Here is a 103,893-nt window from a genome sequence, read left to right on the forward strand (position 1 = left end):
TCCACTTATACTCAATAATTTCTCTCCTATTTAATATTTAAAATTTAAAACATTTAAGTTTTATTTTTTGATGGCAAAATTTTTTGATTTCACTTTTTGAAATGTTTAAATAAAAATATTTCATAAATAGCGTTTGAATAAAATGTTTGCAAAATGTATTTGCCTTTATTTGAGTGCAACAATTTCTTATTTGCTCACATTTACTTATTTGTACAGGTAAAATATATTATTTAGTACTATGAGTTATTGTTAATTTAATCAAATAAAAATCAATCAATTATTATCAAATAAACTTTATTTGAAAAAGTACTTCCTTTTTCAACGTATAATTTTCAAACTTTTTAATTTCAATCAAATAAAAGAAATAATTTAGTATGATAAATTGAAATTTAAAACTAGTTTATTTAATCACCAAATATTCACATATAATAATTTATCTAAATATGTTTATCTAATAACAAATTATCACTTTAATTTTTCTAATTATTTTTATCTGATAATAAAGTATCACTTAAATATTTATCCGTGAAACAAAAAAAAAGTAAAAAAAAAGTGATTCAGTTAATAAATTTTAGTTCACGTCTAACGAGAATACACGTGAACGTAACAATAATAAGTAAACAATTGAAAAGAAGCAAATCATTGTTTAATAAATAGATTGCAATCATCAAAAATTCATACATTATACCCATCTCTCTTTCATATCTCTCTAAAAATCAAAAATTAAACTGTTGAAATGGATGAAAGAATGGAATTTAATATTTAAAAATATTTTAAGAAAGCTCTACCAATAAAGAAAGTAATGATTAATTAATTAAATATTTGATTAATTAAATGTTCAAAAATAATTGTGGTAAATAATAGTTAATGAAAATACAAGCATACTAATTTCTCTAAATTGTACAAAAGAGATTTTTTTTTTTTTTTGAACATTTTAAATTAATTAAATAATAAAAAAATTTCAAAGAAAAAGGTAACCACAAAAGGAAAATTAATTTATCATATAATTAATTTTAAATATATAAATAAATTAATTTGCTGACATTATGATTGTTTACTTATTAATAATAATAAGTTAATTGTATAGTCAAACTTTACTTTAATCTTACAAATATGTATAAAGTAATAATGACTTAAAGAAATTTAATACTTAATTATTGCCAATTATCATCTAATCTATCTTTTAAAATAGATTGAAACTTTAACAATTGATTACTTTTTAAAAAGAATATTGTAACGAAACACTTTGCTAAGATTATGGTACATTTCAGTTTTTTCAAATTAAAAAATTTCAAATTAGACAATTCGTAATTGATAAAATAACCAAAGGATAGAGTAATTGCAGTACCGGAAAAAAATATAATATTGAATAGTCTTTGTAAGATAAAAAATTGAACTTTAAAAAAAAAGAAAAATGATTTGAAATTTGTGGGTATATCGTCAATTCTTTTTTTTTTTGATTTCATCACTAAGTGGTAGAAATTCATAATTATACCTCAAAAAAGAAATAATCGTAGATAAGAGGTGGAACCATTGAATCACTCAAAAATTGTCACCTGTTATTGCAGAGCTTTAAAGAGAGAGAGAGAGAGAGAGAGAGGGAGAGAGAGAGAGGAAAGAAAAATTTATTATCATCCACAAGCAATTATTATTTATATTTTTACAAAGAAAGAAAAGAAGAACGATTCTATGAAGAAATAATTATAAATTCCAAGAAGTAATAATATTTCATTTTTGAATATTTAAAAAAATAATTTCCTTTGAAGTTGTCGACGAAGTTAAATTAATAATAGAAGTTAGATAAATTCAAATAATATCAGAATGTCTTAGAATGACTAAACAGATTAAGATAATCTATAGAGTACAAAATTTACCAATTATAGGTAAATTATAGGTATCATGCTATGTAATAGTTTATAAATACCAAAATGCTCTATGCTAATAAAGTACAAAAGGTACCAATTGCAAGTACCATTTATTAGTTTATAAATATCAAAATGCTCTATGCTAATAAAGTACAAAAGGTACCAATTGCAAGTACCATTTATTAGTTTATAAATATCAAAATGCTCTATGCTAATAAAGTACAAAAGGTACCAATTGCAAGTACCATTTATTAGTTTATAAATATCAAAATGCTCTATGCTAATAAAGTACAAAAGGTACCAATTGCAAGTACCATTTATTAGTTTATAAATATCAAAATGCTCTATGCTAGTAAAATATAAAAGGTACCAATTGCAAGTACCATTTATTAGTTTATAAATATCAAAATGCTCTATGCTAATAAAGTACGAGATATACCATTTATAGGTACCATAAATAAATTTATTAATGCTAAAATATTCTATTGTAATAGTTAAGAAATTGTTGCAATAAATAATAAATAAATAAATAAATAACCATAAAGTTTACAAATACAATAAATTAAAGTTCAGTGGAAAAACTGTCAATTATTTGAGAAAAGTATGAAGTATTCATTGAATAATGTATTGAATGCGCTAAAATATTTGCGCAAATGTCTGTCTTATAAATTATTTATTCATTTTTTCATTGAAAAGAATGCAAGCAAACATTGTAAATTCGCCGTAAAAAAAAAAAAAAAAAAAAAAAAACTAATAATATAAAGTGAAAAATGTTGAACTATTTGAAATGATTTGAAAAGTGATGTTGTTGTGATCACATAAACTTTGACCTGATATGCAACGGAGATGAATTTACATGATGACCTAATTTGTTTCAAAATTTTCTTTTTTTTTTTTTTTAGCATTCAAAAATTTGATTCACATTTGATTGTTTAAAAAATCGTTTTGTTTTTGTTTTTGTTTTTTTTCAAAATATAAAAATTGAACGAATTATTAAAAGAAAAAGAAAAGACAAAAAAAAAAAAACTATGAAAATTTTAAATAAAATTTTTAAAAAATAGATAAGCAATGATATTATAATTTTAAATTATGCAATAAAATTAATTTCTTACTGGAAAAAATGAATTATTATCACATTGTTCTATTTTATCAGTTTTTTTTTTTGTTAAGATGCAAATGAATTTGATTTATTTTATAGTACAATTTAGTATTTTTTAGTTTTTTTTTTTTTTTTTTTTTTTCAACTATTAGAAATAATTAAAATTTTTTTAAGTATTTAAAAACAAAGTATAAATTTCAATTAGTATTTGCAACAATGATAACTGTTAATCATAACTGATAATTGTACTTTTTTTTTTTAACATTTCCACTATTATTTCAAATATTTATGGTATCTTTTTTTAAAAAAATAAAAATTTTAAAAATTCAATTTTTTTTTTTTGTAGAAAAAAAGAACTCAGTGAAGTATTATTATTTATAATAAATTATCTTTTGAAGATTATTTCAAAATGAAAAAAATTAAAGAAAAAGAAAAAAGTGACAAGAAATGAAATAATTAAAAATGAACAGAACGTTGTTCAAATATCCCGCATAAATCTATTTTTTTTTTTTTTTTTTGATATTTTCCGTATTCTTTCGGTGATTTCATAAATTGATTTTAAAATTTGTAAAATGCTTTCAACTATGATTTAAAAAAAAAAAAATGAATAGTTTTTCTCAAATTGGAAAACTAAAATTTATGAGGTTCGCAATAATAATTATTATTGCATTTAAAAATGCATAAGAAATGAACGAAGAAGATATTTTTGTATGAATTGAATTTTCCTCTATTAAATTTCTTGTTTTTAAATTTTAAAAAGGAAATGAAAAAAAAAAAAAAAAAAAAAAAAGGGAAAAACAGTGATACGAAAGAAATTTCTGGAAAAGAGAATAAATTTTTCTTCTACAAACAATATATGAATTTAATTTATGCTCAATTTTAAAAACTTTTGACATATTTGATAAATTTAAAAATCAAAATCAAACTTAAAACATTAACAATTGAAGATAATTATCATTTAAAACAGAAAAAAGAAATGATTAGATTTTAAAAAAGAAATTTTGATAACATCAAGTATTAGAGTAATAAAATAATCAATCATATATTTTTCATAAGAAATAAAAAGTAAATATTATTTTTTTTTTTTTTTTTTGTTTTTTAAATTTATTGTAGAAAAGAAATAGTATAATAATCAATAATTCAACATTTTTTTTTTTTAATATTTTCAGAAAATTTTACATCTCTTAAAATACTAATCAATGCGTACACTTAAATAATTTTTTAATTTTAATCCTCAAAAAAGAAAAATAAATAAATAAATAATAAAAAAAAAGAAAATTGTAAATGAAAAAGTGAAAAAAAAAAAGTTAAAAATGGACAGTAATTTTAGTAATAGTAAATTGTTAAAAACGAATTTAAATTTATTGAATGAAATAAAATGAATTAGTAACAAATTTTTATTATTCTTTTCTGTGTGCATTTAAATTTAATGTTTAAAATGTTGAAAATATTGTGACAAATTAATGACAAAGTAATATTCTCTCAAATGAAATGAAAAAAAAAAAGAGTGCAAATTTGTTATTTGACAAATATTTGGCGAAGAAATCATTTTTAGAAAAGTGAAAATGAATGAATGTTATCACAATTTCAACATCAATAAAGGAATGAATGCATAAATGTTTGCATGCATGCATGCATGCATGCATACATATATATCTTATCTCATGTGCATAGCATGCATATTATGTTTGCAATGATTTTAAAATATTTACTAATTAATATTCGAGATGAAATTATAATTAAAATTAATAAATTATGATTAAATTAGATTAAAACTAAAATTATGATTAAAATTTAAAAAAAAAAAAATCATGAAATACACTTACCGATTCACAATCGGATTTTACAATCGGAAAATCGATCATCGTAAGAGTTATTAGAAAGACTTAAAAATTTACAAATCAATTTAATTTTCCGATTAGTTCTAAATAAATATTAGAAAAATGCATAATCGATTATTAAAAAAAAAGAAAAAAACATAAATTTTTTAAGTCTCTGATAAGTCTTATCATTTGAATGATTAAATTAGAATATTTTTACATGATAATGCGTACAATTAGTTAATAATTGCAGTTAAATTTTATAATTTCTATCAAAAAGTATTTCAATTGAAATTAATTATTTTCTTTAAATTGCAACTTTATCTATCTTTCTGTTAAATTATAATTTATTTAAAAAATTTTTCTTTCAAATTTAATCATGCATTTTCACTTTTGCAACTTACTTGCAAAAAAAAAAATTATCATATTAACTAATGTTTTAAAATTTTGTTTTATAGCCAATCAAAAATTTAAATTATGAAATGAAGAAGTGGTAGATGCAACTAATTGGAATACTGGAATACGATTAATGAATATTGGAATTAAATTGAAATTCAGTTTATTTTGAACTTAGAAAAAAGCAAATCTGAAGTATAAATATACTTTATAAAATGAGTGCAAAAGAATCGAAATTTTTTTTCTCTTTCAAAGAAAAACTTAAGAGAAAAAAAGGAAACAAATAAAAAACAATAATAATAGTAATACTAATAAAAGCAATAATTATAGTAATAATAATAATAATAATAATAATAAAGTAAGACATCTATTGTTGTTTTTTATTCGAAAAAAAAAAGTGTAAAAAAAATTAAAATTTTTTTTTTTATCCTAAAATAGTCATATAATATATGCAAAAATGAGGTGAATAATGCGCCACCACAGTGTTCATCGTAAGATTTGTCCTACAAATAACAATAAATGAGCGCAGAATTTGAAGATAGTTTGTAGGTACTGCGAAGATTTTCAAATCAGATAAAAGGAAAATTGCTTTTACATACATTTACATAATATGTTATTGGCCTTCTCCTGGTATTTGGTAATTGCTCATGAGTTCTCGAGAATGAGAATTCTTGTTGAAAGAAAAAGTTGACAATTTTACATTAATCATAAGACATTTGTTTTTGTTTTTTAAATATATGCATATTTTATTTATTATTTTATGCTAAATTATATTTGACAAATATTAAATTAAATTAAATTTAATAAAACGAAATAATAATAATAATAAGTTAAATAAAAGAGAAAAAAATTTTATGTCTAAATTAAATTGCATTTAATAATTAAACAAAGAAAGAAAAAAAATGAAAGTTGAATAAATTTCAATTTCAATTTCATTTCTTATTAAAAAAGATTGGTAATAATAATTACGATTGTATGCTAAAATGCAATTTAGCAAGTATTCTATGCATTGAAATAGATTAATTAAATGACCCGAGAAGCATTGTTGACTAAATGTCACCTTTCTATTTGCAAGTTACCTTTTCAGCCAGGTATGAATGATGGTCAACTCTCCATGACAACAGCATCAATATTTAAATATTTCTGATATGTTTAAAACTATCAAATCTATTTAAGTATCAAACCTATCTAAAAATTTTTTTTTTTTTAAAAATAAAATCATAGAATAAAATTATATTTTGCTAATAAAGAAAAATACAAGCATTGGTAGATAAATTAAAGATCGAAAGTAAAATTTTTAATAAAATCAATGTCAATCGTTTAGTGAAAAAAAAAAAAAAAAAAAATGACAGAAATGAATAGAAAACATTGAAAATGAAATTTCTTTAAAAAAAAAAAAAAAAGAAAGAAATTGAAATGAAAATTTAATGGAATAGCTATTCAAAGATTAGTGATCAGTACAATTTGTAACATTTTATCAATCATTTAAAAAAAAAAATGAGTAACAAAAAAATTTTTTTAAATTAAAATTTAATTCTTCAAATATTATTTAATCAATTTATTTTGATATTTTGAATTGATGTATAAAAATATTTAACGAAATGATATAATAGAATTTTAAAAGGATTAATAAGCATCTAAATAAGCAATATGGCTTATTGCAATTATATAAGATTATTAATTAATTGATCGATTGATTTTAGAAGAGATTAAATTACTTGAAAATGAAATATAAGAAAAAGTACGAAAAGATATGGCACTATGTTTAAAAGATTTAAAGTTTTATTAAAATTAATTTTCTATAATTAAATTAGATTTCACATTTAAAAATTAACAAATGCAATAATTTAATGCCATTTGATATTCATTTTTTGTGTAAAACTTTAACAGTGAATGATTTTATAATTAGTTGAAATAGTTAATAATTATTATTTATCTATTAATTATTTATAATTTGAAATTTGTTAAATTATTTAAACAATGCCGGAAAGTAGTTTTATTCAAAAAAAAAAAGTATAAAATCTATTTAAACTAAATGTACTGTATTATTTTATAGTAGCATTGAATAATATTTAAATAATATTTTCCCATTTAAATATCACTAAATAGCATTTATTATATTATTTCAAATTTTTGAAGACAAAATTTAGAATAGAATTTAAATTTAATTCATCAAATTTCACAAAAAAAATACTTTCAACAATTATTGTATTTTATCATTTGCAAAAATTTCAACCTATATTCCAACCGTATCTAATTTTATTTTTGATAACAAAAGTTTAACAAATGCATAATAAAATTGTAATCACTGATAACGCTAGTGATAATCAAACAAATTTTGTAACAATAATCGAAAGAAATAAAATAAATAGAATAGAATGATCGAAAATATTCAATAATTGGCGGTAATTGTTCTAAAAATAATCAAAAATTGGCGGTAATTGTTATTCATTTCATTTATCCTTTCACTATTGATAATTCCACTGGAAAATTTCTAAAATTATCATCAAATATAAGTGAATCAATTTAAAAAAATTTTCCTACTTCGCAAAAAGGTGTTAAAATTGTCAGTTTATTATCACGAAGATATCTTATCACAGTGATAACGATGAATTGTTTACTTTAGAAGACATTTTTGAAAGATGCTTTACTATGCTAATCACTGTTGTATAACAGAAATAAAAAAATAATGTTATAATAATTAGTGATAAGCTTTAATTAGCATTGATAAGAACATGTAGTATTAATTTGGTAATTTTATTAATCTCTTTTTTTCGTCTTTTTATGGATTTTTCAAGTTTGAGCAAATAAATATTAAATTGTCATTTCGATTAACAAGCAAACAAAATTGAAAAATTATCAAAAATTAAAAATAGAAATAAATTTTAATCAGTTCAATGAACTTAATTTTCAAAATTTTTTTTCAACTTACTCGATTTTTTTTAAAAATTTTTATAACCTGAAATTAATTAAGGAAATAAACAAAAATTCTTACATTGCTATTAAAATTTATATTATCTTCTTTGAAGAATTGTCACAGTTTTATTTTAAACTAAAATTGCTAATTATAATAAAGCGAGTAATTAAGCTCTAATAATTGGTTATAATTAAAAGAAATCAAATAATTGAAATTAAATTTTCATTTATTACAATTTTGGCATAAGAAATTTATGTATTAATTGCACAATATTTCATGGCCAATAGTTTTACTTATGTTTATTAAATCTTTTCTTTCATCAAAATTGTCCATAACTTTGTTCAAAATTAAATTTCAGTTAAATTACAAATTATTTGAATATGTATATTACAATAATAATAAAATATATCCACCATGACCTATCATTTTTCTTTTTTTTTTTTTTTTGAAATTAAACTCTCGTTTCTTGCTTAAATTAAAGATAGAATTATTCTTTTAAGGTCACAAAAGGTCAATCTGATCTATAATCAATACATATTGCTGTAATTTTTAACTTATTGTATTCATATCTTTGATCAAATTGATTTTCAGTAACTATAAGTAACTTTTATAATTGAAATTAATATTGTATTTGTGTTAATCGCTTTGGAAAGAATTAAAAATTTTTTTTTCTTCATAATATTTCGTTTGAACGAATAAATTTTATTTTATAACTTTTCATTTCTTAATAATTAATTTCTTTAGATATCGCTTATTTTGCAAATTTTTTAAAAAATTAATTTATAAATATTATCAAATTTACATGTATAGTTTAACAATATTGTGATTATCAATTTGTTTTTATAGTTAAAAAAAAAAAAATGTAAATTCTTAATCCAAATCATTTAATTACTATTAAAATAAAGTTAATTGTATACCTAAAGCTAACCTTAAGTTTGTTCTAAAATTTGCTAATTTTACTAAAATATTTTGTTCAATTGTTCCATTGTATTTTAAGTTATTGTATTTTAGGTTTATTAAAAAATTATGCTAATTTAGTTTTGATATTATTTCACATTATTTTATTTCATGAAATTAACTAAACGTTTAATAATGTGTAATACATCGAAATAATTACAAATCAAATAATTTTGAAATATTTCTTTATTTTATTTTGTACAAATTTTCTTATTTTATTTTTTAAAATTCTATTTCATTTTTATCTTACTTTATTTCATACCGGATCAAGTTTTCCGAGATTTTCATGCAAATAATATCTGGCAAGTGAAACAATAATGATATAATTGATCTTACCTGAAGCAATTCCAGGTCACATTGAAAAATATCGGAAATCATTGATTTAAAGTTTGGCTCTTTTTTTTTTAAAATGCATCTTTTGCGCCAAATATATGTGCGCAACCAAATGTGAAATATCGTTGTATTTGCGAATGATATTGTTTTATTCTTTGGACAATTGCGCTTTTATTGCAGAAATTGAATGAAACCAACGAAAAGGTAAGTAGTAGAATTTAAAATTAGTTGTGATAAGGTAAGTAATAGAATCTAAAATTAGTTGTGATAAGGTAAGTAATAGAATTTAAAATTAGTTGTGATAAGGAAAGTAATAGAATCTAAAATTAGTTGTGATAAGGTAAGTAATAGAATTTAAAATTAGTTGTGATAAGGAAAGTAATAGAATTTAAAATTAGTTGTGATAAGATAAGCAATAGAATTTAAAATTAGTTGTGATAAGGAAAGTAATAGAATTTAAAATTAGTTGTGATAAGGAAAGTAATAGAATTTAAAATTAGTTGTGATAAGATAAGTAATAGAATTTAAAATTAGTTGTGATAAGGAAAGTAATAGAATTTAAAATTAGTTGTGATAAGATAAGTAATAGAATTTAAAATTAGTTGTGATAAGATAAGTAATAGAATTTAAAATTAGTTGTGATAAGGAAAGTAATAGAATTTAAAATTAGTTGTGATAAGATAAGTAATAGAATTTAAAATTAGTTGTGATAAGATAAGCAATAGAATTTAAAATTAGTTGTGATAAGGAAAGTAATAGAATTTAAAATTAGTTGTGATAAGGAAAGTAATAGAATTTAAAATTAATATTTGTGTTTAATTGTGTGTGTACAATGGACAAATTTTAAAGCTGATTGAAATAAATGCTTTATTTGAAATCAGAATGCAAAAACTGAAATTATTCATTTATAATTAATATTTCTTCAAACATTAATGAGAGAGAAGGAATATTTCATTTTATTTAAGTGATAAATTTGATAGCAATATTATCAATTGAAATTACTGGATAAAATGATAAAAGAAGAGTTAAATAAAGCGTAGTGAAGCGCAAATGTTAAAATGTTCATCAAGTTAACAAATTGCGCTTTATCACTCCTAATTTCAAGTAATATTTTATTTTTCAAATAATTTTTCTTTTTTTTTTTTTTTTTTTTTTTATAAGCATAACATTTATTGTGTTTGCAGTAATGAATTTTAATATAATAGTTGAACAATTTTTGGCAAAAATTTATTTGAATTTTTCACTTTTTTCAAAATATGAATAAATAATTGAAATGTTATTGTCTGAGTTAAAATTCAATACAATATCATTTTCATAAATAAATTTGATATACATGTATCCTCTGATGTGATAAACTGATAAGTTTCATGAGTAGCAAACATTTCATTATGATAATAATTAATAGAAATATAAATCAATTATGAGCAAAACTTTTATTAGAAAATTTAATTGAAAGATGGACGAGTATTTAAAACAAATTTTATTGAACAACAAAAAAAAGATACATCTTAGCTAAAAACTTTTAATAACTTCCATCATTTTTATTAGATTTATTCTTTATTTCTCATTTTATAAATATATTATTTATTTAGAAAAGAAATTAATTAAATTAGCTTGCTTGTAGAAAAAAAAAAAAAAAACATATTCGATATTTCATTTCAATTTGTTAAAGATTGTAAATTTCGAAAAATTGAAATTTTTCTCTAAAAAAAAGAAAACAAATATTGAGCATTTTAGTTAGAATAAATACAAATATAACATAACTTTTCATAGAAAGTTATATTACATATTTTTATCATATGTATAGTTTTAATTTAAACTATTAATTCGTAGATTAATTCTAAATTTTTTCATCCTCAATACATTATCACTGATAATCTCTTCTGCTTCAATAACTTTAAGTACTACTAATTTACTAACACCTGAAAATGTTTATCAAAAATCATTAATGAATAAATTTCTAAGTCATTCGATATTTTCTCAATTCCTTCTAAAAAAAAAAAAAAACCAATTCAAAACAAACAAATAGAAATAAATGATAAAATTGACAAAATTTTTCCATTACAAATTGCAAATTTAGAAAAAATTTAAAATTATTTCTTGTTTGTTTCATTTATTGTTCAACATGAAAACATATAACCAAATTTTGAAATTTTTACACTAATTCCCTTGAATATAAATATATGCTTGAAAGTTAACTTTTAAATTTAGTACCAATTTCAAATAAAATAGTAATTCATTCAACATTGTGTGAATTAGCACAACAAAATAGCTTGCAGTATTAATGTTACAAATTTTCATCGAAGAAAGGATGAAAAATACATGGAATTTATATTAAAATGATAAATTCAAAAAAAAAAAAAAAATAAAAAAATAAAATAAAATAAATAAATAAATTTTAGTCAAATATCAATTATTGACTAATAGTATAAAATTATGATTTTTTCATATTTATGAAAATTTTGGTCAGTAAATCAAGAGCGAAACGCATCAGAATGAAACTATACACAAATTAATGACTGATTTGTACGATATTAAATTACAATAATAAAAAAAATAAACAAACAAACTTTGGATAGCTATTATTAAAGCAGTCCTTTAAAAAATATATTAATAAAATCCTGAAGAAATATACATCAATAAAAAAATTAAAATAAACAATAGAAAAAAAAAACAAAAAAAAAAAAAAACAAATAAATATATCAACACTTCAAATTTGTGATGAAAAAAAATTTCAAAAAAAAAGAAAGGAAAAAAATTTAACTAAGAGGTGATTTCGGAAAATTATACTTATCAATAAATATTTTCTCCTTCATCATAATTCATAGATAAGTTTACAAATGAATTTGAACCACTTTTTCATCATATGTGTAATTTCAAAAATTCTTGAAATTAAATTCTCCGGAAATTACAACGATAATTTCATTTTCAATAAAATTGGAAGTTTATTTTTTACTGAAATTCGCTTATTCTCCTCAAATTCACTACCCCAACATTTCAGGATTATTTTTTTTTTTTTTCAAAGATGATTTTTCTAACTATTCCATTAAGAAGTAAAATTTAGAATTCGTTCTTAATGCTAAACTTGAGAATGCTCGATATGTTGAAATAAACTTATGAAACAAATTATCATAAAATAAAAAATGCAAATTTCTTATCGCTATCATAACTCACAAAAATATCAAATATCAATAGATAAATCTAAATAAAGCCAGAAATAACGATAGAGGATCAACTAATAAAATTTCGGAAAATCATCTGAAATATGAGAAAAAGAAAATGGAGCTAATGTTATAATTATTAACTTGTTATTATACAAATGTGAAATTGAAAACTGGAAAACATATATTAATAGTAAATCATGGCATATTTCATACAGAAATTTAAACTAAAACAAAAACATATGACAAAAGTTTGTAGAAAGTTTTTTAAAAACCACAATTCATTGAATACAGCGTGTCACAATGAAGAAATCATAAATTAATATTACTATCAATGGGTATTTCATGATAAGACGAGAATGATAATATGATAAGTTCATCGAGAAAGTAAACTCTCGACTGGAACTCGTCCTCCATTGGAACCCTTTGTCGTCCGAAAATTTAAGATATGAAATAATTCTCCAAACAAACATATGTATATGTCGTCAGATTCACAGCAATTCGATTTCTTTTCTTTTAAGAGAAATATAGATAAACATGCAAGGTTAAAGGTCACACCATTTTATATTCCACACTTGTGGTTTTCAATTTTACACTGGAATATTCTACAATAAAATACTTTAGTGTTTACAAGGGGAAAAAAATTTCTACTAATGAAACTTTTTAAAATAAATAAATTTAATTTACAAAAATGCAAAATAGTTGAATTTGTTAAGCCAATTGCAAAAAATGATTAAAGTATACCAGTGTGTCGTGAATGATTCATCGATTATACGTACGTATGTTTCCCGTGTACGTGTGGTACAATACTAAAGATATGGATTGAAATATGAGAGAATTTGAATTTGAGATTCAATTTAATATAACAGACTATTGTTCCAATTTACATGCATCAAATCTGAAACAATAACAATTTGTTACACAATTATGGATTAATAATCAAATTTTAGTCAGAAAATTAATTAAATAACATTTTTGGATGTTTTTTTTTTCTTTTTTTCTTTTCTAAATATTACAAGTATTGACAATTTATTAACAAATCGATTAGAAAGAGTAGTTTAACAGTTGATGATTCATGAACATAATGAACTAAATATAATGAAAATTTTAAAATTGTGACATAACTTTATGACTGCTCTTAGAATCTATTAAATTAAGAAGTAATTAAACAATTTTTTATAATCAATGACATTTAGAGCAAATTTCGCATTTTATTCGTATTTTCTCACATTATTTCGAATAAATTATATTACTACACATCATCATTTTGCTTTTTATGCTTAGGAAATTTACTGATATTTCCTATCGAACATGTGTTTGCCAGAGATTCAGCTTATTTTTTCGAAAATAATCAAATTACAAAATACATATCAATCTTTACTGGTTTTCATAGCTATATATCATTCGGAATACTTCAAAAAGCATAAATTTAGATTCATATAATAAATATTTTTTCTTTGAACATAGCAAAATGGGGAAGAAATGTCTATCTTTCCAAGAGTTATTACACTTCTTCGAATACTTTTAATTTATATATATAAACTAAAATATATAAATTCTAATATATATTTCATTCCAACTTGTACAAATAAGTGGAAACTGATAAATAAACTTTTTTTTCCAATGTTTAAAGAATAAAAAAGTAAAGTAACATACATAAAATGCTGATAAAAAAAATATATTACCAGAAAAATAAGAAAAAAAATTCAGAAGGTAGAAGCAAGAGTAAAATTCACTGGTGGTTCGCCCTTCCGACCGACTAACAAATAAGTATCCATGCCACCATCTACTCCTTTTACTTCAATATGATCACGATATTCAAAGTCATAGCGATCACACAATAAATCTCGAGTTTTCTGAGATACCTGTAAATATTAAATTTATAAGTCACAGAAATTATCAAAGCAAAAGCTCTATGACCTAGCAAATTCCATCGCACAAATTAAATTCTTAAATTACAATTTAAATTAAAGAACAAAAAAGAAAAATACAACCTGTATTCGATTTTGCACACCGGTACTGTACATTCTAGATGCAATGTTCACTGTATCACCCCAAATATCGTAGTATAGCTTCGTGGTACCAATAACACCAGCTGTCACCGGGCCAATATTGTAGCCAATTTTACAAACAAAATCAAAATTCAACAAATCTTGATTAAAATAATTCAGCTGTTGTTGCAGACCTATTGCAAATTCCATCAACTAAAAAACAAACAAAATTAATTTCTAAATTCAGAAACAACATAGTATTAATAAAATCGAAATACATTAAAAAAAAAAAAAAAAAAAAAAAGAAACTCGCACTGAAGATGTTCATTAACTTTTCATCACTCTTACAATTAGTCAGAAAAATGAAAACTTTTAACATCTAAAAAAAGAATCTGCGTAATTTTTGCCTCTTACTGGTTGGTTCGTTTTTCAAAAAATGAATTTGAATTTGTCTAAAATTTAATAGCTGCAGCAAATTTGCTAGTTTTTGCAAAATCAAAAACCTGATAAAGATGTTCATAAGGATGCTGAGCTGAACGCCTTTTATCTGGATTTAATCCAGCTGCTGCCATATATGTAGGTCCAATAGTCTTGATTTTTTCAACCTGTGAGAAGTCAGGTCTATCAAGCAATTCATCAAAATCTCCAATAATTTCATTTAATACTCGTAAAAATTCACGTCCTCCTAAAATATTCAACAAATTCTTCCTGTTTTAGTTTTATATGCATAAGTTCTTCTTAATGAAAGATTATTGAGATCTGAAATATTTTCATTAGTTCGCACAAAAAAAAAAAAAATTTCTAACAAAACAACAAACAATTTACTCAACGTTTTTTTATGAAACATTGTCTAAAATTTAAAAAAAAAAAAATTATCTTTGACTCTCTTATTGCATATGTTAGATATTTAAACTAAAAAATAATGCATATGTTAAGATATTTAAACTAAGAACAAATCTTTGCCAAAAAAAGTTAAATCATTCAAAAATTTAAATTCAACAACAAACCCTCAAAAGTTTCTTCATACATTTCATTCCAATTGGTTATTGTAGCGAAAAGAACCGCTGTTAGAGCATGATTTTTAGAATATCTGATACTTGATTTCAAGGAATCTATGGCATGTTGTGGGATGATATTTGTTAGAAGCCAATCAGCTTGATCACGTACCGCTTGCATTTGCCGCATGTCACGTTGTGCTTGCACATCACCAAAGAAAGACATTCGAAATGCAGCTTCAAACTAAATTAATTAACATATTAAATATATTAAGTTAAGATTTTGAAATTTTAATATCCAAATTTTTGTCTGAGAAGCTAGCATATTAATGTAAGCAAATTTTTTTTTGAAAAATCACTAGGAGGTTTAAATAATTATATATGCTAAATATTAATTGTTAAATTGATTTTCATAATCATTTTACAAAAATCTAAATACATAAATATTTGCTATATAGATTTCTCATTTCTAAGTGCATAGATAAAATAAAATAAAAAAAATCTTGCCTGATAATTGAGAAAAGCAACTAAAACGACAACCAAGAAGACATCGATACAAATTTCAGGTAAATTAATAGGAGAGCCAAATCGTCCTGATGCCCAAAGTGGCACAGTACCATTGCAGGAACGTTGTTCAATATTTGAATTACTGGATGCTACAATCTGACTGAGATTTTTTTTCCGAAATTTAATTAAATTATTGAAAATAAAGTCTAATATAAATGTATTTCATCAGATAGGCTTATCTATCAACAAATAATAATTTACAAGGAATGGAAATTTAAAATAAGAGCAATTTTTTATTTCTTAGATGAAAAACTTACATTTGTCGACTAATGTACCAATTCGATACTGGCAAACATAAGTAAGCCATAGAAATACAATACCAACTAATAATGCTTCAGCTGTTTTTGGCCAAGCTGAGAGTTGCGAAAAATTGCAATGTGCAAATAATGCAACCAGAAATATATAAGCTAAAATAAATAATCCTACTTAGCTTGTAGCTAAAGAATCGGAATTGGTTGAAAAAAAAAAAAAAAAAATATATGCTTGAAGTTATTATAAAGATGGTAAAGATTGTGCAAAACTATATTGCATGTTGAATAATATAAAAATTAATTTTACAAAAGAAACATTTTTACTATTAGCCTTTAAGCACTGGATTTTCAATGCAATCTTTTAAAGCATATTTAAATTTTAATTTCAGGATGAAAAAATGGAAATCTGCAATAAGTATAAATAAATCAGAAGTTTTTTTTTTTCTTTTAAAAAAAAAAAATGAACATACAAAATAAAATTCGCTGTGTGAGCAAATTTGGCGAAATACATGCATATTCCTGGGCAATAATATCATCACATAAAGGTGCTACTGTTAATGCAACACCCGCTGGTAGCAATATAAGTACCATTCCTGAATAAACTGTCTAAATTTTTGTTAATACAAATATTTTTACAATAGAAAATGCACAACCAAATTAGAATTATAATACGAGTAGACAAAGACTGAGAGAAGTTAAAAAAATAAGATTTCTTGATTTGTATTTGTTACAGATGACCTTTTAATGTAATAATTAAAAATTTAAATTATTTTGCAATTGAATTATAAAAAACACCTTCATATGATAGAATAGAGAGTGAAAGTATTATAGGAATTGCCTAATTACTTAGACAAATGCGTACTAATATTACATGCAGAAGAATAATTATCTAAAAATGACTCATAATCTAAACGGTTAAAATATTTTCTATAAGTGATTTTATAAATGATCGTTTTATCGTTTTACCATTTTCTTCTCTCTTTACTTATCACAAAAATAAAGAATAAACATGATGATCTAAAAAATGATCTAAAAAAAATGAGCTAATCACCTGTAATATGACGTGGTGTCCAAAGATTAACAAATGGGAAAATCGTCTGACGCCTTATCAATGGTATACCAATGACAATGATAATCAATACTGTAGCAATAAGTGAGATCGTAAAATATATAATAAAAATTGTATTTAACATTCCCGAAACAAGAATTGCAACTGCGCAAATGACAAGTAACATCCCAGCTACCAGTACATCAATAAATACACCCGAATAATGATAATGTAAATCTGAGTTATCAATTTGTGATGCCTAAAAAAATTTGCATTCCTTATTGATCATGAAAAATTTGAAATTCAACTAAAATATTCATAATGGTCAGTTTAGATTTTTTATGACATAAAATGGATTATAAATATATACAAGTAACTTTTAACTCTTAACAAACATTATTTAAACGATAAAATGAATTTTGAAAGAAACATTCATAGTTAGTTTAGATAGATTCTTGAATGATAAATACTTCGATAATTACTATTAATCTTTACTTATTGCAAAATATTACATTTATGATTCATATTTATGAATCAAAAAAGTGACAAACATTTTTGCATCGTCCTACATCACAACTAGGCCATTGATGGTCAGCAGATTCTGCAAAATGTGCCCTATATCGCTCTTCAATGTTTACTTCATTAAATCGTAGAGTCCATCTGTTCAACCAATCATTACGCATCCAGAAACCACGATTAAAATTAATATCTGAATTCTGAAAAAAAAAAAAAAATATAGCACGAAATGAAATTCATTTCCAAAAACAAATCCGTAAATATGTTAGAGTGATAAAATTCAAATTATTTCTAATTAAATTTCATGAAAATTTTATTACAATGAAATTTTTATTTCTCGCTATAAAATTTATTAGAAATACAAAAATAATGAAAGCAATCTTTTTGATAGCAGCATGATATACCAAAAAAAAAAAAAAAAAAAAAGAATAACATCATACCTGAATCACTATAGCAAGGCGTTCGTCGAAAGCACGATCATCTGTATCAAATCGTGTTAAGGATGGAGCATTTTGATGATAGGAGATTGCAGTCTCGATTGGACCTGCACAAGAAAAAGTATCCGAAATTGAATCCTGAAAAATATGGAAAGCGAATTTGAATGAAATGTATGATAGAAAAATTAATATTAAAACTGAAAGATTACTATTACATTTGAGATTTCAAATTAGGATAATAAAATTAAAATTTCAAACAAAGTAAAGATTTTGAAAGTCAAATACTCAAAAAAACAACTAATGGAAGATTTAATTGTTGACTTTTTATTTATTCGTCTTTTAATTTACATTACAAGAAAGGTTTATTAATAATTAAAAAAAAGAAAAATAAACCTGCATTCCTGAACTCTTTGAATTACGTCTGCTACTTCCGTTTAGTAGTTCACGTGACATTTTACTATCTAACTGATCAATTATACTGAACGATTTTGTATCATCCGGATGTAAAGCATGTAATGAAGCAGATTTACGCCTTTTTTCAATAACCGGTGATTTACTATTCGCATTCTGAAATCAACAAAAATATTGTTTTTTTTTTTCTTTTGAAATAAACACAAATATTCAGCAACAATATCCAGTCAGCAGTATTCTACATGCCATTTAATGTTGTTTATTTCTACCAAAATATTTCAAAATTACAACACTAAATAAGAATCCATACTATGCGTAATACTATTCGATCTTAATTTCATGCTTTTTGCTTAATTTTTATTCTCAGATTTCTAAATTATGTAAAAAATAAAAACCTTATCCAAACATTCACTGTGATGAAGAATTTGTGCAGAATTACTTTCACACTTCCTTTCCAATCTTTTCATCTTCAAATTACCACTATACCGTTCAACAGGTATTGATGTTGTCTGCATCATTTTAATTTTATTTGTTAATCTCTGCAAATAATTGTAAATTTAAAATTTCGTCCTTTTTTTTTAAACTCTAACTAATTTACTTGCATACATTACTCTATGCTTTTAAATATTACATTAAATGTATACTTTCTAGTGATGAAACTACAATATGATAATGAGAAAATAAATAAAAAAGCCAAAAGAACAAAATTTGAAAAATTCGCTTCTTATTGCTGTTTCTTCCTTAAACAATCCAATTTTCTTACATTTTTTTTAACCCTAACAAAAAAAAAAAGGAACACAAAAAACAATAAATCTTTCATTATTTCCCAGTATTATGCTGATACTAAAAATTTGCAATATTAAAATGTAATACAGAAGCAACAAAATTAACACAAATATTGAAAAATAAATTTTTGAGAGCTAAAAAAAAAAATTTGTAGAGGATAACAACTGCAAAATAAACCTTCCGGAAGCTTATTTGGGAATGATTTATTTGGGATCCAGTTGAAAAGATATCACGTACTGAATTAGAACAGGAATTCGTTTTATTCATTGAACTGTACATATCACGCACACGGCCAGCAATAAAATAAGTTTTCATACCTGAAAAAAAGTATGGAAAAAAAATTTCAAATTTTACTTCATCTCAAAAATGGCAATTCCAAGCTTCAGGCATTTCAAATTTACTTTTCATTTCATTTCATCACCAAAACATTCAAATGCTTAAAATCGCTGCAAATTTAATTTTCATTTTATTTCATCTCAAAAAAAAAAAAATTCTTAAATTTTTGGACTGTACCAAATTTAATTTTCATTTTATTTTATTCTGAAACCCCTTTTAATTTTTTGAATGCCCTTCGATTTTTTATTTTTCTTCTCTCTGTTTTGTTTCATCTTTATTTTTCAGGATTTTTTTTTACATCGCATACCAATCGAACTGGAAAAGTCATTTTGAAAGTTCAACGATTTGTCAACTTTGGCAAATTTACGCAGAAACAAAATACAAATTTAATTTTCATCCTTCATTGAATTTAACAAAGATACATCGCTTTTTCACCTTTCTAGTGATTCCCTCCTTCCCAATTCTTATCAATCAATTCGTTTTTTTTTCTTTTAAAAGAAGCCAAAATTCATACAAAGAAATTCCTAAATGGTCTTTTTCTTTTGCTTAAAAAAGTTAGAAAGAAGCTGATTGATTAAAGTTGATTAAATATAAACTGATCAAAGTGAATGGTTTAACACTTAGGAAACACGTTGCTATTTTTATTTTTCTCTGAATTTTTAAAAAAATGGCAAAAAAAGAGTAGAATTCTGACAGTTTCATACGAGATTTACAGTTGATTTTTTTAATGTTATTTTAATAAAAATTCTATCTTAAAAAAAAAATCAAATTGATAATTTAGAAAAAAAAAAAGTAAACAGACATAAAAAAAAAAGCTTGATATATATGTATAAGGAAAATAAAAGATACCAGCATAATCAGGTCCATCTTCTAGGATATATTCATTATTTAAAAATTTTGCAGTAACTTCCGAAATATGTATACGTCCAGCTATTCCTGTTGATTCCATTTCATTTGCAAGTGTTACATCATTTGAAAAAACATCAAATTTGAATCGTTTCATACCAACCATACCACATAAAACCTTAAAATAAGCTCTTTTGAAAAGTAGAAAGTAGCAAAAAATACGAAACATTACAATTTCAAAAATTCATAAACATTATTTCCATATGGGAAATCTCAAAATTATAAAATTAATGAAAGGATTAAACAATATTTTTAAGATTTCTGTAAATTCTTTAGCAAGTAATTGAAATAAATGAAATTTATAACCATAAAGTTTCACTATAAAAAGTAAAAAAAAAAAGTGCTGCAAAAAAAAAGGAAAAAAAAAAGACAGATTCTTGATTTCGATAAAAAGTCATCAAAAGAAAATGGTGTTAAAAATGATAAGAAATGAAAAATCAATCAAGAAAGGTAATTAAAGGAAAAAAAAAAAAAACAACAAATGTAAAGTAAACACAATAAATGCATGCAAAGTAATTTGTTTTTTTTTATGTTAAAATCTGAAAAATGAAAAAATTTACTTATTTTATGAAAAATGACAAACATATACCTACCTTACCGGTATGTATTCCAACACGCATATTAACATCTTGACCACGATCTTCGTCAAATTGTTGGATAGCAAGAATCATTGCAAGGCCCATTTCAACACAGCAACGAGCATGATCAGCTCGTGGTTCGGGGCAACCTGCTACACAATAATAACAATCACCTGAAATTTATTAAAATTTATTTTCATCCGAGTTTTTATCTATTAATTATAAAATTATGCAAACAGTGATTGGTAATAAATCATATAGCTTCATGAAATTAATAGCATTTAAAGATTGTGAATTCACAAGTAATTAATAGTTAATTTAAATACAAAAGTACAAAATAACCTAATGTACTGATTTTTTCGAGATTGCATAGACCACATAAATAGTCAAACCGTCCAAATAAATCATTAAGCAAATTCACCAGCTCACTGGCTGATTTGTTTGATGACATTTTTGTAAAGCCTAAGAGATGATATATACATATGAAAAATACTTTTCAAATTTCAAAAAACTGAAATAAAAATTAGATATTTGCTAACAAACATATAATTTTAAAACTAATGAATTTCAACAAATTTCTAAAAAAATAAAGAAGAAATAAGATGTGCTTTCATTTTACGATATATCTTACATCAAATCATTTTTTTTCTTCTTTTTTTTCATGTTAATTTCTTTCTTTCAGAATAGATTGAGAGTATAATTCCGATAATAAATGATGAATAAATATATAAGAAACAAAATTACTTACCAGCAATATCGGCAAAAATAATAGAAACATTAGTCATCAAATTCATCGTAAATGGTCGAAACTTTCGAACATTTGGTGCTAACAATGTTCCTGCTGATGCATTTGCTTCTCGAGTATTTTGGAAGTGATCTTTTGCACTCTCTGCACTTGTCGTACGTAAATATGCATCTTGACTAGCCGATGACCTTCTTACATTGGTTTCTTTTAGCAATTCATCAGCAACCTAAAATGGAAAAAGTTAAAATTAAACAGGAAAAGAATCAAACAGACGTAATCAAAGGTCAAAATATTAAAATGCTCAAAATGAAAATGAAAATAGAAATGTTAATAGTAGAAAGACATGGTACTTCAGATTGTGCATTTAACAAAATAGAAATATTTTGATATGAAATTTCTGCCATATGTCTGCCATAAAAAAAAAATAAACCTTTTTTGGCATAACTGATTGTATCATATGATCTTTCAATTGTGTTTCCATTTCTAGATCTTTACGCGCAAGTAACGATTGTCCTACTCTTAGAAACGTTTTCCGCTGACGAACTGAAAAAAAAAAGCATAAAAATTTCTAGTTTATAATTGAAAACAAATTTTTAGCTTTAAAAATTCCATGCAATATAATTGATTAAAGTTTATACTTCAATTCAAATTAACTTATCTGAATCAATATCAATTATTAAAAATAATGAAATGAGAAAATACTTGAGTAAATATATATATATCGATTACCTTGTGTTAAAATGAATAAATGAACACCAAGTAGATTGATACCAAAATGGAGGATAAGTTTAACACCTAACGTATCACCGTAACTCATACTTCCAGCAGTGATCATTTCGAATAATATCGAATAAATTAAACCAATGCAAATACATAGATATAGTGGTAATGGAACTACTGTATAGATTAATAATACTACCTGTAAAATAAAATAATGAATTAATAAGAATGACTTAGCTATATGCCGTAAAAATTTTGAATTTTTCGTATTACATAATCATTCAATTTTAAAGATAACAAAATACATAAAAATTTGAAATAAGTTAAAATAGAAAATGAAAAAAAAAAAAAAAAAAAGTTGCCTGAAAACTTGTGGCTAAATCACCAATAGGACTCATGAAAGAACCGGATTTATCAGAGAAAATAAGTAGAGTTACAGTACAAAGTATAAAAACACAAAGAAATGATGCTGGCATATAAAAACGTTGATAATGTACGGAAAATAATGTAAAGAGAAACATTCCAAATGATATTACAAATAAAGTGATCGATATTAGCTGAAATGAATATCTCGAAATAAGTGTACGATTGATATTAACAAAAGTGAAATGAAGTAAAACTTGACTGAATTTAAAAAACAATTAATTATTGTAAATTATGGATTTAGTTTAACTTCATCTCAAATACAAATTAATTTAACAATCGCTTTATTAGTATCTGCTCCGATTTTCAATGCAACATAAACCATAAAGGTAGCACTATTATCCTATAAGGTTATATATGTCGTGATTAAGTCTAAGTCTACCAATAAGTCTAGAAGATTAACCACAAAAGATTGATTATAATAAATTAAATTAAAGTAAAGACAAAAAAACAAAAAAAAATTAAGACTAAGTTGAAGTAATTTGTAAAAAATTTACCAAAAAAAAAAAGAAAAAAAGTAAGATAAAACTAGAAATAATTTAGATATAACTTACCCAGTGTATTAAGCTAGCATGATTAAAAATTTCCAAATATATAATCCATAAAATACATGATAAACAAATGTATACAAGTCCAGATCTAAAATTCTTCTACTATAATCATTAGTTAATGATTGCAATAATTTCAATAAAAGTGATAAAAAATTTTAAATTTTTGCTAAACAATATTTCATTAATGCATTAGAGAAAGAAAAAGAAAATGACAAATAAATAAGTTATAAAAAATTAAAACAAAAAAAAAATACAAAAATAAAATAACAAACCTAAATCTATCTCTGAGTTGTGGAAAACTGCATTTCCAATATTGCGTTTCTAGAGCTGTTGATGAAAAATGTGGATTCCACCATCTTGTAGAAACTCTCTCGAAGAATGATGCATGTGGTGGACTTATAGAATGGCCATGTGTCTAAAAAAAAAAAAAAAAAAAAAATGATTAATAATAATTTAATTTTTTAAAATTCATAAATTTATTTTTTACATTTATAATTCTCATTCGTTCTCTTCTTTTCTTTTTTTTCTTTGCTAACTGATTAACTGTAGATAATAATAATAATAATACAATATCATAAATTAAATATAATAATGAAATTTTGATTCTTAATCATTTTGAAATATTCGTTTTTTTTTTTCTCTCTCTCTCTCTCTTTCTTTTTTTTAAAGAAAAAACAAAACAAAACAAACAAACGAAAGAAAGAAAAAGAAATTATTGATTAATCAATTTAAATTTAATTGATAGATTGAAAAAATAAACAAAAAAAAAAAAACCATTACTTCAGTGATCGGATGTTGTTCACCACTTGAACCATTCGGTATTGGTGTCTGTGAACCATTGCTACCAGAAGCACTGCTACCAGTAACACCTCGAATACCAACCGATGCTGCTTCTGCTGCTAACATGCTAACTGCTTCATCAACCATATTCTCATCTTCTTCATCGTTCCGCATCCTCTTCCTTTTTCTTTTCTTTTCTTGTTAAAAATACTTTTCGTTCCCTCTTGAGGATTAATTTTTCCTCTCTCTCTACCTCTCTCTCCCTCTCTTTCCTTCGTTCTCTTTGTTTTGTTTTTAAAATTCTTTTTGTAGTTTAAATTTTTTTACTTGATTAATTTTCAAATTTCAATTAATATGCTATTTTCAAATTATCAACCTATACTCATCCTTTCTTTGTTTTATTATTTTTTTTTTTGTTCTTTTTTCTTCAAAAAAAAAAAAAAAAAAAATGAATGAATGAATGAATGATAAAATGATTTATGATTAATTGTAATTATCACTGAATGTTACTTTCATTCATTGTTAATAATTTTTCTTTTTTCTTCTCCATAATTTCAATATAAGCAGCTATAATATAAGTTTGCAAAATATTAGTGAATAATAATCTGAAATAGAAAAATGGAAATGAATTTTTATTTATAAGAAATAAAAAAAGAAAAAAAAAAATGAAATATTTCAATAAATTCGTAATTACATTCGAATAATAATTGCATAAATAATTTATACTATCATGAAACTCTCTTAAAATGTTCATTTAATTACAAAATATACAAAAAATATTTGATACTTTTTAAAAATTTCTAGCATTCCTAAAGTAAAACAATATTATATATTTTTTTTTCTACAATATTTTAAAATACTTTCTGTCTTTTTTTTTTTTTTTCAATATTAGCAATTTGTTTATTATTTATTTCATAATTAAAATAATGCTTAATAAAGCAAATCGAAAATATGCTTAATTTAAGCAATCATAAAAATAAATATTAAATTTAAGCAATCATAAAAATAGATATTTGGCTAAGAATTTATTCCTAACATCAAATGAAATGCTTGAATGGAAAATTTTTTATAATAAATATGAAAAAAAAAAGATAGTTTTGAAGATGAAAAGCATAAAGTAGGCAATTAGCAGAAATTAACTAATACAATAAGATTAATTGTAGAATAAATTATTATCAAAACTGATAACTCTAAAAATAATAAAAAATTGCTAAAAGATTTAATATTAACTAATGTGAAATGATCAATGTTTGAAATATAACAAAATTTCTTGCAGAATTTCCCATAAATTTTATTAAAAATTAAAAAAAGAAAAGAAAAGAAAGAAATTATTTTTAAGCATTACTTTTTTTCTTAAAATAATAACATATCAATGGTATTTATCAATTTTTCTTTTTTCTTTTTTTTTTTTAAATTTCATCAAGCAGAAAGAATGTTTATATACTTTTATAATTTTTTCTATAAAAAACTATAAATATATTGAAATTATATAAAAATTAATTTTGATACATCAAAAATTATAAACAAATGCTGATAGTTGATAATATTGATTGTTTTTTTTTTTTTGTTGTTGTTGTTGTTTATGCAATAAATTTTACACTTAAAGCACAAAAAAAAAAAAAAAAAGAGAAAAAAAAAATAAAGAAAGAAAGTTAAGTATAATAACTTTAGAAAAGAGCTTTCTTTCAAAAATTCAAAAAATATATTGATCATTTCTATTTTATTCAATCAATTATAAAACTTTCTTCAAAAATTATTTCAAACTTCGAATAATTCTTCATTTAGTTAATTGAAAGATTTATTTTTGTTTTATTTCAATTTTTTATCAAATTATTTTAAATGAATTTTTTTTTTTTACTGAATTGAACTTTATTGAATTTTTATCAAAAATTTATCATCTTAACTTATTCAGATTATTGAAAAAAAAAAAAAAAAAGCAATTTTCACTTTCTTTTCCGTATTTTCCTCTTAGCTAATCATTCTATAATTGTATGATTTCTAAACTTTCTAATCTTATTATCATGCTGATAACAGCATTATCACACTACTCACTTCTATCATATATTTCTTTCAGATATATTTTTATCATTTAGCAATATTTATTGATATATTTATTTAGTAATCTAGCAAAAGCTAGTATTTTCCAAAGAAAAATTAAACATTTATTCTAATCATATTTATTTCTATAGTCTATTTCATCTCTTAGATTATCATCAAATTCCACTACTTTTTCATAAAAATGAAAATAACATAATTTAATCGATTCCTTGCAAACATCATATATGAGTGATACAAAAAGTTATATTTATTTCAACTAATCATATAAACATTCTAAAGGCTTATAACTTGAAATAAATATCAAGCTACAAATTACTATAGATGATAAAAAAGTTGAAAAAATAAATAAGTAAAAAAAAAAAAAAAGAATAAAATTTCAATGAACCAAAAAAGAAAAAAAAAAAAAAAAGTTCTCATCCTTTTTCTCTTATCATAAATAATCATTTATTACACTGATAACATTATCATTTAATCGATTTTTTTACTTACTATAAAATCAGATAATTGTAAAATAGATAGATTTGATAAATATTTCAAAGCAATATTTATACAAAAATATTCAAAACTGGAATACATGAAAAATTTGAATTTCATAGTTATGATAACATTATTTTTTTTCTAAAAAAAAAAAAAAAAAAAAAAATAATAAATAAATAAAAATGAAAAAATAAAACTGCAAATAGAGCAATGAAGGATAAAGGTAAATGATACTAAACGATTAAAGAAATTTTCATTCATATATCACTTGCATATTGATAATTTTTATTAGCAAATGTAAAGATATAAACTAAAAGTTTAACATAACAAAGGATAGAATGAATAAACAGAACAAATAAACAAATAAACAAACAAAACAAAAACAAAAAAAAAAAAAAAGATGAAAATTTGTATCCATTATTTCTAGCGTAAAAATGCTTTCATTCCCTGAGGAACTATAAATTTTCGAAGTTCATCGTTAAAAGATGAGAGGAAAAATGATGGAAGATGAAATAAAATGAAATGAATCATAAGAAAAGAAAAGAAAAGAAAAGCAATCGTTTTTCTTTTTTTCTTTTTTCCTTTAGCAAAGAAAAACATTTAGCACATAAATGGATTGAAAGTTAATATAAAAAAATAAAAGAGGGAAATTTTAATGGGTTAATATTGTTTGATTGCTTAATGCAAAAACTTTATGCAAAAAAAAAAAAAAAAAATTATACCATTTTAGTTTTTAAAATGGAAATTTTTGCATGAAATAAAATGAATGTGATAGAATTAGATTAAGCAAATAAAATTTTAAAATTTTACATATAAATAAATAAGCATTAAGAGAATAAAGAAAAAAAAAAAATGAATTGAAGTACTTATTCGTAAGGATAATAATAATAATAATAATAATAATAATAAGATATTAAAATATGTTATAAATGAATGAAGAAAATATAAAAATTCACTTCAAATAATATAATTATTCTAAAGGGTTTATTTAAATTTAAGTATGAATGTATTATAATTATTATATTAATTAAGTATTATAATTATTGTATGTATTATAATTCATCTATCATTAATTTGCTTATACAATAATATATTTGCTATTTTAATAATATGCTTAATTAGTTATTATCATAAATATTTACAAGTTATATTTGAAGCAAGTATATAAGTTGTATTATTTTTTGAGCACAGATGGATTGATGTAAAAGAATAAATGTGAAAATGATTACACTTAACTTCACGTCATAGTTCAAATCTAGAAATCAAACATCATTTTCATTTTTTTCATTTTCTAAATCTTACAATATTTGATTCAACAATTTAATTTTCATCTTATCGAAAATATTCATTTAGTTATTTCTATCCTTTTTTTTTTTTTTCAAATTGACAATTTAAAAAAACAAAAAAGAAAATTATTTTGCGATTCTTTTTTTTTTTTTTTTTCTTATCAAATTCTTATCAAATGACAACTATATTTAATCTTCCGCCAAAATTGGTAAAATTGAACAAGCCTTTTCTACAATCAATTTATATTACTTGCAAAACAAATAAACAATGAGACACAATAAACTTTAATGAATTATTAAATGAGTAAGTAATTAATTGAGAATAAAGGACAAATTAGCAGTGTGAAAATCAAACAAAAACAAAAAACAAAGTTACGAAGTGAAATAAATATTTTTAGATATAAATAAATATATAAAGTTATGGCCAATGGCCAAGTATAGAATCGTAAATTCGAAAGCTTTCAAAAAAGCGAATCAATCAGCTAAAATATGTATGTGTGCAAGTTGTTAGCCTATGTATGTGCCTTATATACATATATGTACGATGGCTACTAGGCCAATTCATTTCACTTTAAAAAGAAAAAAAAAAAAAAAAAAAAAAACTGAATCAAAATATACTCATATCAGAAATGAAATGAAATGGAAATGAAGTGAAACGAAATGGAAGTGAAATGGAAATGCAATGAAATGAAACGAAATGGAATGGAAATGAAATGAAACGAAATGGAATGGAAATGGAATGAAATGAAACGAAATGGAATGGAAATGAAATGAAACGAAATGGAATGGAAATGGAATGAAATGAAACGAAATGGAATGGAAATGGAATGAAATGAAGCGAAATGGAATGGAAATGGAATGAAATGAAACGAAATGGAATGGAAATGGAAATGAAATGAAACGAAATGGAATGGAAATGGAATGAAATGAAACGAAATGGAATGGAAATGGAATGAAATGAAACGAAATGGAATGGAAATGGAATGAAATGAAGCGAAATGGAATGGAAATGGAATGAAATGAAACGAAATGGAATGGAAATGGAATGAAATGAAGCGAAATGGAATGGAAATGGAATGAAATGAAACGAAATGGAATGGAAATGGAATGAAATGAAACGAAATGGAATGGAAATGAAACGAAATGGAATGGAAATGGAATGAAATGAAACGAAATGGAATGGAAATGAAACGAAATGGAATGGAAATGGAATGAAATGAAACGAAATGGAATGGAAATGGAATGGAAATGGAATGAAATGAAACGAAATGGAATGGAAATGGAATGAAATGAAACGAAATGGAATGGAAATGGAATGAAATGAAACGAAATGGAATGGAAATGGAATGAAATGAAACGAAATGGAATGGAAATGGAATGAAATGAAACGAAATGGAATGGAAATGAAACGAAATGAAATGGAAATGAAATGAAATGGAAATGAAATGAAAATGAGGGTGAAAAATGAGATACGAAAAGAGGATGGATGATTTAGAGGATGGAAAAGTAGAATGATGAGAATGAAAAATTTGTAATTCAATGCTACTAACATCAAAACCTTATAATTTATGTCTTGTTTTTCTCAAACTCTTTCTCTCTCTCTCTCTCTCCCCCTCTCATCTCCCTTTCTTACCTACCTTTCTCTCTCTCTCTCTCTCTCTCTCTTTATTCCTTCATCGTACTACATTAAAATTATCCACTAATGTTATCATCATCATCATCACCATCATCATCATCATCATCATCATCATTTTCCACATCAATAAGTCATTTTTCAGTTTTATTTAATTGGGAGAGGAAAAAAAATAAAAAAATAAAAAAAAATAAAAATTTTTACTTTCTAATGGCATTCAATAAGTAATAATTATACTTATTACGATTGCTATTAGGAATTGAAATAATAGTTATTATAATAATAATAATTATTATTATTATACTACATATTGAATAAATGTATTCCTAAATTTATCAATCGTTAGTTAATTAATTAACAATAATTTAGATTATTTTTTTTTTTTTTTTTTACAAATCATTATAATTTCATATTTACTAGATGTTATTTAATTACTGCACTTGAAAAAAGGAAGAAATAGCTTTCTAAGCCAATTTATCAAATTTTATTTTAAAATTACCATCCCAAAAATTTATTTTTCATAACAAATCTTTTATAAAACAAAAGCATTTTTCTTCTTTCACATTTAATCCATTCAAAAAATTATGATCAAAAAATATATGGTAATATAAACTTTGAAAATAATATGCATGCATGCTTACTTCTAGCAAATTTAAAAAGATTGTAAATTAGAAATTCAAAAAAAAAAAAGTTAAAACGAATTAAAATTTAAACAATTGGATTAATATAATTGGATAAATTTTTAGTCTAATATAATAATTAAGCACATTTAACTCTTTCTTACTTTTATCATTAATTTATCATTTATTAACAAACATGAAATTATTGTTAATGGAGCAGATGATAAGTTAATGATTATATTTTATGTAAATGATAAGTTAAAATATTATAAATTATATTCTACAAAATTATCATCACTTATTTCAAATATTACTGAAAAAAGAAGAGAAAAATATTAATCTTATATACGAGGAATGTTTGATCTAATGAATATAAATATTTAATCTTCTTAATTATCATCATCTTTTTATCATCATACATATGTTTCGTGATAATTTAGAACAAAAAAAAAAGGAATTTTTTTTTCTTCTTGTAATTTTTTATTTTTGTTGTTGAATTGCAGCTAAAATTGCATATAAAAAATTGCTGAAAAAAAAATTTTTAATTAAAGAGAGAGAGAGAGAAAAAAAAAGGAACACAAATGAGTAAAGTTAAACAAAGAAATTGTTATTTTAACTTTTACCTAACTAATTTTTAATGTCAAATTAGCAGTATAAATTAGGTAATCTAAATGATTCGAGAATTTTATCATTCTATTTTAGTAAAGTTAAAGAAAAAAATTGTCACTTTAATTTCCAATTAAATAATCCAGCTAATTTTTAATATCAATTTAGCGATATAAATTAGATTTTTAAATGATTTCGAAGTTTTTATCATTCTATTTCAGTTTTCCATTTCACTTTTAACTTCTTGTCCTAATCCTATTATTATATTTCTTCCTTCCTCTTTTTTTTTTTTTTCAAATAATACTGAACATAATTTAAATGTACTTCAAGTTAAATTACATACAAAAAAAAGAAGAAGGAATGCATCGAGAAGTAAAAACTACATAACGAACATTTTTTTGCAATCATTTCTCTTTTTCTTTTTTTTCTTTTACAGAATTTATTTTTCAAGAATTGGATTAAAAAGAAAAAAAGAAATTGATAAATTTCACATTGAAGAAAAAAATTACTTTTTTTTTTTTTTTTTGACAAATTTTCATATGAAAATCAATTTGTAAATTTTTCACACGAAAGAAAAAAAAAAGGGAAAAATTGAAAATTCAATAGATAATAGAATAATTTTAGATGAATGAAAAAATACAAATGAATGTAATTTATAACGAATAAATTATAATTGTTATGAAAAAAAAAAAAAAAGAAAAGTGTTATTTGATTATTTCATATTTTAAATTTATATATTTAAGAAAGGCAATAAAATAAGAATGAACATTTAGTAATATTAAGAAAATGATTTTTTTTTTTCTCTATCGAACTGGTTTTTATTTACAATGAAAATTTCATTTTCAGTTGTAGCAATTTTTGCATTCCATTTTCAGTCGATGCTTGAATTTTTTGACAAAATTATAAATAAAAGGAAGAGAAAAGTACACATCAATCAATCTAGCACACACACACACAAAAAAAGAAAAAGAAAGAAAGAAAAAAATTCCCAAAGCTATCTTCTGGTCATTTTTTTTATGGAAGAGGCAGGTTAAATTAATTAAAAATAAACTTGGGATGAAATTAATTGGTGAATTTCATTATTATCTTTTGTAGAATGTAACTAATTATACCTTGAATATAATTCTACCTGAAATGTTGATAATTACTTATTACTTAGCAATTTTTCATATTCTTTTTCCTTCTATCATTCAATTTACTCTTTTCTTTTTTTTTTTTTTTTTCTTCTGTGAATTCATTTAAAATTTAATTTCATTTAAAAATTTAATTTAAAATTTAATTTAAACATTTAAAATTTAATTTAGTATTTTCAGTCAATGAATAAAAAAGAAAAAAAAAAAAAAAAAAAAAAAAGGAATGAAAGGAAATATCAAATTACATAAGTAAATCGAATTTATATAGCTTGGAAAATAATTCTTAATTGATTTCCACTCATTCAATGAATATATTTAGCAATTAATCAATGAATAATAGAGATTATGAACTGTTTCAAAAAATATTTTTTGAAAATTTCATTCTTTCACTAATTCAAAAAAACATCACTGATCAAAGAGTTTTGGGGAAGAAAAAATAACTAAGTCAAAGTTAAAAGTTATAAATTATAAAGAATATATTTTGCATTCGAATTGTTGATTGAATTGAAAATTAAAATAATTATATATAGCATTGAAATGAACGATTATCGATTAAAGAAGTGCAAGAATTAGATATACTACAAAATATCCTTTAATCATACCGCTTTATTTTGAATTAAATTCAATAAATTTATCAAAAAAAAAAAAAGAAGAAAACGTCAAAAGTTTTCAATTTATTTGTTGAAACCCCCCTCTCCCCCCCCCCCCCCCCCCCCCTCCCCAAAAAAAAAAAGAAAAAATCATTCAAATTATAAGCACAAATTGCGTCTTTTAACAACCATAATTAAATTGAAAGAAAAGGAAAAAATTTTTTCCACCATTACTTACTTAAATTATTCATTAAAAAAGTCAGCCATCATTCAATTTGATGAAATTCCTTCGAGTTAAAAATAAAAATAAAAAAACTACACAATTCTGTGTTACTCGTTTGCTTTTTGACATCAATGAAGAAGGAATGACATTTTTTCAAAAAAAAAAAAAAATGTAATACATTTTGTGACGTTAATACTTATATTTTTTTTTTTTTAAAAATGCTTTCTCGCATATGAAATGACAATGTTACTATTTTTTGTTATGCATAAATAAAATTAATACATTCGAAAATTAAATTGTCAAACAATTAAACAGGAAAAGAAAAAATACTTTATCATAATTTTTTATAGTTTGTAAATTTGAATGTAATTAGAATAAAATAAAAATAACATATATCTAGCTAAGCTATAATTCATTTAGATATAATAAGCATTTTGATTAAACTTAAATAAATTATCTAACAATTGATATTATACTTGAAACTCATACATACATCGATTTAATTCTTTCTGTACGATAGAATTAAATCGATGAATGAATATTTACGACAATTTCAAGTACTTTTATATCTTGTGAAAGAAAAAAAAAAGAAAAGAATACGTAACATAATTTCAGATTTACAAAAGAAAAAAAATTAAATTTCAATTACGAACAAAACTATTCCCTATAAATAATTCACTAATTTAGCATTAATAATTTGAAACTATAAATGATTCATCTTAATCTATCATCTCAGTAATTACAACAACTGTTACGAGAAATGAATTTAAAACATTCTCCTAATAGATAAATCATTTAAGTAACTAAAACAAAACAAAAACAAAAGCAAAAAAAAAAAAAAACTTTCTTAAAATTTTACAAAACTAAATAATCTCTATTGCATAAAATTTAATTCAACAATTTAGATTTAAAAAAAAAATTTTTTTATATCTAAAGAAATATATGTGTTACCAATAAATAAATAAATAAAAAAAGGGTAAAAATGATCTTAGACATATGTAAACTATTAACAAAAACAAAAAAAAAAAAAAAAACACTTTTGTTAAATTTTACAAAACTAAATGATTGCTATTGCATAAAATTTAATTCAACAATTTAGATTTAAAAAGAATGAAAACTTTTCTCTTTTTTTTCTCACAAAAAAATTATTACATTTAAATTTAAAAAAAAAAAAAAAAAAAAAGAGAAAAGAGGAATAGAAATAATCTCTCAAACATATGTAAACTATTAACAAATATTGAAGAGAATGAAGAACAGAAGAACGTTGAAATGAAGTGCGCTTGCTTATCTCACAATCAGTAAAAAGGAAGAATGAAAAGAAAAGAATTGCCATAGTATAGTGACACATTCCGCCTCCTTTTTCTCATTTTCTCTCTCCCTCTCTCTCTCTCCCTCTTTCTCTCCCTTTCCATTTTCTACTCTCTTTATTGCATCAAAATGTAGAAAGACAACATGAGATGTTGAGTAAAATTTTCTTTCTTTCAAAATTAAATTTTCTCAATTGCATTTTAAAAATGAAAATGCTTACTTTTATACTTTGTACTTACACTTTACAATTATTGTTGCCTTTGAACAATTTTTATCCATTTCATTCCATATATTCATGATAGTATTTTTTGCTTTAACATAAAAAATTGTAATTCGAAAGAGTGTAAAATAAAAAAATAATAATAATAATGAAAATGAAATTTATAAATAAATAAAATTTGTAAAGAAGAAATGAATAAAACGGATAATTTGAGTAAAGTATATTGATTGATGCGATGAATGACATGAAATGTCCATTATTTAATTTACGCAATAATATGTGACACATATATTCCTTTTGTCATCCGGCACACTTCGGTTACCTCATTCCGGTCAACTCAATCAAACCATAATACGCTTTTAATGCAAGCTCTTCCGCATCCATTATACAACGGGCCTTATTTTCAGCCTACGCTATGAAATTTACTATCCCTTTCCGATGTGATTATTGAAGAATTTTTTAAATTAGGGATAAGATTTATTTCCGTTACGCTTACAATACATTACATATCTTTGTATTTTAATTAATTAATTAATCATTTAATTAACTAATTAATTATAATATACAATATGATAATTTAATAAATTTAATACATCATTTTCAAGAAATAATTATATGATAAAAAAGTAAATAATTTATTCTACACCTTATAAAGTTTGATAATTTTCTGTTCCGGAATTCGTAATTGAAGTTGTTCACTAAGTGTTGATTTAGCACGTTGAAAACGTTCCTTGCTACTGATAATTGCTGTAGCACTAAGACGATCATACATATCAATTCGTTTACGAATTGAAAATCGATTAGTTGTTAATGATTGTTGATCATTGTGCGGATCCGGTGGTGGTGCACTACATGGTGACATACCGGATGAAGTGCTATATTTTGAAATGGTACTACTTCCGGATGGCCAATTACTGAAATAACATATATATATATGTATACATTATATATATATATATATGTATACATTATACTTTTAAAAATAACATTTATTTATTTCAATTTTATAAATTATTTAATCATTTATCATTACTTCTCTTTCTTTTTTTTTTTTTTTTTTTTGTTTTTAAAATAAAATTAATTTTCAATTTTTCAAATTTTTTTATCTAATCTTTTATCGTTGCTTTTTTGTCTTTTTCCTCAAAATAAAATTATTTTATCTATTGTTGATATGAATTAATTATTCTCTCTCTCTCTCTCTCTTTCTCCTCTCTCTCACTCGTTTTGAAAGAAAATATTTGAACTGATGTATTGATGTAAACATTATTACAACTGTCAAAAATCAAAAAAAAACAAAAATTCATTGTTTATAAATTTATCATTTGTCACCTGTCACTGTTATTATTTGCTAATAATTCCAATGTACTAAAGCTTCCTTTTTTATTCCATAATTGACGACCAATAGATTGAGAATAATTATTATTTGATTCATCATCAATTTTATTTATTGCATCACTAATTTGATCTAATCGTTCTTCAATATTACGCAACAAATTAATACCATTTTCTAAATTTAAATTTTAAAAATTAAATTTCACATATAAAAGGAAATAGTTAATTTTCGATTTTAAAAAAAAAAATAGAAAAAAAAAAACGAATAAATAAATCTATATATATTTACTTTGCTAAATGAATCTGCAATTATTTTAGTTAATAGTTAAAGGGAAATAAAAAAAAAAACTTTACTCTATAACTTTATACCTGATTAAATTATTCATATATCTCTCTAATAATGCTTCAATTTTTTTTTTCTTTTTTTAAAAAAGATAATTTAGCATTTAAATTTATGAATGTATAAGTCATAAAAGTTTCAAATTTTAAATCATTTATAGATTATCAAATATGATATTGTATATGCACTAGTATATTAATACTTATAAATTTATTTATTGTATATAAGTTAAAGATTATTAATAAGTAAAGTAAATAAAATTACTTGGATAAGTAGATGTAATCATTGTAGATGATCCATCAGGATTTTGACATCGTTTGAAACGAATAACAATAATACTTACATTGCCAACATATTCAAATGCTTGTACAATATCCTAGAATAAATTTTTTTTTTTTTTGCAATCAATTTAAAAATGAATAAAAATTTAACATATTTTTATAATTTCAAAAATAGAAAAAAGAAAAAAAAAAAGGAAAGTATTTAAACATTTTAGAAAAAAAAAAAAAAAAAAAAGAAAATGAAAAATTCATCTCATAAAAGCTTTACTTTTAGTCATCTTACATCTATTACACACATTCCATTTCATTAGTTTATTTTTATAATTTTAACTGTTTCAAAAACAAAAAACAAAATTCACTTTCTTTTTAAAATTATTACTTTTTTTAAAAAAAAAAAGAAAATTAAAAGCTATTACTATTATTATTATTTTTTTTTTCTTAAAAGAATTAAATTTAAAAAAAAAAAATGAAAACTATTCGAATATTATCTATTTTTCTCTCTAATGTTAATAATTTTTCAAAAAAAAAAAAAAAACTTTTCTAACTTGTAATTTTTTTGCTGCAATTTGTGGATTATATGTTGTCCGGATATTATCGACAACTTCCTGAGGTGAAATATATTTCCAGAATGCTCGTGAACCAATTACAATAAATTCATCAGCTTCCGTAAGTTTTATCGTATCCTAAAATTGATATATTTTCTTTTTAATTTTTTTTCTCAAAAAAAAAAAAAAAAATGTAAAGAAATGAAATAAATTAATATTTATTCAATTATTGAAAAAAATTTTTGAACTTTTTTCAATTGGATAATATTTTATTAAATAGAAAGTCATGTATAATTTATTAATTATGTAACTAATTTTTGATATTATTTATATTTTTCATTAATGCTAATGCATCATTTTAATTTATAATCAAATAGAAAAAATATAATCGAAAAAATTATTTCTTTAATTCATTTTTTTTTTTTTTTTTTTCTAACAAACCTGATAAGATTTTGGAAGAACAGCAGGATAAAGAAATGAAAAACCAAGTGAACTTGCTGATAAACATATTCCATTAATTAAATTATCCTAAAATAAAGGAAAAAAACATTTTTATCATCAAAAATATGAAATGATAAAATGTATAAATTAAAATTTATATATCATTTAATTTTAAAATCAAATGCGGAAATAATTGAATAGAAAAAAATTATTTCTCTAGGTATTTTTTTTTTCTAGCAAATCTGATAAGATTTTGGAAGAACAATTACTGCCAATTTTTTTTTTTTTAATCATTATTATCATCGTTATCATTGTCATTAGCACCAATTTTGTTTTAATTTATATAATGTAAATATTAAAAATTGAAAATTTAAAAAAAAAAAAAAAGAAATCATTAATAACCTGATTAAGTGTTGCATTACCGGTACGTAATTGAATATAATCTTCCGGTGTTATGATAATTTCTTGATTTGGTAACTGTAAAGCATTTCCAGAACGACATAATACTGCTCGAATACCGCCAACAGTTGCATGCAGTAATTGATTTTGTTCAATTTTAAGAAGCATTGCTGCTGCACCAAGACGTTCACCAATTTGTCCGAGATGCTCGTGCGCATAAATTAATGCCATTTTTAAACTATGCTCATTTATTAATGGCTAAAAGTAAGAAATTCTGTATTATTGGAATAAAAAAAAAAAAAAAAAAAAATGTTTGCAAATATTATCAATGTTACTAATACAATTGTTAATTTCAAAATAAATAAAAAATTAAATTAAATACTCTAATTAATAGTACATCTTTCTCTCTCTCTCTCTCTCTCCCTTTATTTCTCTTTTATAACTTTTTATAATTAAAAATAAAAGTTTAGACATCTAAGTGATAGGAAATATCATCAATGTTACATGATTACTTTAATAATACAATTGTTAATTTCAAAATAAAAAGAAAAAAATTAAATTATTTTAATTAGTACTTCATCTCTCTCTCTCTCTCTCTCTCTCCCTTTCTCTCTCTTTTATAACTTTTTATAATTAAAAATAAAAGTTTAGACATCTAAGTGATAGGAAATATCATCAATGTTACATGATTACTTTAATAATACAATTGTTAATTTCAAAATAAAAAGAAAAAAATTAAATTATTTTAATTAGTACTTCATCTCCCTCTCTCTCTCTCTCTCTCCCTTTCTCTCTCTTTTATAACTTTTTATAATTAAAAATAAAAGTTTAGACATCTAAGTGATAGGAAATATCATCAATGTTACATGATTACTTTAATAATACAATTGTTAATTTCAAAATAAAAAGAAAAAAATTAAATTATTTTAATTAGTACTTCATCTCCCTCTCTCTCTCTCTCTCTCCCTTTCTCTCTCTTTTATAACTTTTTATAATTAAAAATAAAAGTTTAGACATCTAAGTGATAGGAAATATCATCAATGTTACATGATTACTTTAATAATACAATTGTTAATTTCAAAATAAAAAGAAAAAAATTAAATTATTTTAATTAGTACTTCATCTCCCTCTCTCTCTCTCTCTCTCCCTTTCTCTCTCTTTTATAACTTTTTATAATTAAAAATAAAAGTTTAGACATCTAAGTGATAGGAAATATCATCAATGTTACATGATTACTTTAATAATACAATTGTTAATTTCAAAATAAAAAGAAAAAAATTAAATTATTTTAATTAGTACTTCATCTCTCTCTCTCTCTCTCTCTCTCTCTCTCCCTCTCATAATTAAAGTATTAGATTTTTTTCTTTTTATTTTTTTCATAAACTAATGATAGAAAAAAAAAAAAGATGAAAAGATAGGATAACTTAATTTTATATTAATTAATTAATTAATTACCTGTTTTTGAAGGAAATTATTAAGTTTTTCGATTACAATTGCAGCTATTTGATCATTATTACCACCATCGATAATACCAAAAATTGCTTTCATATTTGAATTTGATCGAATTTGTCGAATGCATAATCTGTAAATGATATATTAATAATTTTCATTCAATTTATCAATTATTCGATTAATAGAATAAATAATATGCTAAATTCAGGTTATATTTTCAAAAATTAAACATTCTACTATTGTTAATTTAAATTAGATAATTTAATTTTTGAATTTTTTTTTTTTAAATTCCACACATTTTTTTGCTTTTTTATCATAATCGAGCATAAGATTTATTGAAAGCTATATAATTCAATAATTTAGAGTATGAGTTACAATTGGATTAATGATAGAAATTAAAATTAGAATTCCAATTAGAATAGAATTATTTTATAGAATAAAAAAAAAATTAATGGAAAAAAGAAGCGATTAAAAATTTAATCAAATTTTAAATTAAAAATAGCTTTAATCTTTTTATTTCTTTTTTTGCATCATATTTGATAAAATAAAATGATAAAAATTTTCTTGTTACAGTAAAGGCAAAGATTAACTTATTCCGTTGTCCGGCTGATTCACTGAAGCCAACCTGAAATGTATGATAGTTGCATTCATTTCCAACATTTACAACTGATATTGCTTGACCTTGTCTGCAAATAATAATAATATTAAATGAGATTTTAAAAATTTTTAAATTTTATTTTTTATTGTAAAAAAAAAAAAAAAAAAAACAAATTTTTTTTTTTCATCTTTACAACTATTAATTAAATTGAAAATACTAAGTTTTTTTTTTTTTTTTTTTAAATAGATAAAAAGAGAAAAGAATAAACAAAAGAAGAAGAAAAAGAAAAAAAAAAGAGACATTAAGCAATAATTTAAATTCTTTTTTAAGCACGAAATGATAAGATATTATCAGAGAAGTGATAAGATAATCATTAAAATTAGAATGTCTATTATCATTTTATCAATTCATTTATTTCACATACTTTTTTGGTTTTATATTATTGGTATCAACTTGTAACATATAATTACAGGTCAGATCAAGATGTTTTAGAGTTTTTGCCATGCATAAATTTGTATCTAAATTTCCAAATTCGTTGTTTGAAATATCCAATAGCTAAAAAAAGATTTTAAAAAAAATTAAAAAAATTAGAAATTTTCACTTCTTACTACACAGATTATAATAATAATAATAATTGAGTAATGTTAAAAAAGACATTTTCAAAGTTTCTTAAAAATTTCAAATAATTTTTTCTTAAAAAATAAACTTAATTCCATATGTATGATTAAATTGTCATAATTGGACAGTTTGATTTGCTGCTAGCAATGAACAAATTAATTATTTAAAATAACTCATTGATTATAATTATATTATAAAAGCATTATCCGAATATTTACCGCACTTAAATAATCGGAATTCATAATAATAATAATTGAAAAGTTAAATAAATAATTTGTGAAATAATTGCTAATGGGGAAAATGATTATTAGAATATTTGCCGCATTTAAATAATCGGAATTCATAATAATAATAATAATAATAATAATTCAAAAGTTAAATAAATAATTTGTAAAATTGCTAATGGGGAAAATGATTATTAGAATATTTCCGCCTTTAAATAATCGGAATTAATAATAATAATAATAATTGAAAAGTTAAATAAATAATTTATAAAATAATTGCTAATGGGGGAAATGATTGTTAGAATATTTGCCGCATTTAAATAATCGGAATTAATAATAATAATAATTGAATTATATTATAAAAGCATTATCCGAATATTTACCGCACTTAAATAATCGGAATTCATAATAATAGTAATAATTGATAATTGCTTATTAGAATATTTATCGTATTTAAATAATCGGAATTAATAATAATAATAATTGAAAAGTTAAATAAATAATTTATAAAAATAATTATTAATAAAAAAAAAAATGACGTACAAGCAATTGTGATGATTGTGAGAAATCCGGAATTGCTGTAATACCGTTTGAATGTATCCGAAGAACTTGTAAATTAGGTAATTGTGCAAATGAAGTTGAAATTGAAATGAGATGATTCGCTGATAAATTTACTTCTTCTAGTGCTACCAAACGATTCAAACAACTTTAAAAATAAAAAAATTAAAAAAAAAAAGAATTCTTTTTTTTTATTTTAAATTTTCAAACAAAAATTCATAAAGTGAAAAAAGAAAAATTAACTGCCTAATATAGAAATAAATATGAAATTATATAAATTTATGCAAATGATTTAGGCAAATATTTTATGCCATTGATATTTCTTATCTTTAATTAATTAATTAATTAATTCTTTTTTTTTTTTTAAATGATCCATCTAAGCATAGTTATCTTTTTATTTCTAATAATTAAACTAATTGAAATTATTATGTTTGTAGGTAAAATCAAATGATTTTCTAATAAATTTACAAAACAATCAAATCATTGTTTTAAGCTTTAAAATAATTTAATAAATTGAGAGAGAGAGGGGGAGAGAGAGAGAGAGAGAGAGGGAGAAAAAGAAAAAAAAAATTAACCTGTCATCAAAAAATTTGAGTTGATTATAAGAAAGATCTAAGAGTCGTAGACGTCGACAACATACCACAACACTAATTACACTTTCATCAAGAAAATTTCTTGCTGCACGAAGAAATTGAATTCGATTTAAATCAAACATTGTATTTGCAGGTGGAAGGCGTTTAAGTCGATTATGTGAAACATTCAAATTTTTCAATCTAAATTTTATAAACAGCACAAATTAATTAATGAAATAATAAATCATTACTGAATCGAATATAATTATAAAGTAATGATTTAATAAAACGATGATTATTTCATGAATCGGTTATATTAATGAAATAATTTATTACTGAATCAAATATAATTATAAAATTAACACGGATATATTAACAAAATAATGATTTAATAAAATAATGATTCTGTTATTGAACCGGATATATTAGCAAAATAATGATTGTATTACTGAACCGGTTATATTAATAAAATAATGATTGTATTACTGAACCGGTTATATTAATAAGACAATGATTGTATTACTGAACCGGTTATATTAATAAGACAATGATTGTATTACTGAACCGGATACATTAATAAAATAGTGATTGTATTACTGAACCGGTTATATTAATAAAACAATGATTGTATTACTGAACCGGTTATATTAATAAAATAATGATTGTATTACTGAACCGGTTATATTAATAAAATAATGATTATATTGCTATCATCTCTTACCCTTCTTCAAAAACATTCTCAGAAGGAAAGATTTATCTTGAAAGAGACAGATTTAAAAAGAGTTAATTTTTAAAAAAGAACAAATTTAGAAAAGTGTAACTTTATAAGAAGTAGATCTAGAATAACTTACTTTAGAAGTAATAGAAGATTAAAATTTACTTTTAGAATGAATTAAATTTCAAAAAGACTTACTTATTAGCCACTTTAAGCAATTCATCTGGTAATAAATCAATGCAATTATTATGCAATGATAAAACTTCCAATGCACAATTCTCGATAATCTCTGGTAGACGTTCAATTTTATTATTATTTGCATAAAGATTTTTTAATCTGCTTACATTCATAAAAATTCTAAAAAGAAAAAAAAAATTATTTTTGAACTTAAATTTTAATAAAAACTAAAGATTTTTTTTTTGAAAAATAAAAGACAAATAAAAATTAAAAATTCAAAGTTTCTGTTTTTTTTTTTTTCCATTTCTTTTCATTTTTATACCTTCCCTTTAACTCTTACTTTACTTTTTAAAGAAAAAAAAAAAAGAGATTAAGTTAACCTGGATGGTAAATAACGCAGAAAATTGTGATGGGCGGAAATTGTTTCAATATATTGCAAATCTGTTAGCCATTCTGGTAATGAAGTAAAACGATTGAATGAAATTGAAAATACAATTAGTTGAATTGGTATTGGCATTATTATCACTTGTGAGAGCTCTGAAATATTATTACAAACGTAAGTTTAATTAATATCATACTTTAAATTACGTAAATACGTGAAAAAAATACGTGGAATGTTGTATTTTTACTCTATTAATTTATGCCTTTTCTTTTCTGGTAATTAAACAATTTTATATCGTACTTATCACTAATTTAAATTACGTAAATACGTGAAAAAATACGTGGTATGTTGTATTTTTACTCTATTAACTTATGCCTTTTCTTTTCTGGTAATTAAACAATTTTATATCGTACTTATCACTAATTTAAATTACGTAAATACGTGAAAAAATACGTGGTATGTTGTATTTTTACTCTATTAACTTATGCCTTTTCTTTTCTGGTAATTAAACAATTTTATATCGTACTTATCACTAATTTAAATTACGTAAATACGTGAAAAAATACGTGGAATGTTGTATTTTTACTCTATTAACTTATGCCTTTTCTTTTCTGGTAATTAAACAATTTTATATCGTACTTATCACTAATTTAAATTACGTAAATACGTGAAAAAATACGTGGAATGTTGTATTTTTACTCTATTAACTTATGCCTTTTCTTTTCTGGTAATTAAACAATTTTATATCGTACTTATCACTAATTTAAATTACGTAAATACGTGAAAAAATACGTGGAATGTTGTATTTTTACTCTATTAACTTATGCCTTTTCTTTTCTGGTAATTAAACAATTTTATATCGTACTTATCACTAATTTAAATTACGTAAATACGTGAAAAAATACGTGGTATGTTGTATTTTTACTCTATTAACTTATGCCTTTTCTTTTCTGGTAATTAAACAATTTTATATCGTACTTATCACTAATTTAAATTACGTAAATACGTGAAAAAATACGTGGTATGTTGCAATTTTAGTTTATTAATTTACTAAAAAAATCATACGTCTTTTTTTTCCAGTAATTAAACTAACTTTAATAATTAAAAATTACATTTCCATTGAACAGTTAAGCAATAAGAGCAAAATATTTTTTTTTTTTTATTCATTTTCTTCCATTTTTATTTTTTTGTTTGTGCCCATAAAAAAATTATTAAATTGAAATAATAATTTTTTTTTTTAATTTATTAGAAAAATTATTATTATATATTTATAAAAATTAAAAATAATAATGAAAAAAAAATTTATATAACTGCAAAATTATTATTAAATGTTCAAAAATTTATGCTAAAATACTTTGAATGCATGCATAAATGATAGTAATTAATACTTTTAAGTTTGTTATATTGGAAATGATAAAAAGAAAAAATAATTTTTTCATTACAATTTAATTTCTCTTTTTAATTTCTCATTATTATCTTTAATTTTTATAAATAATAATTTTTCACTATCTTTAATTTTTATAAGTTTATTTTATTTTATCATTTATCTTAAAAATGTAAAAAAAATTTGCTCATAAACATATAAAAATGATTATAAATGATGAAAATTGTAAATTGATAATTCTTATCAGGATTGTTTATTTTACTATTAATAATAGTTTAAATTTTAAACTGATAAAATGATAAGAAATGATATGAAATCTTACCATTATTATCAGCATAGAGATATTTAAGATTGGTACCATTTATTTGAAGATTTGTTAACTGAAGCCTTTCACAGTGTACAATCTAAAATAAGCGAATATTTTATCATATTTTTTTGCAGTGATAAAATGATAAGGATAAAAAATTCTAATCAATAATATAAGTTATTGATAATGAATCAATTAAAAGTAAATGTTTTATTTAAAAAAGAAAGCTAATTTTGATGAAATAATAAAACAAAATTATATAACCTTTAAGATTAATTTTATCAAAAAAAAAATTTATTCCTTATCAATCACTTATCAGTTCAAATGATAATAATTGATTGCTATCAAATAATTAATTGATTTTTAATAACTGATTGAAAGATTTAATTGAAAAAAAGAAAAAAGAGAGAGAGAGAGAGAGAGAGACTAAAGAATTCAATTTTAATTAAAATTAAAAAACAATCATAAAATAAGTATTATCAAAATAAAAACGATAAATAAATACCTGTATAGTATGTAAATTACTTAAATCTAATTCAAATAAATTTTCATTATCACGAATATCCAATTCTGTTAATGCACAACAAATAAATGAAGTTAAACGTATCGCACTAAAATATAAAATATAATTGTTATTTTATTTAAATTAAATTTTAAATTAAAAATTTTTAAATAGATGAAAGAAATTATTTAAATATGAAAAAATTTAATTTACAATTAATTAATTAATGATAAATTTTAAATCTTTCATATACATTCTTTAATAAAAAAATTCATTTTAAGAGATAAATGGAAATAAAAAGTAACAAAATTATATTTGAAAAATTTCATTCTTAAATCTATTAAAAAAAAATTTTAATTCAAGCAAATATAAAATTTGTAAATATTTTTCGGAATTTTTAAAATTAATTCAAATTAAATAGAAATGTTTGAAAAATGAGTAATAAAATTTGAAAAAGTTTTAAATAAATTTAATTAACCCTCTCAATGCATTTCGACGTAAATCAATTTTTGATGCATGAATGCACGAAAGCGAATGCAATGCTGAAATTTCAATATTGTTACCGGCCATTTCCAGATGTACAGTTCGTTTCAGTGTAAATAAAACATCCGGAATCTAAAAGTTTAGCTATAAGAAAATATCCGGAATATGAAAGTTAGCTGTCAAAAAATATCTGATATCTGAAAGTTAGCTATCAATGAACATCCGAAGTCTGAAATTTAGCCATCTAAAAGCATCCGGAATCTGAAAGTTAACTATCTAAAGGCATCCGGAATCTGAAAGTTAGCCATCTAAAGGCATCTAGAATATGAAATTTAGCCATCTAAAGGCATCCGGAATGTAAAAGTTAACTATCTAAGGGCATCCGGAATCTGAAAGTTAGCCATCTAAAGGCATCCAGAATCTGAAAGTTAACTAACTAAAAGCATCCGGAATCTGAAAGTTAACTATCTAAAGGCATCCGGAATCTAAAAGCTAGCCATCTAAAAAAATCCAGAATCTAAAAGTTAGCTATCGAGGAGTATCCGGAATCTGAAAGTTAGCTATCGAAGAGCATCCGGAATCTGAAAGTTAGCTATCAAAAAGTATGAAAATGAAAATTTGCTAAATTTTAATAATAATTTAAAATATAAGCCTATTTTTTTTCTGATATCTAATTTTTAAAAATTTCTGCATTATAATTTTTGCAAAAGAAAACAATTCGATCAATTGCCTTACAATAAACTGAAATTAAGTTAATATTTTTTTTTTAAAATTATTCATTAATTAGAGAAATAATTTAAAAAGAAAAAAAAAAAAAAAAGATGAGAATAGTTTATTGCCTGATTAAAACGATTGAAACTTAAATCCAATTTTGTTAACATTACACATCGTGAAAGCTCTTCCGGTACTGTTTGTAACCAATTATTGCTAACATTTAATATCGTTAAGCTGCAAATTACGCTTAAATTATTACGTGAAATCACGTTTGATCTAAATTTTTGATAAGAATAAAGAAGAGAATTTAGCAGACGAAATAATTTCAACGTTTAATATAATTTCTCTCTCTCTCTTTTTTTTTTTTTTTTTTTAATTTTCAAATTGCTTTCAAAAAAAAAAAAAAAACTAATGCGACATTAAAAAATGTTTTTGTTGTTTAAACGCTAATTTTATTTACTTTATTTTATTCCATATCCATATACTTATTTTAATTATAATACTTTATCAAGATTTAAATGATACTTAAAGTAAGTTATGCAGTAATTAACATTAACTTACTTAATTAATTCAGCAATTTGTGCCGGAATATAGGATATACAATTTCCAGAAAGTATTAATTCGGTAAGATTACTGAGATGACTTATTGTAATTGGAAAATGATAAAGTAAATTATCAGCAATGTTTAGTGAACGTAACGAATGCAAACGTCCCACATCATCAAGCCATCCAAGAAGTGGATTTTGAATCTATAATTTATGATTAATTTAAATTTCATTTTAATTTTATTGAAAATTTTTTAAACAAAAAAATAAAAAATAAATAAATAATGAAAAATTTTACAATTTAAAAGTTAATTTCATATAGTTACATTGTCCAATACTTTATAACTCATTTGACAAAATATTAAGTTTAAATTCTTCTAAAAGTCTAAATTTTCATATGCTAGCACTTAGCTATTGAAAGTTTTAACTTTTAAACTATTAAAAAAAAACAATTTTTTTTTAAACTTAAATTAAAAGTAACAAAAAGACATACCAATATATATTAATAATTTATAACGAATTAATTGAAATATGAATTAGCTCATAATTGTTTAAAGATTTTCAATAAAATACTTAATGAAATACTAAAAATTTGATTTTGATTATAAAATTTTCATTTCATAGCTAATTAGCTTTATTGCTAATCAATTAAGTTATTACTTAAAGCATTTTTTTTCTCTCAAATTTTATCCGTTATCTTCAATATTGTAATATCTTGAAAATTGTCCGTTAAAAAATGTACGGATTTGATGATATGATAATAATCCGTTTTTTTTTTTTTTTTTCCGTTTCTATATCAAATCATTCTAGTTTCATTTTTCTATTATTATTAATTCAAAATTACCTGATTACTTGGACGAAATTGCAATGAATTTCTGCGTAAATTTAGCGTAACAATTTGACGGATTACTCCAACCGAAAATAATTCATCCGGTAGTAATAGTAAGCGATGATCACTTAAATCACAAATTGGTGCCATTTGAGTCTAAAATAAGAAATGAATTTAGCATAAATCATAATCAAACTAGCAAATAAGTAAAGTAAGTCTAAAGTAAGTTTTTGTAAGTAACTACCTGTTAAGTACACTTTGTTAAATTAATAAAAGAAAAATAATAATTTTGTAAGTAACTATCTGTTAGATATACTTTGTTGAATTAATAAAGGAAAAATAAACAAATAAACATAAAATTTTTTTTTAAAAAAAAAATAAAAAAAAAAAAAGATACTTGAAGCAAACGAGTAAGCCAAAGATTCATTTCACCAATTGCTTCAAATTTTAAATTATAAATATTAGAAGAATCTGTAAGACGAAGATACTTTCCACGGTTTCCTTCCGTTACGTCAACACGATATCGACTGAGTAGCAAAATCTCATCGTCAGTATTATCTAAAATAAAAATTAAATTATCAAAAATTATCTGTGCTGCATTATCATTAAAAGCTTTTAACATTTCTTTTAAATAATTATAAAAAATCAAAAATAAAAAGAAAAATCAAAAAATCAAAAAAAAAAAAGATCAAAATTAATAAACTTTTTTTTTTTTTTAATATTTAAATTATTTTAAAAAAAGTTATGGAAAATTTATGAATAAATTAATAAATTGATTTTATGTTGTAATAGTTTAAATTTAGCGAATTAATTGTTAGCTGCAATCATAATTTGTGATAAATGATAATTTTAGAAATAATGACGTAAAATTGAAACCATATTCAATACGAATAGTTCCATTATAAAGTGTACAACGTCGTTTAATCCATTTCTGTAGCAGTCGACCTTTACGTACGTGACACCACGCCATAAGTATTTCATTGCATGCTCCATCACCAATCGTTTGCTCTGGACGACCTGAATTAGTAGTAAAATTTAAAAAAATTCTATTAAATTTAGTAATTTATTCTCATTAATAATCCTAAAAATAATTTCAGATAAAGATTAATTTTAATTTTAATCCAATCACTCTGACAAATCATTGTAATGTCACCGTGCAATGTCACCAGAAAATGATTAAACATTTTACGTCTTCTTCCACCCAATAAATTATCACAAATTTTTTTTTTTTCTTTTACGAAAATAAAAAAAAAAAACTTTTGTAATAAATATTAATATTACCTATCAATAATGACAATAATAATAATAATAATAATGCTGCAAGCAACAGTTAATAATAATAATAATCATTAATCAATAATAATAGTAATAATAATAATAATAATAATAATAGTAATAGTAATAATAATAGTAGCAATGATAATACTTACTTATGAAAGATATACATAAACTTACCTATAAAAAAGCAGAACAGGTGAGTTAAATGTGTGGCATCGCCAACAGCCATACATTCTGACTGTGTTTCATATCCAATATTTAATAGAAATTCATTTTGTAATTGCAATGGATATTCTCCTGCTGATAAGTTACTGTAAATAAGAAATCATTTAAAAATATACAAAAAAAAAAGAAAAATAATGTAAACAATATACATAAGTTACTTATTATTACTTGTATATGATACGCATAAGTTACTTATTATTACTTGTATATGATATGCATAAGTTACTTATTATTACTTGTATATGATATGCATAAGTTACTTATTATTACTTGTATATGATATGCATAAGTTACTTATTATTACTTGTATATGATATGCATAAGTTACTTATTATTACTTGTATATGATATGCATAAGTTACTTATTATTACTTGTATATGATATGCATAAGTTACTTATTATTACTTGTATATGATATGCATAAGTTACTTATTATTACTTGTATATGATATGCATAAGTTACTTATTATTACTTGTATATGATATGCATAAGTTATTCAATAAGTTAATACTTATGAAAAGCATAAGTTATTAATTATAGAATTGTTAAATTTCAACAAAATATGACAAAGTATTAAATTGATCGTTTATGATTGTATGCAATAATATTAAAAATAAAAACAAATTTCTCGACGAATTTCTTTTTTTTTACAAAATTTAAATTAATTAATTATTTACCTAATTTTACATCCACCAATCTGAAGGTATAAACTTTCAAAACCCAAAACGGAACAGATATCTTGAACAGTTGTTTGAAGTGTAACTGGATAAATTAATGATCGTAATCCGGTTGGTGCATAAAGCCGGATAAAACCATTTTCGGCACCTGATTCTAGCCATTCTCGCTTACGATTACTTGTGATACGCTCAAGTTTTGCCGGTTTCCGCTGCAACTAATATAACTTTTATATTCAGATATGACAAAAAAATTTCATACTATTTAATTCACGCACTGACGTACGTGTAAATTCTTACTTATCAGATATTTCTATGCAAATTTAAGGTAAAAAACTTTTCAAATTTTATTAATTAGGTAAAGTCTCCAAAAATCTTTTCTCTTTGATATTTTCATCAAAAATACCTTTGCTTCAGAATTATCAAAATTATCTTTGGAATCCGGCACAGTTATAAACTAATTTTTTTTCCGTCAAATTAAATCAATCATTAAAAAAAAAAATAATAAAAATTTCAAATGCTACTTGATTGATCTAATATTAAGTAATATCTTCTTTTTTTTTCTTTTAAAAGATTATCATCCGGTTTGAAAGGCAAAAAAAAAAAAAACGTAAAATCATCATGAAATCATCAATCAGTTACACTTTTTTTTCCGGAAATGTTTCAAAAAAAAAAAAAATTGAAACATACTGTTTTTGTTAATGTTGCAAATTTTGTTATACTATCATCCACTGTTTTTTTTCGACGGCTTATCGTTGCGTAAATACTTTCGGTGTCGATACTTCTTGATGAAATTTCCGGAATAGTTTTGGATGACATTGAAAAGTTAAATAATCAAATATATTCTTATCATCATTTGCATAACTTAAATGAAATAAAAAAGTGTAAATTTTAAATTTAAATTTAGGTAATACACAATTTGTTAAGCAATACGACATTTTCAGTACAAACGGTAGAATAGAGAATAGAAAAGTTATAAATTTAATAAATTATTGAAAAAAAAAAAAAAATGTTAGATGCAATATGAAACCAATTAATATGGAAAAATGAGAAATTGCATTTTTTCCGGAAAACTTTCATTTATTCAATTTAAATTAATGAATATGAAAAAATGAGAAATTGCATCATTTTTCCAATATTTTTTTTCCGGAAAGCTTTCATTTATACAATTTAAATTAAAAGTTGCATCATCTTTTCAGGCTTATTTTCCCGAAAACTTTCATTTCTACAATTTAAAACAATAAACAATAAAGAAATAAACTTGTCAACACTGGAATTGAAAAAAAAAAAAAGAAATAGAATTGTCAAAAACAGAAGTAAATTTCATTTGAAAATATATGTTTACAACAAATTTCAATTTATTAACTTTTACATAAAGTTAACTCAATTTATTTTTTAAACAAAAAAAAAAAAAAAATTCTTTTATAATATTTACTACTAATAATTTCAAATAATAACAATTTGTTAAATTTTAATTTTATAAAAAAAAAATAATAATATATCAATTATTTATATAATAAAATTAAACAATTGGATTAAAATACAAATGGTTGTATTGTGATAGTATTATAATTAACTTTAAAATGATAGATAAAATGAGAATTAACAGCAAATGTGGTAAATTTGAAAGATCGGAACAATTGATGAAGTAATAAGTAGAATATGAAAGAGAGAGAAAGAGAGAGAGAGAGAGGGAGGGAGGGGAGGGAGAGAGGGGAAGAGAGAGGGAGAGAGAGAGGGAGAGAGAGATTTTCAATGAAAATGGCATGAAGTTAAAGTGAAAAATGAGATTTGCTGGCAACTTCCTGTAATTATTATTCGATAATGGTGATGATGATGATGATGATAATAATAATAACAATAGTAATAATAATAATGTGATGATGATAATAATAATAATGTGACAATTATCATGATGATACTTATATATTGAGCAATTATTATAATCATTGAACATTTTGATTTGATTTAATTAACATCTAAACAAAAATTTAGGTCATATTATAATTAAAAGAATCGTAGACAGCAAACAATTATATCTTTAAAATTTTAAGTGAAACAATGAATGATAAATAAAAATTGAATGATTATTAACAATGATAAGATAGTTTAAATTATTAAAAGTTTAGTAATTAGTAAAATTATTTTTAATAAATTTTTTTTGCATACTATTATTTTAATAAAATTTATTGATTTTTTTCTTTTTCTGAAATAATCCCATAATATAATTAAATTTCATTTCTTCTATTTACTTCTTAATGCATTAAAATGAGTAAAATATTAATTAAATTTAATTTAGGAATATGTACAAACAATTAAATTAAATCTAAATTCAACATACATTCATAAAATTTCAAATTTGATATTTCTAAAATTATTTGAATTTTGCTGCTACTACTGTTATTGTTATTGTTATTATTGTTATTGTTATTGTTGTTGCTATTGTTGTTATTGTCTGCTTCCCGTATTATTTCCGCATTTGTGCATTTATAACAATAGCATTACTAATAATTTAACAGTCTAATTATAATGGTCTAAAATTTAATCTAAATTTGAAATCAAATATTAATTTCTATCCCTCATATCATTTGAATAAATTGAAGAAAAAAAAATGGAAGAATGTATTATTAAAATAAAATTTAAAAACTTCACACTAAACAGCTATTTATAATGAATGCATTGAAAATTTAAAAAATGATATCATCGATTAATTAATTTAAATTTGAAATGATTAATTTAAAGTTTTGTTTTTTGTTTTTTAAATTAAACAAACACGTTTAGGTTTTTCTAAATGTTTATTATTTAATTGAATTTTGTTTTGATCAAATTAAAATTATATTCAATTTCTTTATTCATCCTTCTAATATCATTTAAAAAATAAAAAAATTAAAAAAGATTTTGTTACAAATTATTTGTGTTCCGGAAAAATTGAAAATACGAATGATAAAAGTGATAAAATTATCAAATTTTATATTAATGTTGTAAATAATAACTGCAATATTTCTTCATTCATTGATAACATATCAAAATTATCAATCCTATAAATTGTTAGCAAACTTTCTGCAAATATTACAAATAACAATTCGAAATGCATCTTTATTCACTGATAACTTATCAGAATTATCAATGTTACATTTATTAGCAAACCTTTTGCAAATAATAAACAAAATTATTATTACTATGGAATAGGAATCATTGAAAAATTTCTTATATGCATATAAAAATAAAAAAAAATATGTAAACAAAAATATGTAAACAAATGAGTATTTTCTATTTGCTAAAAAAAAAAAAAAAAAATTTTTAATACAAAAGAATAAACATTTTTCTCGGAAAAAAAAAAAAAATTTATCAATTAATTAATTAATTACTTTTTTTTTTTTTTTGTTAGAAAATTGATCGATAATAAAACTTTTTATTGAATTTGAATTTTTATTAAATTAAATTTAATAAAAATTTAGGAATACTTTTTTTACGGTCTTTTTTCTAATTTTTTTTTTTTTTTTTTTTCATTCTTTTATTTTCACTAAAATTTTCGAAGAAATTTTCTTCAGTTCATTGCCATCTATCTTTCCCATTTCTTTCTCATTCTTTTTTTTCATTTTTCACCTCATACAATCATTTCTATTATTCATTCACGTGTGCGTGTATGTGTGTATGTGCGTGCGTGTGTGTCACTGTATGTGTGTGTGTGTGTGTGTGTGTGTGTGTGTGTGTGTGTGTGTGTGTGTATGTGTCTTTGTCTGTGTTTGAAATTATAATGCATTTATGAGGAATAAGCGAGATCACGAACAAATAATAATTGTCAATTTAGATATTTCATCAAATTTTTATTATAATTCAATATGAAATGAATGTTTAGATTTTGTCACTAATTTCAAATTTTAAAATGAAAATTTATAAAATTTGCAAAATTTCCTTCTTTCATTTTTTTTTTTTTTTGTCATAAATGAAAGGAATTATTTGAAATGAAATCATTGTTTATTTATATCAAAATTATGTCTGGCAGTGATAATATAGCAAAAACGAAATGTCAAAGTTCATTTCTTGGCCGTTTGCTTCATTTCAATTATTGGCGAACCAGAAATGAGCCTGAAATGTATTATTTATTAAAGATATTTCTCAAATTATCACTAGCATAGATTAGATGAATTAATTAAGCATAAATAAATAATTTTATGTAAACTTCTTAGCAACTTTTTCTCTCTTTTTTTTTTTTTTTTTTTTTTTTTTTTTTGGGGGGGGGCATCTTTAAGTAATTAGGCAATTATTTCAATCATTACTTTAAGTACATTTAAATTTTATAAATAAAATAATAACATTAAATGATTTTTTAAATTTTAATTCAATTTAAATTTTGCTAAATTTTCATTTTTTTATGCAGTATAAATGATAAAACATCAAAATCATTGCTTATTTCAAATATTATTACTTTAAGTACATTTAAATTTTATAAATAAAATAATAACATTAAATGATTTTTTAAATTTTAATTCAATTTAAATTTTGCTAAATTTTCATTTTTTCATGCAGCACAAATGATATGAATTTATCATCAAATAAATCAAAATCATCGCTAAAAGATACTGAAATTGAATTTATCGATATTAGCGGCGCAATCATAAAATCTGGCTATCTTAGTAAAAAAATTTGGCGCTTTGGTCATTCTACCAGTTATTTTGTTCTTCGTAATAATGGCAAATTATGCTTTTATAAAAATGAAATAATTGCTAAAGATCGAAAGAAGTATAAAGGTTTTACCAATGTTAAGGTTTTAAATTAATTATTAATTAATAAAAATTATTATTATTAAAATTTCTCCCATAAATTTTTTTTTTTGCAAAAGCAAAAAAAAAAAAAAAAAAGAAAAGTAAAATCAATTTAGATAATTTATAATAGATAAATAAAGCAGTATATAATATATTGCTAATTTTATAATATAATTTATAATAAATAAATAGTTGGAATAGATAATTTAAATAAATAATTGGATAAATAAATAATTGGAATAGGTAATTTATAATAAATAATTGGAATTTATTAAAGTGATAAATTGAAATTAATCGCATAAAATTATGCAACATTTTAATAATAATTTATTAATTTCATTCTAAAACAATGTTAATATAAAATTTTTATCATTCATTCATATTTTATTTAGAAAAGCTTTTTTTTAAAAAAAAACAAAAAACAAAAAACAAAAAATATTTGAAGGATATTTATATTGTGCCAAAAGGATTGAAAGAATTTATAATTTATACAAAAAAAAGTATTTGGTATTTGAAAGCAAAAACAAGCCAAGATCGTGATGATTGGATTAAAAAACTTAAATCTATAAGGTTTTACAATTATTTTACTTTCTAAATTAATTATTTAATTTTTATGATTTCCTTTTTTTTTTTTTTTTTTGCAAAAAAAGCGGTGGATGAAATAATTAATATATAATTAAAGATGAAATAATCAAAATGCTTTTTAGATAAAATTGAAAATACATTTAAATGAAATTGATTCATCAATTTAAAATTAATTCGTTTTAATCATAGCAATAATTAAATTAATTTTATCATTATTTTCTTATAGGGCATTTTTACGAATGAAAGAAGAGGAAGAATTGAAACGAATTTTAAATCCTCAATTAAATCAGCAAAAAAAAATAAACACAAAAAAAATTATCACTGAGATGGATGAAACACTTCAAATAACGTATAAAAATTTACGTGAAGTAAGCAATTTAAATTTTAATAAATCATAATTAAAATGAATTTTAAACATTTTAATTATACTTTTTTCAAATTACATTTTTTTTTTATTTCGATTAGATTTTAATTATGTATTTTTTTTTTCTCAATGGATTATCAGATAGATTAGAATTGCTCTATGATAAGTAATGTATTAAGAGTAGGATTCAAAAAAAAATTTTTTTCTTAATTGAAATTAAATTTTTGTTTACTTATTTTTGCATTTAATTAATTAAATCTACAATTCCAATTAGCAATAATTGTATGCAAAACTTTTTAAATTGTTCAAGCATATTTGTTGAAATTAAGCTATTTTAATTAACATATAATTTTATTTAACATTAAGAAGTTTTTTTTTTTTTGTTAAATATTTAATCTGAAATGGTAATTTATTTATTTATTTTTTTTTTTTTTTAAAGCTTGAAGTGAAATTAAATGATTTTCGACATTCACTTTTGAATGGTAAACAATTTGATAAAATTCAAATGGCAGATATTGATGATACATCACATAAGATTATAAAAGATATTCAAATTAGTTTGCAAGCAATTAAAAGGTTTTTTTAATTTGTTTTATTTAAATTAATTTTAATTTTTAATTTCTATATTGGATTAGTTTAACTAATCAAAAATTTCGAATTTTTAGTGACATTTTTTGTTGAATGATTAAAATATTAAAACTATTATATCATATTGGCAAGTGAGAATTAATAAAATGTACTCAAATAATTTCATTTATTAAATTTTAAATAGAAATGAAATTATAAAAAATTTTATGTTTCTTATTTTTCTTATTATATTTCTTATTCAATTATATTTAATTATTTCAATTTTAGAATAAAATATAATTTTTTTTTATGATTATTATATGAGAAGAAAAAAAGAAGTAAGATTGAATAGAAAAATGTATGAAATTGAGTTAATTTTACTTACTATCATAACATTTTAAACATTTAAATTACATATATATAAGTAATCATAAATTAATTTTTTTTTTTTTTATTAATTAAATTTGTGTTTTATTTTAATTTTTTTTTTTTTTTTTTTGTTTCAGATATTTTATAAAATCAAAAAGTCTACAAAATGAAATGAAACGTATTATTCATGATTTAAATTATGAATCACAACAACGCTCAAATTTAATACGTCAAATAGAATTACAAGCAAAACAATTGAATTGCATTGAAAAGGTAATTTAGTACATTATTTATTTTTTTAATTATTATTTCAATTTTAGATTTTAATTATTTCTTACTTAATTATTTCAATTTTAGATTTTAATTATTTCTTACTTAATTATTTTAATTTTAAAAATTGCACTGAAAAGGTGTTTTAGTGCATCACTTATTTTTTAATTATTATTTCAATTTTAATATTTATTTCATTTAATTATTTCATTATTTCAATTTTAAATTTTAATTATTTCTTACTTAATTATTTCAATTTTAAAAATTGCACTGAAAAGGTAGTTTAGTACATCACTTATTTTCTAATTATTATTTCCATTATAATATTTATTTCATTTAATTATTTAATTATTTCAATTTTAAATTTTTATTGTTTCTTACTTGATTATTTCAATTTTAAAAATTGCACTGAAAAGGTGTTTTAGTGCATCACTTATTTTTTAATTATTATTTCAATTTTAATATTTATTTCATTTAATTATTTAATTATTTCAGTTTTAAATTTTAATCACTTCTTATTTAATTATTTTAATTTTAAAATGAAATATAATTCTCATTTATGATCATTAGATGAGAAGAAAAAAAAAAAGAAATGAAATGAAAGATTAAGAAAAAAAAGCTATATTAGAAATGAAATATTAAAAAAATTATCAAATATTTTCGCCTTGTTCTACTTATCACTTAATGTTATCATTTATCACTTATCACTACTGTGCTTCAGTCTGCACGATTAAAATCAAATTTTGCATCGGAAGAATTAACAAAGCTCAACGATTTACTTTTAGCTACTGAAAGTGAAAGTGAAAGAGAAATGTAATTTCTTTTATTTATTTATTTATTTTTTTGTTGTTCCATTTTTTTAATATATTTATTAGAAATTTTAATATTAGTGGAAAAAAGAAAACAATTTTAATAAATTATTATTGCAGAATTCATCAATGATATACTTAAAAAAAATATATATAAATCATAAAATTAGATTAGTTTTGATAATATTTAACTTTTTAGGGTTGGAATTAGCAGTTGGCAAGAAATTAATTTTAGTGAAACCGGAACTAGCGAATCAGTAAAAACGGAACATACACCTTCTACGGTATGTTATCATATATTTTTTTTAAAATATCCAAAAAAATAAATTAAACTATTTGAATTGCTAGAAAGTTTAATCTTTAAAATTTATTCATTTTAAACAGTTATTTCATATTTTGATAAAATAAAGTTTTAGATTAAGAAAAAAACTTCTTTATCTGCAATGCCAGTAGTTCTGAGGTTTGTTTTAATTTAATTTTTTTTTTACATGAAATGATGAAATTAAATTATATTATTTAAAAATAAAAAATTTTAAAATTTTTTCAAAAAAAAAAAAAAATCCAGCTAAGTTTAATAATGAAATATACAATTTGTTTACTTTGCATTGATCTATTTAACAAAAATAATTCAAATTAAAAAACATTTTTTTTAAAGTTTTATTTGAACAAAAATTTCTTCCATTCTTTTTTATCATTATTTTAATCTTTCTTTTTTTTTTTTTTTTTTTTTTTTTTTGTTCTTATTAAAATTTATAGCAATGCTGAGAGAAAACAAAATTTAACGAAATCATACAAACCATTTCTTACTTCACCAGTGGTATTTTTTAAGCAAGAACCAATTAATACAAAAAAACAGTAAATTTTTAAAAATTATCATTTTATTATTATTATTTTTTAAAAAAAAAAATGCAAATAAGAAAAAAATTTAAAATGAAGACAAAAATGTTAATTGGAAAGGATATAAATTAAAAATTTTAGAATAAAATTTTTTTGAAATGAAATAAATTAAATGAAAGAGAAAGTAAAGTAAAATGTAAGCAATAAAAATCAAATAATTATAATTTAAAAAAAAATTTTTTTTTTTTTTTTTTTTGTAGAGCAAAACAACGTATGCGGAAAAGGCGTACGCAAATACCGCAGCGGAAAAAAACTGGTGAATTATTCTTATAATTTCATCTAAATTAATACAAAATTATATTCATAAAGTTTTTTTTTTTTCCCATAAAGAGGGTAGGAAAAAAGTGGAAAAAATCATAAAATATATATTTGATCATTGGTCATTGGTCAGAGATGTCATTGTGGTCATTGCTTAAAAATGCATTGGGTAAAGAATTATACAAAATACCATTGCCAGTAAATTTCAATGAACCATTAAGTTTCATACAACGTTTAACTGAATGCTTGGAGTATTCAAATTTAATTGATAAAGCAGCAAAAATTCAAAATTCCGCAGATCAAGTAAAAACTATTATAAAAATTTTAATTTTTCTTCCTTTTTTTTTTTAAAATTTCATATTGAAATAGCAGAGAAAAAAAAAAAGTAAACAATTTACAAATTCTTAAAAAAGAAAATTTCCTTTTTTTTTGAAAATTTTTGTTTAAAAATTATAACAAATACATATTTATGAATGAAAATATTGTAAATTTATTTAAATTATAAAACTAATTGTAATTCTGAATTATGTTGGAAATTTTTTTTTTTTAAAAAAAAATATATATGCAATGTTTTTATTTATTATAAAAATTAAAGAGAAATTTGAAATGAATGATAATATTTAGCAGAAAAAATTTTTACACTTTATTCTTTTACAAATTTTTTTTTTTAATAGTTTGAAAATTAATTTTATATTTTCGGAATTTATATATGTTTAAACTATGATAAGAGCATATTAATCAAATAAAATTTATAAATTTTGAGATGATTTATGTTGCAACATTTGTTATTTCAACACTTTGCAATACGGTATTCCGGACATGCAAACCGTTTAATCCGTTATGGTGTGAAACATTTGAATTTGATCGAATGGCAGATCTTGGCTGGCGAGCAATTGCCGAACAGGTCTGTGCCTAAATTTTATTTCAAATTTTAAAATACTTTTTTTATTAGTCATTCAAATTATTTATATTAAAAAAAAAAAAAAATGAAAAAAATATGATAAAAAATTTCTTTCTTTCTGTTTGAGAAAAGAATTTTATTTTTCTATCAATTTTACAGAATTTTTTTTTCTTTTTGATTTTGGTTATGATATTTTATTTTATTTTAGAAGTTGTTTGAGAATAAAGTTATTAGCATATTGTTTGACCTTTTGCATGACCTAAATATTGGGAAGTTATTTAACCTTTTGCATGACCTAAATATTGGGAAGTTATTTAACCTTTTGCATGACCTAAATATTGGGAAGTTATTTAACCTTTTGCATGACCTAAATATTGGGAAGTTATTTAACCTTTTGCATGACCTAAATATTGGGAAGTTATTTAACCTTTTGCATGACCTAAATATTGGGAAGTTATTTAACCTTTTGCATGACCTAAATATTGGGAAGTTATTTAACCTTTTGCATGACCTAAATATTGGGAAGTTATTTAACCTTTTGCATGACCTAAATATTGGGAAGTTATTTAACCTTTTGCATGACCTAAATATTGGGAAGTTATTTAACCTTTTGCATGACCTAAATATTGGGAAGTTATTTAACCTTTTGCATGACCTAAATATTGGGAAGTTATTTAACCTTTTGCATGACCTAAATATTGGGAAGTTATTTAACCTTTTGCATGATCTAAATTCTACCACTTTTGTAGTCAATCATTTTTAATGGTTAATATAAATATTTTATAATTATTGTTATTAACAATTTTACTCATAAATAAACGCAAATTACTTTAAGCTTAGAGTTGGTAACGAAATTTTATTTGTAAACTTTTTATTTAAGAAATATGATTCAAAATTTCCAAAACTTACTTTCACGTATAATATAATTTGTTGAAACTTACCTTCACGTAAACATTATTTCATTTCAATAAGTTACTAATGTAACATCACAGTAAATTCAGTTCTTACTTATTCTTCCGCCACGTGCTCTACTTGATCTTACGCCACGTTTAATCTTACGTTACTGACTTTTCCCACCTTTTAGTCCTTTGCTTCCCTTTTTTTTTTTTTTTCAAACATTCGTAACGTAACAATTATATAAATCTAACATAGTTACAATTTAACAATGTAATTTATTCATCGAATAATTTCGAATAATTTCTTTTTTTTTATAAGTAAAAAATAATATTTCAAAATTTTAAATTAGCAAATTTAAAATTAATAGGTAAGTCATCATCCACCGATTAGTGCAATTCATGCAGAAGGAAATGGTTGGATATTAGATGAAGATATCGATGTGCATTCACAATTTCAAGCAACAATTATGAAAATTTATCCAGAAGGAACAGCTAGCATTTTTTTTCCGGTACAAATAATTTACAACATTCTTCTTTTCAACCTTTTCCTTTATTAATTTTCAATTTTTTAAAGTTTGATTTTTTTTTTGAGAGTGATTTTTTGATTGTTACATAAATATCCTTCTTAAGTTTTTTAATTTTCAAAATTTTAATTTTTTTTTAAAGGTGATTTTTTGATTGTTACATAAATATCCTTCTTAAGTTTTTAATTTTTAAAATTTTAATTTTTTTTTAAAGGTGATTTTTTGATTGTAACATAAATATTATCATTAGCATATGATAATTTTATTTTTTTTTTTCTTTTTTTTACAGGAAACAAAATCATTTTTTTATTGGACAATGAAAGATATTAAAACATTTGTAAAAGGTTTTATTATTGGTCCAATAACGGTGCACAATGAAGGAAATTGTGTTATTATGGTTTTTTTTTTTTGAAAAATTTCAGAAATTCAATCACAAAATATGCTAATTTTTGATCGTTAAAATGTTAAAATCATTTATTAATAATTAGATTGAAATGGATAGCATTTGAATAGTTTAGTAGTTAAAATTTAAAAATAATTATTAATTCATATTTTGGCGTAGCATTAATTATCTAAAAATTTTTGCAAGAATTTTTGAATTCTTATCAACAAATTATAATAAAAATTGTGAAAATGGAAAAAAGAAAAAATTATTTGAATTATTTAAAAATTGTTTATTATTACAGAGTAAACCGGATGGCATAAATTGCGTATTGAATTTAATTCGACATAAATTTTTCTCAATTGATAATGAACGTATTTTTTCCGGAACAATATATGACAAATTCGGAAAAGAATTATATTGTTTAAGTGGTGATTGGAGCCAGAAATGTACTATAGTAAAAGGAAATGATAAATTTAAGATAATTATTTGATTTCTTTTTTTCGTTTTTTTTTTTTTTTTTTTCCATTAGCAGTAAAATTTGCAATTCAAAAATATTCTATCAAATTTTTAAAATTATTAAAATCAAAATTAAATGTTAAAGCGTTTTTTTTTTTTTTAAAAGACAAAATGAGTAATGCTTATAATTTAGAAATAATGGAACTAATTTTAAATATTCAATATTTCATTTTCTTAAATATAAAATATTTTGTTTACTTTTTTTTTTTAATTCTTAACTTGATTTAAAAATTAATTGAAATCAAAAAATATATTATACAAAATTATTTCAAAAGTATTATCAATTTTATTTTTTGTTGGCTTTTTTCAAAAAGGTCAAATTATTTGGACAAGAAATGTGCAACCTAAAGAATCCGAATTAATGTACAATTATACAGCATTAGCAATTGAACTCAATGAACCAGAAGTTAGTTTTAAATTAAAAAAAAAAAAAAAAACTTTAAAATTTGACACACAGAAAAGTTAAACTTTAAAATATTAAAAACTAAAAAAAAAAAGTGCGAATGTGTTTATGCTAATATTTTGAGTTATTATTTCTTATTTTTATTTTAAATTCATCATTAAATTGAAATTTACTTTTCCTTCTTTCTGTTCTCGATTATATGAATTGAATTAAATTTTTACATGAAATGATTTAATTTCATTTTAAAAGATGGAACATTTCAGGATGATGTAGCACCAACCGATTCTCGACTTCGACCGGATATGCGTATGATGGAAAATGGTAATTGGAATGCGGCAAATGAAGAAAAAAAACGTTTAGAAGAAAAGCAACGTATTGATACAAAAAAATATCAGGTTTTCAGGATTCGGTTTTTTTTTTTCTTTTAAATTTTAAAAATTTAAATATCATTTTTTGTTTCTGTAAAGTTTCTGATTACTCATTTATCGTATTAGTTATTTCTGATTTATCAAGCTTTGCTGATAACAAAAATTTCACTGAATTTATATGTTTAACAAATTTTGGTCCTTGAAATAATCAAATTCATCATTTTAATTAAAATTAAAAATATTTTTTGCAAAATTTCTATACTTTGGATGTATTATTATCACTTAATGTGTTTTTTTTGAAATTAAATATGTAAATTTTTTTTGGAATTAAATATCTTTCATTTTTTTTTCTTCTATTCTTGACTGATTAATTTTAAGCGAACATTCTAACTTCATCTATTTTCCTCGTTTAAACTTTCTATTGCTAATTTAATTTTAACAATACTACATTATTTGTTATAATATAACTAACAAATCTAGGTATTACTTAAGTATTACTTATAATAAAATATAAGAAATATGTATAACAAAAATTTCTAAATAAGTATATCCTTCGAATTGCGCAAAAGGTCTTTTTTTGTTGTTGGATGGTTCAAAGTGCGCGTGGCTGTGACACCTAAAATTCATTTGACAGGTAGAAAAAACTCAAATAAGAATAGCCTAAATTGTAGGTATGTTTAGATCTACCCTAGTTATAGGTTAGAATTATCGTTGTTCTAGGATAATTATCCTAAAGGTAGTAAATTTAACCTACCCATGATTATATTTCATTTGATCTTTTCAAGTTCAGATTTGTTAAAGTTAGAAAATTTTACCGGAATCACATATTGCCATCGTCCAGTATAGCTTCCGGTATAACTTCGGTATAGCTTCGTAAAAGCTTTGTAACATGTCAACGTCATCATAAAGATGGAAATTGCAGAAATTGCAAAAGGAGAAATATGTATATATATTCAATGAATTGTTTCTTGTTTAATTTCAGGAACATTCATATAATTTCAGGTTTTCAGGATATGTTAGAGAATGGCGAAAAAATAATTGAACGACCAATATGGTTTAAAAAATGTTTTGATCATTGCTGTGGTACATCACGATATCTTTATCAAGGTCAATATTGGAAATGTAAAGAAATGAAAGATTGGTCACATTCACCAAATATTTTTAATTGAAAATGAAAATAATAAATTAATTGTAAACTTTTTGTTTTCATTTTTCATTTAAATAATTAGAATAAATAAATGCATATTGAATAGATGATTGTTTATTGTAATTTATTGAAAACAACAACAAAAAAAAAAAAAACAATTTAATAAGCTTATTGTTTATTCAAATTGTTAGTAATATAAAAATAGCATCAATAAATTTAAAAAAAAAAAAATGTAAAATATTTTTTTTTTGTTAATTTATGATAATTCTGTACCACACGTACACGGGAAACATACGTACGTATAATTGATGAATCATTCACGACACACTGGTATACTTTAATCATTTTTTGCAATTGGCTTAACAAATTCAACTATTTTGCATTTTTGTAAATTAAATTTATTTATTTTAAAAAGTTTCATTAGTAGAAATTTTTTTCCCCTTGTAAACACTAAAGTATTTTATTGTAGAATATTCCAGTGTAAAATTGAAAACCACAAGTGTGGAATATAAAATGGTGTGACCTTTAACCTTGCATGTTTATCTATATTTCTCTTAAAAGAAAAGAAATCGAATTGCTGTGAATCTGACGACATATACATATGTTTGTTTGGAGAATTATTTCATATCTTAAATTTTCGGACGACAAAGGGTTCCAATGGAGGACGAGTTCCAGTCGAGAGTTTACTTTCTCGATGAACTTATCATATTATCATTCTCGTCTTATCATGAAATACCCATTGATAGTAACATTACTTTATGATTTCTTCATTGTGACACGCTGTATTCAATGAATTGTGATCTTAAAAAAACTTTCTAGAAACTTTTGATTATATATTTTTGTTTTGATCTAAAATCTTTTGTATGAAATTTGCTATAATTTATTATTATTATAATTTGTTTTTTTGTTTTTGGAATTTGTGGTGAATTTTCAAAAATTTTTTTGCTCATTTTGATATGCTTTTTCAATATTTTCATTGTTTATAATCTTATTTTAGCTATTAATTTAGTTTCTATTAGATAATTTAGAAATCATTAATGATAGAAGTTATTTAACTCAAATTTCAAGTAAAATAAATAAGCAAAAATTTATCAAAATCATCCTGATAAGACATTTACTTTTCTATTTTCAGCCGTATTTTCTATCAAATACGTGTTTATACAGTCTAAAATGTTATACTTTACATTATAGTACACGTATACTACACGTACGTGAATCACTTTCTCATTACTAACCTATCATAAAGTGAATTTTTACGAAAACTATTAAAATCAGAAATCCATTAAAGTTTTTGAATTCTTTCAAATTTCAAATATTTTAATTCATTTATTATTCATTCTATATTGGCCTAAAAATTTATTAATTTAAAAAATGTGAAAAAATACAATTTCTTTTAAGCAAAAAGCGATGAATTAATTGCTCAAATTATTTCTCATATACTTCTCGAATCTTTTAAAATATAAAAAAAAATTAAATTTCCAAACTTTCTTCATAAATTTTTTAAAATTTGATGATCAATTAACTATCATTCAGTAGTATCGTTCATATATATATCTCAAATATTTCTCTCTTTTTTTTTTTCTTTTCACAAAAAAATCTTTTTTCATTTGATAACACCAATTATTTACATCAGAACATTAAAAATTTTCGTCCCAGACTTATTATAATATTTCGCAAAGAAAAAAGTTTGAATTTCATTTTGAAATATTCAAAAAAAAAAAAACTTTTCTATTTTTTGAAAAAAAAAAAAAAAAAAAAAAAAAAAAATTAAAACATACAATTCATTATGAATTTAAATTCCATAATTGATTACAAAATGTATAAATTAATTATTAAATGATGAAATTTATAATTGATTATATTAAATTTAATATATTCACTGCATCAATACTTCGTCATTATTTTCCAAAATAATTGAATGAAAAAAGAAAAAAAGACAAAAAGAATATTAAATTTTAAATTCTTTTATCTTTCCGCTTATTTAATAAAATAATTTTATGCTTTTAAATTTATTAAAATTAATAGAGAAAATCCCTCCTTCTACTTTCCCACCAAATGAAACAGCAATAGATATTAATGTATATAATAAATTTGCTAATACAAACATCCGTCTTCCAATTCTAACAACAAACGCTTCCTTTTCACAATTCACAATTCAATTCATCCTCCCTCCCTCTCTCTCTCTCTCTCCCTCTGTCTTTCCTTCTCTCTCCCTCTCTCCCTCTCTTCCTTTTATTTTCTTTTCTTTTTCCAACTGCTAAAATAAGTTGTGAAGTAATACTCTTTGCTCATCGATTCTTTCATTATTCCTCATTTTCCTGTCAGTTAGTCATAAAAAAAAAAAAAAACTTTTTTTTTAATTTTATCAAAAATCTTTCTTTTCTTTCTTTTTTTTGTTTTCCGTACTATTTTTTTTCTTGCGCTATAGACCGCTTATCTTTTCCGCTCCATTTCTTTTCACTTTTAAAATTATTCATTTCGACAATTTCTTCTCGACCACACACACATACACACACACACACACACACACACAGATGAAATCATTTGTTTCATCCATATTTTCACAATTTGTATGAAAAAAGGTAGAACGAATGCGTGCGGAATGCGGCATGAACATGTGATGCGGAAAGGAATAAATGTGGAACGGATGCGTAAACGTAAAATGTATTATGTGCTGCTTTTTAGATATGTTAGTAAACTTAATTGCTGGCCATTAGCACATGAAAAATTTAACAAAAAAAAAAATTGAATATGAAAATAAAGACGGAAAATAGTTTGTTATCAACAAATATATGCGGAAAGATGATTAAATTTGCCTAAATTTGCTTACAAATTAAAAGAGCAATGATCAACATAAAATAATTTCAATTTCAATTATAACGAGAAACATAAAATGGTTTTTTTTTTGAAATTACTTCATTCCGGAAGCATTAATTTCAGAGCCTAGAATTTGCCAAATTTATTTCGATCATAAATTTTACAAATTCATTTTTGAATAGTCTAATTATTACATATTCAAAAAAAAAAAAAAAAAAAAAAAAAAAAAAAAAAAAAAACTTCGTTCTATTATTTCTTAAATATTCAGATACAAAAAGGCATAGAAAATTTGTTAAACTTTTGCTTTTTTCGTACCTTCTTACTTACTTACTTTCTTACTTACCTACTTACTTACTTTCAATTAACTTTAGCATAATTGTATTCAAATACAAAATGTGTGAATGCTAAACAATCATTCAACTTTCTATAAAAGTAAATTGCATTATTTCTCGAATTTAAAAAAAAAAAAAAGTGAGTTTAATTTCTTTTTTTTCATTAGCAAGAAAAGAGTAGAAAGAATGTATATTATCAATTGAAGGATAAAAATTTGCTCTGTTCAATTGCGCCATTATTACTTTGTGATAGTATTGCTAAAATTGTAATAAACAAATTTAAAAAAAAAATAAAAAATCTTCGAAATGTTTGCTTTAACTTTGCTTTTTGTTTTTTTTTTTTCTCTCAAAACGAAGAAAAAAAAAAAAATGTGAAATATTTGCGTAGTGATTTATAATCAATCTAAATGATTTAAATTTCAAACTTTTTCACATTTATTTTTACTCTTTAACTACTTTCCATCTACTATTCTTTGTTGATTTTCTCTTTCAAATATATTATTATTATACTCTTCTTCTAATCACTTTAGATAAATAATTTTACAAATTACTACTGCTAATGTTGCTAGTGAAAATTTGAAAAATTTTTTGAAATTTTTACTACATTAAATTTAATAATTAAAAGAAAATTTTGAGTAGTAAATGTTACAACAATTCTTTTCTGCAAATTATTGACATATAAATTATTAATTATTAATTCAATTAACATATATCATTTCTATTTTTCACATAAACTATTTTAATATTTTAATTAATTTATTTTGAAAAGGATTAAATTAATATTTTAATCATTTCCATCGTCATTATTACTTTCTTGTTTTTTTAAAGTTTTATAATAATAATATTGACAATAATAATAATAAAAATAATAATATCAAAAGTGAAGTGATATTTGATTATTATGTTTGCATTTACAATCAATTTTAATAATTTAAAATAAACTATCAAATATTCTAAAAGATACTTTTATTAAAAACTTTTAATTACAAACAAAATCAAATTCACATTTCAAGTCTTAGCAGTGCACATTTGAATTTACTAAAAAACTTTCAATGATAGTAGTAAATAAGATGGAAATTGTTTTCAAATTATTAATGACAACATTTAATAAATAAATTATTTATATATTAATAATTAATTCAAAAAATCCCATTTAAATCATTAAAATTTCAGATTAAATCATTTTGTTTTTCTATTAAATTTTTTGTAATATATAATAATTGATGATTTGTTTACATGTTTTCACATTTCTTTTAATTATTCAAAAAAAAGAAAAGAAAAATCAATAACTTTTGCAAAAAATTCATTTTTACAATTTTTTTTTTTTGTTCCTTCTGAATGATAAATACCATTTAAAAATAAAAAAAAAAAAAGAAGAAAATTTTAAGATAAATTAACTTTTATCATTATCATTTAATCATTTCTATTTATCCATTAAATAACACTGAAAAATTAATTATTAGTCATTTGCATAAAGAGAAAATTTAAAAATTTTTTCCTTGTTTACACACCTTGCAAAATCTATTAATAAACATCATCATAACAAATAGATTAAGCTATAATAATAGCTAAAATATGAATATTTTTTTTTTTTTAGTTTTAAACAAAATAATTTAAAAAAAAAAAAGAGATAAGTAATAATTTTAAAATTTAACTATTCTTTTTTGCTCAACAAATAATTGCCATTTCTTTGATGCAAAATCATTATTTAAGTAAATTAGCATTTGAAAAATTTTTATTTTATTTTCTTTTTTTTTTTTTTTTTTCGACAAATTATGATTGTTTCAATAATTCTTTTCTTTTCTTTTTTTTTTTTTTTTTTTTTTTTTAACTTTACTCATTTTTTTTTTCAATTAGTTTTTGTTATTTTAAAAAATTGTAATTAATTAATGCATGAATGTTTGAATTAATTAGTAATGCCTAGCATTTGTTTTCATTAAATATTTTTCTTATTTTATAAAAAAATTACTTCTTCTATCGTTTAATTTTATTGTTTTTTGTTTTATTTTAATTTAAAATTTTTTTTTCAAAGTTTTATTTTCATTATTCGATTATTTAACAAATTATTTGCATTAAAAATTTTTCTTCCTTTGCCAATTGTCTTTAATTTTTTCATTTACAAAAATTTATTTATTCACATCTTTCTTTTCATACCTATATTTTAAGTTATTAATTACCTGTCAATTACCTGTTGAATAACATAATAGAGCAATTATAAAAGACATTTTGCAAAGACAATTCCGAGTGTCAACCTAACTTCATTTGAATTATAATCACAAAATGTTTCCAACAAATTTTAAATATAACAAAAATGTTTTTTTCACAATTATTATCATCACTTCAAATATTTTTAATCAGCAAGAAGCGCTAATGACTTTTTTGCGCCCAATTTTTTTTTTATTCATTTGAAGTTCTGATTATGATTTAGAAGTATCTTTTCACATTTGTCAAACTGATAATTATTTTTCAAATGGAAAACTAAAAATTGGAAAATGTTTTAACAAACTTTTATTAACAATAAATTTTTCTTATCATCAATAAAATATTCTCAATTTAAAAAGAAAGAAAAAAAGAAAAAGAAAAAGACATTATGTTTAAAATATGCATTCAAATTATTGATTTTTCATCTCTTTATAGGATAAAAAAATTTTTCCGGGAAAATTTTCCGGAAAAATTTTTTCCAGAAAGTTATTAATTTCATTGTTTTATCAAAAATACACAGAAAAATAAAAGTAATATGAAAATCAATTCCATTTTGATAAAATGAATGAGAAAAGGTAAAGTTTAAAATTGATAACACATTAATGATCATTTCATTTATTCAATAATTTAATAATTCTATTTAATTCTTAAGGTCTGATAAGTGATAAGATAGTTGAGCAGTTGAAATGCTTTTCAAATTTCAAAAAAAAAAAAAGAAATTTTCACTTCATCAGTGAAATTTTTATTGGAAATATTTATTGAAAAAAATGTAATAACTATCAAACAGTTTCTATCGCATATCATATAAATTTTAAATTTAAATTAAAATTTAAATGAGAAAATATAGTTCAAATTAAAAAATTAAATCTTCACGATACTATTAAATGTTTTTTATTAAATTGTTGAATGAATATGCAGGTGTGATAGATGTAAAAATGAAAATAATGATTAGAATTAATTGCTGCAATTATTGTATCTAATCAATTTGATAATTAATTAATGTCTTATGATAAGTGATAAGGTTAGTTGAGCAGTTGAGAAGTGTTAGCGCCGAAAAATCCAAATTCAGCGAGAGCATTAATGATACAGATAAGGCGAAAAGATCACCGGAAAAAACATTTTTGGAAAATTATTAGTGATAAATTTCAATTTCATTTTTCAAAGTGATATTTGTTTTGAAATTATTTCATCTAAAATATATAATTGGTAGCAAATTTAAAACTAACAATCAACAAATAAAAGATTAAATAAGTAAATAAAGTAAATATTTAAGTAAATAAAAGAGTAAATAAGTAAATAACAATAAGAAGCAAAAAATAAAAGAAAAAATAAGAAAAGGAAAGATCGAATTGATGTCTCAAAGGAAAAAAAAAAAACGATTTATTATTTAACAAAATAGTACAAATTGAGTATTATTTAACTTAAAATTTAAACTTTTAAACTTAAACCTTTAAAAAAAAAAATTAATAAAAAAGTTTTACTTTAACAAATTTCAAACATTTTTTATAGTACCTATAAAAAATACAAAAGTAAATCAATCAGGCTATGTTAATCAGTTATAAAATCAAATTATCAATAGTTATTATCATTGTTTGATGATTGTAAAATTGCAAATGATAAAATTGCATGGTAAAAATTGATTAGGTAATAATTATCAGTAAAAATACAGCAATTACACTGTTTGCAATATATTTCTCAATTCAAAATTTAAACCATTTCATGAAATGATAATGAATTGATAAGCTTATCACTAGAAAAAAAAGCACTCGACAAATGAAATTATTGAAACTTAATTGCATAAATCGAATCATCAAATTATCAATAAAAAATATATTATTCATAAATTTATACAATTTACATTAAAAAAATGTTTGAACAAAATATTAAAAATAAAAGTATGAATTGAATTATCAAATTATCAAAATAAAATAAAATTAAAACAATTTATATTAAAAATAATATTAAAAATACAATTTAAACAATTTATATTAAAAAATAAATACGTTAAAAATTTTCTTTCATAATTATTTTCAAAAATAAAAACAATCTATTAATAATTTTAATAACTTTTATCAAAGCACTTTTTTTTTTTAAAAAAAAAAAGGTAATAAAATAAATATTTACAAGTATTTTTTAAAAAAGAAAAATAGTAATTTAATGAAAATTTCATCTTTATTGTTACTAATTTTTCTTTTGTCTTTTTTTTTTTTCAGAAAATTTTTTCCAAAATGAAATTTTTAATGTTTGAAATAAAAAAAAAAAAAAAACTGAATATATATGAATAATATAAAAAATTGCACATAAAATTGAGCACTTAAAAGTTGTTTAAACAAATGATTGTTGTTACTTTGATAAGTATTGATAAGTAGTGTTATTACTGATAAGATATTTTGTCGAAAGATTAAATTGTACAATGATCAGTGATTATAGACAGATCAAGTAGATAGAAAATTGGGTATAAGAAATAATGAGAAAAAGATGGTTGATGGCATTTCAATGACATTTTAATGCCACTTTTTTTTTTGTTGAATTATTTTTATAAATAATTTTAATAAATGTAAAATTAATAAATCTGTACAGTTTATATTGATAATTTAAATAAAAAATATTTCATTTAATGTTTGTTTTATTAATAAATTTCATTTATTTATTTAATTTTATTTCATTTTTTCACTTTTTTATTTTTAAATTTTATTTTCAATAAATGTAAAATTAATAAATTTGTACAGTTTATATTGATAATTTAAATAAATAATATTTCATTTAATATTTGTTTCATTAATAAATTTTATTTCATTTTCTCACTTTTTTTTTTTCAAATTTTATTTTCATTTATTTATTCATTTATTTCATGTTTATCAGCAATTTCTACTATTTCAAAAATTTTTTCTTTGCTTTCATAAACAACCGTAATTTGTTTGTAAGTTGAAAATCAATTTTGCCAAAGATCACAATCTCCTCCCTATCTCTCCCTCTCTCTCTCTCTTTCTATCTATTTATAGAGAGAGAGAGAGGGAGAGAGAGAGAGAGAGAGAGGGAGCAGTAGAGAAGAAAAGAGATGAAATTAGGATATTCTTTCAATGAAATAAACATTTCATAAACGTAAACAAATGATACTAAGAATATATATGATGGAGTGAATAATTTTACCTTTAGAGTGTTTCTGTTCATGCTATTGGAATATGTTTACATTTCTGCTTGTTTACTTTTTTCATCATTACAAATAAACTAACAACGCATTTTGAAGCAATCACTAATTGATAATAGAAATCATTTAGTTCAGTGATGTGATTAATTGATAAATTGATATGAGATATTACACTAATATCAATTTTATTGATCTTTTTGTCACATGGTACTTCATTTGATGTCACAGCACAATGACAAATGAATGATGCAATTGCTCAAATATTAAATTATTGCTACTTTTCAGGTTATCAATTCGTTTCGTGGTGATATTTTTGATAAATGCAATAATTTGCAATAATAGTAATTAGTGATAATGATAGTAATAGCAATTTGTTAATAATTGCTATTCATTAATAATATGATCTTTTGTTTATAAACTGGTAATTGCTTTGTTTACTGCAATTATGAGTGTTTTGTTAATTATGAATTCTCATGTATGATTATTACAATAATAGTAATTAATAATAGTAAAATAATAATAAGTAAAAATAGTATTATCATTATAAACATTGTTATCATTTGTTATTCTCATATAATTGTACATTTTATTTTGTCTTCTTAAATTATCAATAAAATGTTATATTATCATTATAAACATTGTTATCACTTGTTATTCTCATACAATTGTACATATTACTTTGTCTTCTTAAATTATCAACAAAATATTAATCATTACAGATTTTAAATAATATAATGATAAGAAGATAATATGCTCAAATAAATTAATCATCATTTTCCACTTAAATTCAATAAGTAATCCCACTTGAGAAGAAAAAAAAAAAAGTCATCGCTGAGAAGAAATGATGTTAAAATGATGAAAATGTCAAAAAAGCGAATATCATTTCTTTCAATAATTATTAGAAATTATTTGCTACAAATGTTTTTTTTTTTTGATAACAAAATATTCCATTTCATTTCTGATCACAAATCTTATCACTGATCAATAAATATATCATGCAACAACTCTAACAATTTGATAATTTGAAGTTTTCATTAAAAATGATACAAATATGAATCACAAATAATAATAAGATGCTGTATAATCGATTATTTTCTTTTCTTTTAGAAGGGATTAAAATTTTCTAAATTATTATTTTTTAAAAATATAAAATGCTAGTAGAGCAAATATTTTATTTATTTTATTACTAACTTTGAATTTCAATAATAATATTTTCGTTCGATCAATTCATTTATCATTTTCTATCAATAAGCATGAATTGAAGAAAATATATGCTTAAATGAAATATTGTTGCAAAAATCATTCATTCAGTACTTTTCCTCTTGTCAAAATAAGAATAATACATTCAACTTCGATTGTTATTGATGCTAAATTTGTCATCTTTGTAATCATTTGTACTTCAACAATTTTTCAGACACTGATAAAATTTAACGTTTTTTTCTTTTATCTTTTTTTTTTTTTTCTGGTTCAAAAAATTTTCATTCTTATTTATGGTAAACAATTGCTAACATATCATATGGTTCATTAATCGATTAGATATAATTCATTTTAATTTGTAAAGTAAGATGAAAATTTAGAACGAAAAAAAGAATGCAGAAAAAAAAAAAAAAAAAGAATTTTAATTATGGATGTATAAATTCATCATCATATTGATTAAATTTTTACATTGCAAAAGAAGGCAAAAATAAGATTGTTTACATTTTGCAGAAAAAGTTAACCTATCACAGTTAATTATACAATCACAGAATAAATGTCAATTACTTCTAAAATATCATTCGGAATTTCAAACATTGAAAGAATAATATTTCATATATTGAAAGAATGTTAATGAGAAAAACAAAAAACAGAAAATGTGTACAACTTTTATATAATAAATAGTAAATTTATGTGATGTGCATAGTTATCACAAACAATTTTGATCGAAATGTGTAAAAATTTTTGTGACTGACTGATAAGAAGAAGCTTCTTTTCTTGTTCAAATTTAAATTTCATTATTGTATTTTCATGTCAAACCACTGTTTTCTGCACAAGCAATCAAATCTAATTATTTGCAATTTTAATTAATATCACCAAATCCTGAATTGATGGATTATTAATTTCAAAAATATTAACAGTTACATTTTCAAAATAAAAATGAAAAGATAAATGCTATGTGTATCAAATATTTTCCATAAAAAAAGGCGGTTTAATGAGAGCAAAAATAACTTAAATAGTTGATAATCTAATAACAGATAAATCCTCTATATTGCTAAAGATATCGAACAGAAAGTATGAAAATTCTAAGAAATTAATTCTAAAAAAAAAAAAAAAAAAAAAAATTTGAAATTCTAAAAACGAAATTAGGCCAAGAACAAATATCATCCAAAAAAAAAAAAAATAACAAGAAAAAAAACCATATGCAAATCATTCATTTTGCACAGTGGCAAGCTTAACGGATAATACCTAATTATAAAAGATAACAATGTGCTTCTCTAATTATTCATTTCATCTCTTGACCCTTGACCTTTCCCGATGATTATGGCTTCCGTTCAAAATGTTAGCAACAGCAAGTGCAAACTTACTGCTATACTAAAGAAAGATTAAAATATTTTTTTATCAAACAATGATGATGCTGAAATTTTACAATTTAAAGAAAAACCCCAGAATTAATATATATTCATTTGAAATAAAAAAAAATTTTTTTTTTGAATTAAATGAATTTCACTAATCAAAAAATGAATTTATTACATATTTTTGATGCAGTAAGTAAATAAATAAAATTGTTAAATTATAGAATACTTGATTATCGATAGAATACTTGATTATCCGATCAATATGCAAATTTTCATCATAGTTTTATAAATTATTTGTAACAAAAAAAAAAAAAAAAATGTGTATAATTCATAAGTTCATTTAATTAACATATATCATTAGAAATCTGAAAATATCAGTTTCCCATAAGTTAGAAAAATGTTTGAAAAAAAAATCTTTTTTTTTTTTTACTTCTCATTAATTTTACTATTTTTTTTTGCATTAATTAAAAGTTATGGAATATATGTGTCGTAGAGAAATACATTCGAACATTACGTAAGTAAGTGACATTAAAGAATAAACTAATAGTTATATGCATGAAATAAATTATGCGTAATCTCTGGAACAAATTTACGTGATATATTTATCTTATTTTACGTGACATATTTACGTGATGTATTTATCTTATCTTACGTGATATATTTACATGATGTATTTATCTTATCTTACGTGATATATCTACGTGATGTATTTATCTTATCTTACGTGATACATCTACGTGATGTGTTTATCTTATGTTACGTGATGTATTTATCTTATCTTACGTGATATATCTACGTGATGTATTTATCTTATTTTACGTGATATATCTACGTGATGTATTTATCTTATCTTACGTGATGTATTTATCTTATTTTACGTGATATATCTACGTGATGTGTTTATCTTATGTTACGTGATGTATTTATCTTATCTTACGTGATATATCTACGTGATGTATTTATCTTATCTCGCATTTATCGAACATCTTTTTCTCTAATTACATCTCTACTTTTTTCTAATAATTTATCATCATTACCAAATATTTTTGATCTAAATTGTACGATAATAAAGTACTTGAATAATACATTTATATTCAAATTTTTGAATAAATAATGAATAATTTCTATTAGCCATAAATTTATTTATTTTTTTCTTTTTCGAAATCATTTGAAAAAAAAAAAAAAAAACACTTACGTTACTATCTGAAGCATAATTGAATGCTTTTTTTCCTGTTTTTTTTTTTTGGCGAAATGATTGTTAACATTCATTCCAATCATACATTTCTAAATTTTGGAAATTTTTGAGAAAAATAAACTTTTTGCAAAAAGTTTATTTTCAATAATAATTTATTTATAACATTGAAATAAAGAATGAAAGGAAAAAGAAAGACAAATTAAAATTTAGAATTTAAATAATAATTTGAATGAATCAATGATTGTTAATAAGGAATTCTCGAGATTTTCAACAATAATTAAATTAATATTTGCTAATTTTCTCATTGCAATTTAAACATAATATACTTATTTATCACATATATTTCCCTTTCTTTTCCTTTTTACCTAAAATTAAATTTGAATTTTAAGCAAAATTTATACAAATTAAAATATAAATTATAGTTTGAGGTCAAAGGTTAGCTTAGATTATTCATTTCTTATAAAAAACAAATATTTTATCACATTTTCAATAGTAAATTTCAGAAATTTTTATACAACAAATTAAAATCATAAAAATTTGAATTAATAAATTAATTCAAAAACATCAAAAATTTTACAATCAATCAAATTCTCATAATTTGACCAATTAATTCCAAGTGAAATTACCCGCGATTTCTCGGAAACTAATCGTAAAAATTTGCACATATTTGAGGCACTATTTCGCATCTGCCCATTTCAGCAATACCAAAAATTGTTTATAGGACGCGTGCGGAGTAGTGAGGCGTGCGTGCTGCGTCGCGTGCGATCTCATTGCTATTATAAAAGAGGCGTTAAAGGCGGTTCCTGCAATCAGTGTTGGAGCTGTAGTCAGCGGTGACGTTGTTTAGCACACATACACACACATACACACACACATACACGCACGCACACGCGCACGTACACATACAGGTACATACACACGTGCACGCACGAGCATACGCGGACACACTCACGCGCTCATATACATACGCACGCATACACGCGCCCACGTGTACACATTGTCGAAGTATACGTGCAAATACACGTATACATATAGACGTAAGCTTGCACATAAATATAGAGTAAGTGGACAGTCATCTATAACAAAGATACGTAAACGAGCATACGTTTACGAAGTGACCTTCACACTACAGTAATAGCAGCAAATCGGGTTTGGTTGACAGAGGGAAGGGAAGTTTTAGTGGTGTGTTATAGCACTAAAACGATATACGGTAGAAAGTAGTACGGTTTAGATTAGTTAGTTCACCTTTGACCTTCCATTTTTCCTACATTGGGTCTCTTCATTTGAACATTTTCAAATTCCACGGAACCATTTGAAAAAGCCCATTTTTTTCTTCTTTTTTTTTTCTTGCTGGGGACATTGGTACGGGCTATTTTAAGTGACAACCGATCACGATGACTGCAACTGTCGTAGACCAACCCGATAAGCAACAAAATCAGCAACAAGATCAAGAGCATACTTCGAAGCAGCATTTATCAGAACAACTGCAACCAGAACATGATATTATTATTGCATCGATGGAAGGTACCGATGACGAAGTTGCTGTTGCAGTTTTGCGTGACATTTCCACCGATGAAAGCTATCAAACAACCGTGGAAAATGATCCAAAGAATGAGCAAAATTATTCTGGAAGAATTCCAGATCACGGGGTTCTTTCGGCAAGTTCATCACATGCAAAAACAAAGAAATCACGTAGAAGGTTTGCATTATTCTGTTTTTTTTTTTTTTTTTTGAATTTTTTATTTCTTAGAGTAATGAAATTTCTCAGAAAAGCCTAGTCTTTTTTTCTGTTTTTATGAAAGAATTTATCCTTTTATCATTTTTTTTTTTCTATATATTTTATGGGAATTGCAGAAAATTTTACTAGCAACTAAGAGAAAACAAATGATAATTTAGATAGAAGATAATTATATGCATGAGAATATATTTATTTTAGTCACCAGAGACAAAGTTAATTTAGTTTTAACTATTATTTCATTTTTGGTATCAATAGGAAGGTTTTTTATATTACGTTCTTCGTTTTGTAAAACCATTGTGAAGGGTGTTTTTTGGTTTCAGTGATTTTGATTGTGTAGTTTCTAAGAGATGTTAGTTCACTGTTCATTTTCTTAATCTTTTGATAAATAAATCAATAGTAAAATAAGGTAAAGTTATAGGAGGGGTGGAAAAGGACGCTGGAAACCATACCGCACATCGCTGAAGGAAAAAATTGCCCAGGAAGAGAAGGAAGAACGAAATGCAGTAGAAAAGCGAGAAAGGTTAGTTCCAATGAAACCATTTTGGGCCCGATTTGGTTAGGTCAGTAACTTAATAATGTCGGGCTTTGCTGCAGCTCCTTCAGCAGGCTCTTCAGAATAGTTCCTTTAAAATACGTGAAAAGCCATATCTGCATTTTGAATCTTATGGAAGTATATATTTAACAGAAGATATGTTTAATGGAAAGTCAAACTTGATGTTTCACTTGTAGACTTTCACCCAACTATTTTTAGAATACCTTAGGTTATATTTTATTCGGTAAGTTTATTGTAAAAGATTCAGATTTATTTACCAGTCAAATTCAGTTATTGAATGAAATCAGTCATTCTCAAACAATATCTGTTGGAATTGATGTGTAATTATATTATGGAATTGATATTCATATTCATTGCATGTGTTTGAGCCTTACTCCTTTGTATGTCTGGTGGTCAGTGATTAAGGTGCAATGAAGTGCAGAACAACTACATTATAAATGATTTTTAATAAAAGTTGCAAACTACTAAAACAGCAACATAGCAAGACAGATGTAATTTCAAATTTAGAGAGGGAACTGAAGTTTGATTTACTACATGTAGATTGTTTTTTTTTATTCGAAGTATAATCAAATATAAAGTGCAGTATAATCAAGCATAAAATGAAATATATCTTACCAGTATAGATACGAGTATATATTTTGGAACAAATAAGGAGAACACCTGATTTATTCTATTCCATAAGAATAGTATGGAATCTGCGTGATCCCGTAAGTGGAGACTGAGATGCGTGATCCCGTAAGCGTTGTTTCCTGGAACATTTGTCGAATATTAGTGAGCAGATTTAAGAAAAATCTCTGAAAACTTTAACTACAAATGTCCCGAACTGAGTGAAATCGATTCTAAAGTTATGAACGATTCTTTTTTAAGACTGTTTTCACGTGGTAAGCCTATGGCACCGTACAATACGACGCAATTCCTAGTGGAAGATCATGAGAAGCGTACGATGCCGCCAGATGTCAGCGATTCGTTACCTGCGATGGTTGCACATCAACGGCAATCTACAGGAGTATTTTCACCAGCTCGTGAAAGGTTTATATTACTAATAATAGAATTTTTTTTCTTTTCATATTACGTTCTTCAGTATTCCTGTACTTGTTTTCATGATTTAAACTCTTGCTATACTATACATGGCCTAGGTTTAGTTCCCACTTCTCTATTATGTATGCACAAGAATCAATAAGATTTGATTCTGGTATCCTTATATAATGTGTGCACTGGTCGCTAATGATGATTCAGTTCTCTAAGAGCTCCATGAAACAATAGACATTTGTACTATTATTACTATGATATTTGGTTTAGCTCGCACCTCTTATTATTTAATTGTAGGAAGAAATTATAAAAGCAGTTTTTCATTCATCTCTTATAATTTCGAGTGGATCAATAATTGTTTCCTAGAAAAAAAAAAGGAGTAATTCTATATGACGTCAAGCATGAAGTATAACATCACGTGTTAGCTATTACGGCAACGTAATTAAAGTACAGCTTAATAAAAACTTTTGTCCAAAAAAAATTAAATCGGTCCAAATTTTTCTAGACGTTGTTTGCAATTATGCTAAAAAAAATGTGATGAGCGTATTGCGACAACAACGTATATTCACATACATACGCGCATGTGCCACGCTCTATTTTCGATCGACTCTGAAAATCTCCAAAGGCGAGCAGATTTTCATATAGTCGATTTGGCGAGTCATTCAATTCCTGAGCACCGTGATGCTTAGCTTCGGAAATTGCCGGAATGTAGAATCCGCAAGAAATGATAACAGTAACAGTAGTGGTAACGAAACTGGCAACTCAAGGCAGAGGCAGGGATCTACTTATTGTGTTGCATTTGGGATGAGATATTTTCAGAGTGACAGTTTTTTGTGTGGTGGCCCTTTCATTATAAGGGCGATTGGTTATAAAGAGGGAATTTTAGTAAATGAAGGAAAAGAGTTTCCCGTACTGAGAATTCGTTCCATTTTGGTTGGTGATGAAGATTGATTTATCCCAATTTGTCCAATATTCTGTTCATATAATAGAGACTTGTTTATGTGGTCAGGATATTTGCAGATTTTTCGTATGTTCTATAAAACGTTTGGAAGTTAAAGCAGCCCTTTGCAAACATATGAGAAGAGCTCTAAATGCATGTTCTTTTCTTTTTCATAAATAATTCATTGGTAAAATTATTCGCTTATAGATGTGGTACCATTGGTCAGTCAGGATCTGAAATGGGTGGTAATACAACCGACAGTGCAAGTTATTCAGGTGCAGAAGATGATGAGATGGAGCGGCAATTTGATGCTGATTATGATTATGTCAATATGGAGCGCATCAGTAATATGACTAAAGATGATGTAATGCTTCTTACTTTCTCCTCCTTGATGTTAATGATGATATTAATCAATAGCTGGAGGAAGCATGAATGTAGTTCAAGAGACTGAGCTTCGATTCATTTTCAGATTCAGTTAGTAATGTGTACTCCTTGTGACTCTTTTTGCATCCAACATTTGGCGATGTTATTAAAAAAAAATTTATTTAAAAGAGTTACTACAAGAAAAAGAGGAACATATATAAACTAGTAATGAGACGAAGATTGTTAATAAAATAATAATTTTATAAAAATGGTGATGATGATGGAAGCTGTGCGCGTATAAGAATTCAAATGCGAAGGGAAGAACATTTTAATTATTAATTTTACAAGGTTAAGTAACCTAAATATATGCATTTGTTTCAGGTTGCACGAGAATATATGCATTTGGAAAAGATTAACGGTAAACTAGCGGATCGCGTGAGTTTCCTACAGTTAGAAAATGATAAATTGAAGCAAATGTTAAAAGACCATAATATTTCTTATGAAGATGTATTACCAAAAATACGACGACATAGTGGTACATCGGTTTCGGAAGCGGGTGATGTGGTACGCAAAAGCGTAGATGAAGCCATGGGCAATGGCAGACAGTAAGTGGTAGAATAATCCGGTTTTATACATCTACAAATTAATTTTAGTTGTGATTTGTAATTGTGGTCAGTGTTGTAGTTTATTTTCCTGTAAAGAATTTGATTATTTTCTTATGTGAAGAGAAACAGTTTTATCAGGAATTGTTGAAAATTTCCGTTTATTCTTTTTCTGTTATTTCACTCTTTGTTGCTTCACTGGCTATAACTTTAGTAATGATTGTTTACTGGGTTTGTTTTATGTGCTGTATATTTCTCTATTTATATTTTTAACGTGTACATTACTAATTCCTACGGGATAGTGCTTCATTGAACTGATTCATTTAGTATTGTTTTTTTTTTTTTTTTTCTTGATTGTTTGGGAATGGTTCTCATTGTGATAAAAATTCCGAACTTTTGAAAAAAAGTTTTAAACGATTTCATTCTTCGAAAATGAACTTGAAACATGAAGCTGAGCTATAAAGCAGCTTTTCTAGGTTATATAATTAAGCTTACGCAACACGGCTGAAACTTAATCGGTTTTTAAGGTAAATCTGAAGTTTATTTTATTATTATAGGATATCTTCTGTCTTCGTGTGCTTATATCTATGTGTACGTTGCCTTTTTCTTGTTTGCTAATTACATTGATTCCTTCTGTTGTAAACCTTTCATAGGAAAATGAACAATCCGGGTATAACAAAAAGTTTCATGTATTTATCTGTTCTTTCGTGTGTTGATGTTGGTGGTGTTTGAGAGCTCAAGAAACCTGCAATTTAGGCTGGAACATTAGCTAAAAAGTATTGAAAGTCTGAGACTGACATTTTCCAAAAAACGTTTTGCAAATTGTATGGGAAAAAGACAAATTTTGGATTGATCAAATTTACCTTATCAATGATTGCAGCTATGAACAGTAGAGTTGGACATATCTGGTTTTCTTATTATCCAATTTGGGAGTTTTGATTTTTTGCCTTTTCTATACAGAGAGCAGGAAGTTGAGGTAGGCACGACATTTTTTCTTGGAAGTCACTGATCATTTTTTTTTTTTTCACATTTTCCGGAACATTCGATAGCATCATTTGAAAATTCCATGTTTCTCTGTTACTTTTTTTAATGATTTTTATGGTCCTTCCAGCATTTTTGTAAAGTCACATGTTTTTAATACAATCAGTACTCAGCAGACTTCGATCATTGACTGATTCTTCAATGTGTTTTGTACGGTTTTTTTTTTTTTTCAAATTTTAATACGGTGGCGAAATTAGGTGTCACTTTGACTGCACCGGAGACCATTAGAAAAATGGGGGGAACATTTTAACATTCTTAAGCATTTTTTTGATTTTGATTAGAATTATTTTTGTTTTCATTAAAAGGATGTGTATAGCTGAAATAATTGGATGACTTACTAAGATGCAAAGGTAAGAAAAGATTAGTCTTCAGATATTTTCGATATTTTTATTAAATGCTTGAGAATTCTCATATAAATGGTCTGCTTATTACTTGAACATTTCATATCATTAGTTATCTAGTCCAAAATTAATACACCTCTAGGCGATGTTTTTATTTGTTCAGAAATGTTTTATTGTCATGGATTATTATTGCAGGATAGAAATGAAATTGAAATTGGTAACAATTATCTAAATAATTATTGTAAGAAACTGTCTTTTACTGGTTCTTGTTTTTGTTGTATTATGTTTCCTAATGTTAGTCACGGGAACTGATCATTCAGCTAATCATTCTATACGTAAATTCCATCATAAAAATCCATCTACAAACAATGGTTTTTTTTTTTTAGGTGCTACTGTGTTTCCAGCTAATTCTCAATCTTTGTGAAATGAGAAAAATGATAAGAGTTGTCTTATTTTGTTGCAGTATTTAATTACAGTCATTAATTTTAGAAGTTCATTGTGCAAAGAAAAAAAAAAAAAAGTCAAATTATAAAAAGTACTTATTGCTGAATCATTTTTCTAACGTGTATAAATGACTGCACAATGATCTATTACCAAGTGATTTTAAGAGGAACTCTATAAGAAAAAATTAGAATCAATTGTTCACTTGTAAGTGTTTTGAACATTGAACATTAAAAACATAAATAATATTTGAGAGGAATGGTATATAGTTTTTCAGAGGAATGTATTTGAAATCATTCATCTTCCACTGATATAATAATGTCCTCTATCGTCGTACATCGTCACCATTATCATCATTATTTGGGTCCTTTTCAATGTCATTTTCATCATTCGTTCCTTTCGCTTCAAACCACTGCTGATGTTATTAACGAACATTTTTCTGTCGATACTTCTGCAATATTTTACAACTAGTACTACTGCTAATGGAACAAATATTTCCAAAATTTCTATTGAAAAAGTATCAGAGGAAGAAAATGAAATTTTAAATGAAAATGAGCTAAAAAAGCCTGAAGTTAAGCTAAAGCAATGCGAACATGTTGATCCATACGTGGAGTAAGTTTTAATAATTTTTTTGAATTTTCAAAATTGTTTTATCTCTTAGAGCACATATCCTATCTTCATTCATCATATCATTTTTTTCCTAAAACTCTTTTTTTTTTTTTGAATTTTACACTTTAACTGCATTTATTTATTTATTCATTTTCTATAGAAGTTAATTTTTAGATTTTCTATAGCCCTAAGATCTGAAGCATTTCTATATTATGTTAAGTTTCATAGATGAATGTGAATAATTTTAAGGGAATTATTTCAGTGTAATATCTTGGTCAACAGTTAATGCTAATGTTAGCAATTGTGATCCAGTTACACCAAAAGAAAGTAATATGATAGCAAATGAAGCAGGGAGACAACGATATGAATGGGGTATCAAGAAATTTGCTTATGATGTAGTGACAAGTGATAAAATTGGACCACGTCGTAAATTATCGCCTGTTTATCATGAATTGTAAGAAACTTGTTATGAAAATTTTTTTTTAGGATTTTTTGTAATATTTTATGATCGATCATTCATAGAATTTCCCGAATTTTTATATCTTAAAAGTTGAAATGATACTTGAAAAGATATTGCTACAACTTTTATCCTCATATTGACGATTTGTTCATTATATTACTGTATAAATTGATTTTCGCATCCTTTTTTTTTCTTTTTTTTTTCTTTTTTTTTTTTTTTTTTTCAGTTATTGACAAGCTTTATTTCACTGAAAAATTTATAATGTTTAAAATTTCATCCTACTTTGCTAGTTTAATCCTATTCAAAAATTTATTTGTTTGTTTTTTTTTTTTCTTTTCAGATGTGAAACATTACCTCGCAATATCAGTTTAACTGTAAGCATAGTTATTATTTATCACAATGAAGCATTGTCTGTATTAATTCGTATGTTAAACAGTATTTTCGATCATACTCCATCTAATCTTCTTCAAGAGATTATTTTATATGATGACTATAGTGATTATGATACAATGCTCATTAATCACGTTATCACTTATGGCAATTATGTACAATGGCCAATGGAAAAAATAATCACGCAGCGTAGTAATGAACGCTTAGGACTTATTAGAGCTAAGGTTAATTATTTTTAATCAAATATCATCTGGGAATTTTTTATTAAGGAATTAATTTATCACTTAAATAGGAAGTAAATTTCTGGCGAGGAATAAAAAATTTTCTGCCGGAAGTGCAGTTAATTTTAAAAATGCGCTTACTTTAAATTTAGGCAAATCTGTATAACTTAAATAAATAGTCACAGATAAAGGCACAGGTAGCAATCTTTTGCTTCGCAATATTGTAATTTTTATTTTCAGGTGTACGCATCACGTGTGGCCCATGGTGATGTTCTCATATTCTTGGATAGCCATTGTGAAGTAACTCCGTTATGGATTGAACCTTTACTGCTGCCAATACAGGAAGATTCCACAAGGTCAGAGAGTAAAATAAATTATGTTTTCTAATTTATATCTACTCATATATAGGAATTTGTTGATAAAGAGAATAGCTAAGCAAAAAATCCTCGTATGCTGTAGATTTCATGATAAGTTTTCTCGGATCAAAACAGGCCAACAGGTTCAAAAGTTCATTCTAATAGCAAATAATAAGTAAAGAGTATCTGAGATCAAAATGTAAACGTTATGATATTGAAAAAGCCAAAACTTCTACTTAAATTATGAATAAAATCAAAGCAGTTTAGAGTTGTTCTTCCAGTCGTTGATTTAATTAGTGCAAAAACGTTTGAATTTTCCAAAGCAATGATAGCAAAAGGTGCATTTAATTGGGATCTTGAATTCAAGTGGAAATATATTCCATGGGAGTATTGGGATTTACCGGAAAACAATATTAAACCCTTTCGGTTGGTATTCTGTGTTCGTTGTTTTTTTTTCTGATAGCTACCACAGTTTAGCACCAGAATTACTATATATAATAATGTTGCAGCTTAAAATGATTTTTATTTCTTCTGTAAATTTATTATTAATTCTCTTAAATAACATTTTCCAAGTGGTTGGAAATTGAATAACGTTTTCCAAACATTTAAGCATTTACATAGTATTATAACTTGTGAAACAAATGAAATGGATTGGGGAAATAGTTTCATAGCTCGATATTCTAACAGTTTCCTCGACCAATATAATCATAATGAATAAAACATTGCATTGTGAGCAGGATAGATTCTGATAATTTTGAGATTCTAGATATTTGTGATATTCCAAGTATTTCTGAGAAAATTATAGTATTTTTTTTCTTTTTTTTTGCTTATAGATCATCGACTATGTCAGGCGGTTTACTAGCAATTGACCGTAAATATTTCCATGCAATGGGTGAATATGATACCGGAATGGAGATTTGGGGAGTTGAAAATATCGAAATGTCCATTCGGGTTCGTAGAATTTGAAACATTCATATATATCGTTCCATACGTTAATATCTGTTTGCTATAACTTCTTAAATGGTCTAACTGGCTGTAAATTCGAGAATTTGATGATTATCGTTAAGTGTATTGCGGCTTAGTCCGACATACTGAATTGAAATTATTAATAATAATGATAATACTGAATTTAATTGGGTATTGTAAGAGTACTTAATGCTGAGTAAAAATAGGATCGTTAATGAGAAATTCCATCGCAAACTTGTGATCGATTCACAATTTCCACATTTGTCATAATTTTCATAACTTCTTCACATATTCACAGCTGCTATATTGATATCAAAACGTCGACCGATCCAAAATATTGTTCTAACCAACTTTAGTATTAAAATATAACTAGTGATGTCGCTAATATCTGATAAAATTATCAGATTCAGAAATATTTAGATATGGCTTTGCGGTGGATCCATCTTAGTAGCACCATGCAGTCACGTTGGCCACGTATTTCGTACGCGTCGTCCATATACGAACAAACCAGGTGTAGATTCAAAGTTATATAATTCGCTACGAACCATTAAAATTTGGTTCGATGATTATGATGTGAGTCGATGCTTCATTTTTATTTTACTAAAAGTGATGAACACTTGTCCTTTCAAAAAAGTGGTAATAGCAACAATAATGTAATATTAACCTATGGTAGGGTATAGCTGAGATTTTCAATACATATCTTAGAAGGTTTTAAATCGGATAAGTGAAATAATTGGCCTAGAAGAATGATAATATAACACAGTTATAATACATTTACTAGGAGAAATATCTCGAGTGCTTTTAGTAATTATTAATACTAAATATTTTATCATAGTTACTGAATTTTTACTTGACTTATACTGCTATGAAGTTCTTGTTGTTAAAAATGCAACAGATACTATAGTCATGGTATATAAAACTAATATTCTCAAAAATTTTGCTTAAAATAACTTCAAGTTAAGCTCGATTTTCTGAATGGAAGTTATATCCTTAAAGTTATCTTATTTCTCCATCTGAATTCATCGCAAAAACAGATACCTCTTCGGATGTGTTCCCTTCCCTTTTCTGAACCTTCAACACTTAACACTTCTTTTTTTTTTTTTTTAGAAATACTTCTATGAGAAACGACCGGATGCGAAAGGAATGAAAGCAGGCGATCTGAGTGAACGCATGAAATTAAAGGAAAGTCTCAACTGTAAGCCATTTCAATGGTACATACAAGAAATTGATCCGGAACTCGAGCCTAAAAAGATGCTACATGAAGAACTATAAATTTCGATCCGTCATCATTATGTTCAAATTTAAACTTTAATAAACATATATGTATTATTTGCTAAAAATTGCTTATTGAGCTAAAATAAATGTTTACCCAAATTTGCACTGCTATACTAAACATAACATTAGTTTATCATGAATTCATCATGATAAATATCATTTATATAATAATAACAAAACTAAATATATATTAGCATGATTAAGAATTTTTATAACTTGCATGTATTGTTAATATTCACATATTTGAAATGCTCTCTGAAATGAAATGTTTGGATATTTGAAATTAACAACAATATTGATATATTTACAATTGAGTAATGTTACATTTCAAATTTACTCCTAAACACATACATTTAAATATTTGAAATTTGTCAATATTTTTTTCATGAAAAAAAAAAAAAAAAAAAAGAAATGAGGAATCTTTTTATACATTTCTTCCATTCTACCTAATTTCGTGCAATAGAACGGAAAGAAATGAAAATGAAGTAGAAATAGGAGGGATGCCAATGTTGCACAATATGGTGTATTTAATTTATTGTTGGACCGCATTTTTGATTAGATGTTCATGAAATGTATGAATGTTTGGGTTACGGTTATTCGGTGACGTCATTTTATGTTTCATTCACAGTGATAATATGTTTATGATGTACAATTATGTATCCATTTTTTAGCATTTTGATTTGAAAAGTTATTTGGATTAATCAAGATTAATTATTTAAGGAGTTTAATTACTTAAAAAGTAAATGGAAGCAGTAATTAAAAAGAAAATGTTAATTTTATTACTACAAATATAAGAGAAATGTATAAGAAACTAAGATTTAATTCATTGCTTTCTGTTTTTTTTTTTTCTTTTTATTTCATTTGAAAAAAAAAAAAATATATTTTTAAATCTTACCAATATTGTCATGTACTATCAAGTTGATCATATTGTATGGTATAAGTATCATTTAGTACTCTAATGATACTATAGTGATATTGATGTCATTTTGTTTCATATTTAAATTTATGATACAAAACATTTGTTGAATCAATAAATTCTCTCTCAAAAAAAAAGGAAAAAAGAAAAAAGAACGTGTAATAATTGAAAATTTTGACAGATTATTATAATAATAGAAATACTATCAAAGATATGCATAATAGTATATTTTTTGAGTTTTTATAGCTATTCGAGAAATTTGTATGATTTAATTTTAAATGTTTCATAAGATAACATTGTACTTTTTTTTCTCATTAGGAAGAAATCTTGTGATGATTTGTTGAACGAATAAGATATTTACTCTTTGGGTAGTGGTTTTTTTTTTTTTTTTTTTTTTCCTTTTGTATGCAATTTGTTTTCAATTTGCACTTGCTGTAATTCGAATGAAGGATTCTATGATGCATCAATGAAAGTAAATTTTTAGTGTTCTGCTTGTTCTCTCCTCGTAATACTTATAATTTGAGAAGTTTTAGTAGTGTTCAACGTTTGCAAATGTAATGAACTTTATAAGAATGTGGTACCTGGCAGATGAAGGAGTAAGGAAAGAGCTGTTTGAAAGCGGCATATATCTTGGACGGTGACAGCTGGCTTATTTATCCTCTGAAAGTCGAGAAATAATTCATTTTGCATAGGAAAGTTTCAGTTCTTCAAGTTTTAGTTGATTCAAGCTTTCGAATTTAAATGAGCTGTTTTATTTAGTTCTTTATTTTTTATTAAATTATTTGGGTTACTTTCTTGATCTGCTAAATTTAGTTTCAAAGTCAAGTTTTAATTTTTACTCGAATTTGTCTAGGAGAATCGTTTTGTAATATAAATATAGATCAGACAAAAAGCATCGAAATCACAGAGAAGTAAAAGAAAAAAATAATAATAATGCAGAGAAAATGATGATAATGAGAATACCCGAGCAATATTGCTGAATATTTTTTGAATGTCTTATCCTACCAATATGTCATTTCTTTACTATCCGCTGTTTTTTTTTGCTTTCTTGTTTATAATTAGTTTCTTTGTTCGTGAATAATAATGTACATAGCATGTTGATGATTGTGCGGAAATGCTAAATGATCTTTTTTTTCTTTCCTTTCCTTTTCTTTTTTATTTGCATTTTTCAGAAATATTTAATGACAGAAAACAAAATATTTAAGATAATTTTCACAAGTACTTAATTAATTACTTGAATAATTCGAACTGCTTCTAAAATACGTATCTCTTGAAGTTTTTTTCAAATATGTTCCACCTTTAGTGAAAGAAGATTGCGTGCTGTAATGCATCATTGAGGACAGCTCTTTTTTATACGTCTCAAATCATTATTACAGGAAAAAGTATGCGTTAGAAGGAGTGAGAAGGAGCGAAAGAGATGTCACGTGAGCCATCTATTATAAATAATCCATCAACAAGCGAACCAGAAACGGTAACTGTTTTCATTTTAGTTTTTAGAATTACTAAGAAGACAGGATATAGAAGATGTTGTTTCATATAAATATATCATTAAAGGATGAAATGTGCATAATATTAGTAAATTTCCAAATACTGCTTGAGATTCTTTTGAATATGATTAGTGTTTCGCAGCAGAAATGTTTTATTTACGAGGAAAAAAAAAAAAAAGAAAAAATTTAATTTACTTTCAAAGATAGGCATTTTTCAATTAAAATTATTAAGCTACTAACTCTTATATAAAAAGGTTTCATGTTGACGAAAGGCAGTTTATGTTAACAATCCAGACATTTACGTAATGACTGGAAAAGTATTTGTCATAACATCGTCAGTTGTGAAAAATAATACTGTGGATCATAATATCATTCGAAGGAAGTACAGTCTATGTCATGAAATGCTTTATGAATGTGAATCAGCCGTACTTAATGATAGGCCGTACATATTAACGCTTTTTAAATGGCATGATTCTAGAAATCGTTCAAATTGCAATTCATATTTCAATGCATTCATTGTATCTTTACATATCCTAGAAATTCTTTTCTTTTAATTTTTTAGTTTGCCTGTTCTTTTTTTTTTTGGTAGGAGATTATAGAAGTAATCTAAAAAGCAGTAAATAAACTGTATTTGTATTTTAAATAACTATGATGACTAAAAAAATATTTGATCCAAATTCTCAAATAGCTCCCATTTTAAATTGTGTAAAAAGTTGAACTTTCTTCTTTTTCCACTAAAAATTCATACGTTTTTATTGTTTTTTATCATGTTTGATTTTTGGATGGTAGTTTCATTGTTAAATATTGCTAGATTTGCATGCTTGTTGTTATCAAAACATTTGGATATGTTGAATTTTCAGCTGAAAGTGCTCGCGAAAGTGATCCTACAGAACCAATCGAACGATGAAATAATCAGTGACGATGAGGCACGACGACGTCGCGAACAACTCAATCGACGACCATCATATCGGTTAATTAATTAATTAATTCTTCTTTGACTCTTCATATTGCTTTTTGTTTATACATAAAATTGAATTTCAGAATATCATTTCAATATACAGAGAATTATATTTCTGAGACTGTATATTATGATTTTTTAGTTTTTTAGAATATATACCTTGTAGGCAGTCCATCTGTAAAGCAACCATTGCTCTTTTAGATAAGTAAATATCTCTTAAGAGGAAATGGCAATTTAGTTTGAGACTGCATCGCTTTGTAGTTTACAGATAGAGAAATTTTAGTATATATATAAACGAAATTCGTTGACATATATCCTTAATGAAGTACTATATTTGATAAGTATTGTTTTCATTTTTTTTTAATGTTGTCCGACGCACAAAAAAGAAGAACTAAAACCTAAAAGATCACTTAATGATCTATTAATGCTGCATAAAAAAGCATTTGGTACAAATATATGATGTAATTGTATTTAATTATTTTGCGTTTCCACAGTTACCTCGAATTTACGTGTAGAAGGAATGAGCTGTTAGTTGTTATAGTATCATGCTGTTGCATTGATGCAGATAACTTTTACACTTGAATAAATAAAGTTTACGAGAATTCGGCATACTTTTAGTTTTTTCTTCAAGGTATTTCGTATTTTTTCGAGATTACATGGTTTGGTTGATAGATTCAGTTTATAATGAACTGAATTTTGTGTTTTTGTTTTTGTCAAAATAATAACTTAGAAATCTTTCGGTGATGTTTACTAGCTATTAGAAATTTAGAGAAAGAGTGAAGGGTACAATTTAATCTCCGACGTTCAGGTTTATAGTTTAAACTGCTACTCTGATTTATCGCTTTTAATCGCATTGTTCTCGTCATTTTTTAAAGAAATCATACACCAAATGATTTCATCGCTTTTTCAGCTACCATTTATCATTTAAATTGACAAATTTTTTGTTATACATTTTTTACGAGAGTTTGCCTCAATAAGTAAAGCTGTACAGTATTGTTGTTGACACTTTGTTCCTGCTCCTTTCCTCTTTCTAGTCTTTATTAACGAAACATCACCATTCATGGGTATTCTGCTATGAACAATCAGCATTTATTTTAGAATTTTTGTGGATTTGATTTTGAACGAAAGGACAGATAAAAAATTAAATTAAAGGTTAAAGGGTTAAAGTCGATGAGTTAATTGTGATTAAGAATGGAACGTGTACGAATAAAAAATTATTACTAAGTGGTTCGAATTTAAATGACATTCTGGGTGATTGTGAAGCTTTTAGATAGAGATGAGATCTGTTAATTGACCATGATTTTTTCTTCTTTCTTGTTGGAATTCCCGTGGAATTCTGAATGTTTCTCGTTGAGGGATTCAGATATTTGAAGTAGAATTTTATCGTATCTTTTTCATAGTTTTTTATTTTTCTTTTTGATTTACGAGATCTTTCAAATTATTGTACTGTTTGGAAGGGTGGAGTTTTGGAAATTTTGGAAATTACTGAATATGCCTTATCCAGTAATGGAAAAGTTAGAATATTTGTAACATTTCTAGATATTCACTCAACAATATTGGACGTATGTTATCCACATCACAGATTTGAAGCAACAATTAGTGAAGGATCAAATTTCATTTTTTGCTAGATTCTACCAGATATATGTATAGCAATAAAAGTGATCATAGTATTTTTTTTTAAATTATTATTTATCATTCTTCTTTTCTATATCTTTAAATTTGAGTTATAGCAATTCGAATGAAACGAATGAATTATTATTTTTCCTCAAGTGAGCAGAGAGCTGGGGAAAGAAAAATTTTGTGCAACTGTAGCAAATATCTTGTCATCTCGTGAATATGATTTTGTGCTATTATGACCTCTAAATTTCATTAAGTACAACTGTATTGCCATCAAATGATAGGATTTCAAGACATACGACTTATCTGGATTGTTAGAACAAACTGTTAGTTTTCGCTGTTCATCTTGGCATATTTTGATGAGATCCTGATGCTGATTCTGATCGGCTAAATGCATTAGGACAGATTTACTTGTTCCTAACTCTATATTTAGTTTCACTATATATATATTTCACTTTTTATATATTTCACTCTTTTTTTAATATATGTATTCCGTATTTGATCTGATATTGGTAATTTAGCCAAGGAAAATCATTCATTTTAAGCAACTTAGGAAATAATTAGTTATAGGCGAAGAAAAATTAAATTAGGTGAAAGATATTTGCAAATTTCTCCGAGAAATTGTCGAACATTCTCCCTAGAGAATGTCCTTCGCTTACATATTGTAGAAAAAAAAAAAAAAAAACCCCTTCATTCAGTGATGTAAATTTCTATCTTGTTTATTCATTAAGGAGAATTGTTACGGAGAAAAGCAGTTAGGAGAGAAAGTAGAGTTGTCTTTTTCACTCTCTCCTATATTCGTCATTTTCTATTCGAAGTGCAAGTATGACGTCAATTTCAAATTGTCGGATAGGATGGAGAGATAGAAGAGGTGAAACTTCGGCTAGTAGTAATTATAAATTTATATATACATATATGTTGATGTGTATGTGTATGTGTGTATATATGTGGATATGAAGACTATGAACGTTTTTCATTCCTCTCTTTTAACCTGTTTAAATTTTCAAAAGCTTTTTTAACTTATCCATTTATTTGTCTGTTTGCTTCTTTCAATTCATATGTTCCATATTCTTGCTTATATTGATTCAGCTTCATTTGTTTCCTTCCCGAATTGTAGATTTTTTTTTTTGTTAATTCTTTGATAAATTGAGGTGTACTGTAAAATTCCATTAAATGTTCATCTTGTAATATTATAAAAGATGTTGAATATTCCCAAGATATTTTTCTACTTAATTCTTTAATTTTTATTTTCAATTTTAAGCTTCATTAACTCTCTCTGTTATGGATAATCTAAAAGAAAGCTAAATATAAAAAAGCTTAGCAACAATAACTACCATTTTTAACGCTCTTTCATTTGCGTATATTACGCCTTTTCTGAGGAAATAATGACCATTGCTTGCTTAGCTAATGCTTACGTAAATAAGCTTTATTGCTTACTTCATATGACATAGTTGCCATGCCAGTCTTGCATTTAATCCTCGTATATTTCTTTCGAAAATAACTTTCACTATTTAATAGTCCAAATTTTATTTCTACTTGTTTCTTTAACTTCTCTCTTTCTTATATTTTTGACGCTAACACAAAAACATACTGAAAGTAAACAGGGGGGAGAGAGAGAGAGGGGAGGAGAAAGAAAGAAGCGAGTAATATGGTAGTGCAATCAGAGATGTTTATTCGATCGTTCCGTACTCTCTGATAAAGGGCCTTCTCATTTCTTTTGGATTTTTTGTTTTTTCGTACTTTGTACCGTATAAAAGAGCATATGCCAACCATACACACACATACATACACATACACATACACACATGCATACATACTACATACACAACTTGCCCGCAATTTCTCTTCCCTTCCCGTAGCATTTGTCTTATAGATTTTGACGTATGAAAGCTTTTAGAATATTTTCTCTTTTCCTTTGTTTTCATTCTTACTCGTTTGTTGCAGTACTTTCATCATTAATGGAACACTTTCTTAATGATAGTGCGGATCATCAGATTACTTTGCTACTCTACTACTTCATCGAGACAATATAAGTAATACTAAGCTCTCATTTGTAGCAATAATCTTTCATTCCGGTTTCTAGCACAAATCAAAAATGACTATGCATATATATGTGTGTGTATGTGTATGTGTCTGTGTAAAAAAATCGGAATAAATAAATGGAGGAGAAAAAGATGATACTTTATAAATATGAATTCTGCAATAAAGAACATTCTAACAAAATGGCTACCTTTTATACATGCTAGCAGAAATAGTAATAGTAATAATTCAAAAATTTTTAATGCTGTTGTATCAGTGATTGTAAATTTTTTAAACTTTAAATTTGACTTACTTTACTTAGCAATAAAGTGTTAGCTTTCTTCTAAAGCTAAAAGTGAAGAATAAATGCAAATGTGTCTGTCTTCATTCCGTCTGTTCTCAACCAGCTATGGATATATTATCCAATATCTAACGAGATGTTATTTAGCTGAACATATTTCCTGCTGTAGTTTATTTTTCTTTTCTCTTTCTTTGTTCTACTGCTATGCTCCTTCAAAGTAAGACATCTGAAAAGCAGCTGCTTTCTGTAATGGATTAATTTAATGATTCTAAATAAATTTTGTCATTTTATTTCATTTTTAATTTGAATTTAATTTTTGTTTAAAAAAGTTTTTAGTAACAAGAAAATTATTTTAAATAATCTTCTTTTTGGGATTACAGTACTCATGTTGCTACAATTCCTTTTAAAAATCAATTAATATTATATTTCATCGATAAGTGAATTGGATATCAGTATTTCGTTATATATTGCAAATTCAGTATATGCGTATAGGTAGAGAGATGGTTTTATACGACTCACATAGTTTAATTCGTTTAAATGCTAAACTGATGTTCGAATTATCAAACTATTGTTAGGATGAAGTAAAATTTCTTAAGATTTAATACATAACAAAATAACCAAGTTTTTTTAAACTTCATCTTTTGTTATTTTCAAAATTTTTAACTGCTTAATTTGATGTTTCTTTCTTTTTCTTTTTTCTTTTTACTCATTAAGTTAAGCAACTTGGAATAACTATAAAACCGCGTGTCATTTTCACAATATTCACTGTGTCGAATTATTCATTAAGTAAATAGTTGTAAGTTTCATAAGTGCTTCAGTAATTTATAACATTGTTTCGTAAGATAAAGTTTAATGAGACAAATATTCATTGTCATTTATGCATCCGGCAGTAGTCTATATTGGCTTAATACCTTGATCGGAAAATTTCAAGAAATTTCTCTTGCATAACAGTTTTTCACAATTATAAAATGTTCATAGTGACGAAGAAATTCAGATAAAGAGAATAAAATATTCAGAGGATATAACTCATTGAAATGCATGTTTTCAACATTTAAAAAAAAACATGTAAGACTCAATTACCAATTAAGAGAACGAATGTGAATTTGGATGAGTTTTTTGATCGGAGAAATAAGAATTTATGATAAATTTTTATAGTGAGAACAGATGAGTGATCTTGGTTTTACGTGAAGACTTAATGCGTGTATGTATATAAAAATGAGTGAAAAAAAAAAAAAAAAAAAAAGAAAAAACGAATATCACAAGGTATTGCTATTGTCTTGTCCATTTCAGTTATCTTTTTTCTGATCATAAAAAAAACCAAATTTAAACTTCAACTTAACACACCAGGATTGTTCTTCCTTCAATGTAATGCATATATAACAAAGGATTGCACCTCATAAGTATTTGTCAACGGATGGTTAAACTATTTCCGTTTAATGTGCTGATTAACTATTGTTACATGCTGTATTCGTTTAATTAATACTACCCGTAAAAGGCTAGTTGACGTTGAGATATTGGTTGAAGTGAAAAGTGTTAACGATGTCAGGAATTGCATATATAAAAGAGAAGTAAAAATAGAAGTTGAAGCTATTAAGACATAAGGAGAAATGATTTTTGATTTTTGCTTGCTTAAAATTTCCTTTTTTTTTTTTTTTTTTTTTAGCTAGTTGATAATTTATTTTGGTGATTTATTAATGAGGACCACACATATGATATATTAATTTGTCAGTTAATTAAATATCAAGTCATTGAACTGTCGAGAAATGACCTTGATATATAAGCAAATTATTATTAACAAATTTGTGCAATTTCATCTAAAATTCACTCTATAACAATGCACTTTTTTCGCACCTTTACATTCTCCTGTTAACTAGTTCATGAGGAGTGCATACTTTTTTTTTTTTTTTTTTTGCAAATTTGTTCATTTCTATGAATATTTTTGCAAACTAACGAAAGGTGCATTCATTATTTGCGCACATTTGTAAATTTTTATGCGCATCTCTGTCCGTTTGTTACAATGTAATTAAAAAATAATTTCATCAGTGTTTTGCACTTTCTCAGCAAATCAAGAATTGTTCAGTGAAATTGGTTGCTTTCATATAAAAAATATGTTTGCTTTCTCTATTACATAATGGGCTAGATTGTGGAAGCAACTGTGATTCTATCGATTCTTTTCTCATATCAATATATTTTCTTGAATTTTTCATTTGTTCTATCCACGTGATATCTTTTAAATGTTGGAACAAAATCCATGTTCCATTTACAGTTTTCGTCTTTTTTTTTTTTTAGAAAAAATTTTTCTCTTAATGAAAACAAAAGTTATTTTACTGAACTTGATATTAGTGCGTGTTAATATTAGTAATATTCCATTTTGAGAAAAAATTTATTGTTTAGTTTTTCACTTAAGAAATTTTGATTATTTATCCTTTTTCTCAGGACGTTGCTTAAATATTGTCGTTGACTTGATATTGAAAGCATAAAATGTTTTTTTTTTTTTTTCTTTTTTTTTAATGTGAGCTGTGACATTTTTAGGATTAGCATTTTAAGCTAATTTTCTATTCGGCTTTATAAAAGTTAGCAGTAAGTAGCGATGTATTATATCCATCTCATTGCCATCTTGATGTGTCACAAATGATAGTCTATAGAAGTTATGTTGTTGGAAACTTGACTTGGAACAAGACGAAGTTTAATTGTTAGCAATGTCAAAAATAGATATAAATAAGTGATGCTATGTTTGAATATATGAATTTTACCCTAGGCTAATGCAATCGACAAAAGAAAAGTCGAGTTGTACCTAGGTTTTTTTTTTCTCTTTTTTTTTTTTTTTTTTCTGAAATAAGCCTTGAACATGATTCTGCTTTACAGAATGATTCTAAAAGATTTGGAGACAGTAGATAAACAACTCAAAAAAGAGCCGGATGAACAGAGCGTTGCTTCGGTGGTTATTCAGCCATCTGCAGAATCAGGTTTGTAAGATTATTTCATTTCTGATATTTTACTTGTAAATATTTGTTGAGATATGTAGCATCTTTAGTTCAAAAGGTTACATTTGCATTGTTGTTTCTGTAACTAAGCAAGTATCGCTAAAGCTCTCTATTTGTTGGTCTAGATAGAATGCACAAAATCTGAGCACTAATTCGTATTACTGTGTTACCCATAATGTATTGAGTATTCAAGCCTTCAAAAAAAAAAAAAAGAAAAAATACTACTGGTGTGACAAATTAATGACCAGCCCATCTCAATTATTTATTAATCATTTTGATCAGGAATTTGTTTTATTCTAATTTTCATCCTTTCGCATAACTGTTCAACTTTATGGACGTTGTGACTTCTTCCACCGTAGATGGATTTGAATTTATCATTTACTTTGAGACCGCACAATATGATGTGTAAATAACGAAACTGCACTGAGAGATGATTACAGTGGAAACAGTTCGATCACAGATGTCTCTAAGACAGGATCCCAATGCTCAGTTATCGGAGCAACAAGCAATCTCTTCTCGACTTGAACAAGTTCAATACATTACACCTTCCGGTGCGTGTTTTTCTTTTTTAACGAATTATTTATCTTTTTAAATTATTTCCCACCAAATAACATCAAATGTTTTATATATTGTGACATTGTACTCTAAAATCCATTTCGAGCTCATTTTCAGTTTTAGGGCAGCAAGCACTCACATCCACTACCTAACGATACCTCATATATGACAAATAGTCTAAGATATTGTTCGTTGTGATAGTGGAGTCGGTTGAAGACTAATCTGATAGCATTATGTGCATTTTTCAGCACTAACTCTATATCAGTTCTGAGGAATATATAATCATCATTATTCAACGGATTAATCTGTTGAATGATCGGATTTCGCGTGGTGACGGTCACTTCAGAAGCTGGAAAACTCGGCTTTCATTTTTGAAGTTGGAAGTTTGCTAATAATAGTTGAGAGTTACAGGGTTGACACGTCTGCATACAACGAATGGCAATCTAACACTGAATTCAGCAACACTTACCAACATGCATAATGTTGGAGCAGCAGGTATGATTGGACAGTATTCACCAGTTGCTACTGTCGCAGCAGCAGCTGCAGCTGCAGCGGCTGCTGCGTCACGAGCAAGTACCAGTACATCAAAAAATGCACAGGTAATAATAGTTTTACCTATGTACCGTTCTTTCTTTTCTATAAATTTAGTGATTTATTTTTACAGGATTGCTAATCCTTACCCTCTTAATCATTAATTGGCAGAAGGAGATAGAAAAAGACTGAATGAATAGAAACAAGTAATAGGATATTAAAGAGAGGTGGAAATACAGCGTATATATTGAAGACCTAATTCCAGTTATAGAAATGTGGAATTATTTTTCCTGTATCGATGACTACTGATTACAGGAATTAGGCCAGACGGCAGGATCATCATCAGGACCAGTTCCAGGGATGCTGCCAGTAAATGCCGAAGTTTTGGGTCTCAAAACGATGAGTGCTGGTGGTGATGGTCAGCAGCAACAATATGTCCCGTCAAATCAAGGAACTAGTCAAGGCAGCGGTTTCCATTTTTTGATTACTTATTAGTTTTAGTTCTTTGAAGCCTTTCAAATCAAGCCTTCTTCAATCCTATACCTGCACTAATTATGATTTAGAAAAATGCTGGATTAAGCTAATATCTTCTAAGTAAAGTTAGTTGTTCTCACATCAAGGCTTTTCTGATTTCTTAGCAGAACATTTAAGGAATAGAACATTTGAAATAGTAGATTTTTCAAGTCTACCTTGATGGAGCAGTATGAAACTTAAAATAAGAAACGCACAAACAACAAACTATTCTGTAGAAAAAGGAATATTTGGGTTCATATTCAGTTTTTTTGGATCAGAAATGTACTTATAAATAGTAACATGCATATATATCGTATATATTAAGTTTTGAAGAGTAAGCTTGCCAAAAGTCTAAGATATCCCCAAAAAAATTGTTAGATCTTTTGAACTGCTTGTGTGTTTACTCCTCAAAACTTCAGGCATGCTTTTGTAATCCTTAAGTTAAGACAAAATCTAAACCAGAATAAGTGAAATTGCAGATTGGCAATCTACTGTGATCTCCGGTTACACATCATCTCCATCACCGCTTGGTATGGCTGGTGGCAGTCGAACAGCCACCGAAAGTGATGATAGCACACGGAAAAGACAAGTACGGCTGTTGAAGAACAGGTGAACAACTTTTAACTTTCAAGGAAAAAATAGCTAGAAATCGATGCTAAAATTGCATGACAAAGAATTTATAATTTTTTAAAAAAATTTTTTGGATTTTTTTTGCGCTTAGTCTCAGAGCTATTCTCACGCCACAGAATTCATACGTAAAAGTTTTTCATGCATCACGCATGATGCACTATATCAATTCGGTTATAGTAGTCTTTCCATAGTCGATGATTCTCTTTACCGTTGTTATTTAATTATTTGATCTTATTAGTAAGCAGTCAGTGTTAATTCAGTTATAGATTCTTGAATAACATTGCATTGTTTTAGGACTTCTCACAATCTTTTACTTTATTATTGTGCTGAATTGAAGTAATCGCTTTGAATGCATCGTAAAATATGTTGAGAAATAAATGAATTAGTATATAACTCGCACAGTATTGATTTCCCTTGTTTTATTATAGAGAAGCAGCAAAAGAATGCAGGCGGAAGAAAAAGGAATACGTCAAATGTTTAGAAAATCGTGTTGCTGTTTTGGAAAATCAAAATAAAGCATTGATTGAAGAGTTGAAGACGTTGAAGGAATTATATTGCAGGAAAGAGAAAAGCGAAATATAACTGTTTAAAAAATGCGAAGGGAAAGTTTCATTAATTCCGTTCCTTGAATTGCGTTCAGGCTTTGTTTGATTCAGGGAATCTTTTACGTCTTTGTAGGCGCGAAATTTCCATGTTTAGTTGTAAAAATTCTTTTAATATTTGAGATATTATGGCTTTCACAAGTGCTCACATATTTCTGAACAGGAAGTGTGAAAGGAATTTGTATACATGTTTGAGAATTTAAGACAGTTTAGCAAGGTACAGAAGCAGAATAATCATAACTTCTTAAAATTTAATTTAAAGATGCTTTTATGCATGGAAGTAGAACATTTTGATAGTTCTTCTAATATTTAATTTAAGAGGAATCCATGATATTATTGAATTTTAGCGGATTTTTAGCAATGGTATCGTATTTACTATGATTCCAGAAATTTTAACTTGGATTAATTTAAACTGATAGAGTTATTTTGGTAACTGAATGTAATATTAGTGTTTGATAGAAAAAAACCACGGTTCTAGCACTGTAAGAAGAAATCTAAACTAGCTGAAATTTAATAACTAAAAATTTTTAATTCACAGTTACTATTGATATCTTAAATAATGTTATTATTATTATTTTTTTTTTTGTAGTATGGCTAGGATCTTTTTTAAGCATGATAATTTAGTTGCTATGATTTTATGTCTTAATTTCTGTCTTTTCCTTTGATGGGATAAATTTTCATGCGTGCATTGTTGTTTACCCGGTCATTTTTGTTGTTTGCTTACTACCATCTTCTAATTCTTCTTTTTACTGTACATTTTTTTTCTCATGTGTATTTAAAAATCCGACTTTCCAGATATTCTCTTTATTGTGCGACAATGATAATATCCTGGTTTATCCATCCACTGTAAATATTTTTAGATAATATTAGGTTGTCTGATTTTGATTATATGTTTCATAAGTTCAATAAATATTAGTATAAGGAGCTATAAATATTGCGCATTATCCCCCCAAATTATTTTTTGTATATGATATAATTGTGGAAGCGATAATATATTCCATCACTTTTATTATGATGATGCGTTTTGCATTGAAGGTGGTGTTTTTTTTTCAACTATTAATTTTTAACGGAATTTTTTAACGAATGCTAAAATTGTGATTTCTTTCTTTTCTTTTCTTTTTTTTTTTTTTTTTTCATTTGAGATTGCTTCTGAAGGAGAATGAACAAAGCAGTGTGATATCATCAAAAAATGAAAATATGGTGATATAAATTATAGCGATAGTATACCGGTAGTATAAATTAATAACAAGTTAACAAAATGAATTATTATTATTATTATTATTATTAGAGGGATTATTTGTACAGATTAAACATCAAAACAAATGTTTTAGTAATTTAGGCTTATTTTGAGAAAATACGCATTAACTTTCTAGAAATTTAATACAAATAAAATTAAAAATTGCAAATATATATGAGGAGAGAAAATAACATTTTGCGATTATTCTCCCAACAATGATAAGATGATAATAGGGAGGTAAGGTTTTTAAAGAAAAAATGAGGAAGATAAATATTATATCAGTGCTTTTTTTCAGATAGCGAAGTGTTTTATCACTGATTAGTTAGCTATAAATTTATTGTTTCATCTATTCTTCTAAATATTAGATTTTTCAATAAAATAAAATTGGTTTTCAGCTTCATTCTCTTTCCTTTTTTATCGGGTCATCATCATTTAGTTTGATTGTAATAAATAAAGAAGTAGGATGCTAAAATTTGAAAGTTTCTATTGTTTCTATTCGTTTCCTTTTGTAATTTATTTTAATGTAATCGTTGATTTTTATTATATCTTTGAATTATTTTTGTTTTCTTTTTGGTAACTATTTTATAAAGAATGTGGGAATTTTATAATTCCTAATAATTATTGTATTAAGTACCATTCCAGAAAAAGAGAGAGAGAGAGAGGGAAAAAAAGAAAGGGAAAAGGTGTATTTTGTACAAGTGTACTTATTATTATTACTACTATTATTATTATTGCTATTGTTGTTGTCAACATTATCGTTTTAATAGTGTGAAAAAAAAAATTATGTAATGATTGAACGAGAGATTTTATAAGTTTCGTAGAGTTCAATCGTGAATTTCGAACACTTTGACAGAAAGGATGATTCGAAGAGATAATAAGTTTACTGGTTGAATGCATCGAATTTATTTGAATTTTCTAAGGTTTTTATTGGAATATTTTACTAATTTAGAGACTTATTTTGATCTCTCTTTCTGGTTCTCGTATTTCAGTAGTATTTTTGAAATGAATTATCACAAATTTTAATACATTCATTAATGTTCAATTAGCAGTGCTATCCTCTTGTCTTTGTCATATCTCCTTCCATTTTCAGTTAAACTGTCTTCTGGTCATTCTTTTCTTTATTTTTCTTCAATCTTTTTTTTTTTTTTTTGTTAACTTTTGCAGGTATTTTTAAACAAAACACATTTGTCCTTGTGTAGCATACAGAATTTTGCCATCAAATAAACTTATTATTTGGCAGATAAAATTTATTGTCTAAAAGTGACCAAGTTTTGTTTCGGACCAAGTTTGAATATGTATTATCTGAAAAGAAAAGAAAAAAAATTATTATTAAAGTAGAAGTCGGTTGTTTGTTATTTATTAATGAACATATTTATTGAAGCCAAAGTTTAGTGCCTGTTTAAGAAAGAAACACATGATGCATAGTTGTATGCACCCAATTTCAATCCTATAAGTGATTCGAAGATATTATACGATTAAATAAGCGTGAAAAGTTCCACTTCAAATGTTTTCGATGTTTACAAATATTTAAAATAATAATTGGAAAGGGTGTATGATGTAATTAAATCCAAATGTTATGGCAAAGATGGAAAGTTTGATGTGATTGAATACAAATGTTATGAAGATT

The 103,893-nt window shown here is 24.0% G+C and overlaps 7 protein-coding genes and 1 further gene across 9 annotated transcripts in view; 5 read left to right on the forward strand and 3 right to left on the reverse strand.

The window, feature by feature from the left end:
- Bm17429 (Uncharacterized protein) overlaps nt 1-620 on the forward strand; it is a gene marked incomplete at both ends in the record, with an annotated part of 1,374 nt that extends 754 nt beyond the window's left edge. Inside the window, one exon of the mRNA XM_043077768.1 lies at nt 576-620. Within this exon, the coding sequence (XP_042933702.1) occupies nt 576-620 (45 nt within the window). The remainder of the gene's footprint in view (nt 1-575) is intronic.
- Nucleotides 621-14,254: 13,634 nt separating this feature from the next.
- Nucleotides 14,255-24,763, reverse strand: Bma-acy-1 (adenylate cyclase, type IX, putative; the record flags this gene model as incomplete). Its single annotated transcript, XM_043077769.1, has 23 exons — nt 14,255-14,413; nt 14,543-14,752; nt 15,043-15,224; nt 15,547-15,778; nt 16,042-16,190; nt 16,359-16,508; nt 16,823-16,945; nt 17,404-17,659; nt 17,952-18,116; nt 18,357-18,491; nt 18,747-18,920; nt 19,160-19,303; nt 19,728-19,867; nt 20,736-20,910; nt 21,386-21,543; nt 21,713-21,832; nt 22,119-22,341; nt 22,546-22,658; nt 22,845-23,034; nt 23,198-23,392; nt 23,813-23,897; nt 24,082-24,224; nt 24,590-24,763. The coding sequence occupies 23 exons, from the start codon at nt 24,761-24,763 to the stop codon at nt 14,255-14,257; spliced, it is 3,795 nt and encodes a 1,264-aa protein (XP_042933703.1).
- A 10,620-nt stretch (nt 24,764-35,383) lies between these two features.
- Nucleotides 35,384-51,139, reverse strand: Bma-phlp-2 (Uncharacterized protein; the record flags this gene model as incomplete). The annotated part of the gene is made up of 24 exons (XM_043077770.1): nt 35,384-35,657; nt 36,073-36,250; nt 36,680-36,791; nt 37,242-37,379; nt 37,683-37,769; nt 38,085-38,339; nt 39,537-39,663; nt 40,124-40,219; nt 40,556-40,686; nt 41,517-41,679; nt 42,107-42,304; nt 43,017-43,175; nt 43,376-43,532; nt 45,084-45,165; nt 45,574-45,679; nt 46,049-46,185; nt 46,893-47,001; nt 47,329-47,516; nt 48,157-48,297; nt 48,539-48,699; nt 49,018-49,158; nt 49,597-49,730; nt 50,324-50,532; nt 51,011-51,139. 24 exons carry the CDS (start codon nt 51,137-51,139, stop codon nt 35,384-35,386), a joined length of 3,612 nt encoding a protein of 1,203 aa, XP_042933704.1.
- Nucleotides 51,140-54,315: 3,176 nt separating this feature from the next.
- Bm8299 (Uncharacterized protein) lies at nt 54,316-64,867 on the forward strand (the record flags this gene model as incomplete). Its single annotated transcript, XM_043077771.1, has 19 exons — nt 54,316-54,416; nt 54,851-55,088; nt 55,532-55,656; nt 55,898-56,039; nt 56,475-56,611; nt 57,109-57,244; nt 57,963-58,054; nt 58,250-58,334; nt 58,467-58,510; nt 59,148-59,203; nt 59,339-59,508; nt 59,969-60,109; nt 61,371-61,511; nt 61,816-61,923; nt 62,213-62,357; nt 62,742-62,833; nt 63,094-63,225; nt 64,209-64,305; nt 64,815-64,867. The coding sequence occupies 19 exons, from the start codon at nt 54,316-54,318 to the stop codon at nt 64,865-64,867; spliced, it is 2,235 nt and encodes a 744-aa protein (XP_042933705.1).
- A 7,786-nt stretch (nt 64,868-72,653) lies between these two features.
- Nucleotides 72,654-72,737, reverse strand: Bm15603. Its single transcript, XR_006227986.1, has one exon. The product of XR_006227986.1 is annotated as a pre-microRNA Bm15603 (primary transcript).
- Nucleotides 72,738-77,985: 5,248 nt separating this feature from the next.
- Bm7924 (cardiac lineage protein 1, putative) lies at nt 77,986-81,823 on the forward strand (the record flags this gene model as incomplete). The annotated part of the gene is made up of 5 exons (XM_001897178.2): nt 77,986-78,290; nt 78,748-78,849; nt 79,750-79,911; nt 81,059-81,215; nt 81,596-81,823. 5 exons carry the CDS (start codon nt 77,986-77,988, stop codon nt 81,821-81,823), a joined length of 954 nt encoding a protein of 317 aa, XP_001897213.2.
- A 2,234-nt stretch (nt 81,824-84,057) lies between these two features.
- Nucleotides 84,058-87,913, forward strand: Bma-gly-8 (glycosyl transferase, group 2 family protein; the record flags this gene model as incomplete). The annotated part of the gene is made up of 8 exons (XM_001897177.2): nt 84,058-84,251; nt 84,511-84,702; nt 85,049-85,322; nt 85,560-85,675; nt 85,943-86,101; nt 86,509-86,626; nt 87,062-87,214; nt 87,749-87,913. The coding sequence occupies 8 exons, from the start codon at nt 84,058-84,060 to the stop codon at nt 87,911-87,913; spliced, it is 1,371 nt and encodes a 456-aa protein (XP_001897212.2).
- Nucleotides 87,914-90,249: 2,336 nt separating this feature from the next.
- Bma-crh-1 (bZIP transcription factor family protein) lies at nt 90,250-101,009 on the forward strand (the record flags this gene model as incomplete). Of its 2 annotated transcripts, XM_001897175.2 has the most annotated exons (8): nt 90,250-90,303; nt 91,180-91,289; nt 98,080-98,180; nt 98,639-98,749; nt 99,165-99,352; nt 99,600-99,753; nt 100,277-100,406; nt 100,856-101,009. In XM_001897175.2, the coding sequence occupies 8 exons, from the start codon at nt 90,250-90,252 to the stop codon at nt 101,007-101,009; spliced, it is 1,002 nt and encodes a 333-aa protein (XP_001897210.2). The 2 variants fall into 2 exon arrangements, with proteins under 2 accessions (XP_001897210.2, XP_042933706.1); XM_043077772.1 differs by lacking the exons at nt 90,250-90,303; nt 91,180-91,289 and having other exon boundaries at nt 98,081-98,180; nt 99,600-99,741.
- Between the last annotated feature and the right edge of the window lie 2,884 nt (nt 101,010-103,893).

This window comes from Brugia malayi (genome assembly GCF_000002995.4).
Source record: "Brugia malayi strain FR3 genome assembly, contig: Bm_v4_Chr1_scaffold_001, whole genome shotgun sequence".
Taxonomy (NCBI): Eukaryota; Metazoa; Nematoda; class Chromadorea; order Rhabditida; family Onchocercidae; genus Brugia; species Brugia malayi.